General features: G+C 33.1%; 3 protein-coding genes across 6 annotated transcripts in view; all 3 read left to right on the top strand.

The window, feature by feature from the left end:
* SEC24A (SEC24 homolog A, COPII coat complex component) overlaps positions 1-41,912 on the top strand; it is an 81,175-nt gene extending 39,263 nt beyond the window's left edge. The window contains exons 3-23 of one of the 2 annotated variants that reach the window (XM_003756466.4): positions 5,307-5,483; positions 7,122-7,196; positions 9,280-9,440; positions 9,771-9,943; positions 12,092-12,194; positions 12,533-12,659; positions 13,940-14,049; positions 15,222-15,334; positions 17,090-17,208; positions 18,750-18,805; positions 20,353-20,559; positions 22,796-22,916; positions 23,821-23,979; positions 24,326-24,499; positions 30,557-30,667; positions 31,208-31,383; positions 32,967-33,104; positions 35,373-35,477; positions 35,619-35,711; positions 38,445-38,548; positions 39,172-41,912. In XM_003756466.4, the coding sequence (XP_003756514.1) occupies positions 5,307-5,483; positions 7,122-7,196; positions 9,280-9,440; positions 9,771-9,943; positions 12,092-12,194; positions 12,533-12,659; positions 13,940-14,049; positions 15,222-15,334; positions 17,090-17,208; positions 18,750-18,805; positions 20,353-20,559; positions 22,796-22,916; positions 23,821-23,979; positions 24,326-24,499; positions 30,557-30,667; positions 31,208-31,383; positions 32,967-33,104; positions 35,373-35,477; positions 35,619-35,711; positions 38,445-38,548; positions 39,172-39,286 (2,717 nt within the window). In that variant the 3' untranslated portion in view covers positions 39,287-41,912. The remainder of the gene's footprint in view (positions 1-5,306; positions 5,484-7,121; positions 7,197-9,279; positions 9,441-9,770; positions 9,944-12,091; positions 12,195-12,532; positions 12,660-13,939; positions 14,050-15,221; positions 15,335-17,089; positions 17,209-18,749; positions 18,806-20,352; positions 20,560-22,795; positions 22,917-23,820; positions 23,980-24,325; positions 24,500-30,556; positions 30,668-31,207; positions 31,384-32,966; positions 33,105-35,372; positions 35,478-35,618; positions 35,712-38,444; positions 38,549-39,171) is intronic. The other variant, XM_031953031.1, reaches the window with a different exon arrangement.
* A 9,237-nt stretch (positions 41,913-51,149) lies between these two features.
* CAMLG (calcium modulating ligand) lies at positions 51,150-67,681 on the top strand. The gene is made up of 4 exons (XM_003756457.3): positions 51,150-51,494; positions 53,739-54,196; positions 55,997-56,062; positions 66,806-67,681. The coding sequence occupies exons 1-4, from the start codon at positions 51,317-51,319 to the stop codon at positions 66,995-66,997; spliced, it is 894 nt and encodes a 297-aa protein (XP_003756505.1). The 5' UTR covers positions 51,150-51,316; the 3' UTR covers positions 66,998-67,681.
* A 16,669-nt stretch (positions 67,682-84,350) lies between these two features.
* On the top strand, positions 84,351-141,487 carry DDX46 (DEAD-box helicase 46). 3 transcript variants are annotated; one of them, XM_031953029.1, is made up of 24 exons: positions 84,351-84,754; positions 96,459-96,647; positions 100,719-100,859; positions 102,161-102,257; positions 103,007-103,172; positions 105,509-105,660; positions 112,055-112,168; positions 113,012-113,177; positions 113,879-113,999; positions 114,428-114,603; positions 115,538-115,659; positions 117,569-117,647; positions 119,409-119,491; positions 123,799-123,963; positions 125,300-125,462; positions 128,327-128,520; positions 129,332-129,469; positions 129,833-129,982; positions 133,874-134,050; positions 134,924-135,142; positions 135,653-135,797; positions 138,485-138,558; positions 139,369-139,448; positions 141,393-141,487. In XM_031953029.1, exons 1-23 carry the CDS (start codon positions 84,366-84,368, stop codon positions 139,414-139,416), a joined length of 3,468 nt encoding a protein of 1,155 aa, XP_031808889.1. In that variant the 5' UTR covers positions 84,351-84,365; the 3' UTR covers positions 139,417-139,448; positions 141,393-141,487. The 3 variants fall into 3 exon arrangements, with proteins under 3 accessions (XP_031808889.1, XP_012405130.2, XP_031808888.1); XM_012549676.3 differs by lacking the exon at positions 141,393-141,487 and having other exon boundaries at positions 133,874-134,047; positions 139,369-141,277; XM_031953028.1 differs by lacking the exon at positions 141,393-141,487 and having other exon boundaries at positions 139,369-141,277.
* The last annotated feature ends 2,692 nt before the right edge of the window (positions 141,488-144,179 follow it).

Genomic DNA, 144,179 nt, shown 5'->3' with positions numbered 1-144,179 from the left:
TCTGGGGTAGAGATCTGGGGAAATATATAGTTAGCAGGTGTGGCCAGCATATATAGATCCAGCAAAGGAACCTGAGAAAGAATAATCACAGGTAGAAAGAAAACCAGTAAAGGAGCAATGTAACAGAATATAAAGAGGAGAGACTATCTAGAAAAGACAAGGGTTTATCAAATGGTATCAGAGGCTCCAGAGAGGTCAAGAAATGAAGACTTGAGAAAGAGCTATCAGATTTGACAATTCAGAGATCATTGGTAACTTTGTAAAGATCTGTTTCAGTTGAATGATGAGGTCAAAAATCATTTTTTTGTTTTGTTTTTGTTAAAAGTTTGCATTTATTTAGTGATTGCCAAACTACCATATATTAATATACATGTGTATAGTCTCATTTTTTCTTTCCAATAGAATGTTATTTTTAATATATATATATATATACACACATATACATATAAATGCATAATATACATGTTATACATATAAGTATATATAAAGATAGTTTTCGAAATTGATTTCAATAGGATTGTGTTCCAGATTTTGCCTCCCTCCCCACCCCCCAAGACAGCAAGCAATCTGACATAGGTTAAACATGTACAACAATCCTTCTAAAGGTGTTTCCATAGTTGTCATGCTATACAAGAAAAATCGGACCAAAAGGGGAAAAAAAGACAAAGAAAAAGCAGACAACCAAAAATTAAAAAGTGAAAATGCTATATACTTCAGTCCACATTCAGGCTTCATTCTTTTCTCTCTGGATATGGATGGCATTTTCTATCCCAATTCTGTTGCTGAGAAGAGCTAGGTCTATCACAGTTGAACATTGTATAATCTTACTGTTACTGTGTATAGTGTTCTGGTTCTGCTCACTTCACTCAGCATCAATTCATGTAAGTCTATTCAGGCTTTTCTGAAATCAGCCTGCTCATCATTTTTTATAGAACAATAATGTTCCTTTACATTCATGTGACAAAACTTATTCAGCCATTCCCCAGTTGTTGGGTATCCACTCAATTTTCAGTTCCTTGCCATTACAAAAAAGAACTATAAACATTTTTGCACATGAGTCCTTTTCCCTCTGGTCTAAAATCATTCGGCAAAGTTAAATCTTCCCAAGGAGTTTAGCAGTAAAAGGAGGAGAGATAGGTGATGGTGACTATCAGGGATAGATGGATCAGCTCTGTTCAGTTATTCCATTTTAAAAATTTTATGAGATTCCTTTTGGAATATATTTCATATACTTAAAAAAATATCTTTTTTTAAAAGTTCTTTTTTTCCCTCTGTATTGCTAATATTCCTAGACTCCTATTGGTTTCACTGAAAAAATATATTATATACTCTTTCTGTTCCCATTTTTCTTTGAACTCCCCTTTTTCAACATTGACCTCTGTGGTGTACTTTTTATGTTACTCTTTGAACTGGTCTTTAAAACCAAAAGATATAGAATGTTCTTTTTCTAAACTTTGGCTACTGAATCAGAGATTTAGTAGGTGTGGGTATTCTCAGCAGTACAAACTTAAGTCCTTTTGCCACTTCTATTTAGTTTTTTTGGCTAATAAAATTAATTATCCTCTATTCTGCCCGTTGATTAGCCTAGCCTCTTGAAATTTAGCAAGTCTAGTCCATGATACATGTAAATTTTATCATCATGCCTCTACTTGAAGCATTTCCTAATTAGTATTACCTGTCATCACTCTTGTGCATTCAAGGTCACTTCCACCTCATAACAAGTCAAGTTACTATCAGTAGACAAAATTTAAGTTGTGAATGTTCTATATCTTGGTTTTTCAACATGGAAGTTGAAAAAAAAAATTATCACATTACATTGAAAATGTATTCGAATTCTGCCATTGCTGTAAATAAATAGATTATAGGAATTTAGAGTTGGAAAGGAGCTTAGAAATTTAGCTCTCAACTGTTTGGTTCTGCACACATATTTTGTATCTAGGATATACTGTAACCTATTTAACATGTATAGGACTGCTTGCCATCTGAGGGAGGGGGTAGAGGGAGGAAGGGGAAAAATTGGAACAGAAGTGAGTGCAAGGGATAATGTTATAAAAAATTACCCTGGCATGGGTTCTGTCAATAAAAAGTTATTTAAAAAAATAAGAAATTTAGCTCTCACTTTTACAAATGAAACTGAGGACCAAAAAGTTTAAATGATTTGCCCAAAGTCACAAATGTAGAAAATGACAGAATGAAGTTTGAAAGGAGGTCTTCTGAATAAAAACTAGGGAATTTTCTACTATGCTGGATGTTAATTAGTGTGTCCTCTGTATTAAGTGGGTAATTTTTTTACATTTTTGTGACCAGGTGCATCTCAAGTTACTGTTAAAGGAATCTTTGCTGAGTTGGTTATGGACCTTGCCCTTTTGTTCTTTTTATTGGGGGGGTACTCTTAAAAGATAAAAGAACTAAATGAAAGTAAGCTTTGTCTGGTAAGCTTTTGACAATAAGACCGATTAACCTTTTTAGTAGCTACAAGTTCAATAATGAAATAATGTTTTATATTAATCTCTTGTAGTTTCTGAGTATTTCCTAGAGTTAAATAGACATACTGAAAGATTTTCAATATGAATACTTTGGTTACCTTATTCTAAGAATTTACTCTTATTATTTCTTACATAGAATTTTTGAATTTAATTATACAGACATTATGAATTTAAAAAATTTCTGATCTACATATACTAAATAAACTATTGATTGTCAATGATAGGGAAAAAAGTCAAATCTATTTGAGCCATCCAGGTTGCTAAATAATGAAATAATATAATTGCTCTCCTTCTATATATCTCCTAATGACTTTTTGGAGAGGAATATATTAACTTTCAAGTGGGAGTAGAAGGGTGAATTATTAAGAATTATTAATAATTAATTATTAATAATTATTTTCTTAATTTTGTTTTTAAGAAGATTCTTTATATCAGAGTAATTGATCATAAAAGATATCTTAAAATCATACATTCTCATTTTCTACCTTTATTTTACAAAGGAGAAAAGTGATTTTCCTGAGGTCACAAAGCTGCCACAGAATATCTCACCTGGGACTAAAATATTGGGTTTTTTTTGTTTGTTTGTTTTGGACTTTTTGATTGAATTTTATTTTGTTATTTCTCTACATAAGCAAGCCACAAGATAGCTTCCATAGTCTTTAATAGAGATCAATAAAGTGATACTTTTCTACATCATGATTTTAATACAATAACTGCTCAATTGTTTAGGGCATACAATCTGTTTTCTTTTATTTTCTCTCCTCTCAGGTTATATTACTGAATTTAGCTTAGATTGTACCCCTAATCTGCTCCCCAGATCTTGGTTCTTAAGTCCCACTTTTCACTTTACCAATTGCTATTTACTCTTAAGATAAAAGAAGAGTGCAACTATGACACAGATCACAAGTTAGTGAAATATTGATACCAATTTCATAAAACCATAAAACCTCAAAGGTGAAAGTAATTGCAGAGGTAGTAATTTGTACCTGAGCTGGAATCCTTTTTAGTAGTTTGACCTTCAGCTTCCACTTGAAGACCTTAGCTATCTTCTGGTAGCCCTTTTAACTTTTGAACAGCTCTAATCATGTACATGTTGAGACCAAAGGAAAAAATCAAATCCTTCTTTCATATGACAACCATTTAAATGTTTAGTCAGTTATCATATTCTCCATTTCTGCAGTTCTCCAGGCTAAATATCTTTGGCTTTTTAGAGTGCACCTTTCTGATATCTCACTGTCTTGGTAACTCTAGATATACTCCAAGTTATTAGTCCTTCCTAAAATATGATGCATACTCTCAGTGTGCTTTGACTAGGCAAAACATAATGTGATTCCTTGGGTTCTCATGTCATGTTGATTATTCAACATAGTCTTCTAAAAGGCCTAGGTTTTTTTCTTTTCCATTTTGTTAAAATTTTCATTTTTTATGAATTTTATAAAATGATCATTTCCATATATAAAGAATAGAAAAAGAATACTACATGTGAAATCATGAATCTCCTACATACAACTTCATTAAAAAAAAAAAAACACAGCTTTTAATAAAATTAACATTGTAGTTCCCAAGCCATCCTGCTTATGTTTCTGAACTTCTTTCTGCTTCCTTTTTGTATTTTAAAAAATCTTATTTAAACTCTTTCCTTTTTTTTCCCCAGCAGTGGTAGGGGAGGAGGGAAAGAGTAGTCACTGTTACTATTACTACTTCCTCACTTCCTTCCTATAACTTTACAGGCATATGACAATATGCCAATTACAGCTCTCTAATTCAGTACTTACACAATTGATTTGAACCCAAGCATAAGATTTTATCATATTTGGATTCAGGTAATTTATTCTAACCTATTGACATCTTTTTGGATATCAATCCTGTTTTCCAAACCGTTAGCTATTATACTCTGCTTTATGTCATCATCATATTTGATAAAGTATACCTTCATGCAAGTCATTTGTAAAAACAATGGACAAGGGCAAAACCATGAGAGAGATAGTAATGAAAATCTTCATCTAGATGTTTGTTAATTCATGAATTGGATCTTTGGATCTCTTTTTAACATACACCTCATGGATTTATGTTAAACCATGAAGTGGGCCTCTTTGAATCTGTTTATGCAAGCATCTTTAAATCAATTTAATTTAGATCTCTTCATCTTGTCCCCAGTGTTTTTATCTGTATTCAGTCTTTCTTAAGGTGTAGAAAAGATTTTTTTGTTTCAAATTATTTGAGAATTGTAGACTAGAATAAAACCATTTAAATATACTCTATCATAAGTTAATTTCCTTTAATGACTAAGGGAAAATGACAAATTAAAACATGCAAATTCACAGCTCTGTTTTAGTTTATAAGAAAAACATTGGAAGCTTTTTTTTTTAATAAATAAAACAATATTCCATCTTAGAACTTTTACATAGAATCTTGTTGACTCAAAACTGAATTGAAATAGTTTGATAAGCTTTTTTCTCCATTAGCAAAATCAGTTCAATGTTGATTTCTACCATAAATATTAAGCAGAGTCTTGATAAGTTCAGAGAATTGTTAATTATAACTGAAAATAGTTTAGATTACATAGATACATAAAAGTTGACTATACTGATTACCTAGATTTCATTCTGAATTGTAAGGTAGGATATATTTCAAATGCTTAAGAATGTAATAAAATTTTCAAGAATAGTGATCAAGTTGGTCTTGAATGTAGAGAATTATATTCCTGTAAATTTGTTACTACTTGGAGAGAAAAAATAGTTTCAGATTTCATAAAAGAAAAATATTCCTTTTGTAATTTTTTTTACAAGTGATGTAAAAAAAACCACAATATTTCCATAGGTTCTATTTCTCCACCAACAAATCAGCCTTTACCTACAATTTATCAGCCAATTCGAGCTCCAATTGGACCCCCTCCATCTGGAGGCCCACCTCCTGTAAGATCTTTGGATCCACAGAGAAAAACATCAAACAGTGTTGCACCCCAACCACAGGTTATCTCCACTGTGAACCAAGAAGGTAAGCAAGTCAAAACAGAAATAACTTAAAAAAAAAAATCAAGTCCTGAAGTATCTTTCTGGTACTTTAATCTTAGTTAACAAGTTTGTGAAGTTTTTTATGGAATAATAATAGAAACTTATGCTTTTTTAGACTTCTTTAATTGACAATATTTTCACACATACTATCTCATAAGGATGAATTTATTTCAATTTTTTTTTTTAGTTGGCAGTTTATTAATACATTTTCTACTATTTCAACTATTAATGCAACTTGTCTAGAATTGTTTTCAAAGTTACCTTGCTTAAAATGAGCAGAATTAGGAGATCATTGTACATGGCAACAGCATTATTACATGATGGTCAGTTCTAATATACATGGCTCTCTTCAACAATGAGATGATTCAGACCAGTTCTATACCCAGAGAGAAGACTGTAGGAACTGAGTGTGGTTCACAGAATAGCATTCTCACTCTTTTTGTTGTTTGCTTGCATATTATTTTCTTCATCATTTTCTTTTCTGGTTTGATTTGATTTTTCTTATGCAGCAAGATGTTTAACATATATATATTGGACTTGCCATCTAGAGGAGTGGGGTGGGAGAAGGGGGAGGGAAACTGGAACACCAGGTTATGCAAGAGCTAATGTTGTAGAATTATCTATCAATCTATGTTTTGAAAAATAAAAAACTTTAATAAAAATATATAAATAAAAAATTACCCTGCTTAGCTATTGTTATTTCCTTTTGTTCTCTGCACACTTTTTAAAATGTTTATTGACTCTTTTTTTTATTTTTTCTTTTGACATCCTCATTGCTACCTTATGATTGTAACCTTTTCCTCTAACCCTCGTCAAAAAAAGAAATAAACCCTTTTAACAAATAAGCATGATCAGGCAAAACAAATCCATACTAAGACCATGTATGTTTTACAGCCTAAGTTTATAGCCACTTCCATGTTGCAGTGACTCAAGAGACTTTTTAGGGTATTACTGTTATTATTGTTACTAATGAAGTCTTTTTTTATTTCATTTGTATTTCCAAAAAGAAAAGAAAAAATTTCAGTAAAACCTAACTGCAGTTAATTTTAACTTTTCTTTGCCTGTTTCCGTAATTTGTAAAATGAGGGAGTTGTACTCAGTATTTTGTAGTTCTGAAAGGTATGATCTCTCAGTTTTTGTAGCTTGAATTTCAGTAACTTATTTAGGTTCATCTTTTTATTATTTTGTTTCCTTCATCAAATATTATTTTTTAAATTTTGATGATATATTTTCTTGAAATATATCATCATATATTCTTGGGAGTTATTGGTGCAGTTCTTTAAGTGGCTAAGAATTGAACCAGTATATATTCTGAGCAAACTGAATTCTGCTTTCAGAGAACTTAATTTCATTTCAATGAAGAATTAGTTACATATTGTCAGAACTCCAGTATAATTACATCAGTTTCTTAATATATTTGCTATATGTTTAGTCCTTTTATCTGTAATGATGTTAAAATTTCATATTTCAGTAGATGATAAGGTTATATAATCTATGATGTGATTATTTTACCAAAACTATTTCATTTTTATATTTTAGTTGATAGTTCAAATCTTCGAAAAATTGTGAAAAGTCATTCTTGATTTTGAGCCTCAGTGATTTTAGTGAACTTTTTTCCTAGGTGATATGTCAACTGCCAGTAATGGCTCTGTGGTTGAGAACAGTTATGATGCAATTGAAGGAGGTGGCTTCATGGGTAAGGTCCTATTTAAGTTGCCTACTATAAAAAATTGTCTTGAATGAAAACTTAGTAGATTGTGTGAAAATCAGTTGAATATACAAGTTTTCTCTAACTAGCTATAGCCATTTTAAGATGAGTATATTGAACTGAAAGCCTGTGTCCTTTCCTGATCAACACTTCCCTGTATGTATTGCCTCCCCTATTGAATGTAAGCTCCGAAATGTTTTCCATAACTATACATATACTTGCCTTCTCAATAAAGGAGATAGGGAAAGAGAAAAGGAGAGAATTTGGAACTCAGCATTTTAAAAATGTTAAAAATTGTTTTTACATGTGACTCAAGAAAATAAAATACTAAATTTAAAAAATTTTAAATAAAAGAATGTAAGCTCCATGAGGGCAAGATGGTCTTTGCTTTTATATTTGTATCTCCAGTGCTTTGCATGTGTAAATGCTTAATAAGTGATTTTTTACTCGTTCATTTTTTTTTCATAGAAATAATGTTATAAATATTTGGTGGTTGGTGGTTCTTAGACTAGTCTAAGAAAAGCCTATTTAATCTATAATATACTTGGAATATAGAAATATACTAAAATGTTAAAAAAAATTAAGTTCTAATGGGAGGAATTTATTTAAAATTTCAATTTAGGACCCATTTAAAAATATTCTAGAGATTCCCAAGAAAGGGTGTGTGTGTGTGTGTGTGTGTGTGTGTGTGTGTGTGTCTCCATGTGTCCTTCAAAGTCAGAGGGAACAAATTTTTTCCTTGCCTTTATGAAAGTAAAAACAAATATTCTTCTTTTGTTCCTAAGCTAGAATTGGTAATTCTTTGGTCTGTGGCTTGAACTCCACTTGTTCAGGAAACTGAAACTTTGGGTATGGAGGAAGAAGTAAACAGAAGGAGCAATAGCAGGGAAGGAAGTAAATCCTCCTAAGGATAGTTCATAGTTTGGATTGACTCCTCCTTCCTTTTTGACCATGAAATAATTAACACACTTGCTTTTCTTTACACTGTTGCTTTGGTTTTTCTCCCCCCAGAATAAATTGATTTCTTTTCATGTTTCTGTTCTTAAGTGAACATACTGGAAGAACTATGAACTGATCTAACCATTTTGGAAACAATCTGGAATTATGATTAAAGAATTAGGAAACTGTCATAACTGTTATAAAACCATTGACCTCAGCAATACTACTATTAAGGTCTGTTTTCCAAGGTGATTAGGGAAAAAGAAAAAGAACTTGGACAAAGAACTGGGAAATTGAGAGGATGTCTATTAGTTGGGGAATAAGTTGTGGTATATGATTGTAGTGGAATACTACTGTGCTATAAAAAATGATGAGCAGGTTGATTTTAGTAAAACATGGAAAGAACTTAGATCAAATGATGAGTGAAATGAGCAAAATCATGAGTATATTGTCTGCAGTAATAGCAATATTATTCAGAGAATAACTGTAAAGTACTAAGTATTATAAATACTCATCAACTTCAAAGAACCTGTGAAAGAAGATGCTATCCACTTCCAGAAAAAGAACTGAGAAATAGAAATGAGCATAATATGGTTTTACAAATGTGAAATGGTATTCTTTAGTACAGGGAGGAAAGAAGGTAAGGAGACAATTTGAAACTTCAAATGTAATAAAAATAAATCAAACTGTAAAAAATAACAAAGTAAGCATACTACCCTTCGAAGTTTTCCAGATATCTTTATGTTAACAACTGTAGGAAATGTGGAAATTAAAATTCCTGTTGTTTCCCTTTAGAGACAAAGTAGATTCAGTTTGTCCTAGACGTTTCATCACAGAGATGGAATCAACTTCTCAGGAAGGTGAGAAGATAGAACAGGAATGGGAAAGCAGAAGTATTGAATTTATCCTTCACTATACTTCAGTACCACTGAAAGTCCTGTCCTGCTTCCTTAAACCTAGAGAGGTGAAAAATTAAATGGAGATGAGTAGCGATAGCAGATGGATTAGAGAATGGGAGAGAAATAAATTTATTTTAGTTGTATTATGATTTTGACGAAAATAAGGCTTGTTTGATATATTTAATAAAAGATTTCTAAAACATTTTTCAACTCAAAAATTTTTTTTCTTTTAGCATCATCACAACTTACCAACCAAAATCCCAAAATGAGTCGAAATGTTGGCTATTCATATCCCTCCTTACCACCTGGTTATCAAAATACATCTCCCCCTAATATGTCAGAAAGGCCATCCACAGCCTTGCAATACACTAGTGGGCTGCAGCCATTTTCTCAGGTAAATGTTTTTTCCTCCTTTCCCCATTTCTTTTGTCATATTTAAAGAATTTTTACTTGGGCAAATTTCAGATAATTTGATATTTTATTTTTGCTTAATTGGTTAGAGTCATGTGATTTATTGTTATATATAATATCATTATATTATATTGAATTATATGTTCATTTTTTTGGTTTTTTCCTGAGCTAAAAAATATTGACATCGGAAAAAATATCAGTTTTATTTGTTAGAGAAATTAAATAGCCAAATCCTTAAACATTGCATTGTTATCTGTTTTTACCTTAAACTGAAGATTTAGTGAAACTGACTTATTCTGAAGCATATTTTTAGTCTCCCTTAGGTGCTAATCATTTAACCACAAGGATGGGTGGGTTAAGTCTACATTCGGAAGGACTACGAGTTATCAATCTGCTTCAAGAAAGAAATATGCTTCCAACAGCCTCCTTGAAGGCTCCTGTCCCAAATTTGCATGAAGACATACAGAAACTTAATTGTAATCCAGAGTAAGACTTTTAACAATATTTCTTATGAAATGTGGCTTACAGTAAACACCAGAGCTGGTTTCTTAGATGTTTTATATATAGCATTATAAGGCTAGCTTTCTTTAAAATGGTTTTTGATAATTAAGAAAGATACATTTTGTTATATGTTTCCTTCAGTAATGAAACTAACTTAGTAAAGATGGAAAAGAAGTTGCTACTTTATATTAATATCAATTCACCTAAGAGCATGTCAAACCTCCCTGTGTTGCAGCAAGTATTGATATTAATAATTATGATATACCATTTAATCCCAGCTACTGGGAAGGCTCTGAGGCTTCCATATCACTTTAACTCAAGAATTCCGAGTTGCAGTGAGCTGTGATGATCAAGTGTTCAAGTGTCCCCAGAAATTGAGGATTACCAAGTTGTCTAAAAAGGGACAGCTTAGACCAGAAACAGACCGTCAAAGTTCCTATGCTGATCAGTATTGGGTCTATGAGTGGACCCCTATATTTTTAATCTGAGATGGAGAGATCCTGTCTTTAAAAAAAAATTTTACTTCACCTAAGGGAACGTTAAATCATATATTAGTTACTAACTGGGATTGTGGTAGCTCAAATAAAATATTTAGCACAGTGCCTGGCATATAGTAAATACTATATAAATTTTAGTTATTATTAAAAGTTTTATGCCATGTTTAATTCTATCTTGTAGAAATAAGATAACTTGAGTTTCAAATATTTACACACACACACACACACATACATATATATAAAACAAATACGTATAGATATATATCTAACAAAATTGGAGTATGATATGCTTTAGTTTGAAGATATTTATATTTTCATCAGTATGTGATGATCCTCTGCTCCTCTGCCTCATGCTCTAAATGGTTTCATGAACTGCCATGGCCAACTTTCACTGTACCTCCCTAGTACCTCACCACAATACCTAACAAAGCACTTTACTTTTGTTATCTCATTTGATCTTCACAAAAACCCTGGGAAATTAATGCTTTTATTATCCCCTTTTTAAAAGGAGGAGCTTGAAGCTGAGATAGATTAAATTACTTGTCTAGGGTTAATTCACTAATAAGTGTCTCGGGTAAGATTCAAATTCAGGTTTCTTGTCACCAAATCCATTGTTTTATTTGCTATTCATCCATGATGAATTATCAGAGTAGATCTTTTGTGAAATATCTATTAAACTATATATATATATATATATATATTTCAAATATTTTAAGTGCATTATCTTGCCTGATTTTACAATAGCACTGTATGTACATAATAGAAATAGTACTGTACAGTTAGGATTTTGGGATTTAAAGAGGCTTATTGACTGCCTTAAATCTCATAATAAGTGGCATACCTGGATTTAAATTACTTATAATTAAAATATAATCTATAATTATGTAAGTAAGAGGTAGTTAGATGGCGCGGTGAATAGAGCACCATCCCTGAAGTCAGAAGGACTTGAGTTCAAATGTGACCTCAAACACACCTTAGCTATGTGACTCTTATGTAAGACACGTAACCCCAATTGCCTAGCCAAAAAAAAAAAAAATTATGTAGCTAAATTATGTAAATTATGTAACTAAAGAATGACATATGCTATTAGGATTAAAAAATAAATAAAAGCATCAAAAATAAATAATAATAAAGGTCAAGAAGACCTGTGTTCATCTTACCTCTCTTTTATCTATTATGACCACAGGCAAATTAATATCCATATTCTCTTGTCGGTTGTGACCCTAGGCAAATTAGCTTCTTTATTGTCCCCGGCACTTCTCCAAGACTAATTACCAGATAAAATGCAAATTAGTAGAAACTTCCCACCCCAGCAATTCCCTGTGTATGTCCTTCCTTCCTCTTTGCCTAACTATATACATAGAGATATTTAAAAATACATAGAATCAGTGAAGCTGTTTCTGAGCAAGATACAGATTTTTTTTTTAAAAAAGTCAAGAAGCAAGTCCATGTGAGTGTAAACTGCCTTCTTCCTAGAAGGGAATTCAACTAAAGAGTTGATTTAGTGAAATTGGAGAGAATCTGTTTGATGTCATTCAATTGTCATTTAAAGAAAAAAGAAATGTTTTATGTTAACAGTTAATTATGTTTTCTTGGAAATATTTAAATCAGCTATGTGTCATTTATTTTCACACAGGTTGTTTCGATGTACTTTGACTAATATTCCTCAGACTCAGACCTTATTGAACAAAGCCAAACTTCCTTTAGGACTACTACTGCATCCTTTCAAAGATTTATTGGTATGTTAAACTTTTCAAAGTGACTTGCTATATGTTCAGCAAAATTAATTAATTAAGGATCATTGTATTTCTGAAAGTAGCAAAGTCATTCATACCTGATCATTCCACAGCATTGCTATTTGTACACAGTACATTTCACTTTGCTTGAGTTCAGAAAGGACTTTTTCCTTTTTTTGGAGAGCATTCTGTTCATCATTTCCCATAGAAAATATTACATCATAATCACATACCACAATTTGTTTATTCAGACATTTCCCAATTGATGGGCATCAGTTCAATTTCTGATTCCTCTTGTCCTATTAAAAAAAAATGACTTTGTTTTTGTTTTTGTTTTCCAGCAATTGCCTGTGGTTACCTCCAATACAATTGTGAGATGTCGTTCCTGTAGGACATACATCAACCCTTTTGTAAGCTTTCTTGACCAAAGGAGGTGGAAGTGCAACTTGTGCTATAGAGTCAATGATGGTATGGCTTTTGGAATGGTGGTTCTTACGTGTTTTGTTTTCCCAGGAACTATCCTTGTACCTTTTAACTTAGTCTGTAAGTAAGAACTACTGAATACAATCTTTTAAGTAGTTCAGAGAAACTGAGAGATTTATTTCTGTAATTTTCTCAGTTTTGCTGCAGTTTTTCCTATAATTTTGATTCATTTGAAAAACATTTTTAAATTAACCTATTACAGTTGAATTTATACAAAAAATTCTTAATATTCATTTGGAAAATTAATTAACTTTTTAGAACAGCAGTAAAAATCAGCAGTTAGGGTACTAAAAATGTTTTCAGGGATTTAAAAAAAATTGTAAACAGCAAATATTCAGACTTATAAAAAAGAAAATTCACATACAAAACTTTTTAATGTGCTGCATATATTAATAATGTAGAACCCAAAGAAATAGATAATTTAAATTTGCCATTCATCCCACTCTAGTTCTAGTTGATATTCCATTACCTTTGATTTATTGAGTAGAAAGAAAATGCTGAAGGTGTAATGAAAGCATTCTGTTACTCAGTAATAATAAAAAGTAAAAAAATAATAAAAAATAAAAAAAAATAAAAATTTTTGGTTAGTGTTGAATTGATGTACAATAGGCCTAGAAAGGAAAGTGAGAGATAGTATAGTGCTTTAAATGCCAATCAAAGGGATGGAGCTTCTTTAACAAAGAAATTATATGGATCTATGCTTTGTCAATATCCATTTGACAACTTTATAGAAGTTGGATTGAAAAGTACAAGAAACCATTTGGGAGGCAATTCCATTAGTTTTTGTGAGAGATGATGAGAATCAGAATAAAATTAGTTGCCACTTGAATGAAGAAAAAAGGTTAAATGTTTTGGAAACAGGATCTCTTCAACTTGTTTGACTGATCCAATAATTATAGGATGTACAGGAGAGAGAAGAATCAAGGATGATTGAAATTTTGAAGATGAATAAGAATGATAGTGATAACCCTTAACAGAAATAGGGAGGATAGGAAAAAGGAAGAGTTTTAGGAGAACAATTATGAGTTCTACTTTTGAACATGCTGAGTTTGGGATACCTGTGATTCATTCAGTTGAAAATGCACAGTAGACAATTAGTGATGTGGGACTGGAGCTCAGGAGAGAGAATAGATCTAGATATATAAATAAAATTATTTGCATATAGAGAATCATTAAATCTATTGGATTTTTAAAATTCTAAATTTAAATTAGCATTAGATCCAATGAGGTTAGGTGTTGACTTAAAATTTTATCATAACATGCAGTTCCTGAAGAATTTATGTACAATCCTATAACCAGAGTATATGGAGATCCTCTTAGAAGACCTGAAGTTCAAAATGCTACTATTGAATTTATGGCTCCTTCAGAATATATGGTAAGTTTTCATTTTTCCTAATTTAATTACTATAATTGGCTGTTATAGTCTAATAATTGTGGTATTGGGTTTTGAATAACAGTGCTAATTCATATTTATAATAATATTACTTAGTTTATCTAATCCTTGTCTAATTAATCTAGGTCATCTCACTATGTGGGCTGCAGGAGTGACCTACAATTTCTCTTGTTGTTTTATGGTACTTTAGTGACTTGATAGCATTTTAAGTTATTGCCTCATTGAATTTTAACTCTGGAGGTTTTAGAATCCCTTTTTATATTTCAAGTGTTGATGGAATTGCTTAACTAAAACAGTTAGTGATTGTCTAATAGAGTAAGAAATTACAGCCCCTGGTTTTTCTCACTTAATCTTTAAAAGATATTAAATTGTTTCAAGGTTTCATGTCTATTCCTTATTAATAAAACTTCAAGAGTGTATAGTGCTATAGTATAATTGAATTAAGAAGTTCCATTGGTCTGGTTGGTTGTTGTAATTTGTTCTCAAAGATGTCAAAATGACATCATTACAAATTATTGTGTGGCTGATCAGATCAATACAAACAGGTTGGGCACACATACTCCATGTGAACATTTGGGGTGAATTCTGTAAATTTGCACTTCTCACATTCCTTTTTGAGCTGTTGTGTTTCTGCTTTGCTTATAGAGCTCAGAACCTTCTTTGACACAGGTATGCCATGGTGGGCAGTCCTTTACCAGTGTCTCCCATGTCATGTAATCAATTCTATAGTTCTTCTGAGAGACCTTGAGAATGTTCTTGTATCACTTTTTCTGACCTCCCATGTGAATGGTTTCTTAGGGGCAACTTCATGGCACAGTAGATAGAGAGAGAGCACTAATTCTAGAATTCGGAGGATCTAAGTTGCAAGATCCATATAAATTTAATAGACCTATAGCTGAAATATATTTAACTGTACAAGGCCAAGTGTAGACACACGAATTTTTATCTTAGAGATTGATTTATATATTCAGTACACTATTTTCATGGTGTTTTTTTTTTTTTTTATGACATTAAATAATCTATGGTCACTGTTTCATGTATGGTCTCTGTATAAAGCTGTTATAGGGATTAAATAAAGTTATGAATGAAATGGTAAGCTTATTTTCTCCAGAAATCAGAATGTTTTAATAAAACCATTCTTTTCCTTTCTTTAGTTACGTCCACCTCAACCTCCTGTGTACCTCTTCGTGTTTGATGTGTCTCACAATGCAGTTGAAACTGGCTATTTGAATTCAGTTTGCCAGAGTTTGCTGGACAATCTAGATTCGTAAGTTTTTAGTTTTGCCAATAGGATTTTATCTCAAACTTGATGCTAAATGTGTTGATCTCTCAACTTAATAGTTGGGTTCTTAAAGTTCATTGATGTCACAAGATCAGAGGACTTAGAGCTGGAAGGGACAATAGAGGCCATCTGGTCTAATTCCCTCATTTTACAGATGAGGGAACAAAAGCTCAAAGAAATTAAATGACACCTATTTGTCTGAAATGCAGAGATAATTTCCCTGTTGAAAAAGTGTTCCTAATATTGGTTAGGTTCCTAAGCCAGACCATAAAGATTATTATACAATAATATAATTGAACTATGTGGTAGAACAAGAAAGCAAAATGATCCCGTGCAGAAGAGAGAAGTGGTAATAGAAACAACCATTGGCATTATTTGTGAATGAGGAACATTCACAAATATGAGGAGTGTGGTGTAAATCTCCTGAAGATTGTCTGTTTGGTAATTCCAAAGCAAGAACAACTGGTTGTTCTTTTTTAGTACCACTTTTGTTTATAATATTCAATGTATATTGCAACTGTCATAGACATTTTTGACATATAAAGATAGTTACGTTTAGTCCGTGCATTATGTCATTCCTTAGGAGTTTATTTATTTATTTATAAACACATTCCTTAGGAGTTTTATACTTGTACACACATGCACAGAAACATTCCTTAAACGTTAATTTGGCATTTTTCTGTCTAATTAGTACAGGAAATTTATAATATGATCTTTGGTTTCTATGAATGGATCTTAGACATTTGTTAAGCTAACAAAAATTTCTACTTTTGAAGGATAATATTCTGTGAATTTTTTTTTTTTAACATTATAGTATGCAACTAAAAAAGGACATATTTGGAATTTTCAAAATACTGTCATTAGTTGAATATATATTATTTGGAATTCTGAGCCTGGAGTCAGGAAGATTCAGGAAAACTTTCTGAGTTCAAATCCAGCCTCAGACACTTACTAGCTGTGACTCTGGCCAAGTCCTTAGTCCTATTTGCCTCAATTTCCTCATCTGTAAAAAAGGGTAGAGAAAAAACTAGCAGACTACTTTAATATCTTGTGCAAGAAAACCCCAAATGAGGTCTCAAAGAAATGAGTCAGATATGACTGAAATGACTGAACAACAACAAATTATTTGGAACAATTTTTAGTGTGCAGGATTATTCTTTATGTAGCTATAATATACTTGCTATTTTGAAAAAGGTATGTTTTTACGTTTTTAAAAATTCTGGCCAGCAAGTTGAATATAGGACTTGAAATATGTTCCTAGTTACATTAATGTCTTCCATTATGATTATATTTTATCTCCATCATTGCATCTGTTACAAATTTATAATAATACTCCACATTTATATTTTTTATTGAGGGAGTGAAGTTCATCTAAAATTTATAGCGTTAAGTAGTCGTATTAAGTGAATTTAGAGATTAATTAACTTGCCCATAATCATAAAACTATTTTATAGCTTCTAAAATTTTTTTTATTTTAAGGCTTTGTAATTTACAAGTCATTCCTTCTAAAACTTTGTGAGGTAAAGAGTATAAATATTTTTACCCGTATTTAAAGTTTGTGATTTGCTAAGGATTGTGGACAAGTAAGTGTCAAAGGTCAGGACTGAAATAACTATGTTTTGATTCCAGACCTAAAATATAAAATTGCCTGCCAAGAATTTTTGAAATTCATAGCAGGTATTTACTCTCCTGTCATTGAACAATGTGAGTGCAAAATTAACCTTATGAACTTCTTTTTAGGCTTCCTGGTAACACTCGAACAAAAATTGGCTTTATAACATTTGACAGTACAATCCACTTCTACAGTCTTCAAGAAGGTCTCTCTCAGCCTCAGATGCTAATAGTATCAGATATTGAAGGTATATTTATGAATTTAAAGGTTAAAATGGATATTAAACTTTTTAAAAATATTAATCAGTTACACAGGTTATTATGTTGAGAATCAAATGTTAAACTTTGTATGTAAATCATATAATTATTATGCTGGAAGGCTCCTTGATGATCCTTTTGTCCAGCTTCCTCTGTTTGACAAATGGTTAATGGGAGTCAGCAAGTGATCCATGCCTCCTGTCCTAGGAAAGACATTCTGAACCTAGTCAGTCTAGTATTCATGAAATACACTTTGGCATCACAGCTTTTATTTGCTCATTCTTAACTTGATTTTACTTGTTTTACTAAGAGGTTGAGCTGCTGACAAGTGAAAATTTGTGTAACTAGAGAGCACAGTGACTTTGGTAGACCTGAGAGTAGGATCCAGCTCTCATAATACCAGTCTTCCTTTTTCTATTATGTCATGCCTAACCCTTTCTTATTAATTAGTAATTAACAGTCAAGTCTCAGTCCATTAGTATCATAATTAAAATATATCTATAGTGAGACACTATTGAAAAGGTGAAAATTTAACAATGTAAATTATAAGCACTTTCATAATTGATATTCACTGTTTAATTTTTGTTGTCATCTTTTCAAGATAAATAATGTGATCTCATTAGTAAAAATAAAATTTGTAAGGATTTCAATTTCCATATCTATAAAATGAGAGAGTTTGCTTAAAAAGTTCTCTAAGGTCCCTTCAAGCTCTAAGAACATATAGACAGTATTTCAGCTCTCAACAAAATAAAAAATGTAGAGAATTTATGTTTCTATTTCTGAAAGGTAGAGCTAGAGATTAAGGCAACTTAAAAGTAGTGTGAAAGATACTTCTTATGTGAAATGCCTATTAAAGATACCACTTTACCAAATGTTAATGCTTTTAAGTTTAAATATTCAAAACTAAAGTGCTACATTTAAAAAACAACTTTTCATTCCAAAGCTTTAAAGCTTTATTTTTTAGTTTAATCTAAAGTAATACATGTGGTATGATTTACTTTTTTGCTCTTGGACCATACCCTGTGGTTTGCTATGTTGAGCAATAAAATTTTTAGAAACTGTGATGAATTTTGAGAGATGTGATTACTTTTTGAATTATACAGCTGTTGGGGAACTTGGGTTGGGTACAACTTCAGTGCAGTGACATGTTTCTGATTATTTCACGTTTGCATTTTGTATGTGCCAAGAACATGCCTATGGTTGCCTTATAGGAGTAGGCAAAGCTGAGGTAGCATTCCATTCCATTCCATTCCATTTACTTCCTTAGTTGTTTATGTGAATCCATAGTGAGTTCTTGGCAAATAGAAAGAAAATCACAATCCAACTGTTTAGCTAGTTCAAAAGTAGTTCAATTTCAAGGCTTTATTATTATTATTAGAATAGGAACTTGTTAACAGCTTAATCCTCATGTAAACTCAGTGTTGTCATATTTTTCACAAGTGCAGAAATGTTGCCTCCTTGGAGTTTTTAGGGCAAGTTAGCATTTTTATGTAGTTTACTAATTTGAAAAAATAAACTTTTGTATTTTCAGATGTCTTCATACCAATGCCAGAAAATTTACTTGTAAATTTAAATGAAAATAAAGAGGTAAGAATAATTTAAATGTCAATATGCATATTTATGATAACATTTTAAAGCATTAAGAAATTTAAAATGAAGGATAATAAAAATATTGCCTTTAACATTTCTAACATTTTAACATGAAACTTTATATTAATGTGTTTAGTATTAAAATTTATCATATATTGCCCTTGTATTTAGGTTGATAGATTAGAACTATTAGATAACAAAGTAGTTCCTTTTAGGATGGCATATAAAAATATTGCCTAATAAGTGAATAGAATATGCCAGCCTGCTTCTTCAGCCATGTGAGGATTTGAATGAAGGCAATGGGCCATTTTAAGAAGCATCCCAGCCATGCCGCTTTCATTGCACATTGGTTTTCTGATTTGTAGAATGACTTAGAGTCAGTTCAGGAGAAACTATTATTGGCTGGCTTGGAAATTAATGTGACATAATTCTTTAAAGTTTTGTCTTTTTAGTTTTAGTTTTTTTGTCTAATCTGTACATGCTATAAGGATAGCATTTTATCTAGCAAATCTATGCTGTCAGTTATTGACAAAAATGAGTTTGTAATGAGATGTGAACAATGTATCATACTAGCGTACCAGAGAGAGGAGTGAGAACAAATTTGAAGTCAGGAAGACCCGAGTTTAAATCTAGCCTCAGACTCTTTTTAGATGTGTTGGCCTTGGCAAGTCATTTAACCTGTTTCTCTCCATTTCCTCATTTGTAAAATGAGTATACTGCTAACATCTACTTTACAGTGATGTTTTGAAGACTGAATAAAATAACATAAATTTCATTGTAAAACTTTAAAACATGCTAATTATTATCATCATAATTTTGCTCCATCACTTATGCAACTGAACGTGAAGGACCAGTCAAATGGCACAGTGGATAGAGCACTGGCTTTGGAATCAGGCTGACCTGAATTCAAATGTGACTTCAGATCCTTGATGTTTACAAACTGTGTGATCTTGGGCAAGTCACTTAACCCTAATTGCCTCACCAAAGAATAAAAAAGAAAAACAGATTAATATCCTTAATCTTCCAATAGGGACTAAGAGGATGTTCTTGCCCTTGATGGTAATAAGGAAAAAAAGTGGGAAGAGTTCAAAGGGTAAGATGAGTTCCATTTTGGACATGTATTTAAGATGTCTTCTGGATATACAGTCTGAGATGTGTGAAAGGTAGCTGGTGATTTGAGATCAGAAGTCAGCAGAGAGGTTGAGGTAGGAAAGGTAGATTTGTGAATCATCAGAACAAAGATAGTAATTAAATTCATTGGCTTTATTATATATCTGTTGTACTAGACTTTTTTTCTTGACAAAAATAATCTTAGTGGATCTTTTGTATTTGCAAAAACTTAAGACATTAATTGTAATCTGTATTGCTTGACAGTTTTATAATCTTAACTGACTTAAGATGACTCACTTGTCTTAAGACAAACTCATCATTTGATATTCTTTTTATAAATTCTCCTGATATCTTCAGTGAATGTGTTGCCTATTTTATTAACTAGTGAATTTTTTTAAAATGTGAAATTTCATTGTGTTCATCATTTCCCTCAGCTTATTCAAGACTTATTGAAAACTTTGCCACAAATGTTTACCAAGTCTTTGGAAACACATAGTGCCCTGGGACCTGCGCTTCAGAGTGCCTATAAGTTGATGTCTCCTACTGGTGGCCGAATCTCTGTTTTCCAAACACAGCTTCCATCGGTTGGAGTAGGAGCATTAAAATCCCGAGATGAGCCTAACCAAAGGTCATCTGCTAAGGTTAGGAAATTACCAGTTCTTGGTTTTCAAAAAGTGTCATATTTGTGCTCATGCATGATACCTTTCCATGTGGGGCTTATTTTTTCCCCCTATTCATTTGTTGGAGGGATTGTAAATTGTTTTTTTGGATTTGGATATGCTCATTGTATTCCCTTTACAAATCTTAGGACTTATTCAACCCTATCTTTACCTAATCTTCCCTTCCTACTTCATTAAGCTTCCAGTAAGTTATAGAGCAGAGATCCTGCCCCAAAAGTGAGGCACATTGAGGATGATTCAGGTGCTTGCAGAGGAAGAGGTAAGATCTGGTGAATTAAACAGAGACAAGCCAAACCTTATATTCTAGATATGTTTACTACTGTGTATTTAATTTGAATGCATTGTGAAAAGGTTGTTTTGCTTATATGCTGAATCATTTGGAGAGAGCATAACAAAAGAGAACGAAACTCGGTTTTGCTTTTCAAATTCTTTTAAATTTTATTTTCATTTCCAAATTCTCTCCTCTTTCTCCTCTTATGCTACTCTATCTATTGTAAAGGCGAGAAAAATAAAACCCATTATAAATAGGGATTTTATGCCCACATTAGCCATGCTCTCTTTCCTCCTGGGGAAAATAAATAAAAGTAGAAGAAAATGTACTTCATTCTGCATTCTGAATCCATCAGTTCTCTTTCTGGAGGTGGATAGCATGTTTCATGAGAGATCCTTTGGAATTGTTGTGGGTCATTGTATGGATCAGTTATTAAGTTTTTCAAAGTTGCTGTTAATTGTGTACATTTTTATTCTTGTTCTGTTTACTTCCCTCTGAATCATTTCATACAAGTCTACTGGGTTTGTTTGTTTGTTTTCCTGAAATCATTCTTTTCATCATAATACATAGCACATTCATGTATCATTACTTATTGAGCCATTCCCCAGTTAACGGGTTCAATTTTCACTTCTTTGCTACTATAAAAAGAATTGCTATAAATATTTTTGTACATCTAATTCCTTTTCTTCCCTTGATCTCTTTGAGATGTAGATCTAATAGTGATATCTCTTGAATTGAAAGGAAGTTTAATAGCTTTTGGGGCATAATTAATTCTAAAGTGCTTTTCAAAATGGTTAGATTAGTTCACATTTCACCAATAATGTATTAGTGTACCTGTTTTCCAAAGTTCCTCTAGCATTTTTCATTTTCTTTTCTTTTTCTTTTAAATTTTTTGTTGTCATTATCATCCAATATGAGTGTGAGGTGGGTACCTCAGATTGTCTTAAGTTGTATTTCTCATGATTATTAGTGATTTTTTTTTTTTTTTTAATATAGCTGTTGACAGCTTAGATCCTCTGGAAACTGACCATTCATATCCATTGAGCATTTGACAGTTAGGGAATGACCCTTATGGTAAATTTGATGCAATCCCTAGTATAGTTTAGAAATGAGACCATTATCAGAGAAACTTAGTGCAGAGATTTTCCCCCAATCTCCTGCTGTCAAATTAGCTGCATTGCTTTTGGTCATGCAAAAAGTTTTTAATTTTTATGTAATCAAAAAGCCATTTTATCTTCTGGTCATAAACTGTTTGGTCATAAACTCTTCCCTTATCCATAGATCTCCATTATTAGAATAAGATGTCACCCTTTTTATTTAAATCATATATGCATTTTTTGCCAGTCTTGGGTACAAGCTTTTCATATGGTGAGACATTGATTATACCTAGTTTCTGCTACACTACTTTCTAGTTTCTGATCTTTTTTTGTGTATGTCAAATAATGAGTTCTTCCCTAATAGTTGGAATCTTTGGACTTACCACATATTACATTTCTGTGCTTATTTGATTATTTACTTATACTCCACTGTATTTCCAAGTTGTTCCATTGTTCAGCTTCTCTTTTTCTTCTCCACTGTCAAATTATTTTTACAATTATAGCTTTGTAATATAGTTTGAAATCTTGTATTGCTAATCAGGCTTGTGTTTGAATTTTTCCTTATACAGTTACTAGCACGCTATAGCCTCAATTGCTTTGAACTTCAGTTTTTTCCATTGTAATATGGGGATAATAATGCAAAACATTTTGCAAAACTTAAAAATGACATGTATAGGATTATATTTATTACCAGTGTAGTTTATTTTTCTGAAAGCAAATTTGTTTTTTAGAGTAACAGTCTTAAAATTATTTTGGGGGAGATTATCTAGAATAATAATTGTTATTATTTAGAATGATATGATAATTATTGTATAATATATTATTACAGGAAATACATCTTACACCATCTACTGACTTCTATAAGAAATTAGCCTTGGATTGTTCTGGTCAACAAGTAGCAGTTGATTTGTTTCTTCTCAGTGGGCAGTATTCTGACTTGGCTTCATTAGGTAAAAAAATTATTTAAGTGATCGTAGATTTTAATAATAGAGATTATGTGTTTTTATTGTTCCATATGAAATGACCAACAGGGTGATTTCAGAGAGATCTGGAGACACTTACATGAATTGATGCTAAGTGAAATGAGAACCAGGAGATCATTATACACAGCAACAACAAATTATATGATAATCAATTCTAATGGATGTGGCTCTCTTCAACAATGAAATGATTCAAACCAGTTCTGATTGCTCAGTAATGAAGAGAATCAGCTACACCCAGAGAGGGAACTATGGGAAATGAGTGTGGACCACAACATAGGTTTTCTACTGTTTCTGTTATTGTTTGCTTGCATTTTTGTTTTATTTCTCAGGTTTTTTTCTTTCTTTCTAGATCCAGTTTTTCTTGTACAGCAAGATAACTCTATAAATATATATACATATATTGGATTTAACATATACTTTAACATATATTGGACTACCTGCCATCTAGGGGAGGGGGTAGAGGGATGGAGGGGAAAAGTTGGAACAGAAGGTTTTGCAAGGGTCATTGTTGAAAAATTACCCATATATATGTTTTGTAAGTAAAAAACTATAACAATAATTTTAAAAATAGAGATTATGTGTAATCTCCATGAAATATAATGAAAAGAAACATATACATAACATAAGAATTTATACTGCATCAGATTTTATTTTTCTTGTTTCCTTATTTTACTTGTGTGATAATGTAAGGGAAAGAAATCACTAGTTTACAATTTAAAGGCACAGAAGAAAATTTTTATTAAATGGTATCATGAGAAACTGGAGTAGCCATGGATTAAAACATTTTGTGATGTAAATAATTGCAGTATTAGTATCCTTACATTCCACAAATTTATAAAGATTGTGTATTATCTGTATTTCTGTATTTCAGGCTGTATTTCTAGATACTCAGCAGGTAGTGTCTATTACTACCCATCTTATCATCATCAGCATAACCCAGTCCAAGTAGAGAAGTTACAAAAGGAATTGAAACGATACCTAACCAGGAAGATTGGTTTTGAGGCTGTTATGAGGATAAGGTGTACCAAAGGTCAGGAAATAATATTTCACTTGGAAAAGAGAGAGAGAGAGAGTGTGTGTGTGTGTGTGTGTGTGTGTGTGTGTGTGTTACTTATAATACATACTGGTCATATTTGATCTTCCTTTAGTTGTTGATTTTAATGGCAGATTCTTATTACAGCTCTTAGTTTATATCCTTCAGAAACATCTTTCTAAAATCTTTCAGAAAGCCTAATCATTTTTACATCCAAATTATATCCAAATTTTATTATGGACTAAAATTTAAATAGTCAAATAACAGTGTGGAAATGATTCTAATGATAAATGTACTAAATATAATGATAATTGTACTAAAATTTAAATTTTTTTTCCTCTAGGTCTTTCTATTCATACCTTCCATGGAAATTTCTTTGTACGATCAACAGATTTGCTGTCCTTGCCCAATGTTAATCCAGATGCTGGATATGCAGTACAGATGTCAGTGGAAGAAAATCTTACTGACATTCAAGTAGTTTCTTTTCAGTCAGCACTCCTATATACTTCTAGCAAAGGTGAGCAACCTGAAAGAGCTATGGAACTCTGAAAATTATACCCAAAACTTTGTTAACTGAATTTTATTTAAGCTCTGCTTTTGCCAGAATTAACATTTTTAGATTTATTTCCATAACACTTGAGACATGTAAATCAGGTGAAAACTTACTTTGAAAAATTTTAATTTTTTATTTTTGAATTGACCTTACTTTCAAATAGTCTTAGGGTAGACATTAACTATACACTATAAAAGAATTGAGGCAAGTATACCCTTTCTCACACACACACACACACACACACACACACACACACAACACACCCTTTTTTATGGAAGAAGTAGAATCAGTTTAAGGACAGCTACATCCCAGTTAATGGAAAATTAAATGATATTGAGTTAGATAGAGATGTTGGAAAATAAGCTGGTATCAGACTCTATGATTCCTTTAATGACATGTTCAGGAATTTGTATTTTATTACAATTATTAGGGAAACATTCAAATTATGGAGCCATATTGACAACATAGAATAAGGAAGAATCTGGAAATTTTGACAATTCAAACATAAGATGATGAACAATATGAAAAAAAATAGTAATAGTAGGAAAATAAAGGAAAAGATAAATTCTAGATAAAGTATAATGGAAGAATTGCAAGATTTGATAACTGACAAAATGTGTGAATGAGAGAGGAACCTCAAAAAAATTTTGTTTTAGCCTTTAGCTTTTGAAACTGCATGACATGATAATAAAAAAATAAACCCATAAAGATCAGTAACATTTTTATGATGATAACAGAATTCAGGAAGAAGTAAAATAGGGGTAAATCCTATTTACTATAACCATAAAATATTTGGGAGTCAATCTAGCAAGGCATACTCAAGATTTGTATAGACATAATTAAAAAAAAATTCTTTTAAGTAGGACTTCTTAACTAGGGGTCCATGAAAATCAGGGGAAAGGGAATTTACATTTTTATCTTCACTAAGCTTCAATTTGCTCTATGATTCTATGTATTTTATGTATTTTATCAGAGTGCCAAAGGGGTCCATGACAGAAAAGTTAAGAATTCCCTCCTTTTAAGGAAATAAAGAATGGCTTTGCTGTGGGAACATTTCTTACTCATGATATACTAATATGTTATTTAAACTAATTTACAGGTCTAATGTTATATGAGTAAACTGTGAAAGTGATACATTATAGAGCTAGTTGAAGTTAATTACAAAATCCATTTGGAAGAAATTAAGCCATAGCATATGGATGAAAATAATACTGAGTATATATATCTTAAAGAATATAGTGGTACCATTTGGTGAAAGAACTTATTTTGAGAAAAAGCTGATGAATTCAATTTTTAGATATGTTGATTTTGAGGTTACAATGGTATCCAAGTGAAACTGCCTAACAGGTAATATGAAATACAGGAATCAGCATTAAGAAGGAAGTCAAGGATCATAGGAAAGTGGATCTAGAGAAAGTGGATCTAGCTGGGAGAGTCATTAAAGGTTATACAGTTCACTCTTTTCCTTAAAACATGTGGAAACTTGGGGCCAGGAAGCTTTAGTGGCTTCCCCAGTATCACAGATAGCCTTAGATGAAATTGGAACTCTTTTGGCGTTAACTATCATAGAGGTAATAGTTTCTAATAGTAACTGTATAATAAGAGTAGGAGACAAAAAGACTGGACCTTATGATATGGTCACATTTAAGGAATAATAGGAAAAGATCTAATATGTCAGCGAGATAAGGAAACCAGAAAATATATACTGTGAGAGAGTAGGAGACAAAAAGACTGGACCTTATGATATGGTCACATTTAAGGAATAATAGAAAAAGATCTAATATGTCAGCGAGATAAGGAAACCAGAAAATATATACTGTGAGAGAAGCCAAGGTTGCAATGTGAGTAAGAAAGGAAGAAATCAACAATGTGTACATGCTGAAAAGTCTAGGATGATCAAGATTAAGAAAAGTTGAGCTTGGAGACAATTTTAATAATTTGAATAGGAATCAAATAGCAAAAATTAGATGGTGAAAAAAGTATTTCTTTGTGTTATTAAGTAGTAGAAAAATTAGAGGAATGCTTAAATAATTCTTCAAAAGTTAGACAATAAAAAGGAAAATGAGAAAGGAACATGATTAGTAAAGCAAAATTAAGGGTTTTTTTTTTTTAAGGGTTCTTATTAGGTAAAAAAATTCTGAGTACAAAGGAAGAATAAAAATAAAGAAATTTATGAAAGAAAACAAATGAAAGTGTAACATCTGAGCAAAAGGAAGATTATTTCTTTGTAGGAGATGAGGAGGATGAGGTGGGGCATATATAGATTCAGGAACTTTTTGAGTGAAAAAAGAGAAAGTCTTAATTTGTCTCAGTAAAATGAGAAGAGTTTATCCATGTTGGAGAAAGGAAAAGGAGGAGAGATCTAATGAAAAGTTTGCATCTAAAGATTATGTTAGGAAATAATTAAATAAGAGGATTGAAAGTGAAGTCCTTTTGAAATGATAGTCAGTTTCATTGAGCCTACTTGGCATAGCTTTTTAATTCCCCTCAATATGAAAACATTATTCCTTGTTAATGGGTTTTTAAAAAAAATACATTTTCCCATTTTCATTTTGCATTTTGCTTTTTTCTTTTTAATATCATCCTTTATTCTTTTTTCAGCATGCAAAAATGTAATTTGAAGCTATATTCAAATATTCAAATACATTGAAATATATTCAAATTTTTGTTGCTTTATTGGTTGTTTGGATTTTTTGCCACCCTACTACTAGAAAATGAATATCATATAAGAAGATTTTTATGTCTTATTATTTATATCAGCAGATCTCTGAGAGGTGTCTTTTGACCATATTTGCTTAGTTCTATAACTATAAAAAAAAAAGTCGACATGAGCAGAGTTAGGTATGTAATTGGCAGGAACTGCCAGCAGGTAGCTGGTAAAGCAGGTAGGCCTTAAGAACTTCTTTATCAGTCACCTTGTTATCTAATGAGGACTTTCAAAATTTCTAAGGGCTTTAAGATGTGTGTGGTATAATGGATCTGAAGGCAAAAGACCTGAATTTAAATTTGATTTCTGCCTAGATGACCTTAGGAAAGTTATTTAACCTCCCTAGACTTAGGTTTCTTTATCTAGAAAATAAGGGGTTGGATTGATTAATATCTTTTCTAGCTTAAATGTCTTAAATCTGTGTTAGAAGTTCTCAAACTTTCTCCCTTTTGCATTCTTAAAAACTATTGAGATCTCCAAAGCACTTTGGTAATATGGATTACTACCAATATTTTACCAAGTTAGAAATTAAAACGGGTAAATTCATTTTAAAATGACAAGCCCATTATAGAATAACATAAATAATATTTTTATTTTTAAAAAAGTTTTATTTTTTAAAAAGTTTTTAAAAAAATAGTAAGAAGAGTGACATAATTTTGCATTTTTGCAAATCTCTTTAATATTTGGCTTAATGGAAGGCAGCTAGCATCTCAGCTACTCCTACATTCAATTTTATTGTGATATTGTTTTGGTTGAAATACTGGAAGAAAATCTGGTCTCACAAAAATATCGGAGAAGGGAGAATTTTTAATAATATTTTCAGATAATTTTGAATATTCTTGGGTAATACAGCAGAACTCAATTATTGACAGTTTCTTAAAAATTAGGTGCATTATGGAATCTAAAACTGTCATTGACCTTTTTTTCTGTTATATTAGAGGCCACTGTTGTATCTTATACTTTCAATGGATCTTTTACAAATAGATAATTTTATAACATGATGCATTTGGAACTCATGGTGGTGAGATACAGGTTTTCCAAAATTTTAATTGTCACTTAAAAGCTCAGATTTTATTTTTGGCAACAAATACTGGTGGAAGTTTTCCCTGAAGTGTCAGGCTTATTATTTCTTTCATTTCTAAGAAAACATCTGCCAAATTAGCTTCTGAATATCCATAGTTTCTTTCAAGAAAAAATGGTGTTCCATGATATAAGTGGCTTGTTCTGCTTGCACCTCAGTCTCACGAGTGCTTTTCCTCAAAAAAAAAAAAAAAAAATGGCCATCATACCTTAGTAGGTAGCAGAGGAACTTTATGCATATTTTTCATTTTATCACATAAAATGTTAAGAAGCCAGGATTTAATAAAACAAAATAAACAAAAAAATAAAGTAAAACAAGTACAACAGAGACCAAAAGAAAACATATATGGAAGCAAAGAAAAGATGGACAGCTTTGAACATAATATATAGTATTACATTACATATACACATATACACATAAATATACATAAATATCTATAATCATATACAATACATTCATATAAGACTTGTTTCTCTGTTTCTCTGAAAGTGTACAGCTTCATTACTTCAAGTCCTTCCATATTTTTCATCTACTTATTGTTTCTTATATCATAGCAATATTTCAACCTTATACTGTCTTGTTATTTTAAATAATCCAAAACAATATTGATATGGCTGGCATATACAGTAATTTCCCTATTTTTCTCTTTTAGTTAATTTAACTTTAACTTTAAGATCATGATTACTACCACTGCTTTTTTTATATAATAAATTCTATTACTAATCTTTATATTTTTGTGTATTTATTTCCTATCTCTCCTAACTTTTCTGCTTTACTTCTACCTGACACTTTACTCTCCTGTTATTTACTCTATCCCCCACTCCTGCAAGTATCTTTCTTCTCTGCCCCATCTTTTCCCCTTATCCTCTTGTTTCTGTCTGAATTTTGAAGACTTCTTTAGCCTTCCTTATATTTTTCCTTTCTATCATATTCCTGTTAATGTATACAGTTTATTTAATAATTAGTTTTAATAATTACAGTTTGTCCCATTCCCATAATCTACATACTATTTTGTACTCTTATCCTATTCCTGTATCTCTTATCCTATTCCTTCATCCTTTTATTTCCTTTTAAATGTATTTATTCTTTAACTTTTAACCTCACCTGAGTAAGGTTCCCTCTAAAAATGCCTCCCTCATTCTCTCCTCTTTCCCCATTCCATTACCCTTGTATTTTGTTCTGAACTTAGAAGGCTTTTATATTCTTCCAGATATATGTATAAAAGTCTTCTGAGTTCAAGGTTCCAGGCTTGGAGTAGGGTTCCAGAGCTACCAGTCCTCCTCCCCTGTCTAATTTTTCCTCTTGTATGTCATTTATATGAGATGATTGCTATTTTTACTTTTTCATACAGTTTTGATTTTTAGAATTATATGATACTCCAGTCTTTTGAACTACCCAGTTACTAATGGCAATCTTAGACATGTGGTCTATATTTCTTATATTTCTTCATATAAAAAATATTTTGTCTTTATTGAGTCCCTTCTAATTAAATCTTTGATGTTAAACTTATCTTTCTCTTGAATCTTGTATGTTAGATTTTCTATTTAGTTCAAGTTTTTTTGTAGCAAAATCTTGAAAGTTTAGCAGTTCATTATTTCTTTTTTTTTTTCACTCAGGATTTTGATTAACTTTTCTGGATGTGATATTTCCAGGTGCAACCCCAGTTCTTTTGCTCCCTCTTCAACATGTAGTGTGCCAAAACTTGCAGTCTTTTACTTTTGCCACTGCTAAATCTTGTAGGATTCAAATATAACACATATAACTTTAAAATTATGTAAGATTACATTACAGATATTACCATAAAGATAACTTTATTCATTAATTTGCTGAATATCAACAAGAAAGGAATGAAAAAAAGAGACATAAAGTTTTAGAATTCATCATGATTGTTGACAATGTCCCAAATGATATCAAAATACAAGTCTTTTGGTGAATTTATCTAAATAAAATTGTGATGTTACAATTACATTGAGCCTTGGAACTACCAAGAACACTATAAAATGTGCAGATATCAGCTTAACCGTCCTTAGTGGATAAACAGCACAAGCTATAATTAAGGAAAAAGTCAAGTCCTTAATTTTCTTATCAAAGGTAAGTGTACTGAATTTCAGGATATACTTTTCAGGGTTCATATACTTCAGGATGAGCTCTCCTTCTGATCACAAGAATTATTTTCATTCCCAGACCTTATTTCTAAGTTGCTCATACCTTTACTTGTATTTCTTTCCCAAAGGTGAAAGGAGGATTCGTGTACATACTATGTGTTTACCAGTAGTTTCAACACTGAATGAAGTCTACCTTGGAGCTGATGTTCAAGCAATTACAGGATTGTTGGCCAATATGGGTAAGATAATCTATTATAATAATTTTCTAGTGGTATTATTGGACAAACCCTCCAAGTGGTTATTTTTTAAGGATACAAAGGCTTTCTTTTGTATTACCAGATCATATTACCTCCCATAAATTATTCAAGAAATTTTGAAACACTTTTAACAGCTCCCTCCATAGATAAATTTGTTGATATGAAACTATTTTTCTAATAAAGATCCATAATTTACTTACAGTAGAAGAGCAGGGTAGTGATCCAGGTTTTTCCCTGCTTCCATAGTGTAATTTTTTTTTAATCCTTCTTTTCTGCTCTGGGAAGACTGCACAATTTGCTTTCTAGAATTGGAATTCTATCAATATTACATTAAGTATCTTTATTGCTTTTAAAGATGTTTTTCTTCTGTGCAGCCTGGTAAAGAAGTTCACATACTATTCACATTCACATACTGGTTGAAATTTGCATTTTAAAAAAATCCCACCTTAATTTCTTAATGATCTCCCCCTAACATTGTGTGACTACTATAATCTTTCTTTCCCTGCTCTTTTTGTTTCTCAGCTGTTGACAGGTCCATTTCAGCAAGTCTGAGTGATGCTCGTGATGCCCTAGTGAATGCCGTAATAGATTCTCTGTCTGCTTATCGAACTTCAGTTCTAAATAGTCAGCAGCCTGGTCTCTTGGTTCCCTTTTCTTTACGTCTCTTCCCACTTTTTGTATTAGCTCTTCTTAAACAGGTAAGAGTGAAATAGAAATTTTAAAGGGGACAAATACCTAATATATGTTTCATAACAGTGATTTTTAATATTTTTAGTAGCAAATATTTTGTTACTCTGTATTTTTATTTTTTTTAAATGAAACTCAGTAGCAAGTATCAGTAGCCTCAACACTAACTATAAATTTTATTTATTTATTTAATTTTATTTTGCTGAGGCAATTAGGGTTAAATGACTTGCTTAGGGTCACACAACTAGGAAGTGTTAAGTGTTTGAAACTGGATTTGAACTCAGATCTTCCTGACTTCAGAGCTAGTACTCTACTGTGCCACCTAGCTCCCCCTCAACTATAATAACTAAAAATTGGTTAATTCATGAATGATTCTAACTGCCCTTTTATTTTATCTTCTTATCTTTGATACTGTGTTACTCCTCTCAGACCACAATTTACTTGTCACTTCTAGGCTTGGTTTTTTCGTTGTCCCGTCTGCTAGCTTGAACCAATTAGTTTAGCTCACTGACCATAAAAAGTCTAACCAATATGGACTCCTCTTTTTTCATATATGTCTTTTTGCTGTTAACAACTTTTCCCATTTCTGCCATTTAATTCTAGGCACCTTTCTTTTTTTTAAATCTTCTTTGATACTATGTATCATAGAATTCTATGACAATACTCTATGCTTCCTTTTTTGCTCCTCCCTTCTCCCCTAATCTTTCAGACCTTTTTGTATACACTTTTTCCTGCATCCATTTTTGGATTCTCCTTTCTTTGTGTATTTGTGTTTGTGCTACTCATCCGAATTAATCTTTCATCTTATATGAGAATCCATGTGCTCTTAGTGATTTCTTTTGCAACTTCCCAAACTATTTCTTTTTCTTTATATCCTATAATTGGCATGATTTGCTATCATCTAGAGCTTAATATGTAGTAGTCTATGCTCATCAACTTTATTTTGCCTCAAATGATTATTCTTTTCAGTTTGCCTGTTATCAGTGACAGAGTCATCTTCTCGCATCCTTAGTACTTTAGGTTTATTTTTTGAAATTCTTGATGTTTCCTCCTTGCTGCCTTAAAGAACCTCTATAATCACATACTAAGATCTCCTGACATTTGTATGAATGTCATTTACATGTGAATTCAAATTCTTGTATATGTGTTATATATGCATTCTATGCTTGAATTGGCCGTTTCCTATTCGCAACCATAATTTAGTTCTACCACCTGTAACTTAAATTTCCTGTTTTCTTCCCTCATTTTCATGTTTTCTTCTGTTCTATCAACAGCTGTAGAATTCATAATTTTATTAGATCTTCATAGTGAATCAGTTAAAATGATGTATATATATAATAGATGTTTTACAGATGAGGAAATGGAGGCAAGTAAAATTTGTCTGTTGTTACGTAATTCTTTGTAATTATAGCGCTGTGACCACTAATAAGATCAGATTTGAATTACTGATAAAGCACATTCAAATAAAAAAAAATGGCCAGTTCTTATTTCTCAATATTTAAAAATTGAAAAATATCTTTTCCATCTATATTTAACAAATGTGAGTAATTTTTATTTTTTTTGGCATGGGGGGATTTGATATATTTCTCTACAGAAATCATTCCAAACTGGGACTACTGCTCATCTAGATGAACGTATTTTTGCTATGTGTCAAGTGAAAAATCAGCCACTGGTTTACCTCATGCTCATGACCCATCCCAATCTGTACAGAGTTGACAATCTCTCAGATGAGGTAAAAATGCCCATTAATTACTCTAGTTAATGTATTCATAAATCTTAATAATGAATCCAGAAAAGAAAAAGAAATTAAGGTTTTGTTCCTTTTTAAATTTTTAACTTCAATTTTAAACTTAGGACTTTAGCTTTAAGAATTCTGAAAACTCAAAATTTGATTTAGTAAGATAATTAAGTAAGATATCAAATTGTAGTTGTCATTTAAGAATTTCCCCTAAAATCAATTTAATTGAAAGAAATGTGCATTAATTATTAATTATTTCATTTGCATGGAAAGGTCAGCCATTGTAGATTGTTTTAGTAGTGCCCATGAACTAAGAAAAACTTATTCCAGTTCTATGGCATTAATTTCCCTTAGAGAAAATGGGAATATCTGTGATAAATGTTATTAGTGTTTTCAAAGATATTGCCAAGTCTAATACCAATATTTTCAATGAAATTTTTTCCTTTCCATGTAATTAAAGAAGGAAGAGTTTGACATTTGAAATAGCAATAGATTTATTTAATTAGAGAGACACTGACATTTATTATAAACTTTTTAATAAACATTTTTCACTTTTGATATTATAAAAAAATTTTATCCTTTGTTGTTTTGTATTACTAGTATCTTTAAGCCATATATCTACAACTTTGTCCTTAAATTTAATAATTTAAAGATGAATGAAAAGCAACCACTTCTGGTCTTGCTAATTGAATGTTACAATAAAAAACATTAATTTTCAACTTAATCTTGAAATTATTAGATAAGAGAAGCAAGACATAAATAGTAGATTTTTTAAAATTTGAAACTTTTATTGGCATTTTTTCATTTTTACATCACCTTCATTTTGAGCACAATAATATTGCTTCATATTTATGTACTATAATTTATTCAGCCATTTCCTAATGACTTTTTTTTTTTTCAGTTTTTTGCTTCAACAAACATGTGGATCTTTTCCCTTTTTCTTTAATTTCTTATGGTTATATGCCAAATGATGTTCACTGGGTTAAAAGTATATGTACAGTTCAAATTAGTTAATTTTGCATATTTCCTAATTGCTTTATAATTTATAATTGCACCTGTTTTCTCATGCTCCTTCCAACAGTTTTGCTTTTTTGTTAGGAACAAGAGTTGTTTTGATTTGTATTTCTATTATTAGTAGTAATTTCAAGAATTATTTATTCTTATAAGTTGATTACTTATTTCTTCCTTTAAGAACAGTTTGTTCTTTTTATGGGGGAATACTTGTTATTCTTAAATATTTGAATTGGCTCCTTTTTTATTCCGGATAACACACTTTTATCAGAGATACTTGCTGCAAAGGTTTTTTTCTCCCCATTTAGCTATTTCTCCTATAATTTTATCTGAATTTGTTTCGTCTGTGAAATGTTTTGTAATGAAATCTGTCCACTTTACATTATATGATCAGTCTGTGTCTGATCATGAATTTTTGCTGTATCCATGATGGGAAATGATGTTTTTTGATTCCTCTGATTTGCTTATTGTTGTGACCTTTTATACTAATTTGGAAGTTATCATATCACCTTTATTTATTGATTCATTTATTTAATCTTGGCAGAGCAATTGGGATTAAGTGACTTGTCCAGGGTCACACAGCTAGTAAGTGTTAAGTAAGTTAGTAAGTGTTAAGTTCTGAGATCATATTTGAACTCAGGTCCTTCTGACTTGGATAGTGCTGTATCCATTGCACCATCTATTTGCCCCCTTATTTCTAAAAATACTACTTTTCTAATATCCCTTGCCCATAAGCCATCACTATATTGAATTTTTAAAAAATAACTAAAACAGCAGGAAAAACACAAACAGCAAAACACAATAATCAAATCTGACATTATACCCATAGACCTCTGCAAATAAAGTAAAAACCAACTTTTGTTGATTAATGTTTCCATATCACATGTATCTCTATCTCCTATCACTACATTTTTATATTAATTATCATACTGGACTAATGTACTGGTTTCTTCTTAAAATCTCTTGCTCAATGTAAAACTTTTTTAAAGCACTACCACTTTCTACATGTGTACATATGCATAGCTAATATTACCTTTCAGCCCAAAAATTTATTCTGTGTGTGTGTGTGTCTTGCTCCTTGAAGTCAGGAACTATTTAATTTTTGTCATTATATCCCTGGGATCTAGCATAGCCTGTGCTGCATAATAGATGCTTAATAAAATGCTTTTTGATCAATTGATATAGAATTTTTTTCCTACTGACTCCTGTATTTTGTTTTGTTTTGTTTTGTTTTTTCTTTTAACCTTTTAGGGAGCCCTCAACATCAATGATAAAACTATACCTCAGCCGTCTATTCTGCAGTTGTCTGTAGAAAAGTTGAGCAGAGATGGAGCTTTCCTTATGGATGCAGGCACTGTGAGTAGTCTGATTTGTCCATGTTCTTAGTGAATATAATAGTCATACTATCATACATTTTAGTCACTTAAAATGTTAAATATTTAAATGAGCAGATTCAATATTTTAATATATCAAATGAATTTTCTTCCTAATTGCCAGGTAATGATGCTGTGGGTTGGAAAAAATTGTGGACAAAATTTTCTCAGTCAGGTTCTTGGAGTTCCAAACTATGCATCTCTACCACTATGTATGGTAAGAATGTCTCTTTGTAGTGTTGTAACACCTAAAGAACAATTAAAAATTTTTCCACATTTGTCTTTTTTTTTTAATCAGAAAAGAATCATATTTCTCTTCTAGTATTAAATCTTTATTTCTGTTAGAAATGATTTCAGCAGTACAAGTTGATCAAAATTTAAATGTAAATATATTCTTTATGTCATTTCATTTAATTAACTTTTAACTATTTCTCATATATTTAAAATAAAGGTACATGTGGAACACAGTATAAGATTTGGGGCAACTAGCAAAAAGAGGTGTATCTAGTTATTATAGAAACAGAACCTGCTGTCATGATACCTAGTGAGATTACATTTTTACCTAGTGAAAATTCCTTTTGTGTGTGGGGAATTGCTATAGAGGAGTTGTTTACTATTACCTCTTTCAGTGTTTTTTTTACTTGTTATTTGAGGGAAAGACGTTCAAGTAATTGTCACAAGTAAATTATTACCCCAAAATTAATGACTAGATTTGAAGCAGTTATACAACTAAAACTTTAGAGGATATTGGAGGAATTTGTTTTAATTCTGGTAGAAGCTATAGAATCTGTAAATATCTCTGGAGAACCTGGATGATTTCACCACTACTATTTTATTTTTGAAATGTGGGTATTAGATAATATACTGTATCATCAGGGATATGTGGGGTATTCAGTAGGACCAGCCCCTCTGATGTGAGGACTTAACAACCCTTTCCAGGGCTGTTACCTACCTTTGGTGTCCACCTCATTAACCCAGCTTTCACTGTGGCTCCAAAATGCTGTAGCATACACAGCAGCCACATCCTGGTAAATAGTCATGTTAGTTGGGCTAAACCAGGTTGAGGATAACCAGAAAGCCTTAAATCTGTCAGTGTGGTTAGAGCATGGTTTCTTACAACCTCTTTTTGCCTAAAAAATTTTTATGTTACTCTGGGTATATAGATATATAAAATATGCATACAAATCAAACATTTACTGATAATAAGTCTTGTCTAAAGACTTTCCCTGGCAGAATGGGTAGATAGGAATAATTTGTTCCAATGTCCATGAAGGTAGCTAAAGCAAGGCACTGTAGAATCCTTAGAACTTGATCAGATATTGAAGAGGCCAAACTTATTCAGTGCATCCCGGGCCATTGCCCAGTTCACTCATGATATCATTGATACTCTTTGAAAATAAAGGAAAAATAACAGTCATCTAGAAAAGTAGTTAAGTTCTAACATTTCTACTCTCTGGAAAAACTATTGAAGATACTGTGTATATTAAAATAACACTCAGTAATTGAGAAAGATGGTTCTATTTTTAATATAGCATTTTGAAGAAATTACTGAATTTTACTGAGATTTATTGAAATTACTGAAATACTAAACTCTAGATTTAATAGATCAAAAATGAGTTAATTGAAATTAAAAAATAAGGTTATATATGTGAATATTCACAAAAAGTATCTTAAAGATGCTTGTTACTGTTAAGAATACCATCATCTTCAGTCACCCAAGCTTGCAACCTAGGTAACATCCTCAACTAATTACTCTCTTTTACTCCTCCATATCCAATTAATTGCCAAAGTATTATCTTTACTTTAGGAATATTTATCTCTATAAGTTCCTTTCTTTGCACTCTGGTACAAACACTCATCACCTGACATCTATATCATTACAGTAGCCTTTCAGTTTTTCTCCGTGTCTCAATATCTTTCGAACTCCAATCCATCATCTATTAGAATGTCAAATTGGTCTTCCTAAAGTGAGAGTCTAACTATATCATACCTTACTCAACAAAATCTAGTGGCTCCCTATCAGTCAAATATAGGATCAAATATAAAATTCTCTGTTGGGTATTCAAAATTCTTTTTAACTTTCCCCTTCCTCCTATGTTTTCAGTGTTCTTCATATACATAAGTACATGTACACATGGACATACAAAATTTCCAATCAAGTAATACTGACTTGCTTATCCTCACACAAAATAATCTTATCTTCTTATTCTGTGCATTTTCACTGTCTGTCCCCATGCCCAGAATTCTTTCCTTTCTCATCTTTACCTCTTAATTTTTTTGACTTCCTTCAAATCTCAGCTAAAATTCTTCTTTTTACATGAAGACTTTCTCAATCCTCCTTAAAGCTAATATTTTCCTTTTGTCTCCAATTTTTCTGTGTGTGTGTGTGTGTATAAGTTGTTTTTTTTTTTTAAGTCATGTACATGGCTCTCTTCAACAAAGAGAGGATCCAGATCACTTCCAATAGAAATAGAAATAGTGTAAAGCTACACCCAGAGAACGATTGGGAAAGGAGCATGAACCACAACATAACATTTCCACTCTTTCTGTTATTGTTTGCTTGCATTTTTGTTTTTTTCTTCTCAGATTATTTTTGCCTTCTTTCTAAATCTGTTCTTTCCTGTACAACAAGATAACTATATAAATATGTATACATATATTGTCTTTACCATATGACTACCTGCCATCTCGGGGAGAGGATGGGGAAGAAGGGGGGAAAAGTTGGAACAGAAGGTTTGGCAAGGGTCAATGTTGAAAAATTACCCATGCATATGTTTTGTATATAAAAAGCTATAATAAAAATCAAATTTAAAAAAAGACATTTATATATTGCATTTTCTATTAACTGAAGAGTTCCTGAGCAGGAATTGATTTTGTATGCCTAAGGTTTAGTACAATGACTTGAACATATAGGAGCTTAGCAACTGATTGCTTGATCTTTGTTCAAAAGACATACCTTCCAGATCTTGATACAGCAGAATCTGCCAGAATAGGAAGCTTTATCTCGTGGCTTAGAGAACATAGACCATTTTTTCCAGTACTTTACATAATAAGGTAAGCTGGATTTATTTTATTCCTTTTTATTATTTATGCATGGAAATTGTACCTTATAAGGGCTTGAATTTTAAGTCATAAATGTTACTGTAATAGATTGTTGCAAAAGTACTGTTTAAAACAAGGAAAAAGAAAATCCTATGGAAGATAAATATTATAATTTTTATATCAGTCAGCTAACAAATATTTATTAAGTATCTAGTAAATGTTAGATTCTGAAGATTAAGGTAAATGAAACAATCCCTGCTTGGTAGGACATTGCATTTCAATAGGAGAGACTCAACTGATGCATAGTATATACAGAATAGATAATATTAGTATAAATAATACTAGTTATTTATAGTACAAATATTAGAACTCCTTTAATGTTTGAATAACTTGACATTTACATTTTTGCTGACAATATCTATTTCTTCAAGTCATGGAGTTTTCCTTAGTGGAGTAGAACACATGGAAAACACCTTGAGATAATTGTATATCAAGTTTAATAATGGTATTTCAATGGTTTATGCTGGATTAAGGGCTTATTTATTTGCTATTTAGTTGCTATTGTTTATATTATTATTGCTGCTGTTAACATTATTAAATGAAATCATAAACATTTTTCTCATTTTGTTCATCAGGGATGAGAGTCCTTTGAAAGCAACTTTCCTTCAATACATGGTAGAAGACAGAACAGAATCTGCCTTATCATATTATGAGTTTCTCCTGCATGTACAACAGCAAGTGAATAAATGAACAAATGAAGACTATGGATCATCTTTTCCCAAGGGAAATCACTAGAGTTGAGAAAACTTGAGCTTGTAATTGTAATGCTCTTTTTAAAAAAACCTTTTATTAATTTTGTGGCCTAGTGTGATGGTTAAGATATTTTCACTGTGATTTCAACATACTACAGCAAATATTGGACCACAAAAGAAAATCAAACATGCATCTAAAGATACTGTATTTTTCAAATCAAAATATATCTAAATATATTTGGGCACCTTTTTATTTGCTGCCAATTATGTTTGAGTGGTTGTAGACTGAAATAGGGTAAAGATAATATTGAGGCAAAGTACATTTTGTAAAATAAAGATTTCTTTGTTGCTCAAAATGTATGTTATTTTTTATTTTTGCTGACTAAGTGTGTTTCAGGGAAAGATTTAAAGACAAGATCTTTAAAAAAAAAGTTTAATTCATTTACAAGTAAATGGATATTTGAAAACCTTTATTATTCCCTCTCCCCCCTCCTTTTTTTTAAAGGAAAAAAAAAGGTTATCATGTTAAATAGAGGTAATGTTAACTTTTTTTTAGTTCAAGAGGGAAATATGAAGTAGTACATTCAAGCTTTCAAATCCAATCCATCAGTGTTCTTTATGCTTGAAGGACAAAGCCCTGATGCAGCAAGAACTATAATTAAGTATATATCTGATTTGGCTGCAGTGAGACTGGATCAGCCTTGTTCAGCATTGAAAATAATTGGTAGGCATAAATATTCTTTTTTTCTTTTTCCCCCTAATAAGGGGAAGGAGTAAAGCCTCTGCATATTAGGGAAATGTGAATCTTTAATGCTTCAGATTCTTAGTGAGATTTGTTTGCTCTGTTTCTGGTCTCTCTTAAATTTCATCCACTTTCTCGCATATAACAAATATATTCTTTTGATGAGATGTGGATGAATGAAGGAAATCAAATGTTTAATATTATTTTAAAAGCACCAGAAACTTAAGTTACTTTTGGTAGTATAAATGATGAAATTGAAAATAATACACAAATAATTTTATTTGTGGATGATGATTCAGTACATATTTTTTTAGACCTTATTTCTTGGTTCAGAACTAATGGGTTCAGCAAAGGAAATGTTAAAGCCAAAACTATTCAAGGCATTTTGTTTACTTGTTAATATACATCTATATACTTACAATGCAATGATAAATTGCATTGTAAAAAAAAAAAATTAAAAAAAAATAAAGATTGACTCAGTGATTTTTCACAAATTCATCTTTCCTTGGGAGTAACAACTCACTAGTAAATGGATATTTCCTTTTATTAATACCCAGCAGAAACTTTTTATTTTAATGGAATATAAATGTGTTTACAATGTTGGCCTAGGTTTGATTAACAAATTAATAGTAAAGATTTATATGAGCATGAGTTGTACTTAAGTTTAACTGAATTGCCTTGATACAAGGAATAAATAGGTTTTATCTGAGAATAGAGCTGCTGTTTTGAGTTGGATCAGAAAAATTAAACAAATTCATATTATTTCTAAAGAAACCTACACTAACCCCTAAACAGTGTCAGACTCTGTTCTCACTATTCAAGTCCATTGTACTGGAAGCTTTGTGAAAGTTTTTAGCAATGGATGATTTATGGTTTTATTCATTTGGTGTGTAGTAGCTTTCAAATTATACCGAGTTTTTATTTTCCTCTTAATACTCATTTCATCTTATCATGCATTGACATTTCTCTATAAAAATAAGAATTGCACATTATTTTGATTTTTGAAACCCTTTAAGGAGTTAAAGAAGCTTCCAGGGTGGGAGTTACATCCTTCTAGGGAGAAAAATCCTTGTACCTCAAACATCCCTACAATGGGAATGGTTCTTATTTGCTCAACCTGTAATTATTTTTTGCATTATGAAATTTTCCATTTTAATTTTATTCCCAATAGTGGGCACATGACCTTCTAGCTTATCTATTACATTTTAATGTTGTAAAACAGACCGATATTTACACAATGCCATATTTTTCAGCACAGCTGTAAACTGTTAGAAATGCTTACAGTTTCTATAGCTTTACAACTGCAAAAGGTAATAAGCAAGACTAAGTTTGTTATCTATTCCTGAGCAGTGACATCCCTACCACAGCAAATGCACTCTATTTTTCTAGTTTCTGGGATTTTTAAAATAATATATGTTTGATTTAATAGTATGCAGTCAAAAGCAGTAATCTTAATTTGCATATATTTTCACTATTTTTAATTTAATATAATGAGTCTAATAGACTGTTCTGCAATAATTAGAATAAAATTTATTTTGTTCATTTAACAATAATCAAAGATGCATAACAGCTATTATCTAGGGGACCATCAAATGTGATTTTATGTTTTTGTTCCATGTTACAATGTAATCCTTATAGTAAATTTTGTAAAGTAGTGTATAATATTGTAACATTAAATTCTTGTTCTCAAATCCAAATGTGTATTGTTCTTCAGTGTAATGTGTTAAATCTTGCCTCTTTGAAACATTAAGAGCCAAGATTTACTTGTCCAATTTTTTTATAATTTGTAATTTTTCACTGTAAAAAGATAAGTCATTTGTAACACATGCAAATTCTTATTTATCTGTACTAACATCAGTTTGGCTATTCAATAAAATTAATTGAAAGAGGTTATAACAAATGACCAATCATTTGGACTGATAAAAACACCATACTGTAATAAGAAACTAATTTGAGTTATGTTGCAGTATGTTCTATAACATGGGAAACAATAAAACTGAAGGATCCTTGAATCTTACATTTAGGTTTGGGAGTTAGACTCAGTTGACACCGAGTGCAACTGAGTGTCTACATTTCATTTCAACAACACTAAGCTACCTCAGAAATGTTAGGATCAAATAAAAATTGTATACTAAAGTGCATTAATAATAGATTGTGAAAAGTATGATAGCATGGCTTTATTTTTCCCCTTAAATGTATTAATTTTTCTATCCATATATCTACTCTCTATAAAGAGAACTTATGGAATAGATATATCCCTCTCAAGATGGCCTAGATTCAAGTGCTTTTCTTTTTCCCCACTCTCCCTTTTCCTCCTTTCCCCATCCATATACACACACACACACGTATACACACAAACTTGGAGTGTGCCCAATAAGAGAGTCTGAGACTATCTCTAAGACTATATATTGCCAAGTACCAATTGATCTTCATTGGTAGGGGAATTTTCCTCATAGATTACAATGAAACAGCAGATTGAGACAAATAAAATAAACACTTTTTTTCTCATCTTTCATTATAAGGCCTCAGTTCTCAGTTATCTTTTTTATTTTTGAGGCAAAATTTAATTATGAATAATCTGGTGGTTCTCAAGCTTTTTAAAGCTGGACCCTTTTTGGTATCAAATTTAAAGGACCCCATGAAATCAGAATGAGTACTTATGAATTCAATAATCTTTTAAAGTTCATTTTAAAAGATTATTGAATTCATATTTTAATTACAGCACATTTGAAAAATACCAATTCATATGTAATGCATATGAATACAGAAATGCCCATTTTACTTGGTGTTTAAGCTCAGAAAAATTTTTTTAATGCATGTATGATGTGGTCTGTAAAATCTACTTGTTCTACTTAACCATGCTAATTTTGGTGGGGCAGAGAAGAAGGGTCCATGTCTATGACTGCATTGGAATAGGAGGCTAGAAGTGTGCAGTGCATAAGTTCTTTGCACTAATGTAGACTTGCAAATAGTTGGCAAAAAAGTCTAGTTTTCTGGGTCACTGAGTTTGTAATTCATAGAGAATATAGTTGTAAGTGTTTAAGAGGCTTGACTTTAATCCAGGTCTTCCTAACTCTAAACTGTTCACTATACCAAGTTACCCATGCTTCATATTCTGTTAAAAGATTTAATATTATTTTTAACAGCATATTTTCTATGCATATGGATTCCTGAATCCCAGGACTCTGGACTACAAATTACTAGATCTTAAAAAACAAAAACAAACAAAAAAAACACTGCTTTAGAAAGCTGGAGAAATTCCAGATCTAGTGGTCCATACTTTTGTGTATGTGATAATTTCCACATGATATTTAGGAACATGCTAATAATCAAAATACTGAGAAAGTGCTTTTCTTCATAAGATGACAAGCTTCTTAGAGCAGTAATTTATATAGGACATGTGGAATAGTTTTGGACTGCTTAACTGGAAAGATTCAAGAAGTAAGAAAGGAGCCAGACTTGGATCCAGGAAACCTGTATTTGAATTCTATTTCTGAACTAGATTTGGAAACATGTACATATCTGTAAGCGTCCTTTAAATGGGCGGCCACAGTGCAACAGGACTGTGGGTCTAGGACTGCCCCTTGGGTGGGATCCTGTCCATATTGAGATAGCTTCTTAACAGGAGAAAACTCTCTCTCTAATTGGCTGTGTGTGTGTGGCCTCACAGACCCTCTATAAGCCCACTACAGGTCACAAGTCTCTTTATCCTGGGGTAGCCGAGCCGAGTGGATGGATAGCCAAGAGAGGTAAGGAGGTTGATACGTGGGTCTTCAGACCAGGTGTTTACTAGGGAGTTAACAAGTCAGGGCATTATGTGAGTAGGTATAATAAAGGCTTTAAGTTTGCACGTAGCTGGCTGTTCTTGAGCGTGCTATCGGTTATTAAACTACAATTCAAGAAATCGTGGCCAGAGGCCTCTGAAGGCCTCAGAGGAGGCAAGTTGGTAAAATTAGTTGACACTGTAAAGGTCAGTGACCAGAGGTACCCTGAGGGCCTAGGAATCAGGGGAGACTGGTAATAGTAACTGCTATGAGAGCATGTTACACATATCATCTAACCTTTATACCTCAATTTCTTCATCTGTAAAAATCAATGAAAATAATTGGAGTATTTCACATGATTAGTATCAAGAAGTTACTTTCAATATTAAACCACTGTGTAAATGTATGTCATGTATGGGCTACAGATAGTATACATGCAATTTACAGAAACCTACTATATTAAGATAAAAAGACACATATTTATTAGGCTGTTAGCTTTGCCTTCCTCTGGAAATATTAATATAAAGTTTGGAAAATTTAGAAGTGAAATTCAAACTGGAAAAGATTAAGAACAGATTGCCATTTCTAATACAAAATGCCCTTTTGCTGCTAGGTTATCCCATGAGAGCTTGTCTGTGATCCCATGAGAGAAAAATCTTATGGCCCATCAATCCCTTATTCTTGAGTTAGGGCAAAGCCTAGCACAGTTCTGCCAAGTGGACAAAAAGATACCAGTTATATATGTCCATTCAAATATTTCACCAATATATTGGGTTTGTTTGTTTTTTTAATCAGTTTTGAAACTGCAAATGCCATTCTGAGAGTATTCTTTACTACGACAAAGATTTTCTGAAGATAGGAGATAATTAGCAACTCAAGTTTTTATATTGGGGAAGTAATCTTAGCAAAAGCAGGACGTTTAAAGCAAAGGCACGCTAGAAGTACACAGTGCACTACACATAGTATTCGTTTAGTGAAGTGGAAATGGCTTGTAACAAACAAGGGCAGCATTACCCTGAGAAATGAGAAGGTCCCATAGACAAACCAATTATTTTGATTTTTGTCAATATGTTGCTTTTGTAACTCTGAAGATTCCCTCATGCTTTTTCTAACATTTGCTGGTAGCTAGAATGTCAGATTAAAAGCACAGGTAACACTGTGTATGATGATGTGTGTGATGGTGTTTGTCTATGTGAAGGTGTGTGTGTGTGTGTGTGTGAATTAGTCTAAAAACTAGAAAACTATCCATTTTAAACTTCTTGATGATCTTAAAAAAAAAAAAAAAAAAAAGATAAACTTAACAAGCCTAACAAAAAAAATATATAAACCTTTTGAGATGTGTTATTCATTACAAATGGTCAGGGGCAGCCAGTTGACACAGTGGATTAAAGCACCAGCTCTGAAGTCAGGAGAACTTGAATTCAAATGGGCTTCAAACACTTAACACATACTAGCTGTATGACTCTGAGCAAGTCACTTAATGTAATGTTCTGGTTAGCTTTCTGGAAGTCTTGGGGTCAGCCTTCATTTCAGTAATCATGAGAATAGCCAGAGATAACGCCCAAATTCTTTATTATCTCCTTCACAGTCTTTCCCCACTTGGGGCCTAGCTAGCTTTCTGGAGGGCCTTCAGGCGGGACTTGGTTTCAATGGGGAAATGAAGGAAAGCCACCAGGAGCCTGATCAAAGATGGAATGTCTTTTGTCCAGTCCTTATTGGCTCTTATATACTCTATATTACATCATTGTAGGTGTCAATCTTGTAGAATAGGTGTCAATCTTGTAGAACTATATTAAATAATAAATACATGTAAACTAGAGAATCATTATATTAATTCCACTGAGTTAACACCTCAATTATACTGAACTAGAGAACTTCTCCACTGAGACCAAGACTCTTTTTTGAAGGTTCCCCCAGAAAGCTAGTCCAGCCTCAGGTGAAGGAGACAGATGGAAGGAGACAGGATAGCCACCAGGGTCTTTATCTTCGAGTATGTCTTCCTCCCAGATCTCCTAGCTCTTATATACTCTATTATATCATCATAGGTGTCAATCTTGTAGAATTACACTAAGTACTAGAGAATCATTATATTAATTCTACTGAGTTAACACTTTGTTTTACGATCAAATCAATCAGACTGAACTAGAGAACTCACATACTAAACTAGATAACCATTGTCTTATCAATTCCACTGAGTTAACACCTTGTTGTAGGATTAAATCAATCATGCAGAGTTCCTGCCCTTTACATTTCCCACTTTCTTTTGTTTTAGAATATAGGTGATCACACCCTTCCTGATTTCTCAGAAAGGGAGGTAAAAATACAAAAAAAAGTGATCCCACCCTCCCTGACTTCTCAGAAAGGGGGGGGGGGTGTGAAAACACCAAAAAAAGGAATTGATCACACCTTCCCTGATGTCTCAGGAAGGGAGGTGAAAACACCAAAGGGATGTTCTAAAACAAAAGAAAGCAGAGATGTAATGGGCCAGAATTCTGGAGAAATGTACTTGAAACAAAGAGAGAACATCATTACAATATACTGAGTATAAACCAATCATTATTATCACTAGGGAATTATTATTTGTTGTAAGACTAAATCAATCATACTGAACTAGAGAAGTCACATGCTAAACTAGATAACTATTGTATTATCAATTCCACTGAGTTAACATCTTCTGGCTCATTACATTCCCTGCTTTCTTTTGTTTTAGAACATAGGTGGTCACGCCCTCCCTGACTTCTCAGGGAAGTGAGAACCCCAAAAAGGAGGTTATCTCCAGTGTTCTAGCCCACTACAATAAAAAACAAAGTTCAATAGCTTTTCTGTTGTGTTCAACTCTTCATGATCCATTTGGGGTTTTCTTGGCAAAGCTACTGGAGCAATTTGCCATTTTTTTCTCCAGCTCATTTTAGAGATGAGGAAACTGAGGTAAACAGGATTAAGTGACTTGCAGGTTCACACAGCTAGTAAGTGTCTGAGGCCAGATTTTTTTTTTTTTTTTGAGGCCACATTTGAATTCAAGAAGATGGGTCTTGCTGACTGACTCCAGGATCTTCACTCTATCCATTGCTTCACTTAGCTGCCTCTTATGAAACAAAAGACATCAATTCAAAACTAGGGGGAAAAAAAGAAAGTAGCATGGGGTTATGAAAAGACCATGACTTTGGAGCACCTAGCTTTGAATCATGGTTATACCATGTATTTAGCTTTATGATATGGAGTAATTTATTATTTCATTGGACTTCAGTTTCCTCTTATATAAAATGTGTTGGATCAGATAATATCCAAAATCCTTCTAGTTCTAAATATTATGAATTTTATAAAAGAAATATAGTAAGCTGTGAGTGCTATCTTATTAAACATAATGTTGAAATATAACAGATAAACCAAATTAAAACTTTTGATAAAGTTTTATTATGAAAACAAAATTCTGTTTTTGCATGTTTCTGATCTTCTGGCTGTCAAATTTGTGTATGACATTAAGAAAGATTAAATAAAGTTTAAGTTTCTATGCTTGATGCAACTACTGACGAATTTTTTGGTATTATAAAGCAATTCATTTTGTTGTGTTCAATTTTGGAAAGCTGAGAATACTTCACAACTAAACTTAACACTGAACTATTCTTGAAGTTGAAATAGCCAATCCTGATACATGTAAAAGTCCATTCTGTATTTTAACAGAATTGTCATATTAAGTTTTTGGAAATCAGTCCCACAAATTCCATTAATGGAGCCACTGAGAAGTGATTTCTTCCTTTTGTAACTTGAGATTTCATATTTCATTTGAAAGGCAAAGAACCACTGGGGTTTATGGAATACAGAGAAGTGAGACAATCTGACTTGTGCTTTATGAAGATCACTTTACTTGAGTAGAATATGAAGTGAAGTGTGAGAGAGGCTAATCAATAAGGCCACTGTCCAGGTGTAAGATGATTGGGGTCTGTACCAGAGTAGTAGCAGTGTTGAGAGGAAAGAAGGGGCATAAAGTTACATAACTAGGTTTCAAGCCTGTGTGACTGGAAAGACAATACTAGGATTCTTACTTGCAGTTACTCCATTTTGCAGAGGAATTCATGTGTAAAATGATGTCTGGGTTGTTTTTTTCTTTTTTTTTTTTTGTTTTTTTCTTTTTTTTGACACTTCCTTATCATTAAATTTAGCACTGACAAATAGTAACTATATATAACTGAAATCCAGGATCTCAGCCATAAGAAGACTAATTTAACTCAAACCCAGAAGACCTTTTTGTTGTTGTTGTTGTTGTTAAGGCCATTAGGGTTAAGTGAATTGTCTAGGGTCACACAGCTAGTAAGTATTAAATGTCTGAGGTGGATTTTGAACTCAGGTCCTCCTGACTTTAGGGCTGATGCTCACTGTGCCATCTAACTGCCCCTCAGAAGGTATTTCTTATGATCAATGTGGGTTAAGACAGCAATTTTGTCCTAGACAAACTCTGTAATTGCTCATATCATAATGCTGGGGCTTTCTCATTTCTTTCTCAAATTACTTTATCTAAATCAATAAAGTTGAACAATCTTTAAAAAAGACAAAAACCACAAAACTGAAATCTCTTAGGCCTAGGCAGTTTCATTGTACCAATAAAGATTATAATAGGATGCACCTAACTTAGGCTTTTGCTCCAGTTTTACTATTTTACTTCTTGAGTTCATAAAGACTGAAATACTGGTGGATAGGGGTGTAAATAATGTCTTATTAAAATTGGATTTTTAAAAACTGGGACAGGTTAACTGTCTCCTATGAAATAAATCTTCCAGAGGCAGCTAGGTAGTGCAGTGGATAGAGCCACTCTAGTCAGGAGGACCTGAGTTCAAATCTGCCCTCAGACAATTAACACTTCCTGGCTGTGTGACCCTGGTTAACCCCAAGTGCCTCAGCAAAAAAAATAAAATTTAATTAAAAAAAAAAGAAAGAAATCTTCAGGAACAGGGTAGCAGAATGTAATTCGTCCCAGGTGAGAAGCAGGATGTGCTCTTCTTCTCCTCACTAGGATTTTCCTTTTTTTTTTTTTAAATTATAGTGACTTTTTATTGACAGAACCCATGCCAGGGTAATTTTTTTTTTTTTTAATAGCCTTTAATTTACAGGATATATATACATGGGTAACTTTACAGCATTAACAATTGCCAAACCTCTTGTTCCAATTTTTCACCTCTTACCCCCCCCCACCCCCTCCCCTAAATGGCAGGATGACCAGTAGATGTTAAATATATTAAAATATAACTTAGATACACAATAAGTATACATGACCACAACATTATTTTGCTGTACAAAAAGAATCAGACTCTGAATTATTGTACAATTAGCTTGTGAAGGAAATCAAAGATGCAGGTGTGCATAAATATAGGGACTAGAATTCAATGTAATGGTTTTAGTCATCTCCCAGAGTTCTTTTTCTGGGTATAGCTAGTTCAGTTCATTACTGCTCCATTAGAAATGATTTGGTTGATCTCGTTGCTGAGGATGGCCTGATCCATCAGGACTGGTCATCATCTAGTATTGTTGTTAGAAGTATATAATGATCTCCTGGTCCTGCTCATTTCACTTAGCATCAGTTCGTGTAAGTCTCTCAGGCCTTTCTGAAATCATCCTGTTGGTCATTTCTTACAGAACAGTAATATTCCATAATTTTCATATACCACAATTTATTCAGCCATTCTCAACTGATGGACATCCATTCAGTTTCAGTTTCTAGCCACTACAAAAGGGCTGCCACAAACATTCGTGCACATACAGGTCCCTTTCCCTTCTTTATAATCTCTTTGGGATATAATCCCAGTAGTAACACTGCTGGATCAAAGGGTATGCACAGTTGGATAACTTTTGAGCATAGTTCCAAACTACTCTCCAAAATGGTTGGATTGTTCACAACTCCACCAACAATGAATCAATGTCCCAGTTTTCCCACATCCCCTCCAACAATCATCATTATTTTTCCTGTCATCTTAGCCAATCATGACAGGTGTGTGAGTGGTATCTTAGAGTTGTCTTAATTTGCATTTCTCTGATTAATAATGACTTGGAGCATCTTTTCATATGACTAGAAATAGTTTCAATTTCTTCATCTGAGAATTGTCTGTTCATATCCTTTGACCATTTTCAATTGGAGAATGGCTTGATTTTTATAAATTAGAGTTAATTCTCTATATATTTTGGAAATGAGGCCTTTATCAGAACCTTTGACTGTAAAAATATTTTCCCAGTTTATTGCTTCCTTCTAATCTTGTCTGCATTAGTTTTGTTTGTACAAAACTTTTCAGTTTGGTATAATCGAAATTTTCTATTTTGTGATCAGTAATGATCTCTAGTTCTGCTTTGGTCATAAAAACCTTCCCTTCCACAGGTCTGAGAGGTAAACTATCCTATGTTCCTCTAATTTATTAATAATTTCATTCTTTATGCCTAGGTCATGAACCCATTTTGACCTTATCTTGGTGTACGGCGTTAAGTATGGATCAATGCCTAGTTTCTGCCATATTAGTTTCCAATTTTCCCAGCAATTTTATCAAACAGTAAGTTCTTATCCCAAAAGCTGGGATCTTTGGGTTTGTCAAAGACTAGGTTGCTGCTATATTTGTTGACTGTTTTATCCCTTGAACCTAATCTATTCCACTGATCAACTAATCTATTCCTTAGCCAATACCAAATAGTTTTGGTAACTGCTGCTCTATAGTATAGTTTTAGATCTGGTACAGCTAAGCCACCATCATTTGATTTTTTTCATTAATTCCCTTGAAATTCTTGACCTTTTGTTTTCCATATGAACTTTGTTGTTATTTTTCTAGGTCATTAAAATAGTTTTTGGGAGTCTGATTGGTATAGCGCTAAATAAATAGATTAGTTTAGGTAATATTGTCATCTTTATTATATTTGCTCGCCCTATCCAAGACATGCCAGGGTAATTTTTACAACATTATCCCTTGCACTCACTTCTGTTCCGATTTTTCCCTCCCACCCTCCACCCCCTCCCCTAGATGGCAAGCAGTCCTATATATGTTGAATATGTCCTAGTATATCACTAGGATTTTCCTAAGGGCTCCCTAGAAGAGGCAGGCCTGAAGTCTCCCGCTCATCTTGATTAGCCCAGCTCCGGCTCCGGTCCTTCCATTCTAGCCTAAGTGATCCAACCAGACTGTTGAGCTCTAGGCACATTTTTTCCGCTCCAGGCCCGGAGTAACAACCTATCTCCTGGCTCCGAATTCAGGAAAATGCCTGCGTAGCGGACAGAGTTAACTATGCAGTAAAGCCGGCATAGGGTAACGTGGTCCGAAAACGGGGGGAGGGGCGACCTCGCGCCCCCTCCCCCCCCCAAAGGCGTTAGAGGGATCTACAGTGCGCTTGCGTGCAAGCTTGAGGTGGGGAGGGGCGGGGCGGGGCGTTCGCTCGTTCCCCCGGGTGTGCGCGAGGTCAGGGACATGCGCGATCCCGGGGGAGTGGGCCCATTGTGTGAGCGGGGACCGGCGCATCGCTGCTACAGCTCTGGGTGGTGCCGCCTGAGGCCGGGATGGAGCCGTTGACCGTCGCTCCCGGGGATGATGGCCCCGGGCCGCCCGGGCCCTCGGAAAGCGGGAGCTTGTCTGCTTCCCAGCGCCGGGCCGAGCTGAGGCGGAGAAAGCTTCTGCTGAACTCGGAGCAGCGAATCAACCGGATCATGGGCTTCCACAGGAGCGGGAGCGCCACGGGTGAGGAGCCGGGACCCCCTACCTAGTCTCCCCCCCGCCCCCTGGGGAGAGCCCGTAGCGGGTATCCCTGCCGTCCCTATAAATCCCCTGCGGCACCTGGCTTCTTGCGGGGACTCGGGACGCGCTCCCCTCCTCCTAGTTAGCGCAGCCCCGGTCCCGCCTCCTCCCGTGTGTGCGAACCCCGAGGGCCCAGCCTCTGGCCTTGCCGCTCCTGCCTCAGCCTTCCAGTGTCCTCCGCTTGTCAGCTGAGTCCAGGGGCGCGCGACCTAAAGGAAAGTTTTCCTCCATTTCTGCTCACCTTGGAGACCCGAAGGTCTCCTTTCCCCTAAAAGACAGACTGGTCCTTTGCCAGCCTCAACCGGACTGCTGTTCTGGATAGCCCAAAATGCATTTTCCCTCACAGAGAGGGTAGAGACTCTTCCCACTGTGCACTCATTTATTTGCCTTTCCTAATTCTGACCCCTTGCCCAATGTCTCTGCCCTTCTCCCCCCACCCCCCCCTTTTTTTTTTCTGTCCTACTTTATCATCTGCATTTTAAAGAAGCTTGTGCTTAACAAGATTGTTAACCATAGTCCTGCTGAATCAGGGAGAGGAATGATGGGATTGGGGAGGAGGGAGGCCTGGTTCTTAACTGTTCTCTTCTGTCTGAATAGCTGAGATCCGTATTGGCATTGGTCAAATCGATTATTTTTAGGTGATAACTTTTTGTTGTTGTGTCTTTCTCATCCCGTTTTTGGCCCTGTCAGGCAGCGGAGAACAAATCCTGTCGTTTATTTTGCTTTTTCAGCTCTAGATATTCCAGTAAACCAGCTTTACTGAGTTAGAGTTGTTATTGTGAATGGTACAAATCTTGTAAGGTATGTTACAATGACCCTTAGTGAAAGAATCATTTTTTGACTAAACAGGTTACATTTAGAGAAATTTTTCTATGTGGAATAACTATGAGTGATAACTTTGATTTTAAATAAAAGTTAAATTCCTACTACTATGTTTAGTGCACAGTTAGACCTCTGACAAGACAAATTTAAAGACGACATAGTCTTTATCCTTTAGTATCTTGCAGGTTAATAATTTACAAATTGAATTTTAATACTATTTTTAGTCTACACCTTTTCCCAGTTTGTAATTCCAATTGAATTGAATTAAATGTTTTTTTTGTCCTCACTTCTAAATTGTTAACAGATTTGTGTCTAACTCTTTGTGACCCCAGTTAGGGTTTTCTTGCAAAGATTATGAAGTGGTTTGCCATTTCTTTGCCCAACTCACTTTACAGATGAGGAAACTGAGGCAAACTAGGTTAAATGATTTGCCTAGGGTCACACAACTTGTAAATGTCTAAAGTTTAGATTTGAACTCTGGTCTTCCTGAGACAAGGTCTATCTACTGTGCCATCTAGTCGTTTAAAGTAATACATATGTCTGTATTTATATGCAAATATGCATGTATACATTTATGCCTGGAAGTTGGGAAAATATAAGAGTGTTAAAGTACATTTCAACCCAACGTGATATTAGTAGACTAGCAGGCCAGATTAGTATACAGATGAGGTATAGTGGAAAGAACCTTAGATTTATAATCAGTTGAGATGTATGATAGAATCATGGGTTAATGTCTATTAATGTTTCTATGCTTCAGTTGGATTGTATCCAAAACAAAGATAATGCCTAAAACAATGAATGAGATGGCATATTTTGTAAACTTCAAATGTCAGGAATAAAAATTTTCTTTTGCCTAGTGCTAAAAGCACTTCTTCACGTACTTTTTTTAGTGCATTTTTCTGTTTTGAACTAACTATTTGATTTTGTCCGTTTTTACTTTGCAAATCCTAACTATCTTTTCAGGTCTTTTTGGAAAGAGTGACATTTTCAAATCTTTGAGAATATGTCAGATTATACTGTTCTGCAGTAGAAAGATTATATAAGCCAGTATTGTTTGTTCACACTCTGTACTTTGAAATCCATATTCAGTTAACATTTTAAATTTTAGATTAAAAAGAACCCTGGCTCCATGAAGCTCATATTTCATCCTCTGACAGAATTTATTTTCTGTATTGTTTTAAACTTTCACAAGGATGTATCTGAAGATGTTTTGTTGTTGTTTTCTCAAAGTCTTCCATAAATTGGGATTCAGAACCATGTTTTTAATATATTTATGGCTACTTGTCTTTGTGGCAAGTTCTTTATATGTTAATATGTACTGTTTACCATCACATAGCATGCATGCTTTTTTTTTTTTTTCCTCAGAAGAAGAAATAAACACAGAATCAAAGCAGCGTGACATTGATAAGCTGAACTCCCTCCCTGTTCCTTCAGTTTCAAAGCGAGTGGTACTAGGTGATTCAACTAGCACAGGAACAGTGGACCACCAAAGTGGTACTACAGAGATCAAGGGAACCCAACTGGTAGATAAAAAGGACTCTTTAATCAATCCACCTGACAGTAGTAATGATGGTAACCTTGAACTTCGTCATCGAAAAAGAGATCTTACTACTGAAACTGTCCAGAGAAGCTCCCAGCATGGCTTAGACCAGTATCTTTCCAGATTTGATGAAGCAATGAAGTTAAGAAAACAATTAATTAGTGAGAAACCTAGTCAAGAGAATGGAAGTACAGGGGAAGAATTTGATACTTTTCGAATTTTCAGATTGGTGGGATGTGCTCTTCTTGCCCTTGGAGTTCGGGCTTTTGTATGCAGATATTTGGTAAGAAAAGAACACTAAGATATTTTATAATTACAAGGTATTTCAAGGCTGAAAATAACATCCTTTTCAGAGTTGTTTACTAACAGTAGTGTATTAGTATTACCAAGCTTGTGGGTTTTTTTTTAAATGGGAAATAAGTTCTGTTATTCAAAAGTTAATGTATGGTTTTCTTTCTAATAGAGATCATGTATACAACATATGTTAAATACTATTTTTAAAATAATTCAAATGTAGTGAAACAATACTATTCTGAGTATAACTTACTATTGCTAGCTATCAGTTATCTTTACTTTGAAGTAAAGTCCAAGTTTCTATTATTAAAGGGTTTAAATTGGCAGAATGCTGGATAATGAAATCTACTATAGTAATTTTATTTTACAGTGAAAGAGCATATGCAGAGAAGCTAAGAAATAATGCTGTTTCTTACTTAACTTCCCTTTACTTGAGATATGTATTCATTTAGAAAACAATCTGATTGTCATAAATATCACAAATAAAAATCTATTTTCAAAAATTAAATAAAAAATAATATTTTTATATTTTTAACGAGAAAGAACATAGCTTTTCTAAAACTGGTAAGATACATTTATTTTCAAAACTTCAGAGTCCATGTAAGGTAATATCTTCTGTATGACTTTCTTTAAAAGTTGCATCAGGAATCATTGGAAAACAAGATTTTTCAAATTAATTTTGCAGATAACTGAGTATAACTTTAAAGCATTATAACTTCTAAAAAAAGATTTTTATGTAACATTTTATCCTAAATATTTCAAAAATAATTTTTTCTTGATTATTCATTGTTTTAGTTAAGAACTGTATACATGAACATAATTTCTGTATTTGATCTGTCTTTAAATGTGAATTTTCCACTTTAGGTCCTTTTCAGTCAGATTTTTTAAAGTAAAGAATGACAGTGGTGTTACTTAAATTGTAAACATTGAACTTATTATACTCACTGTCCATTTTTGTATGTAATTTAGTAATTTAAAAGCTATTGCATTATGTAGAACGATTAATCATTAAATTAAACCTGTAAGGCTCCTTGTATTTTTAAAGTTCTAATATCTTTATTTTAAAATTATTTTTATAATATTTTAGCCTCATCTAATTCTAACCTACTATGGGCTAGAAAACCTGATAACCAATTTTGCTAAAATTATGTCAGAAATCTGAGTGAAGACATGTTGAACTTTCCTGTTTATAGAACTAGGACTTTTGGGGTATATAAATTCTGATTTAGATTTTTATATTTTTGGGGAAAAAAGACTTCCAGGTAACTACATAAAATGTATTTTAGCACTTGTCTTGTAAATACATTTTATGTGTTTACAGCTCCTTCCCCTACTTCGCACCTCACTAGTTCACAACTTATACATGTGTATGTGTGTATACAATGTACAAACATTCCTACTTATATGTATACATATATATATATATACACACACAGTCATATATATGTGTGTGTGTGTGTTGTGTACACACAACACACACATTCATCAGAATACTTATATATGTATCTTCACATAACTTTTAAGTCATCTCTTAAAGGAAGACCCATTTAATTGGAAGTGACAGTCCAATAAAAGAAACTGGGATTTGTCCAAATGTTGACTTAGGAAATTTGCAACAATTTTTATGAATAAAATTCTTTTTCTTCATTTTATTTCTCTGAACAATATTCTCTAAAACAACCTAAATTAAATATTTTACTGGGCTTTTTAAATTGAATATTTAAGTTGGTATTTTGACTAAATGAATAATTTATACATTAGCAACTAATTTTCTCTTTTGTCTTTACAGTCCATATTTGCTCCATTTCTTACTTTGCAACTTGCATTCATGGGATTATCTAAGTACTTCCCAAAGGTAAGTTTAGTTATATATTTAAAATGTATATAAGTTTTCTAATTCAGTTTTTGTGGATGAATATTCAGAGATGTGCTTAGATAATTTAAAAAAGTTAATGACACAATGTGGTTTACATTGGGGGTCTTAAGCTAGGGTCTATGATTTTTAAAAAACAAATTCCTAACTATTTCAACATAATTGGTTTCCTTTGTAAGCCTATACATATATATGTGTTTGTGTGTATATATATTTTTTTTGGGGGGGTGGGGGTGGGGAGTGGGGGGAGGGAGGCACATTTAAAAACATTCTGAGAATAGTTCTGTAGACTTTGCCAGACTGTTAAAGAGATCCACAATACAAAAATGTTTAAGAATCCTGGAAATGAATCATGTTCCATAGGATCAGTAACTTAATTCAACTGGCATTAAACACATGCTTCATGTTAATTAAACAGTGAACTAGGCACAAGGGATACAAAGACAAAAAAAAAAGGAAATGATCCTTTTGTTCAGGGAACTAAAATTCAGTGGGTAAGTGAATACTTAGTGAATCAGGCACTGATATTCAATGACTAAAATTAATTCAAAAATGAAATTTTATATAAGGATTGAATGAAGGAAGAAAAGAAAACAATATACTTCCTTTTTGGGTGACTTTGATTGTAAAAGATTGAATTTACTATATGTCACAGTCATTTGTTGATTGATTTTGCTGTATTTTTACTCTTTTTTGTTTTTTACAAGGATTACTCTGAGAATATGGGTGGATATATTTGCAAATTAAAAGGTGATATAAAAGCTATCAATTAAAATTTGAAAGCTTTTAAAACATTTTCATTGTGATGTCTAATAAATAGTAACAATAAGACATAGTCAAGGGTTTTTTTGGCTCTGTGAACTGCCTTGTGTTTCCCTCTCCTTGAAATGAATAGAAAACAAAAGCATAAGATTAATATCACTTAGGAAAAAGAAGAAGAGAATAAAGTGTTTGAAAACTTGGTGGGGCTTCTTTTTTCTGAAAGATTGGAAGAACATGCTTATTTAATAGAGCCTTTGTTTTGAACTCATTGCTATTTCTTCCTTAGCTATCTGGATTGTTTCTCTTTAATGGAAAACTTCATTCCTCTGTTTTTTTCAAAAAGATTTGAAACAAAATAATAGTTTGAACTTTCAAGTCAAGATAGCTAAATGAAAGTTTCATAGAGATTTGGACTCTTCACATCCTCTTGTCTCCTCTCCCCTCTCCCTCAAAAACAAAACAAAACAAAAAGCAGAAAACTCACACAGATAATAATAGAAACAACAAGAAAGAGAGAAGTAACTTTAAACAAATAAAATATGTAAAATTATGATGAAATGCAGTTATCAAAATATATTTTAAAAATTGCAAATCCACAGATGCTAAGTTAAGAGCCTTTAATATAGACTGTTTTTTAGCTTTCCCTGATTTTACTATATGACCAGCCTTTTTTTTTTTTTAATTTTTTTTGACACTACTTAGATTATAACCTATGTGCTGTCTGCAAAATTACTCCTTGATGATATGTTACAGTCTGCTAATGCCTATTCAAGTTCCTCTTCCATTGCCATTGGGATGATCCTTCCTTTGGAAAGTATTCTATAACTCCCTTTATCATTGAATTAAAAACTTAAATCAGAAATATTATCAAAAGTGTTGCTTAAAAAAGATAAATATTTTGCATAATAATGAAGATTTGCTCTAAAATTTAAAAGAAAACATTTTTAAATTGGAGTAAATGTACCATGAAAAAAGGACATCTGCATTCTCTGAGCAACTAGTAATTTTTAAGACTATGTCACTTGCCCTCCAATAAAACAGTGGTCAAATGACATAAAGGAAGAAAGACAAACTGCTTATAACTTCATGAAATGATGCATTGATGTAATAACCATGTATGAACAATCATATATATAAATGAAAACATCTTTAAGATACCAATCATATAGGCAGAATAAACAGCAAAAAAAAAAAAAATCTAATATTGGCCAAGATACAGACATAATAATACACTACTACATTGCTAAGATTTTTTTTTAAATACCACGAGTTAATTTCTAGAAAAATAATCATACCTGTACAGAAACATTCATTTGATGTATCTATTTGTAATGATAAAACACCAAAAATAACATTGTCATTGAAAAATGACAATAAATTTCAGTCTCAGTTCTGCTGACTGTCAGAGTGAATTTGGGCAAGGTACTTAACCTTTTTATATCTCCATTTCCTCCTCTCTAAATGTAAGGATTGGACTAGATGACTAAGTCTCTATAGGAAGTGGCATAAACGAAGATTGGCAGAACCAGAATTTTATGCAATTGTTAACTATATAAAAATAGAAAACTAAGGTTAAAATAGAACTTCAGATATTTAAAGGGCTATACCTAGCAAAGGCACTTCTTGTTCCCTACTGATTTGTTTGGTTCTAATCTGCTTAAGGTTTTATATGAAATTGTATTTCATGTTTATAAATATAGAAGGTAAAAAATTAGTTTCATAAGCAATTTTTAAAAATAGAATTTTGAAGAACTATTAACAGATTAGACAGTAATTGGCAACAATTATCTATTATTTCTGGTCTGGGATAGACCTATCTAAATTGATTATAGTTTTTCTTTTTACTTTGAAGCTTTTCACTTTTATGAACTCATTTTTCAGAATTTGGAAAATACAGTGTTTACATTGTAAGAATGAATAATGATAACAGGTTAAAATCTTACTTGTTCATTCTCATAGCATCTTTAAAAAAGAAAAATTTGGAGCAGCTAGGTGGCACAGTGGATAGAGCACCAGCCCTGAAGTCAGGAGGACCTGAGTTCAAGTCTGGTCTCAGAAACTTAACACTTTTTAGCTGTGTGACTCTGGATAAGTCACTTAACCCCAATCAGCCTGGGGTTGGGGGGAAGAAAGCAAGAAAAATTCACAACATTATTTAGTTTTCAATTTCTCACTGAAATTTGCTACTCTCTTTGAGCCATCTGCTTAGATCAGTTATAATTGTCGTGTGTGTGTGTGTGTGTGTGTGTGTCATGTACATGTATACACAGAGAGAATCTTTACTATAATTTTTTTTTTTTTTTTTTAACTGATGGCTAAATCAAGTCTATCTAGATCCATAGTAATTCATGAGCATTAAATAAATTGTGATTTGGAACACAGGGGAATGGGAGGCAATATCTTTTTCTTTAATTATTATAAAAACATAGTTTTATAACTCAAATGTCTGTTAATCTAATTTTCTTTAGCACTAACTATATAATCTCATTGGTAGAAAGAGAATTGATTTTAGGTAAATGGGTAGATAAATCCTAAAATAGAAAAAAATAGCATAATGAATTTTCTACAAAGATATGAAGTGAAGATTACCACTGAAGAAACAAATGTTTAAACAAAAAAAGAAAAATTTCAGCCCTTATTCTCCTTGACCCTTCTAAATCACTTGACATTGTTGATTGCCTTCTTGAAGTTGTTTCATTCCTTAACTTTTGTGCTCCTTGTTCTCTTCAAAGAACTTCAGTTAGAAGGATTTTCAATGGTCATCTAGTTTTAGCAGTCCTCAATAAGAATTCCCTCTATAATATATCTAGCTAATTTTTCATTCACACTTCCTCCCCCCCCCCCCCCCCCCCCCCCCCCCAGGCAGTTGGGGTTAAGTGACTTGTCCAGGGCCACACATCATTCAGACTTTTTTGGTGACTTTTTCAAACCATCTTATTTCTTCTTCCCCATGAAAACCCTTCAGATACTTGAAACTGGTTATTTTGTCCCCTCATCTTCATTTCAGACAGTTCTTACATGGCATAATTTCAGTGCCCTACACCATCTTGCTTGGATACTTTCCTCTGATCATTCTCCACCTTATCAATTTCCTTAAAATGTGGCACCTAGAATCAAACAACTTTAAGTGTAGTTTGACCATGTCAGAAGAACAGAGGACACAGTTGGATACTGTGATTCTCTTAATGAAGGCTAAGAGTATATTAACTTTTTGTCTACTGTGTCATACTTTTAATTCATATTGAATTTTATTCCCTAAAAATCATATTTTTTCAAGTGAACTATGAGCTCTACCTCTCTGTTCCTCTACTTAGTATATTGTTGTTTTTTTAAACCTACATTAATTTATCTCAATTAAATTATACTTCTTTTAATTCACTTGCATGTTTTTCCCTGTCAGTATCTTTTTAGATCCTGACATTGTCACCCAGCTTATTTACTTCCCTTCCCTTTTCTTCTCCCCCTCAAATCATTGATTTAAAAATGACTAACAGCATTGGGCCACACATAATCCTGCAGCATTAAGTTAAGGTTTTCCAAGTTGATAACAACCTATTAATTACTATATTTTGCACTTGGTTATCCAACTATTTACAGTTTTCATATTTATCTTTCATCTAGTCCAAAGCTTCTTAAGTTGTGGGCTGTGACCCCATATAGGGTCATGTAGCTGAATATGAGGGTTGCAAAAAAAAGTTTGGCAGCAGTAAAAAATATCAAATAGTCCATCAAGATTTAATTCTTTATGTAAAATTAAGTGTATCCATCTCACTGGTATGCACATTTGGGTTCATCTTTAATTAATAGTAAAATTATATGTATACCTGTTTTAAAATAAATTTCTTTATGATTTATTATCAATAAATATTTGATTTGTGTACCTTTTTTATATAGATATATATATCTGGGGTCATGTAGAAATTTCTCAGGTAAACAGAAGTCAAATGAAAAAAGTTTAAGAAGTCCTAATCTACTCCACATCTCTAGCTTATGGACAAGTCTTAAAGACTTTGTCAAGCACTTAGCTAAAATCTGGATAAACTGTATTTAATATGTTGTTCTAATCTTCCAGGCCTTCCAACATAGTAATAATAATACTCTTTCATCAAAGTAGAAAATGAGGTTACTCTAATTTGATTTTCCCCCCCCTGAGGCAATTGGGGTTAGGAAGTGTTAAGTATCTGAGATTAGACTTGAACTCAGGTCCTCCTGACTTCACCACTTAGCTGCTACTTAGCTGCCCTCTAACTTGATAAATTGACTATTAAAATAACATGGATAGTTAGCATCTGAAGGAGGATTTGAAGTCAATTCTTCCTGACTCAAATCCAACAGTTGTCTCCAAATTTTGGAGGAGGTCCAGATACCTTCCAGAACCTCCTGACTTGACCAATAGCTAATATCTTAAATTTCATTTAGAGAAGCATAGTATTCATTTGTCCATTGTTTTTCTGTTCTTGTTAGAACACTGTATTCTAGATGAAGCAATTGGCCCTATGTGATTAGGACTTGCTTTTCTATCTATTCATTAACTGTCCCTTTTATACATTCTAGAATTTTGCCATGACTCAATGACAAACATGCTAATCTATATTGTATTTTTTTTCACATTGCCTTTCACATTCTTATTCCATCTTTAATTCTCCACAATTTTTATGTAATTACAGAAAGTAGCTTAAGCAAATGCATTCTTTGCTTCATATCCTGGAATATCTTTTATCTTGGCTTCATCAAGGATAGCTAGGAGCTCTCATCTTTCTACTTACTATTGTTTTCAGTTTTCTATTATTTTTTGTGCTCTTTCTTCTTTTTTCTGCTATTATTATTCTATTCACATTGAGCAGCTGCTCTGTATCTTTGAAACTTCCATTTTTTCTGTTTCTGATAATTCCTTTGCTGCATTCTCTTTCATTTTTGAAAGTCTTCCCCAAAATTCAGTTCTAGACTTTCATTTCTTTCTATATTTTTCACTTGGAAATTTAGCCACCTATTTCTCATGATCTTAGATATCACCTACATGGGCTGGTTACATCTCTATCTTTAGCCCTAATATTCTAGGTTTTTCACTTGACTCTTGAACATTTTCATTTAGGTTAGTTCTCAGTTCACATGTCTTATAACCCAACTTAACCTATTCAGATTACTCAAATGAATTTGTGATCTTATTGTTTTGACTATTTCCTTTAACAACACAGATTTGTCTGTCCTATGTGAGTCTTGTTCATGTCCTCTTATAATAATGGAAGCCCTTCCTTCCTTTCTCCTAATTTTATGAATATACTAGTCAGAGCAATTGAGCTATCTACCTATCATTTGTATAAATACAGCCAGTCTAGTTGTAACCATTCAACTGTTTGGATAGGGCAGTAGACTTGGAATTAAGAAGATTTGAGTTCAAATACTGCCTTAGATACTGTAGCTCTAAATAAATTACTTAATCTCTCTCAACTTCAGTTTTCTCATCTGTAAAATATGAATAATTATAACTTCTGCATCATAAGTTGGAAGGATCAAATGAGATTTTATATAGATATATATATACACACAGTGCTTTGTAAATATTTTAAGCAAACATATAAACATTAGTTAGTTCTATGCTGTTATGGGGCTCAATGCAGTCACTACAATATTTTCTACAAGAAGAAGCATCTGGAAGAGGTTTACCCTTCAGAGGGAATCCCTCATTAATTTTTCTTTTGAATTTGGCAAATTCCTTTGGACCAAGCATGTTTTATGCGTTGCCTGATATATATTATAAGAGGATTATTGAAAAAGGCTACTTCTATTATAGCATTCAAGGAATTTTGAATTATGTAAGTATATGAGAAACACTTTGTTAGAAGAACCTTTAAATCAGGATTTTCCTTTTTTTATAATAAACCGTGAAAGTTTATCTGTTTTTATCTTTGTCAATTGGAAACGATAGATCTGATGTAGAATTCTGTTAAAAAAAAAAAAAAAAGTTTCCCATTTCTATTACCCTTTATCAAAGACATCTCCCTGATCTTTATCTGGTTTCTGGACTCAAATGGCTCTGGAGGAGAAAGTGAGGCAGATGAACTTGATCGGTCCTCTTTCACTTTAATGCAGTTCACTTACATATTATGGCATCACTTCTCCGAAGGTCATGGTTCTCTAAGTGAAATTCGTTAAGTTTTTGTGTAGATGCAAAAGGGTAGCCATCTGTTCTTTCTGTCACTTTTTAAAATAAAATACAGAATTTTTTCCTTCCATGCCTTTGGCATCTTTTTCTTTCTCAGGTGTCTATGATCTAATCTCTTAAAATTTTATTTCCTCTAATAAGGTTCTCAATCTGTATGTATTTGGTCCTTTCTAGCTTCTTTCCCTGTCCTTATTCTTGAGTTCTATTTCTTCTTGTGCTGTAAATAGATCTGGGATAATTATTCCAAGTGTGGTGACCTTGGGAGTGAAAAAGTTCAATAGAAAATTATTTATATTTTCCATTTTCTTTATTTTGCTAACCTTTAACATTAATTTTTAAATGCCCTCAAAATTATTTGGATGTCTTGCCAAACTTTCTTTTTTGCAAATATTTCTTTTTGCAAACTTAATTTTTTTTATTCACATGTAAAGATAGTTTTCAACAGTTATTTTTATAAGATTTTCCATATTTTTATTCTTTTCCTCTCCCCCCTCAAATCAGCAGTTTGAGATGTTATACATATACAGTTATGTTAAGCATATTTCTTCATTATTCATGTTATGAAAGAAGAATCAGAACAAAAAGGAAAAACTACCAAAATAAGGGGGGAGGGGGGGGGAAGGTGAAACTAATATGCTGCCATCAGCATTCAAATTTTCTCTGGATGTCAATAGTATTTTCTCACATGAGTCTTTCGGAATTGTCCTAGTGTTGAGTATTGTTGAGAAGTGTTAAATATCGTAGTGGATCATTATGTAGAATTGCTCTTTCTGTGTACAGTGTTCTCCAGGTTCTGTTCACTTCATTCGATATCAGTTCATGTAAGTATTTACAGATTTTTCTAAAATCTGCCTGTTCATCATTTTTTATAGCACAAATAGTATTTTATTTTTAAAAAAATTTTTTTCAGCATTGACAATTGCAAAACCTTTTATTGCAATTTTTCTCCTTCCCCTCCCCCCTCCCCCAGGTGACAGGTAGACCAATACATGTTAAATAGGTTAAAGTATATGTTGAATACAATATATGTATACATATCCATACAGTAAAATAGTATTTTATAACAGAATTCATATACCACAACTTATTCAACTATTCCCCAATTGATGGGTAGTCCCTCAATTTCTAATTCTTTGCCATCACAAAAAAAGAGCTTCTGTACATATTTTTATACATGTAGATCCTTTTCCCCTTTTTTTGATCTCTTTGAGATACAGACCTAGTAGTGGTATTGCTGGATCAAAGGGTATGTACAATTTGATTACCCTTTGGGCATAGCTCAAACTGCTCCCCATAATGGTTGGATTGCTTCACAACTACACCCACAATGCATTAATGTTTTAATTTTCCTATACTTTCTCCAACATTTGTCATTTTCCTTTTCTGTCTTATTAGCCAATTGATAGGTATGAAGTGGTACTTCAGAGTTGTTTTAATTTGTATTTCTTTAGTCAAAAATGATTTAGAGCATATTTTTCATATCATTATTGAGAACTGCCTATTCATATCCTTTGACCATTTTTCAATTGGGAAATTACTTTATTCTTATAGATTTGAATCAGTTTTCTATATATTTGAAAAATGATTTACCAAGCGTTCTTTAAATTGTTTTTAGCTTAAACTGCTTCTTCCTGCTTTTTGAAACTTTACTACTATTAATTGTCATTATTCTTGATAAGATTTTATAAAGAAGCTTATAGAAGCCTCTAGCCACTACCTCACATTATTTGTCAATTGAGGCAAGTGTTAGCTAACTTGCTTTTTTAGGCTTTTTTGATTTTCTTTTTATAAGAATTGATCTATATCTCTTAAACTCTTGTATGAAATTACAATTACTATTAATATATTTTGTTTTCTATTACTGATTTTGGCTATCAAATAGTTTAAGATTGAATTGTTTCCACTGCATTCTTATTTTCTTCTCATGAGTTATCTAGTGTTTTATTAATTTTGATCTTTATTTTGGGGGTGGGTTTTTTGTATTTTTTTTTTAATAATAGCTTTTATTTTCAAAACACATGCAAAAAATAGTCCTCAACATCCACCTCTATGTAACCCTGTGCTCCAAGTCTCTCTCCCTTTCTTCCTCTCTTTCCATCCCCCAGACAGCAAATAATCCAATACTTGTTAAACATGTGCAATTACACACTTCCATATTTATCATGCTGCATAAAAAATCACTGATCTTTAATTTTAATCAGGTTGGACTATATACAGACTGTGGTCAATAATGAATCTTTTTCTGCCTGTTAAACAAATTTCATTTTTGCAGTGTTATCTGATGGCTTACTATGTTTATAATGTTACCAGTTTTCTTGGGGAAAAAACAAAGCCTTTGACATCTCATTTCTTTTTGATCAATGCTTTCCAATACATTCCTCATCATTCTCATTCATTTTTGTCTTTTGAAATCATGGAATATCAAAGTATATGTTGGTATAATATTTGAAGGGATCAGATGTTCCTAGAAATTTTTTTCTTACTTCATTTTCCTCATAAATGTTGGTGAATAAAGTGCAGCTATTTTGATGGTAGTATTTTTGTAAGTTCATGAGCACTGCAATATGAAATAAGCAAATGTCCCATGAAATAGTTTCTTATTGCTTTAGGGAGTATAATAAAATCAACTCTCCCACTTCCTTTCTTTGTTTTTTCACAGAATGAGTCCCTGTGAACCATCCTTTCATTTAGGTTCAACTTTTTTCTGATGGTTTCATTATAATGCCTTGGGTCTTTCAGCAATATTCTCAATTACAGGCCATTGAATAATGACCTCACATTTAGCATCCAGTACCCAAAAATGTTCATAGATGATTCAAAATAATTTTTAGCATCTTTCTTTGCCACTTTGCCACCATTACTGCAGAAGTTGAAAGGGACTACACAGGACTAAGGGCCTCATTCCTCCCAAAATTCCTATCAACATTCTCCCATTCAGACAGAGTTAAAATTTCAGTAATCTTTTATTCTTCCTTCAGCTCATAACTATAGCAGTCACTAAAGTTCTGTTAATTCTGTCAATTTCTAGTTGTGAGATTAGACAGTTCAGCCATATTAAGTTAATCATCTGTAAGTGACACTAATTGCAGTACCAATGCAGTGTTATCCAGCAATCATTTATTAAGCACCTATTGTGCTAAAATAGGTATTAGGGATATAAATATAATAGATAAAATGTTGAGAAGCTTACTTCAACTAGAAAGATACAACATGTAATCAGAAAGCTTATATATATGATTGTTAACTAGGAAGAGAGCAGCAATAACAACCAGAATACTCAGGATAGGCTTCTTTGGGGAAGTTCTATTTGAACTGATCTTAAGTGAAGCTAGGGAGTTTAAAAGGGAGAAATGAGTGGGTTCATTGTAAGCATAAAGAACATTGCCTTTTCAAAGACAAGGAGGATATACCAGGTCCAGGCAACAGGAATTAAATCAATTTGGCTGGAATATAAAATACAAAGAGGAAAATACACACATACATAGAGGAATGTACTTCAAGAATACTACCATGAGGCTCACATGGCAATAAATATATCAAGGACTATATATAAATAATCACAATTATGATTCTTTGTGTCAACAACACGACACATATTTTCCTTGCATGTAACAGGTGAACATTTGTTGATATGATTTTCTTTCCATTAATACTTTAAAACTAAGCTCACAGTTTGTGAAGTCGTTCCAAAAAAAAAAAAAAAAATGCTACAACGAAAACTTTTCACAGGACCTTTATAAATGTCATTTGATAAAAGTTGTGCTTGAATTTATTTATCCCTGCTTTTTCTCTTTGTTTAGAGTGAAAAGAAGGTGAAGACGACAGTACTAACTGCTGCACTTTTATTGTCTGGAATCCCAGCTGAAGTAATCAGTCGTTCCATGGATACCTATAGCAAAATGGGAGATGTTTTCACAGACCTTTGTGTCTACTTTTTCACTTTCATCTTCTGCCATGAACTGCTTGTCTTTTGGGGCTCTGAAGTTCCATGAAAGCTATAGAACCCATAAAAGCTAATTTTCTGTTCTCTACTAGTCTAAGGGAAAGAAACCGGTTTATACTTTTATAGTGTTATTACTTGATAGAGTTGTAAAACTACTGGATTATGAATGGAATGGCAGGGTCTCCAGGTCAAAAGTTTTAGTTTTGTGGTTGTCCTAGTCCTGATATAAAGAATAGAGTACAAGTGTCATTCATTTATTTGTCTTATTCAATTAGAAGGTGTATCTGTTGCCCTTGCCTACATTCCCCTCAGGTGGTATTCATTCTTTTTTGGCCTATGATAACATGACTAAGGTCTTTGTGCTCTTTGCAGAACTGTTAAACATTATCTTAGCCATCTCTAAGAACTGCTTCCAGCATTTGTTTTTCCTTCTCTTAAAATAAATGAGTCCATCTTATACATAAAATTAAATTGATTGTGTTTTCTAACCTCCTTGTATATAATGTAACATCCAATAATTGAATGAAGTAATCAAACATTCGCCAATTTCCTCATTTTTCCTTATTGAAAACACTTTAGTGTTTTAGTCATACCTCTAATATTTTCAAATAAAGGAATCCATTTGTATAAATAAAATTGGAGGAGGCTTGGGAAGTTACCTGTTGTGTTTCTGCTGCTTAATTGGAATTTTGATATGGTTTAACTTTCATTAAATCTTGTTGATTTGGTCTCATATTATTCTTTCTTTCATCTGAACAAGAAAATGATTTCTTTGATAACTTACTGGTTCAGATCTACATCACAAAAGCAGAGAAAAGTTTATATATTTTAATTGACTTGATACATTTCCTCATTTAAGCAGTGTAAAATATGAAAGAATTGCTGCTAATTATATTTTCTTAGAGATTTTTATGGGGCTTGTGTATTAGAAATATTCATTAATTCAATAGTTCTTTTAATCAAATTCAGAATTTTTTTTTGTCCAATTTTATCTTGCTTCACATGCCCTAAATAGAGTTAATGAAGTGATAGAACCATCTCTATTTTCTATCCTTTGCTGCTCCTTTGCTCCAGCTCTTGCTGAGTTCAAGAATTTCACTTTGTTCAGGAACTTCTCATCAGGAAACTTGGATTTAGGAACTCGGCATTATCTCAAAACCCCAACCTTGCTCATCTGAAACCAGCTCCAATCTCTGCAGCTCTCAACTTTGCCAGTTTATCTCATTGCTGAAGAGGGCCACGTCCATCAGAATTGATCATCATATAGTATTGTTGTTGAAGTATATAATGATTTCCTGGTTCTGCTCATTTTCACTCAGCATCAGTTCGTGTAAGTCTCTCCAGGCCTTTCTGAAATCATCCTGTTGGTCATTTCTTACCGAACAATAATATTCCATAATATTCATATACCACAATTTATTTAGCCATTCTCCAATTGATGGGCATCCACTCAAGTGTCCAGTTTCTGGCAACTACAAAGAGGGCTGCCACAAACATTTTGGCACATACAGGTCCCTTTCCCTTCTTTAAGATCTCTTTGGGATGTAAGCCCAGTAGTAACACTGCTGAATCAAAGGATATGCACAGTTTGATAACTTTTTGAGCATAACTCCAAATTGCTCTCCAGAATGGCTGGATGTATTCACAATTCCACCAACAATGTGTTAGTGTCCCTATTTTCCCACATCCCCTCCAACATTCCGCATTATCTTTCCCTGTCATTCTAGCCAGTCTGACAGGTGTGTAGTAGTATCTCAGAGTTGTCTTAATTTGCATTTCTCTGATTAATAATGACTTGGAATATCTTTTCATATGGCTAGAAATAGTTTCAATTTCTTCATCTGAGAATTGTCTGTTCATATCCTTTGATCATTTATCAATTGGAGAATGGCTTGATTTCTTATAAATTAGAGTCAATTCTCTATATATTTTGGAAATGAGGCCTTTGACTATAACAATGTTTTCCCAGTTTATTGCTTTCCTTCTAATCTTGTCTGCATTAGTTTTGTTTGTACAAAAAATTTTCAATTTAATATAATCAAAAATTTCTATTTTGTGATCAGTAATGATCTCTAGTTCTTCTTTGGTCATAAATTCCTTCCTCTTCCACAGGTCTGAGTCTGAGAGGTAAATTATCCTGTGTTCCTCTGATTTATTTATAATCTCATTCTTTATGCTTAGGTCATGAACCCATTTTGACTTTATCTTGGTGTACAGTGTTAAGTATGGGTCATTGCTTACTTTCTGCCATACTAGTTTCCAATTTTCCCAGCGATTTTTGTCAAACAGTGAGTTCTTATCCTAAAAGCTGGGGCCTTTGGGTTTGTCAAACCCTAGAGTATTGATTATTGACTGTTTTGTCCTTAAAGTATTATTTCATGGAATAAAAAACATTGAGATTTACCTAAAGGAACAAAAAGTAAAAAAAAATCTCAATGGAAATAATGGAAAAAAAAAGAGAAAAGATTTCCTGGCAATATCAGATCTTAAAACTATACTACAGAGCAGTAATTGTCAAAAACATTTCCTATTAGTTTAAAAATGGGTTACTTTTTGGAACAAATTAAGTTTATATCAAAGAAAATGAACCTCGTCACCATAGCAGCTACTGATCTTTAAGGTTTGCAAAACCATATTTATAATCTTGTTTTATCCTTGTTTAGCAGCTCTGGGAGATAGGTGCTATCATTATCCTTAATTGACAGATGAAGAAATCCATAGACTGAGGTTAAGCGATTTTCCCAGTATCACACAATTACAATCTAGGCTGGCTTTGAAGTCAAGTTTTCCTAACTCCAGATGTCTACTATTTGATCGCCCAAACCCAAGCTACTGGGGAAAGACTTACTTTTCAATGAACACTGATGGGAAAAATTAGAAAACACTTGGGCAAAAATTAGGTTTAGAGCAACAACTTATAATACATGCCAAAGCAATGCCAACTAGATATAATATTTAGATATAAAAAAGTCATAAATTAGAGAAGCTAAGAAGTTACCTTTCGGATCTATGAACAGAAGAATAGTTTATTACTCTTCCAAATAAGGGATAGAGGCTTACAGAAGACAAAATGGACAATTTTGATTTCAAAGATAGTTTGGTTTTTTTTGTTGACGCAATTGGAATTAAGCGATTTGCCCAGGATCACACAGCTAGTAAGTGTTAAGTACCTGAGGCCAGATTTGAATTTAGATCCTCCTGATTTCTGGGCAGGTGCTCACTGTGCCATCTAGCTAAATTTTTTCAAAAACAAAACCAATGAAGCTAAGATCAGAAAAGAACTGAGGGAAAAATCATTCAGTAAGCATTTCCAAGATCATCTGTAAGAATTATAGGGAATGAAAAAATAGCACATGACAACCCTTTAAATATTTGAAAACAGATATGTAGATACATAAGAACATTATTCAAATTTATGAGAAAAACAATTCCTAATAAATGGCCAAAAAACATGAGTTTTCAAAGGAAAAGATTCAAGCTTTCAACAAATTTTTAAAAGTTTTTAACCATTAATACTGAAATGCAAAATAAAAGAACTCTATTCTTGCAACTCATCAAATTGGTGAAAATGACAAATGAAAAATGACAGATATTGGAGGGGCTGAGACAAAACAGGAATATTGATAGTGTAATTATGAATTAAAGCAACCATTCTGAAAAGCAATTTGGAACAATGCCTCAGTCATTAAAATCGTACCCTTTGACCCAACTATGCTGCTTATAGATCCATACTCCAAGGAGATCAAAGAAAAAGGAAAAGTATATACTTTCTATAGAAATTAATGTATTACTGGGTTGTTGGGTTTTTTAGTCATGGCAAAGGGTGTACCCCTTAGGGAATGGATTAAATGTATATGTTATACACATATTATGATAGATTATAATGGAATATTATTGGACTATAAGAAATTATGAAAGAATTTCAGAGAAATTTGCGGGGATTTAAAGGTACTTTTGTTAGGTCAAGTGAGCAGAATCAGTGTATACATTAATAGCAACAATGTAAAGACAACTTTGCAAGATTTAAGAACAATGACAATTCATTCACGATTCCAAAGTACTAAAGATGAAATATGCTGCTATTTTCTGATAGAAAGGTGATGGACTCAAGATACAAATGAGACATACACTTTTGTACATTATTAATGAGGAGATTTAGTTTACTTTACTATGCATATTTGTTGCAAGAGTTTGATTTCCTTTTTAACTGGGTGGGGGAGAGGATCACAAAAGAACAAAAATGAAAGAAAAGAGAAAGAAAAACAAGAAATCACAGACAAGCTTTTAAAGTTATGCTAAATATATCCTCAAAAGAAGAAAAGTAAGTTCTATATCAGAGAAGTCAAATATAGAGTCCATAATGGCAACAGCTCCAAGTGTGATCTGAACCAGATTAAAATATAATTGGCAAATAATTTTAAAAATAGATAAATATCCAATAAAATATATATTACATTTTAAAATGAAATTTTTATCTGCTTAGAGCTTCTGTGTGGGTTAGTGGCTTCTGTTTCCATCTGAGTTTGACACTACTGCTTTACATAATAAAGATTCAGTTTCACATAAAATTCCCCTTTGTATTACTGTGCAGATGAACATTTTATTTGGTGTTAAATTCAGAATAAAAAAAAAAATTAAGGAAATTAAAGTGCTAAATTAGTTCCTTTTTAGTTGGTTGATAAAAATATTTTTTAAAAGATATTTCAATTGCTTGGAAAGGTTTTTTCCTTCTATCTAGCTAACGGAAGAATTGCTTCATAATGAAATCTTACTATGTCACAAGTATTTAGTTAGTCCATGTTAATCCAACAAATACATATTAAGGTTGCATATGAACATATATAACTTTACCCCCTGAATCTTTGATTTTCCTGGCTAAGTTTCCCCAGGTCCTTAAACCTCATATGTCTTGGTTCCCAGACCTTTAATTCTGGTTGCTCTTCCTAAACTATGACACAGATCTAAATATAATTCTCCAGATGTGATCTGACCAGGGTGGAATATAATAGCTTTCAAAATAGTCCAAAATCACATTAGTTCTTGTAACTATCATATGATACTTTTGACGCTTATTAAGAAATCCATTTAAGTCCCTATCACTTCTACAAATTGCTATCTGTCCCCACATCTTCTCCATCTCATTTTTGTAAGATTGAATTATTGAATCCAAGTGTGAGATTTTATATCTCCTTATTAAATTTTATTCTGGAAATCAAAGGATCATACATCTAACAGGTTGCCAAATCTTGTCTTTTGCTATTTCTACAACTTTATCTTCTGTTCTCCATTCATACTGCCATTAATTTAGTTTTTGCTGAGAAAAATCAAATATTGATTTGATATTTTATATTTCCTTCCACTCTCTAGGTGATTATATTTTGTATTTTACATAACAACATGGGACCTTTTCTGTCTCTGAGTGAAGAAGGTCATGAGTTCCAATGTTTAGTTTTCCTCAATTTAGATGCAAAAATTTCGTTTTCCTTGGTGATCACTTTTAATCAAAGAATACTCTGAGTCAAGTTTAGATGTTCAGTGCTTTCAAGGAACATTTAAATTCTGATGGAATTGTTGTCTCAAAACCACATGCAAATCACTTTATGTCAAAGGAACTTGTTATCTCTAGTACCTTCAGCACTGGAAAAATTCTGTGACATCTTTGTGCAATCTTTTAAGGTTTATTAACTGATCTGATACATCCCTACAAGATATACTAGCCACCTTTGCCCATTCTTACCAATTAAAAAAAGGTCTTTCCTCACTCCGAGAATTTAAAAAGATTGCTGTTCCTGGTCCACTATCACTAGCTTCCAGATGAAGATGAATCCCATAAAGAAATCCAGCAATCCTCTAAAACAGAATGGCATATAAATGCAATAGAATATTCTATAAGAAATGACCAGTAGACGCCCAGAGAAAACTCTGGGAGATGACTAAAAACCATTACATTGAATTCCCAATCCCTATATTTTTGCCCACCTGCATTTTTGATTTCCTTCACAAGTTAATTGTACAATATTTCAGAGTTTGATTCTTTTTGTACAGCAAAATAACAGTTTGGTCATGTATATTTATTGTGTATCTAATTTATATTTTAATATATTTAACATCTACTGGTCATCCTGCCATCTGGGGGAGAGGGTGGGGGGAAGGAGGGGAAAAATTGGAACAAGAAGTTTGGCAATTGTTAATGCCATAAAGTTACCCATACATATAACCTGTAAATAAAAGGCTATTAAATAATAATAATTAAAAAAAAGAAATGACCAGCAGAATGATTTCAGAAAGGCTTGGACAGATTTACATGAACTGATGCTAAGTAAAGTGAGTAGAACCAAAAGAACATTGTTCACAACAATGAGAACACTATGTGATGACCAATGCCCCACATGAGTGAACTAGCCAACTTTTCTTAATGTAACCAATGATGTTTTCCTTATTCCTATCATGCTGCCAACAAACAATTGTGTCATTTCCTCATCTACACCATTTTGGTTTTTTTTGTTTATAATGCTTACAAGAAACAGCTGTCTCTTCTTCACGGTCTTTTGGTCTAACAGAGGCAGCCATTTAATCTGCTTTGTTAAAACATTTATGCCCTGCTAATAAACTGTTATCTTGCTTGGAGAAACTGTACCTTAGTTTACCGTTATTGAATTTCACTAACAATAAGGCCCTTATCAACTTTTGCCTTAAAAAATATTGAGACAGCTTATTCTTTGGTATTTGTATCTCAAGTCTCTATTTTATCTTCATATGCCTCTCATCCTGGATTATCTCATAAGGTGGCCTGACATGATTAAACCTGCTCAAACTACTGACAAAGAGATCATACTACATTTAGAAGTGTCAATTCATTTTCTTGAGGTTTATGTTCACGTTATTAGTGTTATCTTTAATGAATAGTTCTATTGCAGGGGTGAGGTTGTGTGGAAGAAAAAAAATTTTAACCAATTTTAACTAATGCTGAATTTGACTGAATTGAACTTAAGTCTGCCAGAAACAATTTTATTCCATTTATATTTTAATCTTTTCTTAATGAAGAAGGGAGAATCTTAGCACTAATCACTTCTGGTAGGTGGGAAGACAATATAAGAGAAGAATTAAGTTTGGATTATCAATCAAAATACATTTTTCTAAGAAAATCCTTTCTTTCATACAACTTTATTTTTCAAAATATATGCCAAATTGTTAATGCTGTAAAGTTACCCATGCATATATCCTGTAAATAAAAGGCTATTAAATAAAAAAAAAAATATATGCCAAGATAGTTTTCAACATTCATCCTTGCAAAACTTTGTGTTCTACATTTTCCTCCCTCCCTCCCTCCTCCTCCTTCCCCTTGACAGCAAGTAATCCATTATAGCTTAAACATGTGCAATTTCTCTAAACATATTTCTATCTTTATCATGTTGCACAAGAAAAATCAGATCCAAAAGGAAATGAATGAGAGAAAAAAAAAATCAAGCAAACAACAGCAAAAAGGTGAAAATACTATATTGTGAACCACATTCAATCCCCATAGTCCTTTCTTCGGATGCAGAAGGCTCTCTCCATCTGCTGGAACTGGCCTGAATCATCTCATTATTGAAAAGGGCCAAGTCTATCAGAATTGGTCATCACATAGTGTTCTTGTTGCTGTGAACAATGTTCTTTTGGTTCTACTCACTTTATTTAGCATCAGTTCATGTAAATCTATCCAAGCCTTTCTGAAATCATTCTGCTGGTCATTTCTTATAGAATATTCTATTACATTTATATGCCATAATTTATTCAACCATTCCCCAGCTGATGGGCATTCACTCAATTTCCAGTTCCTTGCTGTAATGTTTGGGTTAGCTTTCTGGAGGTCCTCCAGAAGGACCTTGGTCTCAGCAGGACACCACAAAAATGGATAAAAATAGGGTCCAAAGTCTTTATTGTCTCTTACACAGTCTGTTTCATGTCATAGTCTGACCCAGCAGTCTGGCAGTCTGGCAATCTGGCAGTCTGACAGTCTGACAGTCTGACAGTCTCAACTAGTCTTCCCCCTTGCTCCTCTATTCCCTCCTGCCCCCTGAGTGTGACTTTGTCCCCACTTTAAATATCCTATTACAATTGCTTCATTACAGTATATTGAGTATGTGTGAACTAGAGAACCATTATATCACCGCTAAGTACTAAGTATATGTATACTAGAGAACCATTATCTCATCAATTCCACTGACTTCACACCTTGTTTAAAGTATACTTCTCCAGAGATCCCGCTCTCTACACCTTGCCACTACAAAAAGGACTGCTACAAATATTTTTGCACATGTGGGTCCTTTTCCCTTTTGTAATCTCTTTGGGATACAGACCCAGTAGAGATACTGCTGGTTCAAAGGGTATGCACAGTTTGATAACCCTTTAGGCATAGTTCCACATTGCTTTCCAGATCAGTTCACAAGTCCATCAACAATGTATTTGTGTCCCAGTTTTCCTTTATCTCCTTCAGCATTTATTGTTATCTTTTCCTATCAGAAAGATCCTTTCTTAAATTAATTCTTATTATTTTCAGTTTTACTAAAAATGAGGTCTTAAATATGCTTCTTCTATTCTCCCTTTTGTGCTATTTGCACAGTTTTGGATACATTTATTCATTCTAGGATATCAAATTTGTATCCAATAATAAGAGCAAAAGAGCCTGAAGTCAGGAGCTTATTATGTTCCAAGTTTTGTGTTAAACTCTGGAGGTACAAAGAAAGGAAAAAACCCCGCCATGGTCCCTTTCTTCAAAGGGTTCATTTCAAATGGGAGAGACAACTTGGAACTGTGTACATTTATCTGATTGATTGGTAAGTTTTGTCCTTTGTGCTCAAGGAAGATCTAAATAACATCACCTTAGATGTCAAGGTATACATAGTTTGTCCAATTGTGGCTGATCAAACCAATACAAACTGTAATGGCTCTATCACAAGTCTGACACAAATAGTCTATGTGAACATTTGGAGTGAGGATGTCTCTAAATTTGTGCATTTTATATTTTGAGCTACTGCAATTCTACTTTGCTCATGGAACACAGAACCTTTTTTGATGTGGGCATACTATGATGGATAAGTATCAGTGTCTTCTATGACTCACAATCAATTTCAAAGTTCTTCAGAGAGATCTTGAGAATATACTTGGATTGCTTCTTCTGACCTTCATGTGAACACTTGCTTTATGTGAATTGTCTATAAAATAGTCTTTTAGGTAAATTTACATTTGACTTTTGAACAATGTAGCCAGCTCATTGGAGATGCACTCTCTGCAAAACTATTTCAAAGTCCAATTCTTTTTGTACAGCAAAATAACTGTATGGACATCTACACATATATTGTATTTAACTTATACTCTAATATATTTAACATGTATTGGTCAATCTGCCATCTGGGGTGGGGGGAAGAAGGGGAAAAGTTGGAACAAAAGGTTTGGCAATTGTTAATGCTGAAAAATTACCCATGCATATAGCTTGTAAATAAAAAGCTATAATAAAAAAAAATGGACAAACACTTTTAAAGACAAAAAAAAGAGAGAGAGAGAGAAAGGACCTCATTGTCTGGTACCTTATCTTACCAGGTGATCTTCAGAATCTTCTTAAGATAATTCAAATAGGAGTGATTCTATTTCCTGGCATGATGCAGATATACTATCAAGTTTCACAGGCATATAACAATGAAGTACAATAATGTTGTAGACCTTCAGTTTTGTAGGCAGTCTTCTCCATTTTCCTTCAGAGCTTCTCATTTGCTGAGCTAGCTCTGGCAATGTGTACATTCCTAGAAAATATACTGTCAAGCACTGAAAATCTCTCAATTTGCTGTAACTAATGATTCCACATATGGTTGGTACAAATTCTGGCTGGTAGAGAACCTCTATTTTCTTGGTGTTCATTTTCAGGTCAAAATTAGTACAAGCAGCAGAGAATCCATACTCATTTATAAACAAAATGTCATGTACCAGTTCTCCTTCCACTTTAAAAAAACAAACAAAACAATACCTCTTTATTTTCAAAACACATTCAAAGATAATTTTCAACTTTCACCATTGCAAAATCTTGTGTTCCAAATTTTTCTCCCTCTCTTACCTTCTACCCCAAGACATTAAGTAATCAATATAGCTTAAACATGTGCAGTTCTTCTATATATATTTCCACATTTATCATATTGCACAAGTAAAGTCAGATCAGAATGGGAAAAAATGAGAAAGAAAACAAAATACAAGCAAACAACAAAAAAAATGGAAATACTATATTGTAATCCACATTCAGTCCTCACAGTCTTGTTTCTGGATCCAGATGGTTCTCTCCATCACAAGTCTATTGGAATTAGCCTGAATCACCTCAAAAAAAAGAGCTATGTCCATCAGAGTTGATCATCACATAATCTTGTTGCTGTATACAATGTTCTCTTGGTACTACTCACTTCACTTAGCATCAGTTCATGTAAATCTCTCTGGGCCTTTCTGAAATCATCCTGCTGATCATTTCTTATAGAACAATAATATTCCATAGCATTCATAAACCATAACTTATTAGTCATTCCTCCACTGATGATATTCACTCAGTTTCCAGTTTCTTGCCACTACAAAAAGGGCAACCACAAACATTTTTGCACACGTGGGTCTTTTTCCCTTTTTTTATGATCTCTTTATCTCCCTCCACTTTAATCTTGGCTTTTTCAAGTTAAATAATTTACTGTTAGTTCAATAGCTGACTTCGATGCCATTTATTGTTCTCATTGAAGGATTCTGACATCATTGCTGAAAACATTCATTGGTGACTGGAAAAGAACTAGAGCAACATCCATTATCAAGAACCTCTGCAAACATGCCATTGTGGAATTTATAAGATATATGCAATATTAAGTGGGAATTAATCTCAGAGGGAAGGCATTAGTAATTAGAGGGGAACCAGGAAAGACTTCTTGAAGAAGATGAAATTTGAACTTGAGCTATGAAGAAAGCCAGGGAAGAGGGGAGGCAGAGGTGAGGGAGGAGAATTTTTTAGATCTAGCTCTAATTCTAGTATTTTCTATATTGGTACAAAATAGAGCATTTGTTAGTCATTGAACATTCAACAAATGGAGGTTTCCTTTGTCCTTACACAGTAAGGATATTCAACAAAGATATGGTGGGACTTAACTTACCTTCTCTGGACAAAGTCCCTGACTTATCTCCTGAGGGAAACACATTTGATTAGCAAGACGAGGTTAAATTGCTCTAGTGGACTTTAGACCTTTACCAAGTCCTTAGGGCCTAGGCTTCAGATGGCTGGAATTTTTTATACTCTTAGAAGATAAGGAAACTCTTTTAGGTAAACCTAGGCCAATCAGATGCTAAGAACTGCTTTGTCCTAGGCCAAAGAAGCAAGGGATACAAAGAAAGTTATATCAGAGAAACTGAGGCCAATCACATAAACCAATTAAGTCCAGGGTACACATTTGTTTTCTTTTTGGAAAACCCTCCCTATGTTGTGGAGAGGGAAAAAACTATGTTGGTATCAGGGAAATGTTGGCCCTTATCACATTGAAGATAACTGGTGAAAAGGCCCAGAATCAGGAATTGGGGTATTATATGCAAGGAGTAGCAAAGCTATTGCCATGAATTGTAGATTATGTATGTATATGATAGTGAAGGGATGGCAGGAGAGAATGATTGTACTTAAAGAGTTCAGAATTGAGAGTTTTGAGGAAAAGATAAAGAGTTCTGTTTTTAACAAATTAACTTTGATCAGTCTACAAGACCTTCAGGCAGTTGATGATATGAAATTCAAGTCAGGAAAGTGATTGAAGATTTTGGATAAATAGATTTGAGAATCATAATAGAAATGATAATTGAATTCATAAGAACATGGGTTCGTACTAAAGAACCATGGATCTGTGGAGACATTTCAGGGAGTCTGTAAGCCTTGATAGGAAAAACATATATCCTTTTATTTTTATTGGCTTCTAACGGAAATTATCATTTCCTTACATTATGATCTTTTTAAAAATTGCTCTTGAGGTCATAGGCCATAGGCTTCCAAGAGTCCATGACATAAAAAAGTTTGACAACCCTGATATAAACACTAAAAAGAAGAGTGTCCAGGACAGATACTTGGGAGACACCCATAGTTAAGGGGCATGACCTGGAGGAAGATCCAACAAAAGAGACAGAGAGATCAGTCAGACAGGTAGGAAGAAAATCAAGAGAGTGAAATGCCATTAAAATACAGAAAGGAGAAAATATAAAGAAAAGGGTAACTGACTGTCAAAGTCTACAGAGAGGCAAAAAAGGTTGAAGATTGTGAGAAATAATTATTTGGACTACTACTCTAATTCCAGTCAGTATTAGTCAATTTGAGAGAATTATATCAAAGTTCTGCATATAAGGTCCCAGAGCTATGAGCTGAAGATTCTAAGTTCACTTGCTTAACTATAGGAAGTTAACTGAAGACCCACCACCCTTGTTTTTTCTTGTCATGGTGACAAAATCCACTTTGGCAGAAGTGACAACTATGTGGAAAATCCTCCCAAATATTTTTGTACTCTGGACCAATCCTTTGTCCAAGAGAAGTAGCTAACCATCTTATGACTACTTAGGTCACTGACCTGTGTTACCTTGTATCATTTCGCCTGCCCAAGCTAAGGAGAAGTTTGTCCATCTTATTTGGGAATGTTCCTTACTCCACCAAATTTGTAACCCTGCTGACATCTAATCCTAATGGGTAAAATCTGAGGCCCATTTCAAGAACCATGGACTTGAATTTTTTAATAAAATGACATTGATTCAGAGCTCTGCCTCAGTGGAATAATTTTAATCCACACTATGTATCTAGTAGTCTGCATTGTTTGTGGATCATTTCCAAGGCCTGGTGGCTCAGGGCTAGTGCCACATTTTCCCCAGAAGCTGTATCTCATCATTATTACCTCAAGCAGTCCAGACGCAAATGAATTTGAGACAAAGGGACTAAGGTCTCATCTTCTAGAGCTGCTTCAGGCTGATAAGGGGTATAGAGTTGGCCCTCCCTAGTAGGGTCCAAACTGTTGAGGGAAGACACATGGCAGTGGCAGCATCCAGGGGGTGCTGAGTGTCAGAATCAGGTAGTAGATGATATTCAGAGCAGACAAATAGTGAGAAGTTCATGGTTTGGCATCTTGAAGAACAACTCTCACAAGTGTAGAAGTCAAAAATGATTAAAAAAAAGAGAGAATTAAACTAAAATGAAGTTAGTATGGGGTTACTAGGGACAGTAAACAGGAACCCCACCCAGAGGAAGACTGGGGGTGGGAGTGAGTGGTGGTTGGGGGAGATGAGGCTATCATGAATGTCTTATGTCTTTCCTAAGATAAATACTAAAGAACATTTTCCCCAAATCCCTGCTTTTGTCTCCTCAAAGGAGTAGGATCAATGAGTAGGACAATGGCATTGTACACAGTGAAAGAAGTACTCAGGTAGCCTAGGATGCAAGCATGCATGTTTAATGTTTAAAAGTTATTAAGTCTTTTTGGCTTAATTGGGTAGAGAGGATGACATGCAGAATGGAGATTATAATTAAACTTAAATGGATTTGTTCTTTAGAAAAATCTCTAAGCCTTTTCAGTTTTACAAGGGAAGACTTTCCCTTGTTAGTAAAGGTATCACAAAAAACAAAAGCAGTTTGAAGCTCCTGCAAGGGGGCATATGTGTAAACTCTATCTGCTAGTCCTCCCCTAAGTATGTACCCCTCCTCTGGATGGACTTCAGAATGTGGGGTTTAATAGTCCTTTCATGATTTACTTGGACACAAACTGGGCAGGCCTGACAGACTTGTTTAATTGTTTTCCTAGTTTGTGACCAGTGAAAATAGATTTCACAAGGAATTGGAGAGCATTTTTCCCCCCCAAGCGAGTAGTGTGGTATAGATCAAAAATAAATTTTGATCTCTGGGAGTAGAAGTTGGCTTGAAGTTGTTTGAAACCATCAGAAGGAGAAAGGGTGTTACCCTCCCCGCCCCCTTTTTTTTTTTTTTTTTTTTTTTTAGTAAGGATTTGTTCCTGGGAGCTATATGAGGGAGTGTAGGAGTTGGGGAGTTGGGGAATTAAAGGTGCCATAGTTAGGGGCAAACAGGCAAACAGCATGGGCAGCTGAATATATAAGCCTGTTTCCCTTGGCCTGAAGTGAATGCCCCTTCTGTTGTCCTTTATAAAGTATAACAGAAACCTTTCTAGGTCCAAGGACAGTTTGCAATATTTGTAGAATTTCCCCTGTATACTTATTGGGGGATTTTTTTTTTTTTTGGATGTCAAAAGTCCCCTTTCTTTCCATATAGCCCCATGAGCATGCAAAATATGAAAGGCATATTTGGAGTCAGTATAGATGTTCACTCTCATTCCTTTCCCCAATTCTAAAGCTCTGGTGAAGGCAAAAGTGCTCTGAACCTTGTGGAGAGTTAGAACCTCCAATGCTTGACCTAGGCTGAGCTTAGAAGACCTATGGCTGTCTCTGCTCTAAGGCAGGAGGGTCACCCCAAAGACACCAAGTTTCTTTGAGAAGTCTACAAAATTCAGCCATGCCCAGGAAAGTACACAGTTATTTCTTTGAGGCAGGTTCAGAGAGTGATAAGATTGCCTGCTTCTCCACTGTGAGAGGATGGAAGGTGGGAATTCATGGTCCAGATACTCAACAGACTGATAGGCAATGTGAGCCTTTAGGCAAAGAAACTTCATGCCCCTTGGGGGAAGGGACAGCAAGTTAAGTTTTTTTTTTTTTTTTTTTTTTTTATGGTAGCAGCCAGAGAAGCCTCTTTGATTGGGCTACAGATCAAGATATCATCTATATACTGGATAGCCAGTGCCTGTCCAAATATGTGAGAACTTCGGTGGTAGTGCCCACATGTCTTTGGGATTTTATCTCTAATAGCAAATTCTACTAACTGCAGCTAAGGACTAGATAACGTTATTTTTAAAAGTTTACCAGGACTTACATATATAAAAGATTTTGTTTAGCATGTACCTATACATTCTAAACAGGCTTATTTCGCAGGGCTGACTACCTTGCCAGTTACCCTGATGATTTCAAGAAAACTGGCAAGGTTACAAATTAAGGAGAGTTAACAGAAACTCCTTAGGAGTCTTTTTGACCACTTCATAGATTAGTTCTTATAAAGATGTTGGGATGAATGGACCCCTACAAAATGTTACCATTTGTCTGAGTGGGCCCCTAGTAATGGGCAAATAGACATTAGTCTGCTTCTGTGCCGTAGTAACCAACTTTGTACCCCGTGATGTCACAAAATTTTCTGGTATAGGGCAAGTTCTTGTCCTTTCCATCATTAATTATTAAAACCCCTTTCTATGCTTTCTCAACTGTTATTTCATATTTATCATTCCTGGTGTCTGGTTATATCCCTTTATTTTATGTGTAACCTATTCTCCTAAATAAATCTACCTTTTGTCAGAGAATGGCCAATGTGAATTTTTCACATAACTGAACCTAAATTTTTGGTCCTTATGTTTATCTGGTGTCACATCAAAGGGATATAAAACAAGAACAGACATGCAAACATTTCCCTCAACTCCTAGGATGGGACATAATCGCCCTTCTTATACCATCTCAGGCTTTAGAAAGGGAAGTAGAATTAGGTTTACAATTTAGTTCAGTTTTTACATAGTACCTAGTTTCAAATGCAGAGCAACCTCCTTGGACTTCTCTCCTTGGAGTCTGGTTTCTCAGAGTTTCCCCATAGGACTAATGGAATCTTGGGCGCCAAGATCCCCAGGATTCCTTTTCCTGAGTCTAGGACTCCATTTTTGGACCCAGGAAAGGACAAAGGAAACAAGATCAAAACCCTCACGTCTATTTCTTGGGGTCATAGGGCATGATGGGGAAAGAAAAGCCCCTTCCTCTGTCACTTTACTGCATAGTGCTCCTCCTATGTGTGTGTGAGTGAGTACTTAATCCATGGATATCTCTGGAAAGAGTGACAGTGCTTCAATCAGGTAGATTTCAAGTTGTAGTGAGTGACAGCCAATGGAAATGGCTATCCATGAAGTAAGCCAGCTAGTACATCTTCTCCCAGATGCAGGTCCCTCATGTAGCATCTGACACTTCAGGCTGAGATGAGGAAGTACTTTGGGGATATATGATTAAGATTATGCAAAGGCACAGAGAAGAGAGATAGAATATTGTAGAAGATGTGCAGAGAGAACATCATTATGGCTAAAAAATGGAATGTGAGGAGAAATATAAGTAATAAGCAATAAGGAAACCTGGAGGGAAATTATGAAGTGATTTAAAGACGAAAAACTAGATCTATGTAATTTTATCTTAAAGGACCTAAGGATTCATTACAACTTTTTAAGTATGAGTGACATGATTAGACCATAATTTAGGAATATCTCTGATAGCTGTGTGGCAGATAAATTTGAGAAAGAAGAGACTTGAGGCAGGGAGACCAACTTGATTACTGATGTGGTCAAAATGAAAGGTGATTATGGTTTAAGTTGAGAAATGAATATGTTGACTCTATAAGATTTGGCAACTAATGATATAGGGGCAGCTCAATTGAACTACATGATCATGTAGTGAAAGAATTGGTGCATGTGATTATGTTCTAGAATTTTGCCAGGAGTGAAGTCAAAGCATAGAATTTGCAGACTTTATTCTTTCTGTTTCTGAAAATCAGAACATTTTCCTCTCTGTAGTCTTTTAGCATCTCTCATTTCCAAGGACTTTCAAAGACCTTTGGCAGTGGCACAACTGTAACATATTCAACTTGTAATTAATTCAGTAACTCTCTGTCTATATGAGGGCAGGAAGAGTTGCAATGTTTAAGCTATCTCTAACTGTTCTAAGGAAAGGTAGGAAAGGTGACAAAGGCATAAAAAGACAATGCAGCACACATTTATCAAGATTCTATTATCTCCTGCTCAGTGCTTAGAAATTGTTGAGGGAAATGGCAAAGTGTAGGGCACACTTTCACAGTTCCTTAGGCACAATCTTTCGGTTTCTAAATCTCTAAAATGTAGCTGAAATTTTTCTCACACTATTTCACCGAGATTTTGTAAAGAAAGCACTTCAAGGCATGATAAAATATGAATTACTTATTACTGTATTAAATAATTATTAATAACAAGTTTAAGATCTGCAAATTCTCAGCATAGGAAATCTCTGGAAATTCCCTTCACTGATGTAAGTGGCAATTTTTTGTTGTTGCGTTTTTAGCCTTTCTTCTCTGGAGAAACAAAGTGGAATTTGGTTGCTTTGGCCATTGAGAAATGATGCCTATGATTACACAGAACGTTAATTAGTACGCTAATTCATTGAGTTTTATTTGCTTTTTTTTCAGTTATCAAACGTTGATTTCTCTTTCATTTTCCTCTCACTCTCATCACTCCCTTAAAAATGAAAAAGCAACAAGTAAGCCAAGTCAATCAAAACAAATTTCCACATTGACAATGTCCAAAAATGTGTATCTCGTTCTGTTTATTTATCCATCATCTTTCAACAGCGAGCATGTTTCTGATGAAAAAAATGAACCTAAGATGTTGCTTTTTGCAAAGATGCAACAGCCCCTCCCACAAGTTCGGCGCAGAGTGTTAGGGAGGCCTCCGGAAGGTAGGGGGCAGAAGTGCAGTTGCAGGGGACTCTCTCCCGCGCTCGTCACTCCCGGTGAGCTCCGGCTCCAGCTGCTGGTACTTCCGGTCATCGTTGGCCCGCGTTATAATGGCTGCTATTTCTGCCTAGCACCCTGTCTCGTATCTGTGTTGGTGCGGTCCCGCAGCGCGGACAACAGCAACGCCGTGGCCCACACGCCTCGACGCGGCGCCATGGGCCGGGAGTCACGGTGAGTGGGAGGATCCGGGGCGGCCTCCAGGAGGCGTCTCTGAGGAGAAATTGAAGGCGGTGGCGGGAGGGTTATCGGGGCACTGTGAAGCCCGTGTCCCGGGCGGCCGCGGGGCCGCTCTGCCCCCAGCCAAGATGGGTCCTTGCAGTTCCGAGAGACGGAGAACCCGCCCGCGGCCGGGGCCCGTTTCCAGGTCCTGACCCACAGGCCCCGGGCGGTCCTGGGTGATTCCTTCTCGCCTGCGGAAGGCCTTGTGGCCCTCAGTTGTAGAACTGCAGGAAGTGGTGGGAACCTCAGGGCCCCAGTGCCCTGAATCCTCTGCTCCAGAAAACCACCGCAGCCCCTCTCGCTTTTATGCCTTTGGCCTCGCATCCACCTTTCCCATTTTACCTTGGATCATGATAAATTCATAGAGAGGCCTTGCCCTCTCTCCATAATGTACATAGGGCCCAGATGGTTTTCATCTTTGCAGCTCCAACTTGTACTCCTAAGACTGTTCCTTAAGTGTATTAAATAGAAAAGCCCACTCCATCTACTTCATTTACAAGGGAATAATTTCCTGAACTGGGCTCTGTAGCCCTTAGGTTGCTGTATGTATTTGTATGCACACTTTCTTTTCCTCACTAGACTGCTTCTTGGGTGCACGAATCTTTTCTTCTTCATCACTGTTTTCCTCCGTGGGGGTCCTGATTATAGTATGATACTTATTAAATTAATGACTCAAGACTATTGCAGGAAATGTTTGTTAAAAGATATTCAAGGTACTATGGAGACAGCAGTGAAAATCAACATACAAGTTTTACACTCCAAAAGAATGTGCTGCCATCTGAACCAGAGGTGTTTGAGGGGGTAGGCTTTATTCAGCGTTAGTTTTCCCATATTTTCTCCTTTTTTTTCCTACTCCCAGCCTTACTGCTCTCTGGGAGATAATAAATGTGATTAGATCAGAACTATTAGATTCTGTCAAAAACTGTAGATTATGATTGGTTCTAACAATAAAGGTAGTTAGTTATGCTTATATTCTAGCAGAAATGGAAAAGACTTGTATAATTAGGGACTCTGGGGATTATTTAGTTGATTTTATGATTAGTAAAGATTCCTATACTCTTATTTGGCTTTATTGTTAGCTAAATACATGTTCACTATTCTATTTTAGAGAAAAAGGAGACATAAACTAAAAAAGTAGGTGGTTGTCTTATGCATTTTAGATGAATGCCCTTCCTCCCTCCCTTCCTTATTTCAATAGATTTGAAGTGACTTAGAACATTATATATGAAGTAAAATAGGACAATTAGAATAGAAACAATAACCAGTTAAGAAAATTGGAAAAACATTATTACATTAATATATACTATTATATACAATAATGTGCATATTATATGCACTATTAGTCATCTGAGATTAATTGATGATAGCAGTTGGATGTTTAACTTAATCATATTTCCTATAAATAAAGCAAAAAAGGAATATTGGCATCTCTGCTTGCCAGATGTATTGGAAAAGAAAATGGTCCTTGAAAATGTACCCCAAATTCCATATAAAATAAATGTAGACAATATAAAATACTTGGGAGTCTACCTGATTAGACAAAGTCAGGAGCCAAGTGAACACAATTACAAAACAATTTTATAATAAAGTCAAACAATTGGAAAAAAATATCCATTGCTAATGGGTAGGCCAAGCCAACATAATAAAAATGATCATTCTATTTAAATTAATTTACTTATTCAATGGCATACCAATCAAAATATAAAAAAAAAAAAATTATTTGTATAGGCATAGAGAGTGTTCTGTCAGGATGTCCAAACTTACCAAGACCATGTTCTATGCATGTCCATGCTGTTTGGATATCACCTCAAATTGAACATGTCCAGAATGAAACTCATTAGAGTTCCTCTTTGAAACTTTCCTATTTCTGTAAATGGCATCATCATACTATCAATGACCTAGGTTTGCCATCTAGATGTCACCCTTGATTCTTTAATCTCAGAATCCAGTCATTTGCCAAATTTTGTGATTCCTACTTTTACATCATCTCTTGGGCTGATCCATTCTCTCCACTTACATAATCTCTATTCTAATTTAGGTTCTTTTCACCTCTATTGCAGTTAGCTCCAAATTATATTTCATATTTTCAGCTTCTCTTTCTATACTCCCTATAGCTGACAAACTAAAATTACTGAAACATGATCTGATCTAGTTATCCCTATACTCAGAAATTGTCAGTGGTTTCCTGTTGCTTCTAGGAAAAAAGTCATCAACCTTACATTTAAATCTGTGAACAAGTCTTCCTTTCGCCTTTTCAGAATTATTTTATGACTTTATTGCTATCTGTTCATTATAGTCAATATAGTGTACTAGCTTTTCTTTGTATACTGCATTTTATTTCTTATTTCTGTTCACAAGTGGTCCTCCTAATCTAGAACACATGACCTCCCCCTTACCTTGTAGATCCCTAGCTTTCTTCAAAGCACAGCTCAGGTGTTACCTTCCACGTGAAACATTTTCTGATTTCCCTTGGAAATACTTCTATTTTGTATTTATATGTGTCCATGTTGTTACTTCCCTTTCTTTCTCTACCTATGTAAGCTTTTTGGGATTGGGGCATTTTATTTTTCTGTTTATATGTCCAGTACCTACTGTAATGCTTGGATTGTAATAATTGCTTAATAAATGCTGATTGGCTCATATAATGCTTTCCATGTATATAGTAAATGCTCAGTGAAATTACTATCAATGAAAATTATATCTTACCCCATAAGACTGGTGAGTGGAGGGCAGAGCAGAACAAGTAAGGAAAAGTAACTTTTTAAAAAATAAATTTTTACGGATATCTTTTGGCTTTATATCAACTACATTTCTCAACGTTCTCTTGACACACCCTTCTTATCTTTTCAAAGAATCATCCCATATAACAGATAATAAAGAAAAGAAGGGGAGGAATTCATTGGAATTATACAACATGGAATGAATATGACAAGTGTTCTCTACCCATAGTCCCCCACCTCTGCCAAAAATGAGGAAGAAATGCTTTTTTATATCTATTAAAAAACAAACTTTCCAAACACTTCTGAGGTCTTTTCTCCTTTATAATAGTTATTGTATTGAAGATTTATATAGTACTTTGAAGTTTATAGCCTTAAAATGACTCTGTATTAGAAGTATTATCATCCCCATTTTATTATGAGATCTCAGAGACAGTATTAATACTGTTTAGACAAAGTCTTAAACAGATCTCTTTAAAATTGTATTGATTTTTAAGTGTATTAATTTCATTGGGAGATATTGGATCTGGTTATTAGTTCGGTATCGGATAGGCAGGATGATCTTCAATTGTAGTTGATGTTGAATCTCTATATTAGCCACAGAGTAGACTTTATATAGATCTTATGATCACATTTTAAAATATTAGTAAGTTATTTGTCAAATTGCATAACTGTATAATAAAATGTACTTTTCCTTGAAAACTGACATTGTCTTCATCTCCTAATTCTTCCTTGTCCCGTGTATCCATTGAGTTGCCATAATGTATCTTGTATATGAACCTTTCTCTTTTATATGAATCTTTATGTCTATTCATACAGCCACTTCCTTAGCTCTGGTACACATCACATTTTTTCTGGATGATTGCAGCATCTTCCTAATTGGTATCCTTACGTCATTTTTCTCCCTGTTCCAATCTCCTCCGTACAACTGCAAAAATGATTTTCTTTGAGTGTGGATTTGATCGTGCTGTTTCCCATTGCCTTAAAAACCCTTCATAATCTGAGCCTCCAGCCTGTCTTTCTCCATTCATTATGCATTGGTCTTCACTCTCTTTGGTCTAGCCAACCTTTTCTTTGTTCTTCATTCCTAGCACTTTATCATTTGTCTTTGTGTCTTTTAGACCTTCATTTTTGGAATTCACTCCTCAGCTTCACTTCTTTTTTTTTTTTTAATTTAATTTTATCATTTTTATTATTATAGCTTTTTATTTACAAGATATATGCATGGGTAATTTTTCAGTATTGACCCTTGCAACCTTCTGTTCCAACTTTTCCCCTCCTTCCTCTCACTCCCTCCCCCAGATGGCAGGTAGACCAATACATGTTAAATATGTTAAAGTATATGTTTTAAATACATTATATGTATACCTATCCATACTGTTATTTTGCTGCACATAAAAAAATCGGACTGAGAAATAAGGTAAAATTAGCCTGTGAAGGAAATCAAAAAATGCAGGCAGATAAAAACAGAGGGATTGGAAATGCTAGTTGTGATTCACACTCATTTCCCAGAGTTCTTTTTCTGGGTGTAGCTGGTTCTCTTCATTATTGAACAAATGGAACTGATTTGGTTCATCCCATTGGTGAAGAGAGCCACGTCCATCAGAATTGATTATCTTACAGTATTATTATTGACCTCCTAGTCCTGCTCATTTCACTCAGCATCAGTTCGTGTAAATCTCTCCAGGCCTTTCTGAAATCATCCTTCTGGTCATTTCTTTCAGAACAATAATATTCCATGACATTCATATACCACAATTTATCCAGCCATTCTCCAATTGATGGGCATCCATTCAATTTCCAGTTTCTAGCCACTACAAAAAGAGTTACCACAAACATTTTTGCACATATAGGTCCCTTTCCCTTCTTTAAGATCTCTTTGGGATATAAACCCAGGAGTAACACTGCTGGAACAAAGGATATGCACATTTTTTTTGGCCAGCTTCACTTCTTAGAATTACTTCTTCCATTTCTTCAAGACTCATCTCAGGTATCACTTTTTCATACAAAGCCTTTTCTGAAATCTGCTAATGTCTTTTGTCCCTTACTAGTTTGTGTTTAACTATTTGTATTTATTTATTCTGTATATACTTTTGTGTATATATATATGTTTTGTTTCAAGGGAAGTGGACAACTGAAAATTCAACACTGACTTTAATGACTTCATCCAGAAACTTAATCAGTGTAAATTGTCAAAATAAGGATTTACAGAGCCCCAAATGTACTTTTCTTAGCAAAAATGACTTGCTAAAAGGGAAGAGATGGCTACCAAAGGATACACTAAATTAGAAAATAAAAATTACAGACATATTTGTATAATCTTATAAGGAAGAATGAGGACCATGAACAGAGGAGGGAAAACATTTTAAAGAAAGCCTGGCAAGATATCCAACTAAATAGTGCCATCCAGAATGTGTTAAGGATGAAAATAGAATGAAGGCTACAAGTAAAAGAAAAAAGATTACAAAAACCATTAAAAAAAAATTATAACTTTTTATTTATAAGATATATGCATGAGTAATTTTTCAGCATTGACAATTGCAAAACCCTTTATTCCAATTTTTCCCTTCCTTTCCCCCTCTCCCTCAGATGGCAGATTGACCAGTACATGTTAAACATGTTAAAACATAAGTTAAATACAACATATGTGTATATGTCCATACTGTTATTTTGCTGTACAAAAAGAATCAGACTTTGAAATAGTGTACAATTAACCTGTGAAGGAAATCAAAAATGCAGGCAGACAAAAACAGAGGGATTGGGAATTCTATGTAGTGGTTCATAGTCATCTCCCAGAGTTCTTTCTCTGGGTGTAACTGGTTTAATTCATTATTGCTCTATTGCAACTGATTTGGTTCATCTCATCGCCGAAGAGGGACACGTCTGTCAGAATTGATCATCATCCAACAATACTTCAACAACAATACTATATGATGACGAGTTCTGATGGACCTGGCCAGCCTCAGCAATGAGATCAACCAAATCATTTCCAATGGAGCAGTAATGAACTGAACCAGCTACACCCAGAGAAAGAACTCTGGGTGATGACTAAAAACCATTACATTGAATTCCCAATCCCTATATTTATGCCCACCTGCATTTTTTATTTCCTTCACAAGCTAATTGTACAATATTTCAGAGTCTGATTCTTTTTGTACAGCAAAATAACGTTTTGGTCATGTATATTTATTGTGTATCTAATTTATATTTTAATATATTTAACATCTACTGGTCATCCTGCCATCTGGGGGAGGGGGTGGGGGTAAGAGGTGAAAAATTGGAACAAGAGGTTTGGCAATTGTTAATGCTGTAAAGTTACCCATACATATAACCTATAAATAAAAGGCTATTAAATAAAAAAAAAAAAGAATTGATCATCATATAGTAGTTGTTGAAGTATATAATGATCTCTTGGTCCTGCTCATTTCACTCAGCATCAGTTCATGTAAGTCTCTCCAGGCCTTTCTGAAATCATGCTGTTGGTCATTTCTTACCGAACAATAATATTCCATAATATTCATATACCACAATTTATTCAGCCATTCTCCAATTGATGGGCATCCATTCATTTTCCAGCTTCTGGCCACTACAAACAGGGCTGCCACAAACATTTTGGCACATACAGGTCCCTTTCCCTTCTTTAAAATCTCTTTGGGATATAAGTCCAGTAGTAATACTGCTGAATCAAAGGATATGCAAAGTTTGATAACTTTTTGAGCATAGTTCCAAATCGTTTTCTAGAATGGCTGGATGTATTCACAGTTCCACCAACAATATGTCAGTGTCCCAGTTTTTCCACATCCCCTCCAACATTCCGCATTATCTTTCCCTGTCATTCTAGCCAATCTGACAAGTGTGTAGTGGTATCTCAGAGTTGTCTTAATTTGCATTTCTCTGATTAATAATGACTTGGAGCATCTTTTCATATGGCTAGAAATAGTTTCAATTTCTTCATCTGAGAATTGTCTGTTCATATCCTTTGATCATTTATCAATTGGAGAATGGCTTGGTGTTTTATAAATGAGAGTCAATTCTATATATATTTTGGAAATGAGGCCTTTATTAGAACCTTTGACTGTGAAAATGTTTTCCCAGTTTATTGCTTCCCTTCTAATCTTGTCTGCATTAGTTTTGTTTGTACAAAAACTTTTCAATTTAATATAATCAAAAATTTCTATTTTGTGATCAGTAATGATCTCTAGTTCTTTGGTCATAAATTCCTTCCTCTTCCACAGGTCTGAGTCTGAGAGGTAAACTATCCTGTATTCCTCTAATTTATTTAGAATCTCATTCTTTATGCCTAGGTCATGAACCCATTTTGATTTTATCTTGTTGTACAGTTAAGTTAACTAAGTACAGTTAAGTGTGGGTCATTGCCTAGTTTCTGCCATACTAATTTCTAATTTTCCCAGCAATTTTTGTTAAACAGTGAGTTCTTATCCCAAAAGCTGGGGTCTTTGGGTTTGTCAAACATTAGATTATTAAATTATTGACTACAAAAAGCATTTAATAAACATTTTTTTCATTAAAGATAGTAGAACTATTACATATGAACCATTACACTCTCAGATAAGCTTTTTTAGATGTGGAACAGGTACTTAACAAAGCTGGAGAAAGCACCTAGTTAGATAAAAAACATACAGAAGAGATCTATGATAGGTGATACAATTGAAAGACTGTTAAGGGACTGACGTACAGAGTATATGAAGGAGAAGATACCAAATGAATGGAAAATGTCTCAGATATTATTAATATAAAAAAAATGACTGAGAACATCAGTAACTACTGGCCTAGAGTACTGTGCTCTGTCTATTCTATACAAAATCTTCATGAGAATCATCTATATATGAACTGAGAATATCTATAATGAGGGTTTTATTGAATTTTTACAATTGGTATTAGTGTGGGCCACATCTTTACCATTTTACATTTAACTAAAAGATGTAAAGAATATGAAATCCTATTGTACTTGTTTTTTGATTACTACATGCACATACACATACACACATACACACATAACCTTATAGATTCTTTTATAAAGGGTGTTTCCCAGCCATGTAAAACTCATTCAAGATTCTTCAGAAGATTCAACAGCACTGATAATAAGAATGTAGGAAGCTAGGAGATGTATGATTACCTAAACAATTAGCTACTATGGCAAAAAAGATCTAGTGAAGAGTCCAGGTTGAAAATGGATTTCCTTTTGTTAGTGAGGAACTTTAGATGTTGTTGATTTGCAGTTGCTATTGTATTGATTACATTTACATTAAAGAAAATATGATCTTTTGGAAGAGATCTGAACTTAGATAAATTTAGCCTGTCCATCTAATCAGGAAAGAATAGATGGATTAAGAATATCTGTTGCTGAGATTTAAACATGCATCTGTTTGAACCATCTGTAGAGATCATTCAATATTAGTTTGTACCTTTGTCAGCTCAGGAGATAGTCAGCTGGGCCTAGATATGCACAATACTAACATTTTATAAGGTTGGCATATGATAAAAAAAAATGATAAACACCATTGCTCTAAGGAGGAATATCACACTAAAGATGAATATAATGCAGAGGGGAACGAAGAAAGATACAGTGGATGTGAGCCAACTATAATTTAAATTTTTTAATCTGCCTACTCTGCCATTCAAGTGAAAGTTATCTCTTTTATTCTGAATTTGACAAACTCTAAAATGAAGATGAGCATTTCAGTGTAGAAAGTCATGCATAAAAAGAGGTTTCTATGCAAAACAATATTTAATTCTGCTTGATTTTCTTTTTAAATATATAAATTAACATGTTATTTTCAAAGTTGATTTGCTTTTCTGTTACTGTTGACCTTCCTATTGCTAACCAGGCTGTCCTCCAGGCCAGGGATGCTCTTTTTTTTTTTTTTTTTTTTTTTTTTTTTGGCCAACTTTAGCCTCTTAGAATTCCTGACTGCCTTTAGGATTTTATAGGAAGCTTTTTATTTTTTTTGTTCTCTTAGTTGAACTGCCAGAGCCTTTTCCTCTAATGTTACTATTTATTTGTTCTATGTGTCTCATATGAGTCTATTTACATGTTCTTTTCATTGTTAGAATGTAAACTCCTTAAAAATAGGGACTACTATTTTTCATGTCACTTAGTATGGTGTCTACCATATATAGCAAGTATTTTATTTATTTTATTCTTAAATAAGTTTTTACTTTTCCAAATAAATGCAAAGATAGTTTTCAATATTCACCCTTGCAAAACCTTGAATTCTAGATTTTTCTCCCTCTTTTTCCTCCATCCCCTCCGCTAGATTATAAGTAATCCAATATATGTTAAACATGTGCAGTTCTTCTATACTATTCCCACATGTATCATGCAGAATAAGAAAAATCAGATCAAAAAGGAAAAAAAAATGACAAAGAAAACAAAAAGCATACAAACAGCAAAAAAGATGAAATACTATGTTGTGATCTACATTCAGTCCCCACAGTCCTGTTTCTGGATGCAGATGGTTCTCTCCATCATAAGTCTGTATTGGAATTTGCCTGAATCACCTCATTGTGAAAAGAGCTAAGTCCATTAGAGTTGATCATCACATAAGCTTGTTGTTGCTGTGTACAATGTTCTCTTGGTTCTACTCACTTCACTTAGCATCAATTCATGTAAATCTCTCTGGGCCTTTCTGAAATCATCTTGTTGATCTTTTTTTTTTTTAATTAATAGCATTTTATTGACAAAACATATACTTGGGTAATTTTTCAACATTGACCCTTGCAAAAACTTGTGTTTCAGCTTTTTCCATCCTTCCCTCCATCTCCTCCCCTAGATGGCAGGTAGTCCCATACATGTTAGATTTGTTAAAGTATATATACAGTTATCTTGCTACACAAGAAAAATCGGATTTAGAAAGAAGGTAAAAATAATCTGAGAAACAAAAACAAAAATGCAAGCAAAACACTAACAGAAAGAGTGGAAATGTCATGTGGTGATCCACACTCATTTCCCAGTGTTCTTTCCTGGGTATAACTGGTTCTGTTCATTACTGCTGATCATTTCTTATAGAACAATAATATTCCTTATTATTCATAACCATAACATAATAGCCATTCCTCCACTCATGACATTCATTCAGTTTCCAATTTCTTGCCACTACAAAAAGGGTAGCTACAAACATTTTTGCACATGTGGGTCCCTTTCCCTCCTTTATGATCTCTTTGGGATATAGGCCCAGTAGAGACACTGCTGGATCAAAGGGTATGCACAATTTGATAGCCCTTTGGACATAGTTCTAAATTCTTCTCCAGAATGGTTGAATCAATTCACAATTCCACTTTAGTATGCCAGTTTTCCTATGTCCCCTCCAACATTTATCATTATCTTTTCTTGTCATCTTAGCCAATCTGAGAGGTGTGTAGTGGTACGTTAGAGTTGTTACTTACTTTTTTTTTTTAAAAGCATAAATTCTTTCCATTGTATATTTCATCATCTCACGCCTGTCTTATGTCTTATCTGAACTTCTATCTTCTACATATTTGTCCTTTATAAAAATCTTAAAAAATTTTTTTTTCAGGGGCAGCTAGTTGGTGTAGTGGAGTAGTGGAAAGAGCACTAGCCCTGAAGTCAGGAGGACCCGAGTTCAAATGTGGCCTCAGACACTTAAACACTTCCTGACTATGGGATCCTGGGCAAATCACTTAATCCCAATTTCCTCAGGAAAAAAAAAATTCCTTTTGCTTTGGACCTGTTATTTTATCAGTATAGGTAACTGGAAACTTCAACACCGAATGCAGATCATTAATTCTGTAATTGAGTCTTAAAAGTACTAGGTTGTAACTTAGTATTTTGCACTTATTTAATTTTATAATGATAACCTTTTATTTTTCAAAATACATACAAAGATAGTTTTTAACATTTACCCTTGCAAAACTTTCTGTTCAAAATTTTTTTTCCCTCCCTCCCCTAGACAGTAATTCAGTATAATTAAACTATGTGTAATTCTTCTAAACCTGTTTCCACATTTATCATGCTGCACAAGAAAAATAAGATAAAAAAGGGAAAAAATGAGAAAGCAAACAAAATGCAAATAATCAACAACAACAAAAAAAGATGAATATACTATGTTGTGATCCACGTTCAGTCCTCATGGTCCTCTTTGTGGATGCAGATGGCTCTTTCTATCACAAGTCAATTATTGGAATTGGCCCATCACCTCACCATTGAAAAGAGCCATGTCCATCACAGTCTATCATCATATAATCTTGTTTTGCTGTGTACAATATTCTCTAGGTTCAATTCACTTCACTTTGCATCAATTCATGTAAGTCTCTCCAGACCTTTCTGAAATCACCCTGCTGATCATGTAACTTTTAGCAAGTATGCCTTAGAGACAGATCTTGTCTCCAAGAAAGCCACAAAGCCATACTGACTTTTACACTTTAGAGGACAATAATAATTTTGATTTTTAAATTTTCTCACTTCACTCTCTTCTGTTCCTGATTTGTAAAATAGGAATGATATCTCACAGAAGCATTGAGGGAAAAGCACTTTGTAAATCTTAAAACATAAGATAAATGTGAAGTGGTTTTATTTTGTTTTCATAAAAATAATTTTTATTATAAACTTAAGTCTAAAGAAGCCCCACCCAAATTTGATATATGCAAACAAAAGCTGAAAAAAAATTTGTAATCTACTTATAAAATGATATGAATTATTACCAATTGCTGTTAATTTAGTACTTTCAGAAAATGACCAGGTTGTATAAATTCTTTTAGATTGCTTCCCTCCCCAAATGGCATTTTTCTCTATTGATTATGCATATTTACATGATAAGCAATTCCTAATATGTTCACTCTCCTGTCCCCATTTCTTTTAAAATTCATACTCCCCTCCCCCCCAAAGTAGTCTTCTTACTGATTTACTTATATACTTTAGTTTTGGTAAATGAAAACAGTTTGCATTGTTAAAACTATAGGCACTACAGGAAGCGATCAGCATCTCGGGGTCGATCTGGAAGCCGATCTAGGAGTCGTTCTCCATCTGATAAAAGAACTAAACGTGGAGATGATAGACGCTCAAGAAGCAGAGACCGAGATAGAAGGAGAGAAAGATCTCGAAGTAGGGATAAAAGAAGATCTCGCTCTCGAGACAGAAAACGCCTGAGGTAAGTGATGATATTTCAGATAAGATGTGATGAACTAAAATTTATTTATTCCTTGGTGATAAAAATTGGACCAACTTCCCTCTACCAAGGTAGATGTCTAAATTTTCTACAACTTAATAGGATACTTGTGGAGTTGTCTAGAATAAGGAGAGGTTTAGTAACTTGTTCGGTTTTAAAATCTGAACCTAGGTCTTGTTGAGGTCTAGATTTGGGGTACCTAAATGAAATTAGGGTTTAGTTGCAGTCTAGTGGCAGGTTTGGGGTACAGGGAGTCAAACAGAGCTCCCCTGCAACCCCCCTGGATTTGGCGCAAGGATATGGCAGTAAATGAGGTCTAGTAGCGGGAGTCCCCAATAAAGGCATTTATTGGCCCGAGAGCTAGATTGATAAAAGAGGTTTATTATTGGGTTTGAAAGTAAGGAGATAGGTGAAGGTAGAGATAAGGAGGGCACCGGACAGAGGATCCTCACATGGCTAGCATGTTTGGAATCTCTGCAAAGAGGGGGTCCTAGCATCTCCCTTTTATAATAGGAGATTTAGCTGGAGTGACTTTTGGGTGTAACCCCAAAGTTGGCTCAGATCTGGGTGGGGCTGGGGCAGGTGAATCTTCTATTGGACTTCAAAGGGACCAGGATTTGTGAATCAAAGGGTAATTACATTAACTAGGGGGGGTTAGGAATCAAAGATAGGAATCTTTCCCTCATCAGTTTCCTGGGCCTAGGGCAGGAAAGAACCAGCTCAAAATCTTCCTATGTATTCCATTATTTGGAGATTCTTTAAGGTTAGTTAGTCCTATTTTTATATAAGAAAACTTTAGAAATTTAAGTTTTATTGAGTCATTCACAGTTAATTGATGAGGTGGAACATCAATTTATTACTGTTATAATTGACTTTTCTCCCTAACCCTTCTTCTCTATTTCCTACATTTCCATCCTATTTATAGATAATGGGATATGCAACTTAAAGGAAGGGATTTCTCATCAGGGAACTTTGAACCTATCCTCCCACAATACTGAGGACTTTATGTAAAATACAATAATGCTTAATTTTTAAATGACTAATGGAGACAGAAAGAACCTTGGGAATATAGAGTAGGAAGAGTTTCCCTATTGGGAAGGACTCATAAAAAATAGGGAATTTGCAACTGGTTCTATAAGAAGTAAGATTTGAATGAATATATGAAGTGGGAGGCAATAATAAGCATTATTTGTGGAACGATAGTTCTCTTCACTATCTAGCCCCTTAGTAGCTAGAAGTATTTTGTCCATTGTCAGAATTTCTCACAGCACTTTGTTTCTATATGTTCTAGCTTTTATCATTCTTATCTATGTACCTGGCTAATCTCTCTGTTGTAGTCTAATGTCCTTAGGTGCTTAGACTGTCTTTTTTAATCTTTATATTCCCATTGTCAGGTGTGTGAGTTTATATTTGGAAGATACTTAATAGATGCTCTTTGATTGAATTCAGGCCCCCACCTCCTTTCCATTTACCCATATGATTGTATTCAATTCAGTTCAATGAACATTTACTCAGTGTATTGTAAATCTACATTTTAAGAGCCTAACCGTGAAGATCTTTCTCAGTAAGTTGGTTTTGCTTAGATTTAATTTAATTTCTTTGTTATTATAGAAGGGCCATTCTGGAACATGGAAAATATGAATAGTTTGATTTTGCTGTTCCAGTTTACTAGATACTTCTTTATCTTGAAAGGAGAGATTACTCTATACTTCATTTTCTAATCGGTATAGCATTCTGATCCAATTAGATATTAAAGTCTTATAGATAATTATATATTTAATTATAATAATTAATTAATAATAGCTAAGAGCTAACATATATATAATGCCTACTAAGTGCCAAGCACTCTATTGAGCACTTAAAATTCTTATCTCATTTGATTTTCACAACAGTTGGTAAGTGCTACTATTATTCTCCGTCTGTAGATAAAGAAGGGAAGGCAAACAAGTTAAATGACTTGCCCAGGGTTACACAACTTTTAAATGTTTGAGATCCTATTTGAACTCAGATCTTCCTTACTCCAAGCCTTGTGCTCTATCCTGTGTTCTTATTTACTGTACTACCTACTAGTCCCCATGTTATCTGTCTTTATCAAAAATTATTCTTTTTCTTTTCTTTCACTTCATCAGTTTTCTTTCTAAGTAGTATTTTATTTTTTCAATTACATGTAAAGATAGTTTTCTTATTCATTTTGTAAGATTTTGTGTTCTAAATTTTTTCTCCCTCCCTCCTCTCTTTCCCCCAAAATCAAGCAATCTGATATAGGTTATATATATATATATATATATATATATATTCATTTTAAGCATATTTCCATATTAATCATGTTGTGAAAGAAAAATCTGAACAAAAGGGAAAACCCACGAGAAAGAAAAAGCAAACAAACAAAAATAGTATGTTTTGATCTACATTCAGTCTCTTTAGTTTTTCTCTGAATGTGGATGGCAATTTCCATCTCAAGTCAATTAGAATTGTCTTGGATCACTGTATTAGTGAGATGAGCTAATTCTGTCATAATTCATCATCACAAAATCTTGCTGTTACTGTGTTTGATAGTCTTCAGGTTCTGCTCACTGCACTCGGCATCAGTTCATAAGTCTTTTCAGGCTTTTCTGAAATTATCATGCTCATCATTTCTTTTTTTTTTTTTTTTTTTTTTTTTTTTTTTGGCTGAGGCAATTTGGGCTAAGTGACACACAGCCAAGACATATAAAGTGTCTGAGGTCAGATTTGAACTCAGGTCCTCCTGACTTCAGAGCTGGTGCTCTATCTACTACATCAACCAGCTGCCCCTTTGCTTATCATATCTTACAGAACAATAATATTCCATTGCTTATTCAGCCATTTAATAGGCATCCTCTCAATTTTCAATTCCTCACCACCACAAAAAGAACTGCTGCAAACATTTTATCAAAGATCATTTTCATCAAATGCAGACAGATACTATGGCATTAATACTTGGTACTTTAACAGTCTCATTTTGCTAGAATAAAATCTGCTATCAATAACCATTTTTCTGGCTAATCATTATATCAATGTGCTAAGCATATACTTTTATATCTTTGCTCTACATATCTGTTTCTAGGCCTCTCAACATTTCCTTCCCCAAATGGATCAATATAACCTGCATATCTGAAGCCAGTTTAATTTTCTAAGTCATATTGTTTCTTCCTGTACTTTCCAAAAATTTATTACTTATTTTCTTCTCTGTCATTAACAATGTTTGTTGTCAATTTGCCATAGGATTGCTTCCTTGATTCACCTTACCATTAGCACTGGAATAATAATAAGTGTGAGCTATTTTTATAGATACTTCTTGACTGTTATTAGGAAAGAAGGAGTGTGGTGGATTTTTTCTTGACTAGTTGATTAAAAGATGTAATGAGTTGACTTTTTTCACTTGTTCCTTGTTGTTTAGTTATTATCATTCAAACTCATCTTTTACTCATGATTTTCACTGATATTCATTAAAGGGACTGGACCTGTGATTTCATTGGTGTGGGGAATTTCCAGGTGAATAAATTCCTTCAACTAATGGAGGTTTCCCAATAACCTAGTATTAAAAAAAAATTTTGTTTAAACTACTGAGAGATTAAGTAACATACCTGAGGTCACACAGCTTTGGTATATCCATAACAACATTCACTCAGCACGCTTTTATTAATTACTTACTGTCTGCCAGCCCCTGTATTAAGTTCCAAGGATACAGAGGCAAAAAACCCAAATCAGTCTTTGCTTTCAAGGAGCTTCTACTCTGACAGGGGAGACTGCATGCAAATATGTCAAATAGTAAGTATTTATTAAGTGTCTACTTGATGCCAGACACTATGCTGGAGAGCTGGACATACAAATAAAGCCAAAAGACAGTTCCTGCTCTTAAGAAGGTCACAATCTAATCAGAGACAATCCTTTAACCCAGACTGCTGTTCTTGTTTCAAGGCCAGCTCTCTCTCCAATTTGCTAAAGTCTTTTCTTAATCATTTAAAAGATGAAAAAGAGTAATTATAGATTTCAAAGACATAATGCTAAATTGAGGATTTTTCCTTTTCTTAGACGATCAAGAAGTAGAGAGAGAGAGAGAAGCAGAGAGCGGAGACGATCTCGAAGTCGAGACAGGAGACGATCAAGAAGCAGAAGCCGAGGAAGGAGATCACGATCATCTAGTCCTGGCAAAAACAAGAAAGCAGAGAATAGGTAAGAGTAGTATTCAGCATCATTAGGAACAGGGTCATTTTTCTCATCCCTTTAAAAAAACCTATCTCCTATTAATAACACTTCTTTGCTTTATATCAGAAAAATATTAATATTAAAAACACAAGAACAAAAGAAACAAACACAGCAGAGAAGCACAATAAAAATAAAAAAGTGATTGAAAATAATCATATGTAATCATATGCATCTTTTTTATTTGCTAGTTATTAAAATAAACTATGCATATTTGAACAGTTATCTTGTGTATTATGTAATATGAATTTTGTCACATTTATTTACATAATTACATTCAATGTGCATATATTTTTTTAATACTTCCATCTTATGTCTTCCTTTGAATTCTTAATATTTGTTGTTAGCTAGTTTTTTGTTCATATGCTCTAATTTTTCAGCTGTTTTCTTAATCATCGTGTACCTAGTTTTCGGCTTTTTGCTAAATTGTACTACTGAGAATATTTTTTTATAAGTCTTTTTTCCTCCATGTCAGTAGAGTTTAAACCAAGTATTGGAATTGCAGGGTTACAGAGTGTGAATACTTTGATGACACTTACTGGATAGTTCCTTCCTGTTTTACAAAGTGATTGAACCAACAACTAAAAACTGGCTTTGATTTAAAATGAGGTGATTCTTCTCCAACACTTAACAAAAAGGAGATTTTACTTAGTATTAGTATGGAAGAATACTCCAGATATAAAGCATTATCATATAGTTGCAGCCTCCCTTATCTCTATATAGAAATATATTTAGAGTGTTTTGGGGTTAAATAAGTGTGATTGCAGCAGTAGGATATTCATCAATTATGAGAGTCATTGACTGTGTAATGGGCCAGCTTTTTTATGCCCTTGACAACTGGAATGCTATATTAATAGATTAAAACTAATCTGAATGAACAAAGTCTTGTTGTCAAAGCAGCATAGAATAAAAGTAGCCTATCTTATGTCTACATAAGCATGGACTCTAGTTCATATTACTTTTAAAATTACATTTTTATATCTTTTATTTTTATCTGTAAGGTTGGTTGATGTTAATTTCTTTATGATAGATTGTAAACTCTTTAATTATATAAATGATATATATGGATTCATCACTTTTAATTCTTTTTGCCTACAGTATTAATTTATTTGGTAGACAATAGACATTCATTTCTGAAAAGAAGATTATAGAGATTTTGGTTTTAATCTTTAAATTATTGGAAATTTGATATGAAACATGTGAAAGCATTTTCATCTTAATGGCTTCAAAAGCGTACATTTGGTTTCAAATTAACATGACTGTTTCTTCAGGTCAAGGTCTAAAGAGAAAACAGATGGTATAGATGTTTCCAAAGACAAGAAAAAAGAAAAAGATGACAAGGAAGAGGAAAAGGAAAAAGATGTTAGTGTAAGTGTACTAACTTATAACCACTTGTTATTGAATTGCTTCCAGAATGATAAAATAAAATAAAATTTGTTTTTCACTCCTATACGAGAAATTCAGAAATTTAGAATTACAGCTTTTGATTGGGTGTCACAAAGATCACAGCTATAGAGCTGGAAAGACCTTAGGAGTAAGTCGGTCCTAAGTCTGAGAGTGTCTAAGTGACTTGTCTAGGACCATGAAGGTAGTAAATGGGGGATAGCTAGGTTTGAAATCTGGGTCTTTACATTTTAGTTTAATGCTCTTTTATGTTTTGCAGAGTATTTTATTGGGTGATATGCTTCTTTCTTTCAGAAGTAGTCATACTTATCTGATGTAGGAAACTCTAGTACCAAGAGTTAGTTTTGTTGTTAGATAGAGTACATGTATGGAAACTTCATTTTCATTCATATGGATAATTGCGGTTTACTCATAGATTTGTGGTGGAAAAATAGAGACTTTTGTAGAAGCAATACGAGAAGAATTCATGGTTCATAGAATATGATTCAAATCTGAATTTAGGTGAAACTGTTCTGGTAAATTTCTTTGAACTTAAAAGCCAGCTGTCTTAGTGGAAAAGACTTTTTTTAAAAAAGTAATTTAAGTATGGAAGTGCTCCTGATGTATACTCAGTTTGCTTGTAGATATCAATATGTGCCAGTATTTTTCTTATGTTGTGAACTCCTTTGGTTTATGTCACATGAAGCATAATTATCAATTTTTTTCTGTTTTAGAACTTTGATCAGAATAAGTTGGAAGAGGAAATGCGAAAACGGAAAGAGAGAGTGGAAAAATGGAGGGAAGAACAGCGTAAAAAAGCAATGGAAAATATAGGAGAGCTGAAAAAAGAAATAGAAGAAATGAAACAAGGGAAAAAATGGAGTCTTGAAGATGATGATGGTATATTCTTAATTTGTTGGCTTAACATCTAGTTTGTGAATCAAATCAATAAAACATTTATTGAGCCTGCATTGTATTAGTCATCATGCTAAGCATCTGACACTAAGACAAAAATGAAAGTCCCTGTCTTTAAGTAGCTTACATTTTATTGAGGGAAATATATACAAAATAAGATTATTTTGGGGTGTGGAAGGAAGTACAAGCAGCCAGAGGAAATTGGAAAGCCTTATGTAGAGGCTAGTGCTTGAGCTGAGTCTTGAAAGAAGTGAGAGATTTTAAGATTGCATTCTAGAGTGCTACCTTTGCAAATATATGGATAAGGAAAATAAGAGTGTGTTATGTGAGGAAGACCATTGTGTCTCAATGGTGTAGAGTGCATGATGAAGGGGAGCACTGTGTAAATAAGATTGAATAGACCTATATAATTGGAAAGGGCTTGAGATAGAAAGGCAAGTTAACATTGGCTGTTGCAATAGTTCCATCTCAAAATGATGATGTGAATTTGAATGCTGACCATCTTGGGACTCGGGGTGGGGAGTGGGTGGGTGAAGATTGGAGGAGAATGAATATAAGCTATATTGTGGAGAAAAAAGGAATAAGACTTGATAATTGATTAGACATGTAGGATGAAGGCTAGCAAGTGAATTGATGTATCAAGGGTGACCTAAGTTTTAGACCAGTATGAATAGAAGAAAGGTTAATGCTGTTAACAGAAATATCATCAGGATTCATAGAAAAGTTGTGTTTGTATTGAACCCAGTCAGCACAATATGAATAGGAACAGAGGAGGCTGCTATTAGGTTGCAATTTGGCTAGTCATGAATGATGACAGAACAAAGAGGCAAGAGATTTAAGAGTAGTCTTAAGCTTGAGAAAGAAGAAAAATAAAGCCAGGGTAGTACTGATTGATTTTGTGTTAAATCCACCTTTTAGATTGTAGATAAAATAAGTATAAGAACATAATAAGTTCTGTTTTAAACATGATACTTTTGAGATGCCTATGGAACATATAGTTCAGAATGTACAATAAGCATTTGATGATGTGGTCCTAGAGCTCAAAGAAGAGACAGACTGAATAGATGGATCTGGGAGTTGTTTACATAGAAACTATAATTAAACCATAACATCTGATGATATCTAATTGCCTGAACCAAATGGGGAAGGTAAGGGAGTGGGAAAAGGACCTGTGATAAAGCCTTGAGCTATGTAACTGCCTTCAGAAGAACATTAAGAAATTGTCAAATAGGGGAACATTGTAACAAAAATTGTAACAAAAATCCAGAGAAGAAACAGTATTCTGCAAAGAATGTGGTCAATAATTTACATGTTGCAGAGATCAAGAAGAATAATTGATGAAAAGCCATCAGATTTAGCAGTTTAAGAGACTATCGGTAACTTTGGAGAGTTTTAGAGTCATAGATATAGAACTAGAAAGGTCTTTAGAGGTATTGCCAATTGCCTCATTTTACAAATGAAAAAACTGAAACCCAGATAAAGACTATGTGACTTATCTAAGGTTAACACAGGTCAAGGAGAAAGGTCAAGTTTAAGGATAACTTGTGCCAAAAGTTGCATGTAGAGTACTTTTCAGTGGTATTACAATCTAGTTGTATGTAGGGTAATTATTAGTGATATATAATCCAGTTGCTAGTGTTGGGAAAGCTGCTACTTTAATTGCTTTGCCGTCCAATTCTTTTTCCTTATACCTTTTGAACAATAATGATGACAATGACATAAATAGAGTAACACACATTTACTAAACATCTTCTAAATGCTAAACACTGTGCTAAGCAGTAAACAGGTCTGATTTGATTCAGGTTATTCTTAATCTTTTTCATTGTTTATGAGTGTTCTTCCTATTATGATTTTTTTGATGCTATCTCACATATCATGATTCTTTTTCACTTTTTATGACTTCTTTCTTGCTTTTAGTAACTCTTCTTCCTACCCATCCTTAACTAGGTATTTTTGAAAGTTCAGTCTATCAACATTTTCTCCTTTGTCCATTCTCAAGGTTTCTTTGCCTTGTACTATGAATTATCTTTCACTGTTACTTCTCTCATTTGTATACTATTGCCATATTTCATATTGCTTAATGAATAACGATAATCATAATTGCTGACATTTTCAAAATACTTTAAGGTACGTAAAGTTGACATATTTGTTCCTCATTGAATCATTGTAAAGTAGATAAAACTCAAATCTTTTATTCTTCCCTGTTTCCCACCAACTTCCTTATCTCTTTTAATTTTATCACCTTTGTCATGTCACTCAGGTCTGAATCGAATGAAGGGGAAAAATACAAATCTGTATGTATATATTTTCTTGTGATTTAGATGATGAGGAAGAGCCTGCAGAAGGTGAAAAGGAAGGAAATGAAATCGAAGATGAAGAATTAGATCCATTAGATGCATATATGGAAGAAGTAAAAGAGGAGGTCAAGAAATTTAATATGAGAAGTGTTAAAGGTGGTGGTGGAAGTGAGAAGGTAAAAGATCTGTCATTTTCATTGCTTATTGTTTGGTCATTTTAAATAAATTTTTTATATGTAGAGAGACTTCCAGGAAGATGGGAAGACTGACTGCAAAAAAATCTAGTTTCTAGTTTTTTTTTTTTTTTTTTTTTTTTTAATATTATAGCTTTTTATTTACAAGATATATGCATGTTCCAACTTTTCCCCTCTTTCCCCCCCACTCCTTCCCCCAGATGGCAGGTTGACCAATACATGTTAAATGTGTTCATGTATAAGTTAAATACAATATATGTATACATGTCCAAACATTTATTTTGCTGTACAAAAAGAATCAGACTTTGAAATAGTGTACAATTAGCCTGTGAAGGAAATTAAAAATGCAAGAGGACAAAAATAGAGGGATTGGAATACCTTTTTTAGAAACAACTAAAGGAAATAAAAGTGTTCAAAAGAACTTATTTTAAAGGTATAAATGCTCAAAGAAATTGACAAACATACAAATTTTATGACAATGAAAAAATATTAAGAATTTAGAAAATTGGAGACACTGAAAATAGAAGAAAATATATTTAGCCAACATGAACAAAAACACTAGTAATGAAACTAGAATTTCCTTGGAACATGAATGATGTATACTGTATAGGAAGAGGGGCAGCTAAATGATGCAATGGATAAAGCACCAGCCCTGAAGTCAGTAGGACCTGAGTTCAAATTTGGTTCAGACACTTAATACTTTCTGACTGTGTGACCCTGGGCAAGTCACTTAAACCCAATTCCTCAGCAAAAGAAAAAAAAGAAAAAAATAAATTGAAGGACAAAATGAAATTAAGCAAAAATAAAAATGAAGAAGGAACTTAATGCAACCAAAAAGGAAAAGTAAATGGCAAAACTGAAGCATTTTATAATTAATTCCATGGAAAATAGAAATAATTACTATATTTCAAACTATTTTATATGAAGCAATAATCATCAACAGTACTATTTGGGATTGTTTCAAAGCAGAAAGTTAATCAGTGGATTATATATTATATATTCATATATTAATCTAGTGTACAGTAATCCCAGCAACAGAAACTTCTTGGAGAAAAAGGTAGGTGAAGACTATAATTAAGAAATACTACTAAGATGTCTGAATACTGACTAAAGCCTACCATTTTTCTTTCTTTTTTTTTTTTTTTTTTTTAAATGTTTGTCTTCTTGTGCAAAATGAATAATATAGAAAATTTTAGTTAATTGCATGTGACTAACCTAAGAGGAAGGGATGAAAAAAAATTTATTTTTTTCAAAAAAGAACTAGTAAAATGAAGGAAAATAGGTTTTGCCCAGTGTCAAATATACCTCAGATTCCAAAAGGACATCTACCTGAAATATTAAAGTCCAATTTAGAAAGGGATATTTTTCACAAAATAAGGGAGCTTATAGGATAGGGATGGGAAGTATCCTTTTACATGTATGGTAAGCTCCTAAGTAAGTTAATTTACCCAACAAAGGCAAGTTTGCATCTTCTCTGAAACTTTAGATTCTTAAAGAGTAGCCTAGAGAACAGTGAGAAATTTAAGTAATTTATTTGTCTTACAAATAGTATGTGTCAGAATCAGTACTTGACCCCATATCTTCTGCCTCACTGCCTCTTAACAATGAATATAATTCCAAAAACTAGTCCCAATAGATAAGAGATTAAAGGATAAGAATGGGCAGTTTTCCCCAAAAGTGCAAAATATTAATAACCATATGAAAGAATTATCCAAAACCCTGGGTTTGCACCATAAATACCATATTTATATTTTATGATAAAACAAAAACTTGATCACTGAGTAATCTTCAAAGGAAAAGTACACTATGGATCAAGTTATGAATAGGTCCAATTATTTTGGAAGATACTTTATTTTTTTAAAAATTATATAGCTTTTAATTTACAAAATATATGCATGGGTAATTTTTCAGCATTGACAGTTGCAAAACCTTTTGTTCTAACTTTTCCCTTCCTTCTACCCACCCCCTTCCCTAGATGTCAAGTTGACCATTACATGTTAAATATGTTAAAGTATAAGTCAAATACAACATAGTATACATGTCCATACAGTTATTTTGCTGTACAAAAAGAATTGGACTTTGAAATAATGTACAATTAGCTTGTGAAGGAAATCAAAAAATGCAGGTGGACAAAAATAGAGGGATTGGGAATTCTATGTAGTGGTTCATAGTCATCTCCCAGAGTTCTTTCACTGGGTGTAGCTGGTTCAATTCATTACTGTTCTTTTGGAACTGATTTGGTTCATCTCATTGTTGAAGAGGGTCACATCCATCAGAATTGATCATCATATAGTATTGTTGTTGAAGTATATAATGATCTCCTGGTCCTGCTCCTTTCACTCAGAATCAGTTCATGTCAGTCACTCCAGGCCTTTCTGAAGTCATCCTGCTGGTCATTTCTTACAGAACAATAATATTCCATAATATTCATATATTTATTCCGCCATTCTCCAGTTAATGGGCATCCACTCTGTTTCCAGTTTCTGGCCACTACAGAGAGGGCTGCCACAAACATTCTTGCATATAGAGGTCCCTTTTCCCTTCTTTAAAATCTCTTTGGGATATAAGCCCAGTAGTAACACCGCTGGATCAAAGGGTATGCACTGTTTGATAACTTTTTGAGCATAGTTCCAAATTGCTCTTCAGAATGGCTGGATGGATTCACAATTCCACCAACAATGTATCAGTGTCCCAGTTTTCCCACATCCCCTCCAACATTCCGCATTATCTTTCCCTGTCATTCTATCCAATCTGACAGGTGTGTAGTGGTATCTCAGAGTTGTTTTAATTTGCATTTCTCAGATTAATAATGATTTGGAGTACCTTTTCATATTGTTAGAAATAGTTTCAATTTCTTTGAGAATTTCTGTTCATATCCTTTGACCATTTATTAATTGGAGAATGGCTTGGCGTTTTATAAATGAGAGTCAATTCTCTATATATTTTGGATATGAGGCCTTTATCAGAACTTTTGATTGTGAAAATGTTTTCCCAGTTTATTGCATCCCTTCTAATCTCGTCTGATTTAGTTTTATTTGTACAAAACCTTTTCATTTTGATGTAAATCAAAATTTTCTATTTTGTGATCAATAATGATCTCTAGTTCTTTTTTGGTCATAAATTCCTTCCTCCCCCACAGGTCTGAGAGGTAAACTATCCTATGTTCTTCTAATTTATTTATAATCTCATTCTTTATGCCTAGGTCATGTACCCATTTTGACCTTATCTTGGTATATGGTGCTAAGTATGGGTCAGTGCCTAGTTTTGCCATACTAATTTCCAATTTTCCCAGCAATTTTTGTCAAACAGTGAGTTCTTATCCCAAAAGCTGGGTTCTTTGGGTTTGTAAAACACTAGATTATTAAAGTTATTGACTGTTTTGTCCTTTGAACCTAACCTGTTCCACTGATCAACTAGTCTATTTCTTCACCAATACCAAATGGTTTTGATAACCGCTGCTTTTTAATATAATTTTAGATCTGGTACAGCTAGGCCACATTCATTTGATTTTTTTTTTTTTTCATTAATTCCCTTGAAATTCTTGACCTTTTGTTTTTCCATATGAACTTTGTTGTTATTTTTTCTAGGTCATTAAAATAGTTTTTTGGGAGTCTGATTGGTATAGCGCTAAAGAAATAATTAGTTTAGGTAGTATTGTCATCTTTATTATATTTGCTTGCCCTATTCAAGAGCATTTGATATTTTTCCAGTTGGTTAGATCTGACTTTATTTGTGTAGAAAATGTTTTATAGTTTTGCTTATGTAGTTCCTGACTTTCCCTTGGCAGATAGATTCCTAAATATTTTATACTATTGTTAGTATAATGGAAGTGTTGGATTTTGTTAATGATATATAAGAATGCTGATGACTTATGTGGGTTTATTTTGTATCCTGCAACTTTGCTAAAGGTGTGGATTATTTCTAATAGCTTTTTAGTAGAATCTCTGGGGTTTTCTAAGTATACCATTATATCATCAGCAAAGAGCAATAATTTGGTTTCCTCATTACCTACCTCTAATTTCTTTAATCTCTTTCTCCACTCTTATTGCCAAAGCTAGTATTTCTAATACAATATTGAATAGTAATGTTGATAGTGGGCAGTCTTGTTTCACTCCTGATCTTTATATTAGTAATATTTTATGTGATAGTAAAAAATGAAACCAGGGATTCTTAACCTGAAGTCTGTGAGCTTTTTTTTTTCTTATTTTTTTTTTTTTATAATTCTTTTCCTTTGAAACCCTTTGTATTTTATTTTATGCATTGAAAAGCATTTTGAGAAGGAACAGGTTTGAAGACTTCATAGTCTTCTAAAGGGATCCACAACATGGAGAGAAAACTTTATGTAAATAGAAGCAAGATTCATTTTTTGCCTAAGAATGGCATAGTCAAGTAATGAAATAGTATCGCACTGCAAGAGATGAGAAAAATGGACAATTAAGAGAAATTTGGAGAGATGCTTATGAAGGTCTTGAGACAGAACCAAGAGAACTTTTTTTAGTGACCCCAACAACATAAAGGAAAACAACATTTAAAGATATCATTATTATGATCAATAGAGTGACTAATTTTGATTTCAGAGGACTAAATAAAATATATTTTGCTTTTCTTCTCAGAGATGTGGAACTAAACAAGTATTGTCAGCTATGATGAGTATATTGATTTTTGCTTAACTTGTACTACTTTGTTATGACTGCTTTCTATCATCAGTTTTCAGGGAGACTAAAATATTAAACTTTCTCTCCTTGCTCCACCTTCAAATACAATTAACTTCTGCTTATATTTATTACAATTATTTTTCGAAGTAGGCAAACTGATGATGAAAAGCATTCAGACCATTGTATTTCAGGATATCATGGTGCCAGGTACATATTTGGTATTTAATTAGTGTTTATTGATTATAAATTGTATAGAACTTTGTTAGAAATGTTGAAAAAATGTGATATATTCCAAATGGCAAAATTAATAGGAGGTGAACATCAAATTCACCTTATTCAGATACACAATTACCTAGTTTCAAGACTAAATGAGAATGATAAAAATTTACAAGCTGTCTGAAAAAAAAATTCAAAGCACAGAAATCTGAACTCTAAGATTTTATACAAAATCAAAAAATGATATAAGATAAAAGACAAAATAGATATCTTGAATTTCATTTCTAGGTCAGCTTTGTAGGAAAGACAGTGATTCTTTTAAAAAACTACAATGGCTAAATAAACTACAAGGATAAATTTATTTAGGACAGAGACTATTAAGGTACCTGTGATCTAAAAAGAATTTCACAAAGACAGAAATATGTTTTGTAATGGGCCAGAACTCTGGAGAAATATACTTAGAGGCAAGGATTCTTACAACAAGGTGTTAACTCAGTGGAATTGATAAGACATTGGTTATCTAGTTTAGCATGGTGATAAATAGTTCTCTGGTTCAGTATGATTGATTTAATCTTATAACAAATAATGGTTCCCTAGTGATATAATGATTAGCTTGTACTCAGTATGGTGAGTGAACCCCCTCCCTTTCTGCCTCCCCTCAGTATAACACATATAATTAAGAATTGAGAAATGAATAACTAAACTCATTGTAGCATTTGAGTGAAATGGAATATTATACTGTAACACATGGAAGAATACAAAGAAAAATAGAAAGACACTGAAAAGTTGTAGTATGAGTAATTATAATGAAAATTATATATGCGGCAACTATACCATGAAAACAATAGTAACAAAATCTGGGAAAATATATAGAGCCAAAGTTCAGAAAGGGACCTGGAAATAAGATGATTTAATTTCTTTATTGAAATTTAATATGTAATTTTAAAAAATTATAACAGAAATTTGTACTCTTGAACAATCTTTTGGTTCTAATTTTTGTTTGAGCAGGTATGGGTTTGTAATTTATAATTTATAAGGTTATAATTATATTTTAAAAATTTTTTAAAAATGATTCTTAATCTGAGATTTTGGTTCTGCTATGAATTCTACTACTAGTTTCTTTTATGACTTTAGAAAAGTTAGATAGTATTTTCATTATATTCTCTTATCAAAAGTGCCATAATACTGATCAGTTGTGCAAATATAGAATTTAAAAGTTGTTTACTTTTAAATTAAATATATTTGTACTTTTATAAGGGCAACATTAAGCTGTTTTTTTTTTTTAATAATACTATGTTGTATAATAATTCATTGTACAAACTGGTAAAAAAATCTATATCTATATCTATATCTATATCTATATCTATATATATATATACATTCTTATTGTCTGATTTATCATTAACTTGCCATAAAGCTAAGCTAAGTCTGGTATTTAAAACTCATGTGATATAGTCTGCTGAAAGTTTTCTGTTTTATGGGAAATTTTATGTGTTATGTTTCAGAAATCAGGACCAACTGTTACAAAAGTTGTCACTGTTGTGACAACTAAAAAGGCTACTGTGGAATCTGAAAAGAAGAAAGGAGAACTCATGGAAAATGACCAGGATGCAATGGAGGTAGTTCATCATTCATGTTGATTGAAGTCTTATTGGGTTCATGACCTTTCATCAGAAAGTATTTATGGATAGGCTTTTATAGAAGCATTATCAATTCAGTAAAGTAAAATTATTCAGCGATAAGTAGGTTAGCAAATTTGTTGGCTAAATTTGTAGATCACTTTAGAAAAAAACCAAAGTGGGGCAGCTAAGTGGTGCAGTGAATAGAATACAGGTTTGAAGTCAGGAGCACCTGAATTCAAATCTGGCCTCAGATACTTAACACTTCCTGGCTGTGTGACCTTAGGCAAGTCACTTAACTCCAATTGCCTCAGGAAAAAAAAGAAAAAAATAGTGAATGTCAGTTATTTTTACCAGTATTAGTTGTTCCAAAATTTTATGTAAGAAAGAATAAGAAAAACTGATGGTTTAGTTGAACATGTGGATCATGGTTTACTTGATAAAACAATCTTATTTCAGTTGTGTGATTTTGCAGCAGAGCAGGAATAGAAAATAAAGTATCCAAAAAAAACTCCACCTGCTTTTTTGCTTCTCTAGGCAGAACACACTAAATGATGACACTGTTGTATCTTAGAATCCACAGTTAAATATCTTAATATTAGTTTTAAGACTATTCATTCTATTACAGTAAAATAATGCTTTGCCAGTCTTCACTGAAAATTTTAGTGAAAACGGCTCCCTTTTAGAAAGTCTTAAAAGGTCTACAATATTGTGATTGTCACAAAAGCCAAATGAGAGTTTACAAGAAGAGACAACACAAGGATAATTGATTTCCAATGTGTTAAAATTTGGGGAAGAACCATACTTTTCAAATGAATCATTTTATAATTTTCTAATCTGTAGTATTCATCAGAAGAAGAAGAAGTTGATCTTCAGACAGCTCTAACAGGTTATCAGACCAAACAAAGGAAGCTCCTAGAACCAGTTGATCATGGAAAAATTGAATATGAACCATACAGAAAAAACTTTTATGTTGAAGTTCCAGAGCTGGCAAAAATGTCTCAAGATGGTAAATTAATGTATATTTAGTCTTGGGGATATTTTAATATTGTCCAAAGAATAGAGGATATCTTGAAAGAAGCAAGAAACTCCCCCATGCCAAATAAAGTGTTTCTCTCGCATTTTCCTTGTCTTAGCTTAAGAAGATTAATGGGAAAACTGGTGTTACTTTTGTGATGTTGGTGGACGTTGAGAGGTCTCAGATAGACTTTGTTTAAATATCTGTTTCAGACATTAACATAAACATTTTTATATTTATTTATTATTATTATAGCTTTTTATTTACAAATACCCTTATGCATGGGTAATCTTTCAACATTAATCTTTGCAAAACCTTCTATTCCAATTTTTCCCCTCCTTCCCCTTACCAACCCCTCCCCTAGATGGCAGGTAGTCTAATACATGTTAAATATGTTAAAGTATATACATTAAAATAAATATTACAACCTAACTATTGTGCTTGTAAATATTATAAGCTAATCATTATCTTTGTAAATTGGATTTACCGGATCAGGAGTAGTGATTCCCTTTTTTACTAACCCATATGTGTTTTTCTCTATTGTTTGGAATAATCACAGAATTAAGTCAAATAATGAGTCAAATCAAAGTAAAAATTCAGAAATATCACTGGGTCTAATTAAAAACTATCAAAATACTTCTATTTACATAGAAAATACTTTACAATCTTTAATCTTAGATTATGTTTTACAGAGGTGAATATATTTCGATTGGAAATGGAGGGGATTACGGTCAAAGGAAAAGGTTGCCCTAAACCAATAAAAACTTGGGTCCAGTGTGGAATTTCAATGAAGATATTAAATTCCCTCAAGAAGTAAGTGGGTTATGTAATAATCATTAGTCCACTTTTGATTATCAGTCTACATAATGATTATCGAAGTCATTAATCCACATTTTCAGATATTTGGCAATGTGTTTCTTAATAGAATAGTTCCTCCCTCTCCCCTCCCCCCCAATATGTGTTTGAAAAGTTGAGTATGGAATTTTTAGCAGTATGTAAAAAATATTCTTTTTTTTTTTTTTTAAGAATAGGTTTTTATTTTTCAAAATACAAAGATAGTTTTCAACATTCACCCTTGCAAGATCTTCTGTTCCTTATTTTTCTCCCACCCTTCCCACCTTCTGCCTCCTTTTACGCAAGTTATCCAGTATGAGTTAAACCTGTGCAGTTTTTCTAAACATATTTCCACATTTAAAAGATTGTTTTTCTTAACATTTTTTTTCCTTGTTTTTCTTTTCAAGACATTGTTATGAAAAGCCTACACCAATCCAGGCCCAAGCCATACCAGCTATCATGTCTGGAAGAGATTTGATTGGCATCGCCAAAACAGGAAGTGGAAAGACAATTGCTTTTCTTTTGCCCATGTTTAGACACATCATGGATCAAAGGGCTTTAGAGGAAGGAGAGGGTCCCATAGGTACAGATTCCTTTTCTTTAAAGTTTTTCTAGGTTGTGTTGAGTGTTAACCACGTAAGACCTGATAAGCTGTAATATTCATAAGTGTGACAATAAAAATGTTTTTGTATACATTCCCTGTATCAATTTGGCACTTTGGGGCTGATTTCCCCTTACCAGCAGGTGGAGTGAGAATCTTCCGAGCTCTGGAGTGACATCTCAGAAGTACAAAAACAACCTCTCTCCTGGCACAGCTCAGTTTTTAAACTCTGACTCGGCAGGTAGACTCCTTGTGCATCTATCTGTTTATTTATGTTGAGAATTGTTCTTGGCCAGTATCCATGGATCTATAAACTCGACGCAAAACATAAGAGGGAAATTTAGTTTCCCTTATATTTTATCCTGGGAAGCATTTAGTGCCGGAATTTTATCAGGTCCTCAGAAACAGGGTTTTTGGTTCATTTTGTCAGAGATTTCTTTTTTAAACTCCAGTAAAGTTTTAGAAAATTGTACACTTCCTCTCTTGGAAACAGAGAGGAATATATAGTTCTTCTTTGTCTATAATCCTTTCAAGATTGTCTCCTGAAACAGCTTTGTGAATTCTGGCATCGCAGTGAGTGACTTAATTTTCTTTTGTTCTGATTTATACTTGAGACGTTTACTTTTAATTCGAACAAGACTTTGCATAGGTTGACTGAGGAATTTTCCCCCTCATTTATCTTTCAAGTAGCCTACTACTAAAGGTGCAGTTAAATTTTATATTATCCTTTACATAGCCTCTGTTGCTGTAAATCTTTTTAAATTTAGCTTTTAAAGCTGCATAAAATAAATCAAAACATTAAAATTTAGACCATAAGTTATCTGAACTTCATTGCTAAGATTTATATTTACTCTTTAAAAGAATAATATTTCTTAAAATTTTGGTGGTTAGACTTGTAACATATTTATCTTTTCAGCTGTCATCATGACTCCAACTAGAGAGCTGGCTTTACAAATTACTAAAGAATGTAAGAAGTTTTCCAAGACATTGGGCCTTAGAGTTGTATGTGTCTATGGAGGGACAGGAATCAGTGAACAGGTATTGTGAAAGCACATTTAAAACCTTTTTAAAAATTTACCTGAAAATATTAAATAAGGTTTCTCTAGCCTTTTCGAATTCTTCCTCTAAAGATGTAAAACAAAAGTTAAGGCCTTTCTTAAAGAAATGGATTAAGGGTGATAACCAAACCTAACTCTTGTCTAGGTAATTGCCTCTCCACCCATCTGAAGTGTTTTGAAGCCACATCTCACCTATGGATACAAGAAACTCTTTTCAGTACTTGAGGAGACTTGGTCAAAGAAGGAACTGAGAAGTGATTTATGGAGTATTAGTCCCACACAATATATATATATTTTTTTAAATTTATTTATTTATTTTTTTTATTTAATAGCCTTTTATTTACAGGATATATACATGGGTAACTTTACAGCATTAACAATTGCCAAACCTCTTGTTCCAATTTTTCACCTCTTACCCCCCCCACCCCCTCCCCTAAATGGCAGGATGTCCAGTAGATGTTAAATATATTAAAATATAACTTAGATACACAATAAGTATACATGACCAAAACATTATTTTGCTGTACAAAAAGAATCAGACTCTGAATTATTGTACAATTAGCTTGTGAAGGAAATCAAAGATGCAGGTGTGCATAAATATAGGGATTGGGAATTCAATGTAATGGTTTTTAGTCATCTCCCAGAGTTCTTTTTCTGGGTATAGCTAGTTCAGTTCATTACTGCTCCATTAGAAATGATTTGGTTGATCTCGTTGCTGAGGACGGCCAGGTCCATCAGAACTGGTCATCATCTAGTATTGTTGTTGAAGTATATAATGATCTCCTGGTCCTGCTCATTTCACTCAGCATCAGTTCGCCACACATTATTTTGTATATGATCTTTATTTAAAATTATTATCAATGCTACCTCAGATCATCTTGAGTTAAAGCATACAGTTCTAGTTTGGAAATTTCTTTTTGAAGGTTAGAAATGCTTGGATTTAAAATAATTCTAAAGTAAATGAAATTGTTGTATGTGTATATGGCTAGGAGAAAGAGACATATACAACAGATATTGTTTTTCCATCTTCTGTAATCAAGTTTTTCAGTAAAGTTGATTGGTAATGTTGCCATCTCAGAGATAACACTATTTTATTTAGTACTTGATTGATGGCTCTTGAAGTTGCATAAGAATGTCAGTAATGAGAAAACTTGTCCCTTGTGATTCTGTTGTGCTTGACAGTTTTCAGGTAGTTTTGACAACATACTATCTTGCTGATTCTTATAAAAGCTCTATGAAATAGGTGAGACAGATACTCAAGCTCAGCAATAAACTGAATTTTCTGAAATTACTTGATCAGTAAGTGGTTGAGCTGGAACTAAATTCAGTGCTCTTTCTAGGATGCTATACTGCCTTTCAGAAAAGATAGTCTTTATAAGATAAATAGATGAAATAAATGCTAATTTTAAAATATTCCAAAAAAGTAATATTTAAATGAATCTTTATCTCTAGTATATTCTGCATATATGCAATACATATATATATATAAATATGTCATTTAACGTGATAAAACATGTTTTTAACACTTGATTCTTTTAAAATTCATTTGAATAATCATTTAAATTGATATTGCTCTATGTTAAATTTCTTTTGTGCATTTGAAGATCAATGGGAAATGAAAGTAATACTAAAACAAATTCTTCATTTTCTTTACCATTTTGACCTTATACCCATTGAGACATTTGTATGCAATGCTGCCAGATTAAGTTGGATTTTGCTAGGTTAAACTTTAGAGGCTTTGGGTGCTGCTTATCAGCTTTGAGCTATTGCCTTTAATAATTTATTTTACAGAAAGACCAAGTGACATATTTTCAAGTCTGTATGAATTGTGCTTAGGAAAGTAACCGATGTTGAGTGTTAGTTTGTAAATATATTGTCTTTCTTATTAGATTGCTGAATTGAAAAGAGGTGCTGAAATTATTGTTTGCACACCTGGTCGAATGATTGATATGTTAGCGGCTAATAGTGGTGAGTAAGAGACTTTTTTTCTTGTTTTTTCTTTGTTACAGGTCTGTACAGTTTTTTTGCTTAAGTAAAACTGTATTCAAGAAAAAGTTGTAATGAATAGTTTTCTGGAATTCACCTCTTAAAGTTGTAATATCTTGAATTTCATATTTGACGTTTTACTATAGAATGGCCTCCCAAAACTAAAATCTAAGACATATAACTTATGTGATGAAGGGATTACAACACATTTTAATTTGAATGCATATATTTATATTTTAGTGTATCTATTTGAGTTTAATTTGAGGTTTCTGCAGCAGTTTAAAAACTTTTGGCTTTTTTTTTTTAATACTTATGTCTAATAATCCTTAACATTAAAATATATCAGCTTAATTTTATTCTAACTTTATTTTATTTTAAAAATTACTCTTTTGGTAAAATTGAGAAATTTGAAATTTTTTTCCTTATTCAAGTGTTGGTATTAAGAATTAAATCAAGATATTGCAGCTTCAAGAAATTTTGACTTTTATAAATATTGCATGTTTTTAGACAAATCTTAATGTTTTATTGAATTATTCCAAATCAAAACTATTACTAAACTTTTGACATTATTTAACTTCTGTGGAAAAAGGCCCTTCAAGATTTATAGAACTGGGCTTCCAAGACTTTAACCATCCAAAGGTAGGTAGTTTAATGCTGTTCCCAAATTTTGCCAAACTACTTGGGCTTTGAATATAAAATTGTAACATGGGTAGTTTTTAGAAATCACTTCTTTGTTTTAACGTGTAAGGAAAAATACTTTCAAGAGTTTACAACATAGTATTTAAACAAAGCAAAATACTTTAAGGACTGCTTGCAGTTGTGTTTTTTTTTTTTTTTTTTTCCCCTTTTAGAGTTGTAGCTATTACTGTTACGTGAATTCAGGAAATCGTTATCAAAAGATGCTAGATTATCATGTCTGCAAAGTATAATATATGAAAAATTTGATTAATGCTGCACTGCTTCAAACACTTTGAATTTGACTTTTTTCCTTTTGTAATCTTCCGGGTTTGTTTTTCCTTTACTAGTTCTTGAATTTGCCTTTAAAAGCCAGATGATTTAAAGTTAACATTCTTAGAAGTGCTTATTAATTCTGTGCTCTGTTCTGTTCAACTTTCTTTGGTAATGAAAGCTGTTGATCTTATTTGAACCACAGTGGCAAAATTTAACTAAATTGGATCCTCATACAGAAAATTGGCTTATATGTACAATAATGTGTTTCATGTTGGATGATATTAATAATCCCTTATGCCTGTCAGATGTTTCTAGATTATATAATCATAGATTATAGCTATTTTGAAGGGAGATTAACTGAGACTGGATCAGTTAGCACTGGAACCTTGCCTTCCACACATACGCTGTAATCTCTAATATGTTTTTTCCTAGGTGATGCTGTCAGATAATGGCTGATGTGGCTCGATGCTTCATCTCAGTCTTAGTTTTATGATGTGTTTTGGAGAGGGCTGTTTTCTGAGTTTTACAGGTTCTTCAGGCCCTATGATGGTATGCAAGAGAAGAGTTTGAAAAAATAAAGGGCCTCATATACCCATTGCCAGAATATATTTGCCATTAGATTAAGACAATTAAGATTGAAATCTAATTCACTGTTTTAAAAATATTTACCTATCCCCCTCTGTTTAAATTAGTTAGTTTAGTACCCTTACAGTTTTTTAAAATCCTTGGTACTTAAAAAATGACTTACAATTGATTTTTAGTTCCTGTTTTTTATTTTTCTTCTTATTATAGGTAGGGTGACAAACCTTCGAAGAGTAACATATGTAGTTCTTGATGAAGCAGATAGAATGTTTGACATGGGTTTTGAGCCACAGGTAAAAATTGAATTTATTTCTTTCAATAACATTTTGTCTCTACATCATAGTCATGTGGGAATCTTCTCCTTAGATTACACACGCCTTTGTAACAAAGAAAAAACAATGAAGCAAAAACATGTTGTAGTGATTGCACCTGATAATGTATAGAATATTCTGCTCTAATAGTTCTCTATCTCAGTGCTATATAAAAAGTATCTATGCTTTCATTATCTAATTTCTGGGACCATCATTTATTCATGTTGGCTTTCCTTTAGTGAGTTTTTTATTATTTCATGATATTCATTATATAGAATCTCCTTTCATTTTCTGTTAATTCGTCCAAATCTTTTAAATGAATTCTCATTTCTTATTGAGTAGTAATATTCCATTTTCATATAACATACACTAGTAAAAGTTATATAGTGAATTAAAATAAATTAATAATGTCAAAAGCTATTCCTCAATAGGTAAATATTTTAAAAATATAATTTCCTTTTTTTCCAAATACATGTAAAATAGGTTTCACACATTCATTTTTTTTATTTTTTTATTTTTTATGTTATAGCTTTTTATTTATAAAACATACGCATGGGTAATTTTTCAACATTGACCCTTGCAAAACCTGTTCCAACTTTTTCCCTCCCATACATGGCAGGTAGTCCAATACATGTTAAATATGTCAAAATATATGTTAAATACAATATATATACATATTTATACAGTTATCTTGCTGCACAAGAAAGATTGGGTTTAGAAAGAAAAAAAACCTGAGAAAGAAAACAAAAATGCAAGTAAACAATAATAGAAGGAGTGGAAATGCTATGTTGTGGTCCGAACTCATTTCCCATAGTTCTGTCTCTGGGTGTAGCTGATTCTTTTCATTACTGAACAATTGAAATTGGTTTGGATCATCTCATTGTTGAAGAGAGCCATGTCCATCAGAATTGATTATCATACAGTATTGTTGTTGAGGTATATAATGATCTCCTGGTTCTGCCCAATTCACTTAGCATCAGTTTATTTAAGTCTCTCCAGCTTCTCTGAAATCATCCTTTTAGTCATTTCTTACAGAACAATAATATTCCATAACATTCATATGCCACAATTTATTCAGCCATTCTCCAACTGATGGGCATCCATTCAATTTCCAGTTTCTAGCCACTACAAACAGAGCTGCCACAAACAGTTTTGCACATACAGGTCCCTTTCCCTTCTTCAATATCTCTTTGGGATATAAGCCCAGTAATAGCACTGCTGGATCATCAAACATTCATTTTTGTAATCTTTTTTTGCTCCCTCCTTCACCTCTCCTTTTCCTAAGAGAGCAAGCAATTTGAAAAAGGTTATACATGTATAATCATTTAAGACATTTCCATATTAGGTTGTGAAAGAAAAATCAGAACAAAAGTGAAAAACCATGAGAAAGAAAAAACAATCAAACAAACAAAAAAAAAGATGAAAATAGTATGCTTTGATCTACAGTCAGTCTCCATAGTTTTCTCTCTGAATGTGAATAGCATTTTCCTCCCCAAGTCTTATTAGAATTATCTTGGATCACTGTATTGATGAAAAGATCTAAGTCTTTCATAGTTGATCATTACATAATATTGCTGTTACTGTATACAGTGTTCTCCTGATTCTTACTTCACTTAACATCAGTTCATGTAAGTCCTTCCAGGCCTTTCTGAAGTCAGTGTGCTCATCATTTCTTATAAAACAATAGTATATTGTTCCATCACAATTAGACACCATAACTTATTTAGCTACTCTTAAATTCATGGATATCCACTCAGTTTCCAATTCTTTGTCACCACAAAAAGAGCTGCTATAAACATTTTTGTACATGTGTGTCTTTTGCTTTCTTTTATGATCTCTTTGGGATGCAGACCTAGTAGTGGCACTGCTGGTTCAAAGGGTATGTAAAGTTTGATAACCCTTTGGACGTAGTTCCATATTGTTCTCCAAAATAGCTGCATCAGATCACAACTCCACCAACAATCTATTGGTGTTCCAGTTTTCCCACATCCCCTCCAATATTTCTCATTTTCTTTTGTCATCATCTTAGCCTGTTTGAGAGGTATAAGTTGGTACCTCAGAGTAGTTTTAATTTTCATTTCTCTAATCAGTAGTGATTTTTCATATGACTATGAATGGCTTTAATTTTTTCATCTGAAAATTGTTCATATCCTTTGATCATTTGTCAATTAGAGAATGACTTTTTTTTTTTTTTTTTTTTTTTTTTTTACAAATTTGACTCAGTTCTTATACATTTTAGATGAGATTAATTCTCTGAGTCACATATGAATATCAGTCTTGATACTTTATAACCATGCCTTATACAACCCTGGAAAAGAATTGTGAAAAGGTAGCATTATAAATGTTTAGGAGATATATTGAATTAGAATAGAAATATTAGAATAGGAATTTTTTTGGGAGGAGGGAATTATGTATATAGTAGTTTAACAAAAACTGTGTGTGTGTGTGTGTGTATGTGTATGTGTATATGTGTGCGCATACGCGCCTTTTATTTTGGCTGAGGCAACTGGGGTTAAGTGACTTGCCCAGAGTCACACAGCTAATGAAGTGTATTGTCTGAGGTCACATTTGAACTCGGGTCCTCCTGACTTCGGGGCTAGTGCTCTATCCACTGAGCCACCTAGCTGCCCCATGTGTGTGTTTATGTGTGTCCTTTTATGGATAAAATTTATATATAGATTAGAATTAGAAAATAACTCTTAAAGGCAAATGGATATATCATTTAGTATATTTATACCTTGAAGATTTTAAAAGTACCAGCAGAAATCTGGTGTACTGTGTAAATCCATTGTTAGAGTTTAAAAAGGCACAAGCAAGAATCACACAAGTTTAGAAAACATGGGATCCATTAAAGTGACAGTAATACCTTCAATTTGTAAAACTTTTTATGGTTTACAGAGCTCTTTCATGTACTTTCTCATTTAATCCTTATGACTTACCTAACAGAGGTTATTAAGTGAAAACTACTTTTTACATTTTATAAATACTAACTGCTATTATTTAGGACCAAGCTTAATAGCTCTTATTAAAAGGAAAAATGATTGAAGATATATTGAGCTAGAATAGATATTAGATGTAAAAATTGTTTCCTGACTTTCTGTTTCCCTTCTAATCTTGGTTGCATTGGTTTTCTTTGTGAAAAAGATTTTAATATGATGTAATCAAAGTTATACATTTTACATTTCTTGATGTTATCTATTTTTTGTTTGGTCAAATTCTTTCTCCAAAGATTCAATAGGTAAAATATCCCTTGCTCTCCTATTTTGCTTATGGTATCATTCTTTACATCTTAATCATGAACCCATTTCAACTTTATCATTGCATAGGGTTTGAGATGTTGATCTATGCTTATCTTCTGCCTTGCTGTTTTCTAGGTTTCCCAAGCACTTTTTGTTCAATAGTGAGATCTTATCCCAGAAGATGAAGTTTAGTGATTTATCAAACAGAAGATATCTTGTATACCTAACCTATTTCATTGATCCACAACACTCTCATTTTTTAGCCAGTACCAAGTAGTAACAAAACAGATTTTTAAATTCCTTCTTTAATATTTCCACTGATAAAATAATAGTTTTTGGTATAGATTCATTAGACAGGATCAAGATATTTGGTGGTAAGAACTTTCTTTTTCTGGGTATTCAATGGCTCTGGGTGTAGCAGTTAGAGGAGCAATTAGTTGCCAGGCTACATCTCCATGGGGTTGGGGCTGGGGTGGGTGAGGGGTGCTTCCTAGGATGTGGGTGACATTGCGTTGTTAGCCTTGCTCTTCCATGACTCTTGTATGCCTAAGGTGATCTGATGCTTGCTGCTTCCTGTCTTTTCTTTAGCATTCCTTGTTGCTTTAGCTAGGTTAGCTTGCCTGTCTTTGTGATGGCTAGTTGACATTTGGGGATGACTGACCCCTACTTTCATTGGTAGAAATGAGGACTGGGCTACCAGGACTAGTGGCTCAAGAGGAGCTGCTATTGTTAAGGGCTCTTGGGCCTAATTTTTTGTGACGATTACTTTGTGATCTTAGGCAAGTCATTTAACCTGTGAGTGCCCTAGTTTTCACACCTATAAAATGAAGAAAAACCTCTAGATCTACTGCAGAGCTACTCTGTGAATTAAATCAATGTATTTAAAGCATTTTGTAAATTTTCATGCATCATATAGATGTTGCCTATAATTATCTTGTGATAAACAAAAGAGGCTAATTTTAGTGTTGTTCGTAGTTACAGTGTTATTTTCTCCAGGGAAGTTTTGGAGAGAGACTAGTCATGACTGTTTGTTTGCTCTATTTCCAACAGGTCATGCGCATCGTGGATAATGTCCGACCTGATCGGCAAACTGTTATGTTTTCTGCCACTTTCCCTAGAGCAATGGAGGCTTTGGCCCGTCGGATCCTGAGTAAACCCATTGAAGTACAGGTTGGAGGCAGAAGCGTGGTTTGCTCTGATGTTGAACAACAGGTGGTAAGTAGAACCCTTTGTGAAATGTAATTGTTCATAGCTAAATTTTCATTGTTGAATCTGACCTTATTAGCTAAGCAATGGAATTCATTCCTTTAGAACAATACTTTAATCAACCAGGGGCTGACCTTCACAGCTTCCTTTTTCTTAGCTGAGGGGGTGGAGGTGAGGTTGTTGATAAGGGCAAGGGATCAGACATTGTTTATCACCATTCCCATTCCTTATCCAACACTTTTGTAGGTAATATAATGGAAAAAAGCATTATCTTCAGAGGACCTGACTTGAGTCCTAGTTCTGATATAAATATCATCATTTTGTGATGGGAACTTCTCTCAATCTATAAGATTTCGTTACTTATAAAATAAGTATTTCAGCAAAACCAGCTAACGCATTAACTGTATCAACTTATATGTTTCGTTTCTCTGGACCTTTTTTATTTTCCAAAGGCTGTGCTGTGAGAAGTTAATTTCTTCCAAAAGTTAGACAGGGAATTGATTAATTCAGCATCTTTTTTTTTGATTGTGAAAACCATTGAACTTTGAACATCTGAAAGCTAAAAAAAAAAATTTTCCATTCAATGAAATTCAGTTCAGCAAAAAATTAAGTACCTTCTAAGAGTAAAGCACTCTTCTAGGTACTAAGGATATAAAAACAAAACAAAATAGTTAATGCATTCATGGAGCTGAAACGTTATTGGGAAAATAACTAATGAATAAAATCACTTTTCTAGACTTCACTTGCCTCATCTCTAAAAGTTGTGAGGATTTTATTAGAAGACTTCCTTGGTGTCCCTAGCTCTATATCTGTTTCCTGACAGAAGATGTATATAAATAAATATATATTGTATGACTTGAGGAGAGAAAGAATGTTAATACTTGGATCCAGGGTAAGGTCAGGGAATGCTTTACAGAAGAGGTGATAAGTCATTCTGGGTCTGAATTAAAGACGAAGGTTCGGGCAAAAAAGAAGGGGACAGAACAGACAAGCATAAAAAAGGGATTACATGCAATTGATTGTCTATGACTGCCCATTTTTTGTTCTTCTCTTCCTTCCCACATCATGAATGGTATGGGTGGAAAATCAGAAATAACAAAACTATTGCGTGTATACTGATCTGGAGCCACTATCTGTTCATGTTGTGATATCTAGTCACATAGTGATATGGGGAAAATGAGGAGAAGGAACAGACAGTGATTTTTCAGAGTGTCTAAAAAATTCAGTAATCTTTTTCTTTTTGACTTAATAGGTACTGAAATCATGTTTTGTCACAAAATGTGAATGGGGATTGGTCTAAAGATAATAATAGAATTTATGTTAATTGACTTCCTGGTGTTTTTAGATTGTAATTGAAGAAGAAAACAAGTTTCTGAAGTTACTTGAGCTTCTGGGCCATTACCAGGAGTCAGGATCTGTTATCATATTTGTAGATAAACAAGAGCATGCTGATGGTCTTTTGAAGGACTTAATGAGAGCATCTTATCCTTGCATGTCTCTTCATGGAGGTAATGTATATGTATAGATTTGTTTGCAATGAATTTAGTTAATGCCTTTAAATTATTTATTTTCCATTTCTTAGTTTTTATAACTGGAACAGGTTTGAAATTAATTTGTTATATATTTCATGTAGTAAGAAATACTTATCCTTAGGTGAAATTTTTAGTACTTAACAAAGTTACATGTTCTAAGCCATTTTTTGTCTATTATTTTAATTTTATATCTTAAATTTTATGTTGGTTCAAATTTACATAATCCAGTTGTAAAAGTGTTAAAATTATTGGGTGTTTTCTTCCACACATAAGTCTTTAAGGTTTACATCATTTTGTAAAATGTCTTCAATTATCAGTTTAATTTTCCTTAAATCTTTGTAGTTATCATTGGCTTATAGAATTTTGTGACAGTTTTTGATTATTATTCAGATGTCATAGTTAAGTGATATTTAAATTGTGTCTGTTATGATGACATCATTCTATAGCATATTTTTCTAGACTTCATATTTTTATAGAAGGGAAAAGGGAAGCAACAGGGGTTAAGTGACTTGTCCAGGGTCACACAACTTGGAAGTGTTAAGTGTCTGAGGCCTAATTTGAACTTAAGTATTCTGACTTAAGGGCCAGTCCTCTTAAGTACTATGCCATCTAACTATTCCAACTTAATATTTTTTTTAACATTCAAATTTAACATAAAATATAGAGTATATATATGTTTATATATATTTTAAACCAGGTCCTTCCAGCACTATATGTAACATAAATACGTTTATTTTAGAAAGAAGTTTATTTCACTTCCATCAACCTTTTAATAAATGTTTAAATATATGAAAAGAAAGAAAAGATAACCAAAAACAAACTACCAACTTATTTCCCTTCCTTTCCTCTCTTCCTCCCATCCTCAAGCAAAAAACAGAAAAAGCATAAATTATCTAGATCATTTAATAAAACTATTTAAAAAAACAGTATGACTACTATATATAAATTACTAAGATCCTGTATCAGAGACCATCTAAGTTGACCCCAAACCATTAATGACTATTTCATGGGTCTATCAATTCATTATTTCCAACTTTTCCACAAGAATATCATGAAAGATTTTATCAAATAAATGGTTTGCTAAAATCTAGATAATTTATATCTTTAGCATTCCACTAATCAATAAGTTTAACCTGCTAAAAATAATGTTAGTGTGGTCTAGCTTATTAAACTTGATGAAGTCATGGTAAATCTGACTTCAACAACTTCCTTTCTTACTGAACATCTGTTCATTAACTACCCCTTTAAAATACATTTGAAAATTTTGCCAGGCATGAAATCCAAGCTCACTGGCCTATTGTTTTTAGCCTTTTTTCTTATCTAAAAATTGGAACTTTTGCCTTCTCTGTACCTGTGATACTTTTTCTTATGGCCACTGTTTCGAAAATCTTTGAAAATTCTTAGTAATCACGTTTATCCTTTTTAATTATCCCCAAATTACCCAGTTCATCTGGGTCCTTCTTGGGGATTCCTCTTTTCAGGCTCACCAGAGAGTTTCCTACTGAGCATTCTTTTAACAGGTGTCCTCTTCCCCTTTCAAAGCCATGCCTTGGCTCAGATTTCACATTATATGGTTGTTTTTACATCACTTAACTGACATAGGAATCACCAATTACAATCCTTCAGTGAGAGATATGACCATTGTACTTTTATCATCTGCCCTGCCCTTTGGACTTTTCCATTCCTATGGAAGTTCATCTCTCTAATATGATTTATATCTCCAATTCAATATTGGCTTTTGTGTTATAACGATATAATGTTAATATTATGACACTAAGAAATGAAAGGGAAAGATTTAGGGAAATCTGTACAAATTAATACAGAGTGAATTGAGCAAATTTGGTGGCCCAGTTTATACAATGGCCTTAATATTGCAAAGAAAAACTTCGAATTTAGAATTCTGATCAGTCCACTGACCAAGCACTACTTAAGCATGCAAGAGGCCATGTAGCATTGTAGCAAGAGAAATGTGGCATAAGACATGCCTGATGGACATTGCTGATGTGTGTATTTGTTTTATGGGACATTATTTGTTATAAGAGGACTTTTTATTTTGAGGAAGGGATACATTATAAATAGGGAGTGATAGTTATCAGAAAGAATGAAAGAAGAAGAAGAAACCATCTATAAAACATTTTAAAATGTAAAGAAAAGGACAGAAAGATGTTTGGAGGTAAACTCTGACAAGTCCTTTAGTATTAAGAATTAATGAGTAAGGGCAGCTAGATGGCGCAGTAGATAGAGCACCAGCCCTGGACTTGATAGGACCTGAGTTCAAATCTGGTTTTAGATACTTTGACACTTCCTAGCTGTGTCCCCAATTGCCTAAAAAAGAATTAATGAGTGGTGTGATTTGGGTAAGGACCACCTGGATTTGAATTAGCTATAGAAATTTACTAACTTTGTAATACTAGACAAGTCATTAATGAAAAAGATTTGCAGTTTCGTATATAGCCTTCTTTTTTCTGTTTTTTTTTGTGGAAATATGTATTTATTTGGTGTTTGTCAAATTCAGAATAACATTGAAAATTTTTTAAAGAAAACATATGCACTTTTACTTGTTACATTATTTTAAATTGTTGGAAAGGACTTTTTTTTTTAACAATCCTTTCAAAAAGGAAGCTAAAGACTGATTTTGAAGATGACAGAGATAAACTTTACTCTGTACTTAATTTCAGTCTTCTATTTCCTGTGTATATTTGATGAATTGGGAGAGTCGCCAATGTAAATTGAATTTGTCTCATTCTTCACATCTAACCTTGATTCGTTATTATCCTATTAGTATGAAATGCAGTATTTAATCTTACATGGTTTTGTATTTTTGTGTGGTTTGTTTGTAGGCATTGATCAATATGACAGAGATAGCATCATTAACGACTTTAAGAATGGGACATGTAAACTTCTGGTGGCCACTTCTGTTGCTGCACGAGGACTTGATGTGAAACATCTAATCCTTGTAGTGAATTATAGCTGCCCTAACCATTATGAGGATTATGTCCACAGAGCAGGCAGAACTGGAAGAGCAGGCAACAAAGTAAAAGAAGTTGCATTATTTTGCCATTTTTCTGTAAAATATTTTTCTTGCATTTAAAAAAAAATTGAAATAGAGGTGAGCAAAGGAGCTCAGACCTACTTTGAAAAATTCTGTATGTAGGGCTTATATGGTATTAATTAGGATTATTGAAGAACTTTTATATGTATACAAAAATATGAAAGCTTTCTCTGATCTAGGTAAGTTCATTCGAGAGTATTCAAGAGACTATTCTTTACTCCACCACACAAATTTAATATGTAAACACTAAATTTGGATTTAATAAAATCTGAGTGGTGTTGTTCAGTTGATACTCTAAATAGTGCTTGCTATTTTAATATAAATGATGATATTTAAAGGTTTGGTTCAGTAGCTTTAGCAGTATTACAGTGCAATATAATCAGTAATCATCTTTAGCTTGAGCTGATGTTTTGCTCGGCATTAATGCTTTATTACCTCTTTATGACAGAAGGAGATAATGCCTTGATTCTATGAAGGATATTTGACATTTTGAATGGGAGTTCCATGTTGCTTGGAGGAAAATGGCTAGTGAATTTTATCTTTATCTCTTTATCAGAGAATTTCCCAAAGATTTCTCTTTTGTTAAAATTTATCTTAGGCTTTAAGAATTCAGAGTTTTTTAAATAATAGTGATCCACAATCTGCTGTGATTTTGTTTTTTTCTAAAACATCAAATTTAGAAAGTTCCTCTTAAATATTCTTTTTTTAAGATTTTGACTGTTTTAATACAAATCAAAGTGGTAAAAATGATTGCATTATGGTTTTTTTTGTTGTTGTTGTTTTTTTTTGCAAGGGATATGCCTATACTTTTATCACAGAAGACCAAGCAAGGTATGCAGGTGATATAATTAAAGCTTTGGAATTGTCAGGGACTGCAGTTCCTCCTGATCTGGAAAAACTTTGGAGTGATTTCAAAGATCAACAGAAAGCTGTAAGTAAACCTCCTTATGCACGTGTGTGCTCATGCATACACCCACATCAAATTAGTTTTGCCCAAATTGTTAATCTATTTTGAGATTTTTCTGTTTTGTTATTTACAATTCTATCTATGTGTTAAATATGTAATCTTTTTCATAAGAGAATAATGTCAGTTTTAGGAGAAAATCTGAAGATTTGAAAGAATTTTTCTTGATTATTGAAATGACATCTCCATATTAATCTGTCTTTATCAAACTATTATATTACATGCATACATACACACATACAAATTATACGTTGGGAAGTAGTTCCATTAGTATACATTAAAAGATTGTCATAAAATGGTATGTGTTCTTTTTTTCCTTTTTTCTGGTAGGAAGGAAAGATAATTAAAAAAAGTAGTGGCTTTTCTGGTAAAGGCTTCAAATTTGATGAAACAGAACAGGCTTTGGCCAATGAGAGAAAGAAATTACAAAAAGCAGCACTCGGTCTACAGGATTCTGATGATGAAGATACTGCAGTTGATGTAAGCATTTTCATTCTTAACTTCATTTTCATCAAAAAGTTAAACTTTACCAAAGGCTATTTCTTCATATTATTTGATACTTAATTACTGTAGGAGTACATCTTTAGGCTTATTGATGTCTTGTCCCATTCTTGTTAGGGATGTCAAAGCCTAAAAAACGAGCCTCAGAGGCTTGGGTCTGGGTTATTAATGTAGATACCATGAAAACCAGTATGATTTGGATTCTAAAGTAAAATCAAGTAGCTCCATTTAAAACACAATGTTTTTTTTAAAAGCCTGTTTTCAGAGCTATATTTCAAGAAATAAAAAATGAAAACTATGAAGGACAAAAAATAATTCCAGCTTCAGTTTTCTTGACTTTGTCTTATCACTAAACTTTTATGACACTGGCATAGGTAGTGAAGCTGACAACCTTGAGCCCCTCTGCCTAACTCATATCTAAGTCAAGATGTAACCCTTGTGATGTCATTAGCCCTCTTCAGGGATAGAAGAATAAAAAACAACAACAAACAACAATCAGGGACATGGTCTTTTTTAGTATATTATTGAACTCTCGAATTAAAAGGCAGATCCCAACAAATCTCACATATTCGACAATTGATATTTAAAATTGTGAAGGGGAGTCTTTTGCTTATAGTTATAAAAAGATACGTACTTTATCTTATTACTTAGAAGCATTTGTATTTTGTTCTTATACTACCTTGAAAAGACACGAGTCATAGAAGCAGCTATACTCCATTTCTAAAGCTGGGGATCCATCTGGTGGTTACTCAGGTTTATGTTCTGTTATTTATGAACACATAAATAGGATAAGAAATGGGTCACAAATAGAGTAAGAGACATAAAGAGTAAGAGGGGACAAAAGAAGTGCCTACTATACAAATGTGCCAGGCAGTATGCTAAAACACTTAAAGGTATTATGTCATTTGCTCCTGGGAGGTATCCTCATTGTATTTGAGGCAGAGTCACATACTTCGAAGTGTCTTAGGCTTGATTTGAACTTAGATCTTCCTGATTCCAAACTCAGAAACCTATACCTTCTGTGTCTCATTCCTATTCTCCCCCACCTTACACTTCAATATAAGCCCTAAGAATTAATCCTGGACAGGCATACATACTTACCTCTTTAATTCCTTCAGATGATCCTTTGAGATCTTTTTGTATACCCTCAATGTCTTGTAGCAACATATTATTTCTTTCCTTTTTATTTATCTTTAAAAGCTGAAATATATGTATATAGTCTTTTAGTTTTTCCACTAGCTCTGGGATGCAAAGAAAATTTTGTAGATTTTCTAGTTTAGGTTCTTCTGAAGAAACCAACTCATTTACAAGTTGTAGGACTAACTCTTCAATGAGAGGTATTCTCTGTACCACCCCCTTTTACAGATGATGAAATAATCTCAAAGAGAAAATGATTTACCTAAAATCTTCTAATTGTTAATCTGATAGTTGCCACTAGACTGTACTCATGTCAAATACAATAGTATTATTAAAAAGTACCTTAAAACCAATGGAAAAATGAACTTACCATTATATGTTAAACAAGTCTGGGACACAAAGGCAAAAACAAAACCTCTTCTTTTTTTGGTGGAGCTGAATTCTTTTGTACCTTCAGCAGTCCACTTAAACTTTTCTGAATCTATTTCCTTATTTGTGAAATGGAGGAGTTGAATTAGATGATCTCTTGAAGTCCTTTCCTCTCTGAAGTTTTCCTGTGAACTAACTTGATTTGGAACTGACTTATTAAATACATGTTTTTTAAAATTAATCTCATTCATTTTTAAAATCTTGAATCAAGGTTTTTTAATATATGGATCTTAATAGATAGAAAATATTTTCCCTTTGCCACATCTAGAAAGTTTTGGGGTGTATAAAGAGGCTTCATTCATTAAATATTATTTGGACAGCTCTTGAGATTCCTTAGGGTGGTGTTTCTTCCACCTCCTCCAAATTAAGTATATGTGTGTTCTTTAAAAGAAAGAGGTTATTTTATAAAAGTAAATTATAAAAGCCTTGAAATCATTACATATCCTTTTTTTTTTTTTTTTTTTTAAAGTAAAGAGATTATGCCAGACGAGCAGATTCTGGGAAAGGTGAGAGTGGTATAGAAATGATGGATATTCAGTAGAACCCAGACTTTTAGCAGACATGGTAGATTGAATGGAAAACCAATTTTCGTTTTTTTTTCCTTATTCCCTTAACTTTCATCAATCAAGAGGCAACTAATTGGCATACTGGAGGTGGAGTTGGGAAGGCCTTTGATATTAGCTGCAGCATTTAACTTCTGGGTCTCAGTTTCACTTATCAGGTGGATTGGGAAAATGAGAATTTTTATATGGGGCTTTTGCTAACTTTGAAGAGCTATGTAATCCTAGCTATTATTATTAATTGTTAATTATATTTAAAATATAATGATGTATCTTTTATGTGAAAAAGAGTTTGGCTCAAGAAAACTTTCACTATGTATTTATTGATTTTTATATATTTATTGGATATTCTTGATAATCCAGGATTCCAAGAGTGTACAGGCTTTATTTGGAGGTAGATATTGAACAGCTTAAGTGACAGTAAGCAGCTCTGCTCTTAACTTTCCTTTTGCATTTGGTTGTCTATCAATCTTTCTATTTTCTCTCAACTTAATTTTCTTTACTGTTTATGTATGTACTCAATTTTTCCTGTGTACCACAAGTTATTGAATTCTTCAGCAAGAACATCAGGCTGCTTTGTTTTCCTTATGTCTTGGTAGCATGATGAGCCTAGGTACTTAATCTGAAATTCTAAGAAGCATTTCCTTAAATTGTTCATGTGAAGTAAGCAAATCTTCTGCCCTCTATTCTTACCTATTAGAGGGGACTGATTCTTTTTTTTTTTTTTTTTTTTTAATAGCCTTTTATTTACAGGATATATACATGGGTAACTTTACAGCATTAACAATTGCCAAACCTCTTGTTCCAATTTTTCACCTCTTACCCCCCCCACCCCCTCCCCCAAATGGCAGGATGACCAGTAGATGTTAAATATATTAAAATATAACTTAGATACACAATAAGTATACATGACCAAAACATTATTTTGCTGTACAAAAAGAATCAGACTCTGAATTATTGTACAATTAGCTTGTGAAGGAAATCAAAAATGCAGGTGTGCATAAATATAGGGATTGGGAATTCAATGTAATGGTTTTTAGGGGGACTGATTCTTTAAAAATCAAATATGGCAAGTTGTCATAGCACATAAATACTTTGATTAGGCTCGTATTTTGTTATCTGCTAGGTTTTAGTAATATATAAACACTATAAAGGTAACATAAAATAACTAAATAAGTTAGATCTTTTTTGTTAAATAACTTTCATTATTTTCCCTTTTGGGAAAGAAAATATTAAATTAAGGAGTCTTAACCTTTGGTCTACAAGCACTCTTACTCTGCAGGGAAGAACTAATTATATATTTATTTTCACTAATCTCTAACTGAAATTTAGCATTTCATTTAATTTTGAATTAAAAAACAAACAAACAATTACTTCATCTGAAGAGTCAGTACTCTTCGAGTAAAAAAAAATGTTAAAAGAGAGTATTAAAAGAAAGAGAATAAGAATCATGATGTCATATGCAGTTATTATTAATTGTCAAATTAATAAAGAAACAAAACTGAAAGGAAAAAGAAGTGTACGCTAGCGTTTTTAATCTATGTGACCATAGATAAGTCATTGAACCTCTCTTGGCCCTGTTTCCCATTACGAAAAATGGAGATAATTATGTTAGTATCACTTACTTCACTTGAGCCTCAAATGAAATAATTAATGTATACAATTGAAAATCTTAAAGACCCAAATAAATTCCAGATATTATTAGATGAAGTGATTTCATAATTTTGCTTTCTTTTTGCTTTAGATTGATGAACAGATTGAAAGCATGTTTAATTCAAAGAAAAGAGTTAAAGACATGGCAGCTCCTGGAACTTCCAGCGTTCCTGCTCCAACTGCTGGAAATGCAGAAAAACTAGAAATTGCAAAGAGGTTGGCTCTGAGAATCAACGCCCAGAAGAATTTAGGAGCCGAGGCTCAGGTATTAAGTGGTTTGTTCAGTGCCTCAGCTCCTTACTTTCTAAACTGTTTAAAAAATGCTGAATTTCATAGCTATATTTTAATAACTAGTTATTATAACTGTATTTAATTTGTAGGGAGTTTGACTTTTTTTTCCAATGAAATTACTTATATAATAATATTTAAACTGAAGTGTCTAACCTATCATATCTGTAATGGATTATGGCTTATGTAAGGAATATACTGATTGGTAACACATACATCCAGAGAAATGTTTCTGTATAACATTGCATATGGCATGTTTTTCATGGGTGACTTTGTAATAATGTTTAATAGTCTTTATTATGTTAATAATTTTTTCATCAAGTATGTGAACTTTAGTAGCATTCCCAAAGAGTGATTTGTTAGTTTCTCCAATATTCTGAAGACTACAGGTAAGTCAAGTCAGTTACTGTAAAATTATTGTTGATTGGGTTGGTTGGTCAGGGGTTGTGGTGGTACAAATATTCTAACTTAAGTGAAATTCTGAGCAGCAGTAAGTAGAATCTACTCCATATATAAATAATTTAGGAAGGGTCAGGGCAAACAATCTAATATGGCAGATAAGGAAGTTAAAAATCACTTTTGTCAGTAATATTTCTATTTAGAAGCCTCAGTGGTATTTGGTTTTGAATTTCTCTTAGGTGATTTGAAACAAAATGTGTGTTTCTCTGTAGTTGTCACATTTATAGCATACTCACTTGTACTTAGGATGAGTACTTAGTTTGGTAAGGGAGGAAGCATTTGGGGCTTTGAACAAATTCATTAGGTCATCAAAAAAGAAATTTTGATGAGGTCAATCCGCGGTCCAATTCCTACATTAGTCCGTGATTTGATTGTAGCCCTTCTTTAATTACAGGATGTAATGCAACAGGCTACCAATGCAATCCTAAGAGGGGGGACTATTTTGGCCCCTACTGTATCTGCAAAAACCATTGCTGAACAACTTGCGGAAAAGATCAATGCCAAGCTTAATTATGTGCCTATAGAGAAACAAGAGGAAGAGAGACAGGATGGTGGACAAAATGAGTCTTTTAAGAGATATGAGGAAGAATTAGAGATCAATGACTTCCCACAGGTAAGCAGTATATTTCTTTTTATCCCAGCTTAATGAATGTCATGAGTGTCTTTTACCTGAGTCCTTCTTAGTCCAATTTATCAAGATTTGTCCAGTAAAAAAAGTTTTGTGGTCTTTGTGTCAAGACAACTGTCTTGACAGTAGTAAAAGCTATTGGATCTAGCAGTTGAAGTTACTGCCAGTTGAAGAACATTTCAGATGACTGTGTATATTTATTCTTCTGATGCTTGTTATTCAGAAGAAAAAACTCCTTTAGTAAAATTGCATATTTTCAAATTCACTTTCTGATAATTTCTAAAAAATTAGAAAGTGAGAATAATAGAAATGTTATAATGAACATGCTTTATGTATGTAGACTATAGTGTTCGTGAACATAATCTATTTAATTTTGACTCTTATATGTTCTATAACAAACTGTTCTTTTACGTTATTTGATATGTTGCTTATCATGTTCCTGATCTTTTTTCCTAGTACAAAATATCTGTTCTTCCCCCTTTTTTTTCTCCATAGACTGCAAGGTGGAAAGTTACCTCTAAGGAAGCTCTGCAGAGGATCAGTGAATATTCTGAAGCTGCTATTACAATAAGAGGAACATATTTCCCTCCTGGCAAAGAGCCCAAGGAAGGAGAGCGAAAAATTTACTTGGCAATTGAAAGTATGTACTCGAGAAATTATTAAACTATCTAGAGTTTGATCATTCAATTCAAATTATTGATAGCAGATATACTAAGGATTTGGAAATTGGGGAATCATGAGGTCCTTTTTTCTCTGTGCCACAAAAAATCTTTTTTCTCCTTCATCTGAAAATGGGAAACTTGGGTATGTTTGAAGGATTTAAACCTTTTGTTTAAAAGCTATTGAAAGTACCAAGTAGTAGGATCTGTCTTTAAGACCCTTATTTCTAATACTGACAAAATACAGCCATAAAAATAGATCATTATTGTTCTTCCAATTGAGAAACAGTTCATAGAGCTAGACGATTGATAGTTCAAATGGGGCAGCCAGTTTTCTTTAGGGATAGAGAATCTAATACATTTGGGGAATATGTTTTCTTGTGAGTATTCTACTAATTTGTCACATTAGGGAGAAAAAAATCTGAAAATTAAAATATGAATTTCTCAAAAGCTAATTTTGTTTTTACATCTTGAATTGTATTTGTAGAAGTTCCTTTTGGAACAATTATCTCCATTATCTATATTTAATCATTTTTTTCATAGAAGCAGGTTGTTGTCATGTAGACAAATGTCAATTTCACCGAATCTAGCTTTTGCTAGCTCAAAAAAATTGTGGCTTTTCCAGTGGCACCGCAGTACTGTCAAATTAAAATGTGGACCTACTAGATTAAAATGTTTTTGATAATGCATATGCTATATTATCTGTGACTGAGGCAGTTTTCTGTCTGTAGGGGAATTAAGGAACAAAGAATTGATAAACATTATGTAGAACTAAAGCCACTAACTAGTTCCTATAGTCATTGCTTCTCACAAACTGTGCTTCTTTGTGTAGAGTAGACTGATGCTTCAGTTGAACTGAAATGCCTTTTCATTTGGCTTCTCTTTATTTTATTTTATTTTTTTACACTTCACAACTCAGCTCTGTGAGTACTTATATGTTTAGCACACACATTGATTCTCTTGTCTAAAATCTTGCTCTTTTTGTTTGCAACAATACTTGCATGTGCGCTTAATAACATTGACCCTTCAAATTTTGCCATGGTAACATTAATGTGCTGTTAATTGCTTAACTTGTCCCTTCCCTTAATATCTACAGTATTACCCTTTGTAGTTTAGTATATATGTATAGATAGAAGGCACAATGGATAGAGCACTGGGACTGAGTTAAGAAGATTTGAGTTCAGATCCATCCTCAGACACTTAGTATCTTTGTGATCCTGGTGTTTTTCTGTCTTTCAGTTTTTTCAGCTATAAATATGGGGATACCATATTGGGTTGTTGTACAGATAAAAATAAAATATTTCTTAACACTTAGGACAATGACTGGTGCACAGTAGATACTTAATAAATGCTTGTTCACTTCCTTTCTTCCCTAAGGAACCACACCATGATTGCAAAAGGACATGGAGAACATAAAGTCTCTATACCTCTCCTCTTTCCTTTTGTATTAGTCTTTTTGTCAAGACACTGAAAATGATGGTGCCGGCCAAAAACCTGTGTGTTTTTTCAAAGTTTCTGTCCATTAATTCTTCTATAGAATTTTACTCAATCTTGCAGGGCAAGTTATTCTTAATTGTAAACGTTTATTTTTGTTATAGATTATGGTATTTGGGACTTTTTTTCTTTACTGTAGCTGTACTATAGTTTTATATGATCTTGAAGGATACTTAAACTCTTTTCTTTTTAGATAATTACAATAGTTTCTTTTTGATTAGAAATGCTGGATTTTGGTTGTAATATTGCTGTTTTCAATTTGGGTTTCTTAGGTGATCAGAAGGTGATTGGTATGTAATTTCTACTTTTACTTTGCCTTCTGATTCTAATAGATTTGGATAGAATTTCTTGAAGAAGATTATTTACAATTTTTCTTTGATCGTGATTTTCAGGGGGTTCATCAATTCTTCAGTTATCTCTTTTTGTTCTGTTTTCCAAAAATTAAATAGGTGCATCAGTTTTTTTACATTCTTTCAGTCTCTTGCTTTGTCCAAATATCTCTTGTTGTCTCATGGAGTCTTATTCCTTGTCGAAAATTCCTTATTTCTGTCAAAGGTACTTTAATTCTTTTACTCTCATAGGTTTATAATGTTATTGTTATTCTCAAGTCTTCACTAATATTTTTCATAGTGTGGCTTCTCTTTCTGATCTCATAGGATTTAGGTTTATTTACTAGGGTTTGGCCTGGTTTTCCTTTCTACAGGAAAATTGTACATTAACATCTGTTCATGTCTGAAAATTACATAATCTAAAAACTGCTGAGCACTGAGTGCTTAAGTGACATACAGATAAATAATATGCTGTTGAAAGATGGGTAATATTTTGCTTGTATGCAGTCATTTTCATTGAATACGATTTTATTGTCTTGATGAAATTTGTGGAAAAGATAGAAAAATATCCTACAATTGGAGTCCTCACAACTGTAGATTGTTCCTTTTGTCCTGCATTGTCATTCTTTGTTGTTCTCTTTGCATTTAGTGAAGTCCTAAAGAGCTTTAATTTGTCACAAAATGTCATCTCAGCAGTAATATTTTAAAGGCATAATTTAAAAGTTTTTTAGGCAGCCATTAAAAATTTCCTTGATACTTAATGTACAGTACTTGAAATTGACCTGCAGTATATGTTTGTAAAAATCATGTGTGAGTCTACTAATGTTTGCCACTTATCTTCCTAGGTGCCAATGAATTGGCTGTGCAAAAAGCAAAGGCAGAAATTACTAGGCTTATAAAAGAAGAATTAATCAGACTGGTAAGTAAAAATATTTTGGGTGTTTTGTATTAAATTGGTTTTAGAAACAGCAGTGCAACAGTATGATCGATATTCCTTTGAAAAACTGATTTTTGCTTTTTTTTAAAAATGTGTTTTTGGACTTTTCAATTTAAGTATCTCTTATATAGCATTCTGGTGGGACAGAAAAAAGTGCTTTTTGCTTACACAAAGTTAATGGAAGAAATTATACAGAATGTTACAGGAGGAAATGATCTTAACATAAGATCTTAAATTAGATTTTTCAGCATCTGGCAATAAAAAAATCCTCCTCTTCAGAGAACAAGGCAGCATTTCACCATAATGAATAGCCAGAGTTCCTGGGTTCAAATCCTACTTTCTAAAGTGTATAAGCTTAGACAAGTCACTTAATTTCTTATTGTTCTAGGCAATTCTCTAAGACTATTAAGTTTCAGAGAAGATGCTTACCTGTATGAAATTTCTTCATCTGGAAATTCTCCTTACCAATGAAAAATTAGAGGTCCAGATCACCTCCTTATCTTATCTTAAATTTATATCAACATTTTGGCATGTCTATTAATTATATATGTAGAAATCACTAATGAATGAATAAGTTAGTTGAGTGATATACAGATAAATGATTGCTAATATCCACTCATAGTTAAATTATTTAGAAGAAATATCAAATGGTAAAGATGCAAAAATTAATTTAATCTAGTTGATTGAAAGTTTATCATTGTACATTTTTGATGTTAAATTTATATAGAGGAAAGTATTCAGTTTGGGGATATTTTTTGCTATCTCTGACCTTGACAATTCTTTTAATTGCAGCAAAATTCATATCAACCAACAAATAAAGGAAGATATAAAGTTTTATAAAGATCTGGAGAAAACATCTTTACCAGTTGCTGGTGTGTGAAACTTTGTGGCTTCTGTTGTCTTTGAAGTTTACAGTATATTGTAAATTAAGATTTTTAAAAAAAATTTGTCTTGCTGATTTTTTTATACAAGAAAAACCAGTATTTGCTTAAAAAAAAAAACACCAAAAAAAACTTTGTCCACTCTCCTAAGATGTTTGGACCTAAAACAAACTTGTTTTCAGAGTATGATTTCCTTTAGAATAATATTTATGTACTTATAAGTATGGAAAAATGGATTAAATAGACTTCAATCCTGACAAACTCCAACTTTTAATACATAAGGAAAGATTTGAACATTTCATTGGAAATTAGTAAAATATACTTTTAACTTTGTTTTTTAGAGCAATTCACATGCTAATTTACAATGAAATGTTGATTTATTTCCAAAACAAAGGGTAACATTCTCTTTTATTGGCTTGTTTTTGCTTTTCTTGGCATGAGTCTAATTGCCATACATCAAAGAATATGAACTAGAAATGAGGTTGTTATCCTCAAATATTTAGAGTATGTGTTCAGAGTCTTTATCTTAACTTTTATCATAGTAAATGGATAATAGTTTGAACTACTTTGTGTTTTTTGTACAAATTAAAAATGTGTAGCCTAATAGTTTTTTTCTCTGTGTGTGACAGGATTTTAATGTTTGATTTTAGATTGCCCTTTAATTTCTGAATTAAAATTTTTTAATCCCTATAGACAATTGATATTTATAACCAAATCTATAAAGAGTAAGATTTTTTCTAACTCTTTAATAGTTTAATTATATCTCTCTACATTTGATATATTCCAACACCCCAGTATTAGATTGCCCTTATTAAAATATATACTATTTTTCTTTAAAATTATGGAGCAAAATTATGTCCTAGCATATATCTTAAAGCTTGGCCTCTCTTTGGAGAAACAAATTACTTATTCTTGGGTTAGTCATAAATGTATTTGTTTTTTAGCCCTTAGATGACATAAATTCCTGGATCTGGAGCTTCCATGGTGTTCTTCTGGTTTAGGTTGTGAAATTTGATCACCCAGGGGCCTATCTGTACTTAGTACAAGTCTTTCAAATTAAGACACTGTCTGAATGGAGAGAGATTTTCAGGAATTGAATGCTTTGGTAGAAGTTTTTTATTAATTAAGAGATAAGAAATCCTCTTTACTTGAGTGAAGGACGGTTTAAAAAATAATATACTGTAAATAGTATCATAAACTCAGTTTCTTAACAGTATATTAAATAGCTTTAAGTCAGAGGATATCAAACCATTATTACTTCAGGGTAGCATCTTTATCTGAAAAATTGTCACCTAGAAATGAATATGTTTCTGATTCCACCTTGTCCATTGTTTTCCTGGTGGCAGATTAAAATACCATATATTATTTGTACAACAATACACAGGCAAAACGGATAATTTCTAATTTCAGCCATCTTTTAAATTCTTTCTCTTAAGATTATTTATTTACTTTTTTCAATCTGTGATGGTTTATGCTTCCTTTTGACAGTATATTTCCATCTTACACACTTGACAATTGGTGCTGCTTTCAACCAGCATCAGTCAGTCCACTTTGGGGTTGAGACTTTTTTTTAAAAATAAAATCATTTTAAGAACTCTCTTCAGGTGTGTCATGCTACTTATCAAGAGAAGCCATGCTAGAAATATTATTTTCTTCAGAAAACAAACTATGTTAGCCCATTGTTCCTAGTGTCACACTGGCATGGTTGGATTTTTAAGATTTGGATGATGTACAGACTTTAACTTTTTTTATGCGCTATATCAATATTTGTTCAAATGTTTTCTAAATTCCTCCAAAAATAAAATGATAAAATAAATGTGCATTTTTCTTTAAATTGTCTTTGTTCATAAGTTTTCCATCATATTTTGCTTTCATAACTTTTATTCATTTAGACAAATGAGAACAGTAACACTGTCTTTTGAAAAAACTTTCCAGCAAAATGTCATCTGAAGCACAGTATGTCCCTTCATCTTCATGGGTATCTTGGGCCTCTTGGAATTTAACCAGGCAGTTCAAAAATCCACCTTTACAAGTAAGAGATGGAGAAAATACACTGAAAAAGGATTGGAGGGAGGGGGGAGGAAAGAGGTTGAGTATATTTCAAGCTCAATATGAGGCAGCAGTATATAACAGCCAAAATAATGAGCTAATATGGTTTAGGCTGCATTAATCTAATCATGCTAAGACTCTGGTATTGGTAGTTCCCACTCTCTCTTCCTGGTTAGATCATATATGGAGCATTCTGTTCCAATTAAGAAGGACTTGGATAAATTGGAAGGGCATTAAGAAGAGGATTGCCAAGTTGGTCAAAAACTTTGAGTTCATACCATATGGAAACTGGTTAAGAAATTGAGTATAATCAGCATGGGTGGGTTGGGGAAGGAGACAAGATCTTTGAGTATTTGGAAGGCTGTTAAATGAAACAGAGATAAGACTTGCTTGGCCCCAGAGAACTGATGGAAGTTGCCTAGGAATAGGTTTAATGGTAGAAAATCATACTAATAATAAGATAATTAAAATGGAATGGACTACCTCTGAAGGGGATGGGGTTCCTGGACCTTATTGATAATTTTCCAACCAAATCTGCTTGACTATTTATTAAGAATGTTGTAGAGGGTATACTTTTTTAGGAACAGCTTGGAGCTAATGATCTCAGATCCCTTTCAGCTAGGAGATCCTCTGATTGAGTCTGAACCCAGAAAAATGCTTTGAAAGATTTTATTTCTACAATGAGGCCATTCTCTTTTATTGGATATAGGCAGATTATTGACCAAAATTCAGTAGTTTCATGTCAGTGATACCAAGGTGTGTTACAACCAGTCTTTGGAAGATAGTAAAAAAGTACCGATATAATATGTCTGATATGATACAGTTGATTTTTTTGTGTTAAAGTGCTCTTACCTAGAAGGAAAAATAGAATAGGGAACAGCTAGCATTCAATTGATAACCCTTAGGGTCTATGTCTTTACTCCCGGCATATCACAGGTCTGTGTAAGGTGATATGCTTGGTAATTTTTAGGGTTAAATTTCCTTAATCTTTTAGAAAGCCTTCAGTATCGGACTTGAAATATGCAGTATAATGCAGAAGCTACCAAGCTCATTTCAGAGAATTTAATGTATAGGGGTTCATAGTCTTTTTTTTTTTTTTTTTTTTGCATCAAGGATCCCTTTGATACTCTAGTGAAGTTCACCAAGTGCCTTCTCTCCCATAAATTTGGTTATCAAGACAGTATGTGGTGAAGGACATGGTGACTTGTGTGGTCTTCAGAAATTCATGTAGTTAGAAGGACTCCTTCTCCATGTGACTAGGAACTTGTATGTCTTTTGGTACCAAGGAAGCTAGGTTGGACAGCTTTGTCTCCTTTTAAAGGAAAAACTTAATACATATCACAGGAGGAAAGAAGCAATAACAGCCTGTCCCACTTTGTAGGTCAGGAAAGCAAAGGCTAGTGAAGTCTGGCCCCATTTTTGTTCCCTTTTAGGGAAAACTAATTCAAAACACAATAGGGAAGAAAACAGTCATGTTGTGGGGAAATGTTGATAGATATTAGTTTTATAAGATCTTAGATATATAACCAAAAGAATTTATTATATTGGTGATATGTTTCTAGGAGAGATAGGTCTTAAGCACTCAGATGTTCTACCTTAAAAGAATGCTTAACATGAGCCAAAACTATGAGTAGACCCTTTCGATCTGGATGTTTTAAGTTAGTAATTTGTGATGGAGACTTGAGTAAAAGCTGTATAATAAAATGTCTACCTCTTTTAGTGCACTCCTAAAGAGTGCAACAGTCATTTAAATGCTTCTTCAAATGCTGAATCTTAGTGTCACTGCTGACTAAGATAAAAATTTTAATGCTTGGTATTTAAATTTTGTTTAAAAATTCAGATCTACTTTTTCTAATGCGTGTAACATTTAGTATTAGTGACTGAAATCTTTGCTTACATTTATAAAAATAATGTCAGTACTATATTAACAGGGATGAATATAGAACATTACAAGAGAGATTTTTAATATTTTTTATTTTTAATTAAAAAAAATTTTTCACCCTAATGAAACCTTGGATATAATGTTCTTAATTGTGATCTAGTATCTTCCCTTTTCACAAGTCCCTAAGAATCTATTAAAACTGTTTCTTATAATTATAGTTAGCATTTATATAGTGATAGTTTATAAAGCACTTTACAAATGTTTCATTTTCTTTATGACAGAAACTTATGACATGACTTTATGACCTGTGAGAAGGGTGCTCTTAGTATCCTTATTTTGCTGATGAGAAAACTGAGGCATACAGGTTAAATGATTTACCAAGAGTTATATAGCTAAAGCCTCTAGCTGCATTTGAACTCTGGTCTTCCTGATGAGGGAATTAGAACAGCAAGATGTAGTACAATTGAATGAATTTACCTTGACTCCATCTTGTGACTCAGTTCTGGAGTTAACGCAGTTCTCTTTTTATTCAAATATAGGTTTTAGTTCAATTTCTGTCTTGTAAGAAAACTATTCAGTTGTGGGAATTGTGGGAAAAACTTGTATTGTTTGAACCTAGCCCTGCATGATTGGAAAGCTGGGCCACCTCTACTTGTTGCTTAGAGAGCCTTAACTAAGGATCTAGGTTGTGCTGAATAGAGACCTGGTCAGATCTGAAGATTGATGCAATTTTTCAGAATTATATATCTCAATTATGTTTTTTAAAAATCTGTGGGGTCCAGTGCCAAAGT

This window comes from Sarcophilus harrisii, chromosome 2 (genome assembly GCF_902635505.1).
Source record: "Sarcophilus harrisii chromosome 2, mSarHar1.11, whole genome shotgun sequence".
Classification (NCBI taxonomy): Eukaryota; Metazoa; Chordata; class Mammalia; order Dasyuromorphia; family Dasyuridae; genus Sarcophilus; species Sarcophilus harrisii.
The sequence above is the reverse complement of the archived record's forward strand: the minus strand, read 5'-3'. Positions and strand labels throughout refer to the sequence as shown.

Excerpts from the sequence above, each read along its gene's own strand:
- CAMLG (XM_003756457.3), top strand. The coding sequence starts at position 51,317 with ATGGAGCCGTTGACCGTCGCTCCCGGGGATGATGGCCCCGGGCCGCCC. Across the intron at positions 51,495-53,738 it reads CAGGAGCGGGAGCGCCACGG|AAGAAGAAATAAACACAGAA; the intron begins GTGAGGAGCCGG and ends TTTTTTCCTCAG. Across the intron at positions 56,063-66,805 it reads TATCTAAGTACTTCCCAAAG|AGTGAAAAGAAGGTGAAGAC; the intron begins GTAAGTTTAGTT and ends CTCTTTGTTTAG.
- DDX46 (XM_031953029.1), top strand. The coding sequence starts at position 84,366 with ATGTCCAAAAATGTGTATCTCGTTCTGTTTATTTATCCATCATCTTTC. Across the intron at positions 103,173-105,508 it reads GAGTCTTGAAGATGATGATG|ATGATGAGGAAGAGCCTGCA; the intron begins GTATATTCTTAA and ends CTTGTGATTTAG. Across the intron at positions 112,169-113,011 it reads ATGACCAGGATGCAATGGAG|TATTCATCAGAAGAAGAAGA; the intron begins GTAGTTCATCAT and ends TCTAATCTGTAG.